Raw genomic sequence first — 144,179 nt, forward strand, 5'->3', positions numbered from 1 at the left:
TCTCTGCCCCAGGACCATAAATTCTTGATAACTTAAGAGGAGTTAGGAAGTAGGAAGTCTGAACTCCCCCTTATCTTGAGTTTACACATTTACAATTTATAAACTTAGTGTAACCAGCCCTAAGTTATATCAGACCTAATGATCAGGAAGGCGTGGGATTGCAACCAGGGGGATTGAGGAAGAACAATTCAATGAACTGAGGCAGAACAATTCAGGGAAATTGAGGCAGAACAGTTCAGGGAAACTGAGGTAGGACAATAAGGAAAACTGAGATAGGACAATAAATGGGAACTGTGGGACAACCCCAATCTTTTGGGGTTTCCTTTTGAACCTCAACAATTTGAACCCACATCCTTTGACTTCAAATGCTGCTGAGTACCATGCTACCTCTAATTAGTCAGAAAAGATAACTGGGGGCCAGGTAATGATGAAGAAATGCCCTGGAATGGTAAAGGAATGTCTGGAATCACAGGTAGAAATATGTGCCCTAATTATGGGAGAAGAATAAGTTCTATAGAGATCCCACCCACAAATCCCTGGACAGTTATCACTGAAAAAAAGGCTATTAGGTTATCCGGGGAAAGTCCAAATGGCAATTAAATCCCCTGAATGGTCCCTTTCCATTTTCTGTTTGATTCAATTAGAGGGCCTCTCATTTAGCTTGGGGGAGAACTGGCTGGAGATGTGCATGTCTCCGTAGTGCCAAAGGATATTAGGCAATAAGAAATATTCTTCTACCCACTTTGTTTTCATTCCCATTGCTGCTGACTAGAATGCTAATGAGCAGATGAGAAAAATGATTCAGTGCCTTTGAAGCACAGACATGTCATCTGGACTGAGATGTCAGATCCCTAAGTGCTGCCTGAAAGTGAAAGCTTTAATTGTGAAAAATTTATAAGGCCCAAAGTGCTCACTGCCTCATCAATCTGTGAGCTCCAGGTGAAGAGGCACCGGATTTATTTATGGTCATTTACATTCTCCCCAGCAAGCCCAGCTGCTACCCTCCTCCAAAGGCCAGTGCTGGGTTGGAGGTAGAGATCTCCAGTTAGATACTCTTAGAAGTGAGCAGAGAATAATTAAGGTGGGGACATCAGGGCTTTTCCCCTGGAGATCAAAAAGTTAAAGTCTACTAGATTTATAAGGTACTAACAATAACTTTCAGCAGCTTAGAAATAATAGAATTTAACACTTAATTAGCAAAATAGGCTAGAGATAAGACTAAATGGGTGTTATCATTGCTATAAGGAACTCTTAGATGATGAAACCTTCTCTAACAAAGGAGATAGGTACCATCTCTGAAATTTGTTATCTTAGATTGTTGCTGGGGGTTCTAAGGGGAAATTTGACTTATCTAGGATAACATAATCTTGATAGAAGCAGGACTTGAATCTAGGTCTTACTGACCCCCATCTGCTATTTTATGTGCCCTGTCTCTAGCAAGAATAAATAAAATAAGAAGCTACCAAATAATGCAATGGGTTTATTTCTTCCCTGCTCCTTGAATCCCTCCTTGAACCAATTTCATCTCAGTCTCCCCAGAAATGCCTTGTATTGGTTTCTCAGGGTCTCTTCTTTACTAGTTAGTGCTTTATCATTGGGATAGCTGGGTAACTCAGTGGATAAAACGCTGGGCCTAGAGTCAGGAAATCTCATATTCTTTAGTTCAAATCCTGCCTTAGACACTGTGTAAACCTGAGCAAGTCACTTAACCCTGTTCATTTCTGTTTCTTCCTCTATAAAAATAAACTAGAGAAGGAAATTGAAACCATTCCAGTATCTCTGCCAAGAAAAATCCCAAATGGGATCACAAGGAGTGGATTTAACTGAACAATAATAAATCTATAATTCCTCTCAACTGAGGGCAGGTTTCATTCTGCTTGTCCTGGACATTTTGTGGTATTTGCCCTAGTTGCAAAAATTCCTAGTGATTGCTCTACTTAAAGGTGTGCTTCTGTCAGAGGGGGCAGCTCCTGAAACTACATGTGCCATTGATTCTTTCTACTTCCTATACAACATCGGTCATTTGGCTATCTCCAGAAAGTCTGCCTCTAGTGATAGGGAATTAGTCTACTCAATTGCAGAACTCCTGATCTTGAGACTGAGCTATACTGACTGGGGAATGAGTGCAAACACAATCACCCTATTATATGTAGCGAGCTTCAAACTATTTCTTCTGTCTACCTACCTTAACTATTTGCTTTTATCCTTGATACCACATATACGCCTTCCACCACTTTTTACCATTTGCTCTGGGTAGAACAATCAAATAAATTATATTATTGGTTTGGGGATGGACAAGTCAGTTGACTGCCCTGTGGATTAATTTACCATACTTGTAACCCTGCAAATACAAATTCCCTTCACTGTCCATCATTCTTCTATATGTATTATCTCCTCCTATAAGACTATAAGGTCCTTGATGTCAAAGATTATTTCAGTTTTGTATTTGTATTCTTAGGGTTAGCACAGTATCTGATGTATACTAAGTACTTAAGTGTTTTTTCACTCATTCCTATGAAATATTTATTTGTTTATTCACTTTAAAATCAGAATATGTTTTATGATTCTACTAAGTTGAGCCTCTTCTCTGAGTCATCACACCCTTGACATTAAAGTATTTTTCTTTAGGACTTAAATAATTTTGGTTATTAAGACTGATACTTAAGAGTTAAGATGTATTTATTGATTATCTTTGGAAGGGGATGAGCTATAAAAAAAGTATATAAGACAGTGCAATGTATTTGGAAAGAACATTCAAATTAATATGGAATTAACTTATTCCCAATAAGGGAAGTGAATAGAGGTCTAAGCTTAGAATCAAGAAGATCTGACTTCAAATCCTGACTCTTACATATACTAGCCCTGGGAAAGTCAATGAAACACATGCTCTAGGCAATTCTCAAAGACTATAAATTATATACAAGATATTAACATACATCAATGGAAGGTGTGAGACCAGGGGGGATGAAATGTCAGGTCTAAAGCAAAATAAACAATCAATGAAAATATTACTTATTCATGTTGGCCTAAAAAGATTTGAAATGGATACTCCAGAAACAGTCATTATTCTTTATTTTATCCATTTGCATCAAATAATTGTTTTCTTTTGATAGAGAATCTCAGTACAGGTTTCAGTTTTCTACTGAAACTATAGGTTTCAGTTTTACTAAGAGATTAAAAGATCCTCTGAAGTGATTGGCCAAACCTCTTCTAGTATAGTGAACTATGAATTTCAGAAAGATAGATCTGGTTCTCTTAGCTTAATTGCATATGGGAAATAAAGTGGGAGTGGGAGTGGGCAACAGGGAAAATGGAAATGACAATTTTTTTTAAGGGAAAATTTATATAATATGGGAGATTTATGCTGAAATAATGAAGCTCATCTACTTTGGCATTATTTTGTATTCTTCCAACTGTATTTTCCTTATTCTCTATACTATGAAAGCTCCATGAGAATAGGGATGATATCACATCCAAGCATTATCTGCTCAAGTCTTCAGACCAGTGATCTGTACTTAGGCACTTAATAAATGTTTATCAAATTCAATTGAATATCAGATTGGGCAAAAGCATGGGAACAAGAAAGCTCCAACTTTGTCTGGCTTGAGTATAGGAAACATAAACATTTTTATGATTCTCAAGGCTTTTGAGGCATTTAGGATTGTTTAGGCCTTAAAAAAAAATAATGCTTTGAAAATGTTTTCAGAGCCATAAATTAACTAGGAAATGGTTCAGATTTATTAATTCCACAACTGCTTCATGAGTATGCCTGGAGGCCTGGAACTAGATTCATGATATAAATCACAAATAGTAATAAAATGCAAACTCTTTGTGGGTTGTTGCCTTTGGGGACATCTGTCTCTCTGTCAGGGATACCTAAACCATGAAGGCCCTCTTGTCTGGATCAATGATGTCATTCTAATGGATCAGCCAAGCAGTTTCCCTTAGGACCAGCCCCCTGCAGGAATAATATAAACAATATATTGGCCTTAGCCACCTCTGGTCACTCAAAGAATTTAACAATTTCTTTTTTTCACTCTTGGGAGGTAATCTAGCACTTTCTGTACTTCCCTTTCTTGAGTATCAGGAGTCTAATAGCTCCCCCTTTTCTCCCTCCCCTCCCTCTACTTATCCCCCCCTCCCTACTCACAGAGTTTTTCCAAGACAAGAGAAATATTAGAACTGTTCTAATTGATTTCAATTGATGGATAAATGAAATAATAAAAAAAAAATTCTGCCCTCAGCAGCATCCTTCATTTAGCTTCTTATGCTATGAGAGACACTGATAAGCATGGTGGAGGGGAGGGAGAACTCACTATAAGTTTTTTGAGACATCAAGACTGAATATATGCAAGGCCTAGGGGAATGGAAAGAAAATAAAGCAGTCAAAAGACAAGAGGCAGCAGTGGAATCCCAGCTCAGTCACTAACTGGCAGCATGACTATAGACATTCTACTTCTTTCTGGGACTTAGTTACAAAATGAAACAGTAGGATTAGATCACAGTATCTTTCTTTCTTTTTTTTTTTTTCTTTTTTTTCCTGAGGCTGAGGTTAAGTGACTTGCCCAGGGTCACACAGCTAGGAAGTGTTAAGTGTCTGAGATCAATTTTGAACTCGGGTCCTCCTGAATTCAAGGCTAGTGCTCTATCCACTGCACCACCTAGCTGCTCCCAGATCACAGTATCTTTCACAGAATCTTTTTTTTGAATCTTTTATTATACCACAACCATTTTCAGATAAACCCCTCTCATAATAAATGTGTCTTTGTCACAAAGAATAGTTGACCTTTGAAACTACCTAGTCTGATACAGATATAACTATATGTATGGGAATTGTTGTTAACGTTGTTTAGTCGGTTTTCAGTCATATCTGACTCTGACTCCTTTTTGGGGTTTTCTTGGTAAGGATATTGGAGTATTCTGCCATTTCAGCTCATTTTACAGATGAGAAAACTGAGGCAATCAGGATTAAATGACTTGCCCAGAATCACACAGCTAGCATCTGAGGCAAGATTTAAACTCCCAAAGATAAGTCTTACTGACTTTAGGCCTAAGTTCACTTCAGACTTCAGTTCATCCAGCTGAGCCACCTATTTGCTGTATACATGTAATTTATATGTATATATAGAATTATAGATATGCATATATATTTCTTTATAAATCTATATATGCATATTTCTACATACTCACACGCGCGCACACACACACACACATATATATACACATACATACCTGTGTATTAGGTATACATGTATCTATATGTACATCATATGTGTATATATAGCTATATAACAGACATGTATGAATGCACATAGCTATATCTATATATATCACACTTAGCTCTTCACCTTTCTACCAAGAACAATGTGTTGCGTTTTCTGTCTCTCAGACCAAAGTTAGTCTTTGCAATTGATCTGAATTCAATTACAGAGCATGAATTTAGAGCTGAAAGTAGTCTGACATCCTCTCTTTACAGATGAAGATATCAAGCAGGCAAAGATGGGACAAAATTATCCCTGTGTGTAGGTGACATGATGTATAATTAGAAAACCTCAGAGAATCAGAAGGAAATTAGTTTAGATGAGTAGCTTCAATAAAGTATACAATAAATCCTTAAGAATCACCACCACTCTAGAAACTGGAAACTGAGTGGATGTCCATCAATTGGAGAATGGCTGAATAATGAATGTTATAGAATATTATTGTTCTATAAGAAATGACCAGCAAGAGGATTTCAGAGAGGCCTGGAGAGACTTACATGAACTGATGCTGAGTGAAATGAACAGAACCAGGAGAGCATTATACACAGCAACAAGACTATATGGTGATCAACTCTGACAGACATGGCTCTCTTCAACAATGAAATGATTCAAACCAATTCCAATTGTTCAGTGATGAAGAAAGCATCTACACCCAGAGATAGGACCATGGGAACTGAGGTGGAACACAACATAGCATTTTCATGCTTTCTGTTGATGTTTGCTTGCATTTTATTTTCCTTCTCAGTTTTTTTTTTTCCTTTCTAGATCCCATTTTTCTTGTACAGCAAGATAACTATATGGATATGTATACATATATTGGATTTAACATATATTTTAACATGTATTAGACGACTTGCCATCTAGGGGAAGAGTTGGGGGAAGGAGAGAAAAATTTGGAACAGAAAGATTTGCAAGTGTCAGTGTTGAAAAATTAGCCATGTATATGTTTTGTAAATAAAAAGCTTTAATAGAAAAAAAATCACCACCACTTATGAAGAATTAAGATAATAGATAAGTAAATAAACTAAGATACATTCCATTCAGAATAATTACAAAATGCAACAACTACAAAACACTTTTTGCACAAATAAAAGAAAATACAACCAAATCAAATTAATTGCTCATGAGTGGATATGCTAATATAAATTAAATGACTACTTCCCAAATTAATTCACATATGTGGTGCTATATCAATCAAATATCATAGGGGGTACTTTATGGAACTAGATAAAACCATAAAAAAATCAGTCAACAAGCATTTACAAAGTATTAATTATGTGCCAAGTATTGTGCTAAGCACTGAGCTATAAAAAAAGTTTTTAAAAAGACACTTTTGTTTTTACATAGCTTCAATCTGATGGGTGAGACAACATGCAAACAACTAAGTATACAGATTGGAGAGAAGGATAAAGGAATGGCATTAACCTTAAAGAAAGGCTTATTACAGAGGGTGGGATTTTATCTGCAACCTGAAAGAAACTAGAGAAGCCAGACATTAGAGATGAAGAAGAACACTGAAAACAAAGGCAAAAGATGATAGTGTCTTGGAAGGAGGTCAGTTTCACTGGGTCATAGGAATAGAAGTGTGAAAGAAAGTAAGATACAAGAAGACTGGAAAGGTAGAAAGGGGCCAGGTTAGAAGGGGTTTTAGAAGCCAAACAGAGTTTTGTTTTTGATCCAAGAATTCATAGGGAACTACTGGAATATATCAAATGGGGGAAGGGTGGACAAAATGGCTCAGTTAGACTTCTTTTGGAAGATTAATTTAACAGCTGACTGAAGGACAGCCTAGAAAGGGAAGAAACATGATATAGGAAGGTCAACCGGAAAACTATTATAATAGTCCAGCATGAGAAGGAGAAGGTTCTGCTCTAGGCAACAACAATTCATTAAGAACTTACAATGTGCCAGGCCCCGTGCTAAGTGTTGGGGTTACAAATATATGTAAAAAGGAAAGTAGTTTCTGCCCTTAAGGAACTTATATTCAAATGTAGGAAGAAGACCATACATAGAAAGGAGCTGACAGGACAGGGGAGGAGGGATACATAATACAGGAACATGATGGCAAAGCCTGAGGTGCCAGAAGCCACAGCCAAGAAGAGAATGAAACATGGGCATATTGGAGTTTTCCCTAATGGAGAACTTGGAAGGAATTTACCAATAGAAGAAGAGGTTCCCATGGAAGAGAGATATTCCAAGGTGACACAGTTCTAAGTCTAGAAGGAAGTTTTAGGGTGAGAAGTACAAGGGTAGTAGTAATGTCACAGGAGAGAAGCAGACAGATACAAGAGATTTTAGGAAAGGTGAATCAGGACTTGGCAGCTGATTGAATATAAAGGTGAGAGAAAGTGAAATCATGGGCCTAGGTGACTGGGAGGATGGTAGTGCCTATTCTAGAAGGAAGTTAGGAACAGGGGGGAGTTTAGGGGAAAGACAACAAACTTTCTTTAGACTTGTGTTTAAGATATCGACAGGATATTCAGTTCACTATGTCTAATAATTAATTGGAGATATGAGCCTGGAGTGCAGTAGGGAGGTTAAGGCTGGCTGGATTAAGTACATCCAAGAATTACTTGCATGGGAATCCATGGGAATAGATGAGATCATCAAGAGAAACAGTCTGAAGGAGAAGGCAGCCCAGGATAGAGCCTTGAGGCATATTCTGAATTGAGGGGGATAACTTGGGTAGAAGAAGTACATGAGAAAAAATGGGGGAAGTACAAATGAAGTAAAATTACCAGACCTTAAAAAAAAAAAAATCCCCTCATCCAAATACTATGGTATCAGCTGAAAACAAGCAAAAGAACAAAAGAAATGGTTGCTTAAGCTAGTTTGTAGAAAAAGTAATTTGTGAACTTAGAGTCCTTTGACTTTGAAGGCAACATCATGCTGTTTAAGGCAGTGGAGTGTCATGGGAAGAATGCCAGAACTGGATTCACATTTTGGCTCTGCTGTTTACTGCTTGAATGTTCCATGTAATCTCTACTGGGCTAAATTTCTGTAATTTGAAACTGGGTACATTGCTTCAAACAACTTTTTTAGTTTTAATAATCACTAAATTCTAGAATTTTAGAAAAAAAAATTATCAGAGGTTAGCTATGTTCCTCTCAGACATACCCAAGGGTTTTAAGCTATGAAAATATCTGCCCAACGCCACCTCACCAAGCCCTTATAAATCTGTCATTTCACAGAGTAATCTGAATTCCTCTCAAATTGAGCAATCTCTAATCTAGAGTCACCAACCAGTTCTGGTCAGCAGAGGTCCCCACAGGAGCAGATATTAGCAGCCAGGTCGGTTTCTTCATGGTTGCTAAGCAGCTGGAGTTTCTGATGACCCTTCCAGGTTCCCACCTCTTGGACCGGGCAAAAACTGGGTTGAGGTAGAAAAAATAGTATAAGTCCACAGGATCCCAATTGCCTCATGCTACATAAGATATTATGGGGATGTTATTAGCAGGAATGTAAGATTTCATGAACCCGGCTAAGAATCATAAACCCCATCCTAGCAAGTGTCCAAAACAGATCCCTTTAAAGGCAGCTAGGCGACTCAGCGAATAGGAATATTCTTGGCTAGAGACTGCCCTGCTAGATGGAAGTCAGCTTGCTCTATGTGTGATGATATTTATAAGGGAATTGAGGAAGTGAGGCAAATCCTATTGTGTTCCAGACCACAATGCTATGTACAAGAGAGACATAGCTAACTCCAGAAAACTTCTAAAATATCTCTCTTTTTTCCTTCCTTACTCTCTCTCTCTCTCTCCCTCTCTCTCTTCCTCTCCCTTTCCTTCTTTTCTTCTCTTCCTTCCCTTCCTCTCTCTCTCTTTCTGTCTCTCTCTGTCTCTCTGTCTCTTTCTCCCCCTCTGTCCCTTCCGTTCCTCCCTTTCTCTCCCCTCTCCCTCCCTCCCTTCCTTCCTCCCCCCTTTCTCCCCACAGTACAATAACAGACCTGGAATTAGGGAAACAGGAGTTCAAATCCAGACTCAGATACTAATACCTGTGTGACTCTCTTTACCCCAGTTTCCTCACCTGTAAAACTGGAGGAGGAAATGCAAACCAACTTCATTATCTTTACCAAGAGAATCCCAATGAGATCACAAAGGGTCAGACATGACTGAAGAACAACATCTATCTAACAGTAAAATGAGAATAAGAAAATATTAACACCTATCTCCCATGAAGATGAAATGAAATAAGTATAAAGTGCTTTGCAATCTTAGAGCTTTGTATGAATGCTAGCTATTACTATTATTATTACTGTTATAGATGAGTTGAACATAAATATTCCTCAGACTTGCCAAGTTCAGTTTCATGCTTAAGAATTTGTAATCAAGAGCACACATGCTGTTAGGTGGGATCAGTACATGGCTGTTCAGGGAAATCTGCCTTCTTCTGGGGCCACTTTTCTCTTGCCAGTCAGTAGTTTTATTTCCATTTTAATTTTCAGAGAGTCGGCCTCCCAGGAACAGCCTCTCGCTTGGAATCTGCGACTCTGTTGTGTGTTTATGCACTAAGCTTGCATGTAATTGACAAATTTAAATTCTGGTCATATTTCATTTATTACACCAACTCGGGGAAAAATCCTGGGCGAAAACCTAATTACAGCGAAAGTGCCATGAGGTAATTGCTGTGAAGGAACTCCTCCAGCAGCCAGGCTGCATATTTCATCCACCCATAAGATGATTATGCTGACAAGGTTTTGAAAAATAATAAAATCTGTTTAATAAAAAAGAAACAAAATACCAGCATTTTCACACACAAAGTATTAAAACATCCTTCATTTTGGACAGATTCTAAGTCATTTGATTTTTATTCAAATAATGATCCATGGCCAAGATAGTTATTTTATTGAGAACCAAAATATCGTTATCCTTCATACAGATGGCACTCTGAAGGTCTCTGCTCCTATTTAGACTAGCAATGTATCTGCTTCTCATCAGTCCACTACATCTTTAGTCTGTATTCCACAGCAAAAAGACAAAACAAAACAAAACACAAACAACAACAACAAAAAAGATTCAACTTGAAAAGTGGTATTGAAAATGAGGAGAGAGATGTTTTCTTGATTGGCTAAAGCTTTTATCCATTTTCCAGGCATAGAAAACAAGGATTTAAATGACATGCCTTTATAATTTCTAGGATAAGAATTTCTTTTAAAATATACCTCAGCAACTATAATAAATCCCATATATTCATGCATGAATTCATCTATCCATCATCCACTTATTCACTAGATAAATAATTATCATGTGAGCACTGTGTGCAGAATAAGGTCAAAGCTGTGGGTGATAACAAAGTTGAAAAACTGGACTTGGGTATTATGGATCCTACAGTATAGCTCTTTTGTGTTGCTCTACATTTTTAGAGGCTTTTATTTTTGTCTTACATCATCTCAACCCAAGTTAGCCATTGTAGAAGATTTTCCTTCTCTGAGTCTCAGAAATTAGCTTTATATATGGACACAAATTTGATTATGAAAAAATGGATTTGGAGGTTGAAAGTTTGAGTTCTAGTCCTGGCCCTATTTACTAATCAGTTTTGTAGCCTGTAGTGATTCCTTTATTCTCTTGGCACAGTATACTATTATGTAAAACAAGAGGTCTGAAATAGGTGATCTTTGTGATTCTGGCCTGCTCTCTGAAAAACTGATTCTATGAAACACAGGTAAACTATAGTCATAATTTTAAAACCTGCAATTAACAGACAAATATACATACGTATATATGTATATATCTTTCTCTCTCTCTCCATATACATGGAGGGGAGAAAGGAAAGAAAGGGGGGTAAGAGGGAGAGAGAAGATAGAAAGAGAGAGAAAAGGAAACATAGAGACAGAGAGAGATACAGAAAGAGAAACAAAAAGAAAGACACATGTGTATGTATGGGGACAGTTAGGTGGTACAGTAGATAGAGTACCAGTCTGGAGTAAGGAAGATTAATCTTTATGAGTTCAAAAGCAGCCTCAGACATTTTGATCCTGGACAGATCACTTAATCCAGTTTATCTCAGTTTTTTGTCTGTAAAATGAGGCTGGAGAAGGAAATGGAAAACCATTTGAGTATGTTTGCTAAAGAAATCTCGAATGGGAGTCACCAAGAGATGGACATGACTGAAAAACAACTGAGAAGTAGCAACAAAAATGTACATGTATATATTTGTGTAGACAAAAAACAAACCAAGAGAAATAAATATAAAATATATATATATATGTGTGTGTGTGTGTGTGTGTGTGTTTATATATATATATTATATGTATTGATTTAGATAGATAGATACACACCTACATATGCAGCAAAAAACAGAAGCCAGCAAAAACATTTAAATATGAAAAATTGACACATATCTTGATTTTCATTTGAACACGTGGGTATCAGATTGGAACAGTCTAAATATAGGGAAAACACATGATTGTCAGTGTGCCAGGGAAAGGATTCCAAATCAAATCACTTTCCCATCTAATCAGGTGAAATTTTTTTGTTAATTAATTGAGCATGTAGCTCTCTAAAGTAGGAGTTCTTTATACAAGATCTATGAACTCTATTTTTTGATAATTTTATTAAAATTATAATTGCTATATTGTGTAATTATATGCTTTTATGTAATTAAAAGTATTAGTCTAAGAAGGGGTCCATAGACTTTGTTACAGGGATCCCTAACACAGAAAGGAGTAAGAAGCCCTGATCTAAACAATAGCTACTCTTAGCTCTGGCTTTAGGATTCCAAATAATTTTCAGTTCAGCTGTCGATGAAAAGCTTGTAGATTCTAGAAAAGTCAGGATTAACAACTACTTAGATAAGAGATGTTTAGAATTTAAAAAGGAAGAGTTAGTATTCCTTAATGAACAGGAGTCAACTATATTCAAATAACAGTAAAAATCAAGAAGCCTATGAAATAGAATTAGTAGACTAAAAGATACATTATAATAGCACCAAGGTCTATTCATGCTCTCTAAATTAACATTTCTTTGAGAAAATTAGCTATGCTTTCCAAAATGAGTTGTTTTTGTTTCATTTAATAAATTGCCAGTGTGGGAGGAGTGTAATATCAACTTCAAATTCAGTCTTTTAATAGCAAGGGAAAATATATTGTGATTTTAAAGGGCAAATGATAGAATAAGAAGCATATTTTATTTTGAGACAGAGAGAAATTCTGATTGGTGAGCTGATGGTTATAAAAACAGCATTATGAGATATAAATCTTCTTGAGGAAGGAAGATATTTTCCAAAGAGAAAATCACTGGGAGTGATCAGGAAACAAAGGTTACAATGACTGTCAGAAAACATTAACCAGCTCCAATTGCTGAATCTCTATCAGCCCTAGATGCAACTTCACTTACTTTTTTTAATTACAGGAAGGAGGGAGGGAAAAGAAAGACACCACTGTTTTGTCTAAGGACATTGGATTACTTATAACTGATTGTTTTAATTTGAACATCTAGATTTAGAAGTTCGTTGTATGGAACTGTCCAGGTACTGAATGTGAATGCATCCTGTGCTGCTCTATTTTGGATGAGATGGGTTTGTTAGCATTGTTTCCAAACTACAGAAAATATTTCGCAATGTATCTGCTGGGGATGGGGGTGAGGAGAAGGGATAGAACAATGGTTTTTCTGCCTAGGGGCCATAAAACTTCAGCTAAAAATGATCAGTATAATCTTTCACCAGTCATCTCTTTTACAATGTCAAGAAATATTTTTCCTGAAACAGTCAACTGTTTTGACATAGTATTAATAACTCAAAGAAGAAAATCAAGTAAGGATTACAATTTAATTGTAAGAGGAGTTTTTCTTCTATCTGTGGCTGGAATGATTTTCGATGATTATGCTGGCATCTTTATTTATCTGATAAGAATGAAGACATTAACCAGAAACATGGATCTCCATTCTTCTAACAGCAGATCTATGGCATGTGAAGTCACACAGGTAATGAAAAAAACATGTTTATGTTGTTATGTCCCACATTGTTAAATATGTTAAAAAGTCTTGCAATTGTTCACTTCTTTGCAGGAGATTTTCAAAAGGGGAGTTTATGTTCAGTCAGGAAACAAGTCTGTCTCTGAGGCTTCCAAAAGTCTGCACTTTTAATTGGTAATGAGTAGACAGATGATGTAAATGAGAGCTCTGAGATTTAGTGAGAGAAAAAAGAAGCATTTACTCCAATTTGTTTTCCTGGAAATGAATGTTTCATGTCAAGAATGTGTAATAAAAACAACAAAGGCACTACCATTCTGTGCCATAAATGGTTTAATTACCTTGTTGCTTCACAACAGATTTGCCCTTTATGAGAGAGTTTACCGGCTTTTTAATCCCTCTTATTTGATTAACATTAGGATCAATGCTTACAACCTGTGTGGATGTCAATAGCACATTATATTTGCAAACATAAAGGAAGATGGTTTTTAGAACTTCATATATTAAAGATACATCTTAAGGACATCAGATTATCTTTTTACACTCCTTTCTTAAGAAAAACATTGTTTATAGGATTTCAAGCAGATGGGACATTAGAGACCATCTAATATAATCCCTTTATTCTGTACAAGCAGAAAGTGAGGATCTGGAAAGTTAATGGTATATTGGAGGGATCATTGAACTTACAGAGTTGGGGAAAACCTTACCCAAGGTCTATGAACTCTTTAATTATAAAAGAAATTATAAAAAAGCAATGATATTAAAATACTTATCAAAATATATGTATTTTAAAGAAAGACAGTTGTTTGAACTAAATCTGACATACTAACTGTAATTCTGGGCAAGTCTCTTAATTATCTGAGCCTGTTTTTTCCATCTATAAAGTAGAAATAATTTATCTACTTTCCAGGGTTGTTGTAAGTGCTGTGGAAATGTAACTAAAAATAATATTAGCAGATGAGGGATTTGAATCTTGCTTTTTCAATGCCAGCTATTCACATGTATTTAGCAAAAAGAGAAAGATTCTGTCTAATAAGAGCTAAACTTATATAATTCTTTAAGACAGCCGTCCTCAAACTTTTAACTAGGGGGCCAGTTCCCTGTCCCTCAGACTGTGGGAGGGCCGGACTAGAGTAAAAAGAGAAGCTCACACTCTGTCTCCGCCCCTCGGCCCATTTGCCATAACCTGGCTGGCCGCACAAACGTCCTCAGTGGGCGGAAGTTTGAGAGCCCCTGCTTTAAGGTTTGCAAACTATTATATATGTTGCTAGTACACTCACATACCTATGTATAAAATCTGGCTTAAAATGCATGCAAAATTTTGATAATAAATGTAAGATAGAAAAGACATAATGCATGTTTATATAATGATCATGACTCTATCTGCTTCTACCAAAAATCACCTGACTAAACTCAAACAAATATCATGGGAGAAGAGACTATATCTCCATCATCTTTTATCCTCCAAAGCTCCTACTATACACAAGCACATAGTAGGTACTCAATAAATATCTATTGAGTGATTAACGGCCATTGGGTATTTGGAAAGTTGATCAACAAAGTATAAAATCCTTAAGACCTCATTCAGCGAAGTTGTAGTCAGAAGTTTGGGGGTGAATCTTAGTTATTACTTACTCCCGTCAGGGGTCTGGAGAAAATGCCTTACCCACTCTTGGTCTCATCTGTAAAATTAGAGATTAAACTAAGTGGCAGCTACATTTTCTATTAGTTCTAAATACTGTGATTCCTTCCTAGCATGAAGGACAGTGGAAAGAAAGAACGCTGGTCCGGGGTATCAGAAGCCGCTAGTTCTATTGACCCCACTGGTTTACTTCAAGTGATTTCAGAGCCACCAGAATGGCACAAAGAGAGCATCGCAGTGGGAGCAACGAAGAAGAGAAACAAGATTTAAGTGAATCTTTTTCAGCTATGAAGTTCTCACATTCTGTAATCATACAATATCAAAGTATCCAGAAACCATTATTTTTCAAAAAAAGAAAAAAATCGAGACTCAAACGACCTAAAATGATGTATTTATCAATTGCTCCGTCTTCTGGACCCATTACTGCATTCTTGTCCCAGCTCTGAAGGAAGCAGGAAATTTAGCTCTCGCTCTCACACTAAAAGTCACCTGGAAAAAAATTGATGTGGGCCGGACTACAAGTCCCAGAATGCATCGGGGGAGAGAGTGACCAATCAGAAACCCGAAAGCCGCCCTAGATCCCGGCATGCTCTGGGGAAGCCTGTTCAGAATTTTCCTCTGCGTGGGGCGGGCTTCTAGTGGTTGCTGTCCTTATTCCCTGAGGGGCGGAGGGGCGGGGTCTGGTGAGTCGTGCGTGGGAGGAAGCACAGTGGAGTTCAGATATGTGGAGGCACGAAGAAAGCAAGATCCCCAGGGGTCATCCTTTAAGGATAGTAGTTGCTACATGCACGGGCCTGGGAGAAGTCGCGCTCTCTTCCTTCTGGCCCGCCTCCTTTCTCGCCCTTGTTGGCGGAAGTGGGGGTGAGGGGCGTGGCGAAGTCCTTCCCCGGCCCGCCCACCGGCCTCGGTGTGCCCCATAGAAAACCTTTTAACTTTTGTGAGGAAGGTGGAGGCAGTCCGTTATACCCATTTTGTAAGATAGCGTCGAGGCCTAATTGTTATTAAACGCCTGAGCTGGTACTTAAATGGCCGTCCGTCCTGTTCCTGTTTTTTTTTTTGGTTGGTGTTTTGTCTGTTTTCTCCGATCCTGACCTAGCTTGGGGATAAACAATTCAGTTACTTTTACTTACTGCCTTAACTTCCCGGGGTCCCGGGAAAGAATGTTTCTGAGTAAGCACTTGAGTTCAGGAGTGACAGCCAGCCTGGAAAGTCTGTTGTTGTCCACGGAGATTCCCAACTCGAACGATTAATTAGGGCGAGCTAATAAAAACCTTCTAGTCCGGAACTATCTCGAAATAAATATAGGATTTTTTTTTTTTTTTTAAAAGGTGCAGAGCACAGATTCTGGGAAGGAGGGAATGAATTGTCCAGAATAAAAAATAGGATTATCGGTCACTTTGGATCCTGACTGAATTCTAATTTAATATGCTTTCCGACTTTATATTTTATATCCTTCCATAGATTTCAGCACACCTCGAATGTGCAACCTTCATTGCTTTCTGCGGTACCAACCTCAGAGAGCTGAGAAAGCACTTCTTCAATTGCAGGTGCTGTATAAATGTGATCTGTTATTGTTGCTCAGACGCTGCTGACTATGGAGATACAGATAGAGAGACTGTTCTTTTGTGGTCTCGCCCAGTCTCAAAGCGTGAGGCCCCTGGGAGCTTACATTTTGATCTCACCATCCTCTTCTGTTCATCACTTCCTCAAGCCCTTTGAATAAGGAGAAATCAGAAGCAGGAGAGGAATAAACCTATAATGGACTCCAAAAGAAGTTTCCCCTTCTAGCCCATTAGCTTCCCTCAGGGCCCTTTTCTTATGTGTTCTTTAAATTAGATGGATAGTAGCCAAAAAATTTAGTAGATTTGAGTAATATTCTAAGGGGTTCACAAGCTAGCCCGGGGGGCCTTCTGGGGCCCCGCAGGGTTATGGCAAATGGGCTGAGGGGCGGAGACTCCGGCCCTCCCACAGTCTGAGGGACTGAACTGGCCCCCTATTTAAAGTTTGAGGACCAAGTGTCCCTGATTAACTGTAATGTTGAGTAAGACTTTTTTTTTTTTTTTTTTCCTGAGACTGGGGTTAAGTGACTTGTTCAGGGTCACACAGCTAGGAAGTGTTAAGTATATGAGAACAGATTTGAACTCGGGTCCTCCTGACTTCTGGGCTGGTGCTCTATCCACCGCGCCACCTAGCAGCCCTTGAGTAAGACATTTAACTGTTCTTTGCCTCAGCCTCTTCATCTAAAATAAAGGCAATTCTAAAACAACAATTTTTACAATGCTTCTCTCAGAGCAAATTTATGAATAAATAGTGCAAATAATATTTGCATTTATTCCTGTTTTAAAGATAATCAAAAAGATGATGAAAGTATATGTTAGGTTGAATTCAGACTCAGGTCATCTTAAAATCTATAACTCTTCCTACTATCTCATCTTGTCTCAAAGATAGAAGAGTTAGGAGTTAAATACTCTCTAAACACCCCTTCTAGGGCTTTCATCTTATGAGTATCTAAATCATCTTCTGATCTAACATTCAAATGGAAGTCCTCTGGCAGCATTTAAGGATTCATGAGTGTGAATACTTTAAACAAAAATTAAGGCTGTAAGAAAAACCCAACAACTCATTTCTTTTACAAGTATTTTTTGATTTGAAAAAATGTGTATTTTAAATAATGGTTTATAGACCTTCAGGCTCAATACATTTGACCCAGGCAGAAGATAAAAATATCAATTTTTGAACTAAAGTTTAGTTTGTTTTCACCATTATAAATAGTGGTCTGGGGCAATGAGTTTTGCTCCTATTAGAATATGTTCTCCTGAAGGGAAGATACAACCATATCCTGCACTTTTAAAAATTTATTCCACATAGCTAGGGATAGTGTTTGTGTATAGAGGCATTTTTTGAATGGATGTCAAATTAACTGTATTTGACATAAATGAAATTTTTATCTTGCTGCATTTTTCTTGTAGTTGGAACATTTATAATTTATAACACCAAAATGGAAAATCCTTAAATTAACCATATAATTGAGCTATTACATGAAAAACTTTTTTCATACTACTCAGAATACTTGTGCCATTCAACAGTAATAGGTGATAGTTTATATTAACATTGGATGATTATATTGTATCTAAAATCTATTATTTAAAAATTTTATGTCATTGTTTCTATTGTAATGGCCCCATCTTGTGGCGATAGTTTGATTTAGAAAGGACTTCAGTTTTTATTAAAAGTATCACCATTCTCTCAGGTACCCCTGTTAGGAAACTAGCTATGTTTAACTCTTTTCCTCATTCCCATTGTCTAATTGGTTGTTCAATCTTGTCAGTTCTACCTCCACAATATTTTGTACCTATTCTCCCCTCATACTGCTTGCTATCATCCTAGCTGAAACCACTATTTCCTTTTTGCCTACTACTATCTGAACTGATCTTCTAATTGGACTCTGCCTTACTTAGTCTCTCTACTATCCAGTCTATTTTTCACATAAGCTAACCAAAATTTATATATATATATATATATATATACATATATATATATATATATATATATATATATATATATACATATATATATATATATATATATATATATATATATATATATACATATATATATATATATATATATATATATATATCAAAACATTTCAGTGTCCTGAGCTTGGCATTTTAAAGCTATTTTCAATCTGATTACCACATAGTTTCCTGACCTTATTCACAGGCTATTTGCTGTTCTTTGATTTCATCTTGCCCTCTTCCATGCCTGTAATATTCTCAGGGATGTGCTGAAATCTCCTCGAATGTGAGAAAGATATTAAATTTTCTTTGTGTGCATTTGTATTTCAGAAATCAACAGTTACTATAAAGTGGCTTGATTTATTATTTTGTTGATTTCTAGATTGTGTTAAAAATGCAGATTTGTCTTAAAAGTGTATGCATATTTTCCCCTCCAGACACTCTGGTCATTAAGCATTTACTAGTACACTCTGAATATACTCCTTCAGCATCTCTGACAGTTGAAATATAACATTTCTTTTATGGCTCAACTCAGAAATTACTCTTCTAGTAACCCTCCCATATCCTTTCAGTTGAAAGTGATTTTTTTTTCTTTCTCAAATTTTCTTTTACACATTGCCAGAATTTTTCATTTTCCCTTAGTATTTCTATCTTGTGGTGTATTTTTTTGTGCATTTCTCTTACTGGTTGATTGTAAGCTCTTAGAAGCCAAGGAATCATAACTTTTTTTCATCTTGGAAACATTCCTTAATATATTGCACACAGTAAATGCTTAATAAATATTTGTTGAATTGAATAACCTGTTTGAAAGTATTTTCATTTGGAAAAGTAATATACAAGATGATACAAGGATATTACTTCAGTTCCCTCCCTTAGATTTCAAAGAAAAGAACTAAAAAGATACAGTTCTAGGTTTAAAACTTAAATATTATTGAAATTTTTTTTAGCATTTTCATTTTTGAATATATCACTTTTTCATTCCCTAGTTTTAGAGATATCTTATACAGTATTAAATTTCATTTTTATTATTCTTTCCATTTATATTGCTGTTATATATTTTTATGTTTATTCCCCTTTGAATCAGTTCATAAATCTTCCCAATTTTGCTTGATTCTTCATCTTTATCATTTCTTATAATGTAATATTCTATTATGTACATATAAACACTAATGCACACATACAGAGACATACAGATGTATATTCTGAAATTCCTTTGCCAATTCCTCAATTAATGGGCATTTGTTTTAAAATTACATAGTTTTAAAATACTAGAAATGAACATTTTTGAGAGTAATTTGCAATATTTCTATTTTGTCAATTTTTATTTTTGTTTTTCAGTCAAATGTTTCAGAATAATATTGCTGACCAGCAGTTCGACCTGAAAGTTCTAATTAAAAATATTGAAAAAATATTTTTGGATCTGAAGAAGATGAATGGTAAGTATGAAATTCCTAGAAATCAAATTGGTTACTTATTATTGTTATAAAAGAAGAGAGTAATTAGTGTGTGTCTCTATTCTGCTTAACTTATTCCCCTTTTCTACAATTGACTATTGAATTTCTTCTGTGACTAAAACAGTGCCACAATGAAATTGTACCAAATTAATCATCTAATTGTTGCATTTTGTAGATAAGAGAAAACTAAAATACTATCTGCTATTTGACTGGGAGTCAGGAGGTTTAGATAACAATAATGGATCTACTGCCAAGTTTGTGACCATGGTTAAGTCACTTATCTATTTTGAATTTTAACTTCTTCATATGAAGAGACCAAATACTAAGATCCTTTTCATTTCTAATATTGCATTACTCTCTTTTATTAGTTATGTGCTTTTCAGCTGACCTAATAGAGCTATTTATGTAAAATTTTAGATAAGTTTTTACACTCACCAAGTTAGATAACCAAAAAATACTTGCAATAAAGTACTTTTTTTGATAATTCTTCTCATCATTACCTCACCCTATTTTTTCTAAATTCATATTCATATTAACCTGCTCTCCTTAATACAATTTCCCAACCAAAGGCTAAAATAGGAGAGGGTGGACATAGAGCCAGCCAGAACATCTGGAAGAAAGACAACACAATGACATCTGGTATCTAGTAGAAGCAGGACTTAACTTTGCTACAATAGTCCTATTCTGACATTTAAGGGAGAAGACATTGAAGTTCCTGAAGGCAGGAAGTAGCCAATAAATCCAGGAGTTCATGTAGGAGGGGAGAATATATATATATATATATATGTTTTTTTTTGTTGTTGTTTTGTTTTTTTTTTTGCTGAGGCAATTGGGGTTAAGTGACTTGCCCAGGGTCACACTGCTAGAAAGTATTAAGTATCTGAGGTCAGATTTGAACTCAGGTTTTCCTGACTTCAGGGCTGGTGTTTATCCACTGCATCAACTACCTGCCCCTTGGACACTATATTTTTAAAAATCATAAAAGAAAACTACTCAAAACTTTCAGAACTAGATGGCAAAATAAAATAGAAGAAATTCACAGGTCACCTCCAGACAGAAATCTGAAGTTAAATATGCCCAGAAATGTCATAGCCAAAATTCAGAGCTTCCTGATCAAAGAAAAATTACTTCAAGTAACCAGAACAAGAGGGATACCAGAGTACTATCGTTAGGATCACACAAGATCATACAACCATTATATTCTGCTCTCCCTCTTTCTTCTTATTTTTTATCACTTTATTTTTCCCCAGTTACATGTAAAAACAATTTTAAACATTCATTTTTAAAACTTTGAGCTCAGATTCTCTCCCTTTCCACCCTTCTTTTTTAGAAATCAAGCATTTTGATATGGGTTATACATTTATAGTCATTCAAAACATTTTCAAAGTAGTCATGTTGTGAAAGAAAACAGACCAACAGAAAAAGAAAGAATTTTTTTTTTAAATTATACTTTAAACTGTATTTGGATACCATCAATTCTTTCTCTGAGGTTGGATAGCATTTTTCATCATAAGTCTTTCATAGCTGATCATCTTACAGTACTACTGTTACTTTGTAAACAGCAGCAGCTCATGAAACTCAGGTTTTTCTGAGAGCATTCTGTTCATTATTTCTTATAGCACAATAATGTTCCTTCATAATCACATTCCACAATTTGTTCAGTCATTCCCCAATTTATAGGCATCTCCTCAATTTCCAATTTTTTGCTATAAACATTTTTGTGTTATAGGTATTTTTTTCTTTTTTGCTTTTATTTCTTTTGGGATACAGACCTAGAACTGGTATTGCTAGGTCAAAGAGTATGTATGTTTTTATAGCCCTTTGGGCTAGTTCCAAATTGCTCTACAGAATGGTTGAATCAGTTTACAGCTCTACCAACAATGCATTAACCTATCATTTTCCCCACATCTCCTCCAACATTATTCCTTTTCTATTCTATTAGCCAATCTAATGGGTATAAGGTAATACTTCAGAATTGTTTTAATTTGCATTTCTCCAATAAGTAGTGTTAGAGCATTTTAAAAAATATGGCTATAAATAGCTTTGATTACTTCGTCTGAAAATTGTTCATATCTTCTGATCATTTATCAATTGGAGAATGGCTTTTATTTTTATAACTTTAACTCAGTTTTCTAGATGTTTGAGAAATAAAGCCTTTATCAGAAAATTTTATTTCACTTTTTTTTCCCACAATTACTGTTGTTAACTATATTTCCTCCCTGTTTGTTCTATTCTCTTTTTTTGCCCTGTCTTTCCTCAAGTATTTTGTTTCTGACTATCACCTCCCTCAATCTGCCCTTCATTCCATCACTCCCCTGCTTTTTATTATCTGTCTCCCCTCCTGATTTTCCTGTAGGGAAATTCTATATCCAATTGTATGTACTTTTTTTAATGCCATGGAACTGTGAGGAGAGTTTGTCCTCAGCCAAATTCTGATGAAAGGAAAGTTTACTTACTCCTTTACCCCTCCTCCCTTCTCCACTGTAAACATTTTTTCTTGCCTCTTTTATGTGAGATAATTTATTCCATTCTATCTATCCATTTTCCTTTCCCTTCTCCTTTCTTTCCCCCCCTCTCCCCCAGGCTGGGGTTAAGTGACTTGCCCACAGTCACACAGCTAGGAAGTGTTATGTATCTGACTGAGACCAGATTTGAACTCAGGTCCTCCTGAATTCAGGGCTGGTGCTCTATCCACTGTGCCACCTAGCTGCCCCCTCCCTTCTCCTTTCTTTCATTCTTTAATTTTGTTTTTTAGATTTCTTTCCTTCACATTCAACTCATACTTCTGCCCTCTGTTTATATATAGTCCTTCTAATTGCCTTAATAATAAGAAAGTTCTTATGATTTAACAAGTATTATTTTCTCATGTAGGAACATCAACAGTTAAACTTTTGTAAGAATCTTATATCTTCCCTTTTCTGTTTACCTTTTTATGCTTCTATTGAATATTGTCTTTGAAAGTCAGATTTTCTATTCAGCTCTGGTCTTTTTATCAGTTATGCTTAAAAGTCCCTTGATAATTTCTTGAAAGATGATTTCTAAGTTGTTTTTTTGATCACAGTTTTTAAGTAGTCAAAAAAAAATTGCACCTTATATCTATTTTCAGTCATTTTTCCAATGAGATATTTTACATTGTCTTCTATTTCTTCATTCTTTTGGTTTTGTTTTGTTTCTTGATTTCTCAAAAAGTCATTAACTTCCATTTGCTCAATTCTAATTATTAAAGAGTTATTTTCTTCAATGAGCATTTATACCTCCTTTTATATTTGGCCAATTTCCTTTTCCAGAAAGTTTTAAAGCATAATTTCAAAACACAAGATTAAATACCCTGAATACAGAACCTCCCCTCCCCTCCCTCCATGCTGGCCTTTTCTCCCATTGTTTGGGGGAGTTCAAGCTTACGTTCTAATCATAAAAATCTAACCCAGAAACAAAAGAATATATGTCAATAACAATAAACTCTTAATTTAAGTTTCCCTAGAGAACTGATATACAAGCAGATATAATTTAAGGCTATCAATACCTTTTAAAAATTATTTAAATGCTAATTAAGAGGTGGGAGAAAATAGAAGGGGACAATACCTGCAACTTTTTAGCTATAGCTCTGTTTATTATTATAAAATCTCAAGTCACAATTAAAGTATAGTTTAAGGGTTATTCACATGAGAGTGTCTTCACTCCATTAATTCCACAGTCCTGTTTTCTTCAGTATGTGTATGTATGGCCTTTACCAAGCTGTTGAATATTTTTTATTATTTTCTTGCATCACTTTCATTTCTCTTCCCATTTTTTCTCTATTTCTCTTACTTGATTTTCAAAATCCCTTTTGAGCTCTTCTATGGCCTAAGGAACAAAACATATTTTCCTGGGAGGCTTAGATTTGGAGGTTTGACTTTATCTTCTTTTGAGTTTGTAATCTTCCTTGTCAGCATAGTAACTTTCTATAGTCAGAATTTTTTTTCTGTTGTTTGCTCATTTTTCCAGTGTTTCTTAACTTTTAACTCTGTGGAAAGTAGAGTTTTGAATTGAATGGAGAGCACATTGTCCCAAGCTACAGAGAGTTTGTACAGCTATTTTTAGAGATACTTCTAGGGACCTAGAAGTTTTCAGCTCTTCCAAGGTAATATGATCTAAAGAGAGGTATGAGTAATGAAGTCTAGATAAGGGATACCTAAATAAAATTAGGATTAATTGAGGTCTAGTGGCAGGTTTGGGTACAGGGAGTCAAATGGAGCTCTCCTGCAACTCCTTTGGATTCGGTGCAATGATACAGAGTTAAATAAGTTCTAATGGCAGCACAAGGCCCGAAAACCTAGATTGATAAAATTAAAAAAAAGGTTTATTGTAGGGTTTGGAAGTATGGTAAAAGTCTGGTTAGTAAAAGGTATTAGAGGAAGGAATATACCAAAAGTGGCGGACAGAGAGTCTGTGATGCAAAGCATGGTGCTTGCATGTTTCGACCCTCTGCCAAGAGATGATTCCAGCTTGGCTATTTATTTGCTTGAAGGGGCCTATGGGTAGAGTCTCAGGTTGATTCTTCGAGGGCCAGAACCCACCAGGTGGGGGTTGGGAAACCTGAGCAGATCATTAGAATGGGGGCTGGGTATAGCCCAAGTTAGCTCAGATACAGATCTCTCCCCTTGGAATACAAAAGGGTGGTTTTGACCAGATCTTGTAAATCAAAGGTCAGTCCCAAAGGGGGTTGGAGATCAGAAAGGAATCTTAAAGGAGCCACTGCCCGCATCATGAGGAGGCTACACCTATATAGTCCCAGCCCTAGCAAATTAGTAGCAGGCCTTGGGAGCCATTAAATTAGAAGCAGAAGTAGTAGCAGTTGCTTCCAGAGTTCTCAGCTTCCAGGTGTTAAGAGGGTTGAACAGCTGGTCAGAAGGAGATTACAAGGGTCTCTTTGCTAGCACTGAGGCGGAACTCTGTTGCTTTGCCCATTCTTGATTGGGGTCACAGTTCTGGATAGCAGTTCTGGGGTGAGGAGGAAGACTAGCATACTACAGCTTATGTACACAGTAGAGCAGGGACAAATCTTTCTTACAGTTCTAGGACATAAAAAAGTTCTTGTGGTCACTCAGACCAGAGAACATGTCAGAAGAGTAGTAAACATCTCTCCTTAGATCCTACTACCTTGGACGAGTTGAAAACTTAAAGGTGTTTCACTCTCACTCTGGTGAAATGGACTTCTCCTGCCTACATTCTAAATTTTCTTGGTCTGGAAAATTATTTCACTCTATCTTTTTGTGGGTTTTGCTACTCTAGAACTCAGTGTTATTTAAAGGTGAGAGAGCTCAGCTAAGTGCCTGCCTTCACTCCACCATCTTGGCTTTGCCTCTGCAGCCATTGCTTTTATTTATTCATTTATTCATTCATCCACTCATTTATTTATTTATTTACCAAATCAAATAATTAATTCATTTATTTATTTATTCATTCATTAATTTATCTATCTGTTTGTTTATTCATTCATTCATTCATTTATTTATTCATCCGTTCATTCATCTATATTTATTTATTTATTTTTTTGCTGAGATAAATTGAGATTAAGTGACTTGCCCAGGGTCACAGCTAGGAAATGTTAAATGTCTGAGATCAGATTTGAACATAAGTGCTCCTGACTTCAGGGCTGTTGCTCTACCTGACCCAAGTCATTACTTTTAAGGAAAGAAAAACTTGGAATCTAATATACCAAAAAGTCAAAGAAAAAGATGTATGCTTAAGAATAACACATCCTGCAAAATTCAGTATAATCATATGATTTTTAATAGAGGAATTTCAGGCATACTTATTTAAAAAAAAAAAACAGAGCTAGGTAAAATCTTTGAAACAAACATTTCAAGCAAGAAAAACCTAGAAAAGTTATTTCATAATTATGGTATGCCAAAAAGGATATACAAACAGGGAGAAGAGGGTAAAGGGAACAGCCTTTATCCTAAGTCGATTGAGGATAAAGGAAAAGGATATAGAAGAAAATATTTATAGCAATCTTTTCTTAAACATAGAAGTGGAAATAAAATAGATGTCTAACAACTGGACAATGGCTGAGTGAACTATAGTATATATAATGGAATTTCATTTTGCTTTAAGAAATTGTGAATATGATGGAATCAGAAAAACATTGAGTCATTTTAATTGATTCAGAGCTAAATAAGTAAGAGATCAACAAAGAATAAATTTCACAATGATAACAGCAACAATAAGAAGAAATAAAACTTTGAAAAGCTTTTGGATTTGATCAGAATGAAATTTGCTTCCTCAAACTAGCCCAAGTTTTAAGATTACTTTTACTGCACTATAGTATAGATATTTGTTATAATGGAAAGTTTCTATATGAGTTGATTGAGTAGCAGTAATGGGTTAGTGGGTAGGTGATAGATATGCAAACCAAACTTATTTTAGTGCAAAGAAGGAAAAAATGCAAAAGGGGGACACAAATAGTACTTAAGTGATTTGTTAAATTTAGAATATATACATATGTGACTAGGTGTGGATATGTATAGGTCTATATATACATATAAAATATATGTATGTTCATGTGTATTATATATAGAACAAACTACCTAACATGTTTACTTTTTTTGACAAGTTTTTTCCCCTTATATCAAAATGTTTGTATTTGATCATTGCTTAAAGTAAGTTATTAAAGAATTTAAAAATTTATGCTTAAAATGTATGTAAATTAAAATGTATGCGATATTGTTGATGACTTTAGCAATCTTTTTTTTTTTTTTTTCTATACAGAGCTCACCAAATTACTTCTGTGTGATCTTATTTTGAATTTTAGTCATCCTATGGAGACAGAAGATTTAGTAAAAGTAGAAGAAAACATTATTTCCAAAGAGTTTAAAATATCAGATCATTTAGTTCCTTCTTTGAATGATGATATCTAACATATTGAAAGGCAAAAATTTTCCGCTTGTTTACAAATTGTTAAATTATATACATAAATCTAATAATTGAGGATTAAAAGTTTTATTAAATGTTTACTTATTTGGAAAATAATTTTTTTTATTGCTTGGTAGTGCTTTCCTTTTCAACTTTTGTTAAAATTATGAGTAATTTCAAGTATATATCCTTTTAAATAATAACTAGGTAAATGAATGTCATGAAATTGTCCATGGGACAAAAAAAAACTTTAACTTTTTATCCTAGGGGTAGCTTTAATCTAGCCTGAAGTAGAAAGCATTATTAATGATGAATTTATTACATTTACTATTTTCCACATATGGCAGTGAGGTAGAAACTTTTTGTTACATTTGTTCCCAAATTTACCTTGCCAACATTGTCCCATTCAGTTAATTCAGTCCATGCTGTATTGGAGGTTAGAAAATATTGGTTCCAAAACTGTTTCTGCCATGTACCATTTCTGTGGCATTTGCCAAGTCATCTCACCTCTCTGGGCTTCACTTTTCTCATGTGTAAAATAAGAGAACTGGTTAGGTGATCTCCAGTGTTCTTTCCAGCTGTATACTTATAAACCTCTTTTGGTATCATCATAGATGTTAGTAATTGAGTAAAACAAAAGGACTTATAAATAACATCAGCTCACATTTAAGCTCTCATACAGCCAGAAGTTCACTGACCCTGAACAGCTGTTGAAAGTTCCGTAGCCTCTCTACACAATAAAAGCCCTCTGAAAGTCTCTTGTGTTGATCCACATTTTGAGAAACGGTATGAGTTTTCTTAAACCACACCATCTTTTCTGTGATGAGCTCAATATTATTGTATATCCATTACTGTACATGCATATTATTTAGAAAAAAATGTTAAAGAATTGCTTTGGTCCTTAGGAAACTGAGATATTTTTGCCAAAAAGCGAAAGAAAAATTGCCCATTGAAAAATATTTTTTAGAATCTTTTAAATCAGAAAAAAACCTTGGTAACTATGTTGTCCATCATCTTCATTTTACAGTAAAGAAACAAGATTCTTTCCAAGAGTCATTATGGTATTCACAGATTCACTCATACAATCAGCTGTTATTATGCTGTTATTGTATACAAGACACTGTGCTGTATACTGGGGATTTTGTTGTTGTTGTTGAGTTATTTTTAGTCATATCCAGTTCTTCATGATCCCATGTGGAGTTTTCTTGGCAAAGATATTGGAATGATTTCCTTGCTGTTTCCTTCTCCAGCTCATTTTTCAAATGATGAGACTGAAGAAAACAGGTTAAGTGACTTGCTCAGTGTCACAGTAGATAGTAAGTGTCTAGAACAAAACTTAAATTCTTGAAAGTTAGTCTCCCTGATTCCATGCTCAGTGCTTTAACCATTGTACCACCTAGCTGCCCCCACATTTGGGAAACTAAGACAAAAAAAAATTGATTGTATCTGTTCTTTATTTGATTTGAAAAAACAATTCATGTAGTATTGAAATAAATTATTTTTTTTTAAATGTTTGATAGAATTCACTTATAAATCTGGCAGATGCTAACTTATTTTCTTTTTCCTTTTTTCTTTGGAAGTTCATTTATGACTCGTTTAATTTCTTTCTTATAAAATAAGATTACTTATGTATCCTATGTCCTGTTTTGTTATTCTGAGCGATTTGTATTTTTATAAATATTTATTTCGTTTAGATTGTCAATTTTCTTGTCAAATGGTTAGGCAATTACTTTTATTTTTTCTTCATTGGTTAAGAATTTACCTTTTTCATTTTCATTTTTTTTATTTTATTAAAGCTTTTTATTTTCAAAACATATGCATGGATAATTTTTCAACATTGATCCTTATGTTCCAAAATTTCCCCTTTTCCTCCCCACCCCCTCTCTTAGAGGGCAAATTATTCAATATATGTTATCTATGTTAAAACATATGTAAATCCAATATCTGTAAACATAGTTGTACAATTATCTTGATGCACAAGAAAGATCAGATCAAAAAGGAAAGAAAATGAATAAGAAAACAAAATGCAAATGAATGACAACAAAAAGAGTGAGAATGTTTTCTCACAATCCTCTCTCTTCATCACAAGATCATTGAAAATAGCCTCAACCAAATGGAAAGAATTACGTTCATGAGAATTGATCATCGTATAATATTGTTGTTGCCATGCACAATGATCTCTTGATTCTGCTTATTTCATTTAGCATCCAGTTCATATAAGTCTCTCTAGGCCTCTCTAAAATCATCCTGCTGATCATTTCTTATAAAACACTAATATTCCATAACATTCATGTATCATAACTTATTCAGCCATTATCCAACTGATGGGCACCCACTCAGTTTCCAGTTTCTTGCCACTACAAAAAGGGCTGCCACAAACATTTTTGCACATATGGGTTCCTTTCCTTCCTTTAAGATCTCTTTGGGATATAAGTCCAGTAGAAACACTGTTGGATCAAAGGCTATGCACAGTTTGATCTTTTTTGAGCAGTTCCAAATTGTTTTCCATAATGGTTGGATCCATTCACAGTTCCATCAATAATGTATTGGTGCCCCAGTTTTCCCATATTCCCTCCAACATTTGTCATTATCTTTTCCCTACCATTTTAGCCAATCTGAGAAGTATGTAGAGGTATCTCAAAGTTGTCTTAATTTTCATTTTTCTGATCAATAGTGATTTAGAACACCTTTTCATATGACTCAAAATGGTTTTAATTTCTTCATCTGAAAATTGTTCATATCCTTTGACCATTTATCAATTGGAAAGTGGCTTGAATTCTTATAAATTTGAGTCAATTCCCTACATATTTTTAGAAATGAGGCCTTTATCAGAACCATTAAAAGTAAAAATGTTTTCACAATTTTTGGCTTCCCTTCTAATATTATCTGCATCAGTTTTGTTTGTACAAAAACTTTTTAACTTAATATAATCAAAATTATCTAGTTAGTGTTCAGTTATGAGTTCCAGTTCTTCTGTGATCACAACTTCCTTCTTTCTCCACTTATCTGAAAGGTAAACTATCCTATGTTCTTCTAATTTGCTTATAATTTCACTCTTTATGTCTAAATCATGAACCTATTTCGACCATATCTTAAAATATGGTGTAATATGTGGGTCAATGCCTAGTATCTGCCATACTAGTTTCCAATTTTTCTAGCAGTTTTTGTCAAATAGTTATCTCAAAAGCTGAGGTCTTTGGGTTTGTCAAACACTAGATTGCTATAGTTATTGACTATTTTATCCTGTGAACCTAATCCATTCCACTGATCAATTACTCTATTTCTTAGCCAGTACCATATAATACAGTTCTTATATCTGGCACAGCTAGGCCACCCTCATTGAATTTTTTTTTAAAATTAATTCCTTTGAAATTCTTGATCTTTTGTTCTTCCAGATGAACTTTGCTATTATTTTTTCTAGATCTATAAAATAAGTTCTTGGGAATTTGATTGGTATGGCACTAAATAAGTAGATTAATTTTAGTATTGACATTTTTATATTCACTCAGCCTACCTGTGAGCATTTGATATTTTCCCAACTTATTAGATCTGACTTTATTTGTGTGGAAAGCATTTTATAGTTCTGTTCAAGAATAGAAAGTTCCTGACTTTCCCTTGGCAGATAGATTCCTAAATCTTTTATACTATTGACAGTTATTTTGACTGGAATTTCTCTTTGTATCGCTTGCTGCTAGACTTCATTGATAATATATAAAAATGCTGATGATTTATGCAGATTTATTTTGTATACTGCAACTTTGCTAAAGTTGTGAATTGTTTTTAGTAAGTTTTTTAGTTGATTCTCTAGGGTTCTCTAAGAATATCATTATATCATTCGCAAAGAGAGATAATTTGGTTTCCTGATCCCTACTTTTAATTCCTTTAATCTCTTTTTCTTCTCTTACAGCCAATGCTAACATTTCTAATACAATATTGAATAGTAATGGTGATAGTGGGCAACCTTGTTTACTTTTCACTTTTATACTGGTAATTTTATCCTCTTCTTTCTTATTCAAATTAGCTAATGGCCTACTTTATAATTTTTTTAAAAACAAGACTCAATTTCTACTTTTATCAATTTATTTCTTAAACTTTTAATTTTATTCATCTCTGCTTTGATTTGTGGCATTTCTATTTTGGTTGGGCTTTTTTGCTATTTTGTTGGTGTTTTAGGTTTTTTAGTTGCTTCTCTAGTTTATTGATTTATTCATTCTCTCTTTTATTGATTAAAAAGTTTAGAGATATAAAATTTTCCTTAATTATTTCTTACATTGGTTTCTCACAAATTTTGGTATTTTATCTTATTGTTGTCATTGTTTTTCATTCATTTATTATTTGTTTCTGCAGTTTGTTCTTTGATCCAACCCTTCTTCAAGATTGTTATTAAGTTTCCAACTAATTTTTAATCTTTGCTCCGTGGCCTTTTATTGAATGTACTTTTTATTGTATTATAGTTAATAAAAGATACATTTAATATTTCTGCTTTGAGGTTTTATGATGAAATTCATGGTTAATTTTTTCCAAAATTTTTATTATGGCTTTTTATTTACAAAACATATGCATGGGTAATTTTTCAACATTGACCCTTGTAAAACCTATTATTCCAAATTTTCCCCTCCTTCTCCCCCCACTCCCTCCTCTAGATGCAAGTAGTCTAATACATGTTCAATATGTTAAAATATATGTTAATTTCAATATATGTATACATATTGATAGTTATCTTGCTGCACAAGAAAAATCAGATCTAGCAAGAAAGAAAAAAAACTTGCGATGAAAAACAAAAATGCAAAAAAAAAACAATAGAAAGATTGAAAATTCCATGTTGTGGTTCACACTCATTTCCCATAGTCTTGTCCCTGAGTATAGATGACTGTCTTCATTACTGAACAATTGGAACTGGTTTGAATTATCTCATTTTGAATCAGAATTGATCATTGTATAATCTTATTGTTGCCATGTGTAATGATCTCCTTGTTCTGCTCATTTCATTTAGCATCAATTCATGTAAGTCTCTTCAGGCCACTCTGAAATCATCCTGTTGGTCATTTCTTACAGAATAATAATATTCTATAACATTCTATAACATAAATTTGCACTTTAAATTTATCATTTTGTGAACTCTGTGGAGGATGGATTAGAGAAGTAAAGAGGTTGAGGTTGGTAACCAATCATGCTATTGTAATTATCTAGCAAGAGGTAATGAATACTTGAAGTAGGGCAGTGGCTACATAAAGAAGAGAAAGTGACAGAAATAATGTCTTAATGTAAACTTTGTAAGACTTTAGAATTGATTATATATGAATGAGAGGAAGAAATTAAAAATGACTTAATTTTCAAAACCAGGTTCCTAGAAGCATGTGCTTCCCTCAAATGAAATATGAACGTTAGAAAGAAAGGAGGATTTGGGAGTGGGAAAGACAATAAAGAATTTTATTTTGGATATGTTGAGTTTGATATATAGTCAATCTTCAACTTTGTTCCTAGAAAATGGTGCAAAAGTTAAAAAAAAAAAAAAAAGAATGTTGACATATTGAGCCTATGGAAAATAGGAAGTTAGGTTTGTGAAACCACCAAAAACTGTGATCTTTTCCTATACATTTCTGTATATAATTCTTTTTTTTTTTTTTTTTTTTTTTTTTTTTTACAATTCTGTATAACAAAACATTAATTGTGGTAATATGTACTTTTCCTAACATGGTAATCAGAAAATAGCTAATGTGATGCAGGGGAGAAGAGTGTCAATGCTGTACTAGACAGGGAGGAGCAGAGGTTATTTCTTTCTCCTTTGGGATTGAAAAGTTCCCCATGAAAAGCACATGCCTCTAATAAATCCTTGGCCTAGTTAGAGTTGGGAATTCTTGCAAGGAGTGACTCAGTCTGTTTGTCGCTGTGCTGCTTCACTTCTCCAGGTCTACTGGCCAGAACACTTGGGAACCTAGTAGGACAGGCAATGGGGGAGGTGAGATGAATGTTGGGAAGTTTGCAAGAGGGGGGGTGGTGACTGCCATATCATTTACCCACAAACTTAACTGCTTTTCCATTTTTTTTCAGCTCCTTTATCTTAAGTACTTTAGGACTTTCTGGAACAGATTGATAGGCACTTTTATAAATATTTTCCTCTTTTTTGCAGACATAAACCCATGCACATCTCCTTTTTTTTTTTTTTTTTTTTTTTTTTTTTTTGCTACTGTGAGTGGCTAATAAGCAAGGTTACCAGCAAGACAAGTGAAAATGAACTTACTATTATAATCATGTGAATTCTTGAAATAGCAAAAGTTAAACACCTAAATATTGAGGATTATCTGAGGTTGACCATGACATCTAGCAACTACTAGTATGAGAGTAGAGGTCAGGAGAGAAAAAGATATTTAGAGCTGGTAATCATTTGCATAGATAGAGGTCATAGTTGAACCTATAGGACAAAACATTGGGATATAATAGAATGATCATAATTGAAATTTTACCATTTTGGGATTCAAGGACCTTCCAGAGTTTTGCTCTATGATGATTCTGGAAAACTTCAAAAACACAAAGTTACCTCTATTCCATGATAAGGAAATAGACTAGTACTTTATTTGCTGAAAGTACAATTTATCTTCAACTTAGTGAATAGATTTTTGTGGCTATGTACTGAAGATTGGTTGTAACAATAATTGTACTTTGGGACTATCTTTTAATAAATACCCTTCCACACACTTTAATGACTTTTTTTTTAGTACAACACTTTAATAGATCTGTGGATTCGTGGAAATAATCCATCTATATCTACTCATCTTATTTGAATTCTGTCTGTGTGTCATGAAACCTCTGTGAGAGATCCAGATCTGCCAAAGGGTTGTTAATCTTTGTTATATCCTGGATCTGTCTGGCAATCTGGCCAAGTCTAGACTCCTCAGACTAATGTTTTTAAATGTATAAAAATGAAATACATATGATTACCAAGAAAATAGATATTGAAATATACATCAAAATATATAAATATGTTACTTTTTAAGTTCACAGACCCCAGATTAAGAACTACTGCCTTGATATTTTTTTGTGTGTTTTTGTGAATATCAGTAGGACAGGTAGACAATCTTTTACTCTTGATATGACTCACCTACCACTTGCTTTTTTTACTTATATGTCTATTTATATGTCTGATGATATCTTTTATATTACTAATCCCATATATTCTTTCATATCATCATGTAGTCTAATAATACTTATTATGTACCTAATTTTGGTACTTTGATGACCTGCAATTTTAATTTTTTGAAAACTTTGTTATTCTCTGGTTTTTAGCCATAAACCATCACTGGAAGAATATTGATGTAAAAGAAATTTTAAAAAGAGATGCTGTTTTGTTTTAGGGGGAAAATTTGACATTATTAAAAGCACTGTAAAACTTTCCAAATGCAATCTAGTCCAATATCCTCTTCCTTTTGCAATTTTGGTCCCAGTTTATTGTATATCTTTAAAGTCTAAGACATATATATGTATGCATATATGTATACATATATATAGACACACAAATATACACACATATATGTGAATGCACTGATGGAACAGTATATATAGTAGTCTTCAGTACCTTAGTATAAATAGAATAATCTTAAGATGGATATGTAATTTAGAAGGATCTATGATATGGCAAGATTTGATAAAACTAACATAGGTAATCTTACTATCTCTAGATAATCCACCTTGAAGCTTTGCTCTACTCCAGACATTGGTTAGCATGTTTGTAAGTTTTTGTGCCTTGTTTGATTTGAAAAATTATCACCAAATAAAATTTCTCTTTTCTTCAAGTTATATTGCATGCTTTTAATATTTTCATGGGAGAAACCTTGTTGGAAAAAAAGCCTTTAAGATTTTGATTTTCTTTACCAAACCAAATTAATTTTTTATTAGTTTAAAAAAGAGTGGAATTTTGGATTCATTGTACTTTTCAGTTAATTGTGTGTTAGTAAAGGAGTGGTATGCTTAAGAATATTGTTTGTGAAAATCTGCATTTTTTTCCCACATCTTCATTGAAAATCCCTTTTTGTTTATATGTATTTATATGTATGTGTGTATATGTTATATATACATATAAATGCATATACAGATATGAGTATATATGTGTATCTCTGTGTGTGTATGTGTGTTTCTTTAAAAGAATTTTTAGTAATGAGAGAGTAAGTCATTTTTGGTTTAGCATCGTGATAATAAAGCTGATCTAGGACAGAGCGCTTAACCTCTTAAGAGTTCCAGGCACCTCCAAAACTATAACTTACAGAGCAGTTGTCCTTCAATATTGGTAGAGGGAATTTGTACATAATGAATTCTGTCAGTAAAAATACAAGTCTGGGAAAAAGATAATAGTGTTACTAATGTGAGCTGGGGATATCCTCTTCTCTCCCTCTCCAATATAGGCTAGTTCCTTTCCTAAAGGCAAAAGAAGTTCTCCCAAGATTTAATTGGCCTAAGGAGCTGAGTCTCAAGTCATCTGGCTGTAGATGTAGCTTCCTCTAGACCTCAGATCAGACATAAAAAGATTGCAATACTACCTGAGTCACATACATCTTGCCAAGCTTACTTCTATTTCCATTGAAGGGAAAGAACCAGATCTATCTGAGGGAGTGCTATAGCCTTTATGGTTATCCTTGTGCTATGGCTTTCATTTCCTTTCATTAATTGTTGACTGACCTACAAGTGTCTCATTTTCTTTAAGCCAAAACCATCAGAGGACTAATCTGAGTTAGGCTCAGCCTATAATTTAGACCTTAAGTGTTGAAAAACTCTTGTTTGATGAGACCAGACATCACAATGGAAAGGAATCCCTGATTTCCCATGAAAATTGGTAAAAAATTGGCAAAAAAGAATGACTTACACCTTAGAATTTTGTTCACCCATTTTTAATTAGATAAGCAAAATATGGTCAATAATTTTAGAATTTTTTCATTGGGCTTTTAATCTTGAAATTTTCCTTAAAATCAAGAAAATAGGATTATGAATTAACTGATAAATGTTATACATACAAATTAAAAGAACAAATTCAGTCCAAACACAAGGTGGGGTGAAGATACTTTTTTATGTTTTAACAACAACAAATCATCTAGGTTTTAAAACTTTTGAAATTACAAAATTTAAATATTAATGACTGCACAAGTTTTATTTATAACAGAAGTCAATTTGTGACATATAAACTTCTGAGCTCTCATAGGAATTAAGTGTTCTTTGCTAGTCATATGTAAAACACACATTAAGGAGGTGCTCAAAAATACTTTTATATATATATAATCTGTATAAATTGAATTATTAGAGTTCACTTGAAGTGTGAACATTATCAGTTGTGCAGTTTTACAAACATTGAAGAATAATAAATAATTAGAGATTCCATCCTTAAAAAAGCATATTTGAATGAAAAGTATTTAAATGAAATAAAACAAAGTTTTTCTACTTAGTTTGAGGTCTCTGTTAATAGTCTTATTGGTGGTAGATCATCTTCTGGTGCTGACAGATGAGGGAAGAGACTCGATAGTTTCCTAAGGATATCCTGCAGCATATATTAACATGCACTGGTTTCTGGAATCTCGGTTTTTTCCATCAATAAGCAGAAGCGGCATTTTCCTGAAGTAGTCAATAATGTCTGGAACTGATAAAAAATCCTGAGGGTTTAAAACAAGGGAAACATATTCAGGATTGAAATTAATAGCATGAATTGAGGTAAAATAACTAGTTAGGGCTTAGTAAGTATCAGTAATATGGAACTTATCACATTTGCAAAATTTTGTTTGTTAAACTCTTAGCAGAGCATCTTGAATAAATATTATTTTCCCATCAATTTCCAACAACAAATTACTCATGATATACAAAAAAGAAATTATTTTCTAACACTGCCTAAATTGTTAGTTTTCTTAAATCTTGTGCCATTGTTCCTTGTAATAAAGCTATTTATTATTTTCCCCTCAATAATAGTATTGTTTTGTGTAATAGCAAATTGACTGGCTATTGGGAAACCAGGTTTCTGAGCTTTTTGACTATTACCTGGACATATACCCTTAAACAAATTATTTAGCTTCTGTCTTAGTTTTCTAACCTTAGACTAAGGATAGTAACAGCTGTCTTGTTACCTCTCTGAATACAAAATTAGGTGAGATTATATATGCCAAAGAGCTTTCAAACATATAATACTTCATAAATATTTTAAGGTTACTATTACTATAATTAGTTTAATTTATAGTGCTAAGAATAATCTTTTTTTTTTTTTTTAAATTTCTCTCATATAGGACTGGACCTATCTTAAATAGCTTCAATAACTTGTATTTATATACTACTTTGTTTTTAAAAAGCATTTTCACAATCTATTTTCACAATGTATTCTTTCATTTAATCAATCCAACAATGCCATGTTAAAGACATAAAAGTCTTATTGTTTCCATTTTCCACCTAACAAAATTGAGGTGTAGAAGCTTGATTGACCAATCTCACAGGGCTATCAAAAAGATATAGAAGGACTTGTCTCTTTGCTTTCTGATTTATGTCTCTTTATTTCCATTATGCATCATTTTGAAAAAAAAATTTTTTGATTTATATACAAACTCAAGGCCTCAGATCTTTGACTTTTTTTTTTTTTTTTTTTGCTGAGGCAATTGGAGTTAAGTGACTTCCCCAGGGCTAGGATATATAAAGTGTCTGAAGCCACATTTGAACTCAGGTCCTCCTGACTTAAGGGCTGGTACTCTATTCACTTGCCACTACCTGCTACATTGACCAATTTGTAGGGCAAATTAATCATATTATAGGCATCCTATTTTACATTTCAAAAATATTCAGTGTTTTCAACTTTTGGAATAAATTGTCATATCTGGGGCAAGGATGGAAAGAACTGTTAGTTATGTACTTTAAATGCAGGATAAGTCCAATACCTACAAATCTGTCCTTCATTTTTTCTCTAAATTGCTGTGGACCCAGATAGTTCTAGCTTAACTCAATCAACTGGCTCAGATGAGAGTTAGGAAGATCCAAGTTCAAATCCTGCCTCAGACTTGTACTTCATCTATTACACTGAATAAATCATCCAGCTTCAGTGTTCTCATGAGTGAAATAAGAAGGTTTATATCTGTGACTTCTAACATTCCTTCTAGCTCCAATTAGATGGTCCTCTGATAAGTCACAAGCCAGGAGCCAGGATACTTTGCCCAGTGTGAAGAATAGAGAAAACCAGTTTAACAATCTTAAGATAGGCAAACCTCAAAGTGTTGGAAAAATAAACATTTTCCTAACTACCTAATCAGCAATTCTGTCATGATATTCATATGCCCTTTTAATTCTTCCACTAAAGTCTTTTAATTTGGCTTTGTTTTTTTGTTTGTTTGTTTGTTTTTGTTTTTTAGGAATGTCTAAAATTCTAGAAATTTGCAGTAGTATAACTACTGATTATACAGATTGGTTTAAAAAAAAAAAACAACAAAGAATATTTGCATTTAGTAACCCAATGCTTGGCATATAGTAAGCACTTAATAAATTCTCTATTTAATATTTACCTCACAGAATGAATTTCACAGAATGTATTAAATATTTTGTATTTCATGATTCAATATCTATTTAATTTTTCCAGAAAATTAGTCTGAAAAGAAGTCTCAAAAGTTATTTTTTTCAAATGTTCATTACCTCTTTCCCTGGACGGCCAGTTCCCAATAAGTAAACTTGACTTTCTTCATTGTACCTAATTTGAATGTTATACACTTTATTTTTGTACAACACCATGAGTACATATGGGTTAGTAATTGTTTTCTTAGAGCTGTCTCTCACCAGGAAAGTGCCATCCTAAAAGGAAATATCAAAAGAAAATTTTATTATGATGTAAAGAATAGGTGTCAGAAAGAATCTGGCTTTTTTTTATTAGGAAGATTCAAGAACCTTTTCCTTCTTTCATCAATCTCTTAAGAAAGCTTACTACCTAATAGTTAATCAATTAAAAAATGACACTGCATATTCATCAGTGTCAAGATTTTGACTAAATTCAGGGATACATTCAGCAATTTTTTCAATTATTCCATAAGTGAAATGAGAGTGATTTTTTTTTTTTTTTTTTTTTTGTGAAAAGCAATCTGTAGTAAATGCCATACTTGAGAAAGGAATTGATAGACGTTGCATTAGTCTATTAGTCTTCATTTGAATGATCCCAGTTAATAATAAATATAATCAATCAGGTCATTAAATGAAAAAAAACTAGTCAAGCTAGTACTTTTGACAGAATTGACTTGGGATTATCAGGTAAACACAGGTTAGAATTATATTTAATTTTCTATTTGTATATGCTTTTTCCAATAGTATCATTGCTAAAGGTATGTTTATCCTCCCTCTCCCAACCCCATCTCCAATAAATGTTAGCATCATACCTTGTTTATTTTCCTAAGAGCAGCTTCTGCTTCTGTTCGTGTAACGTAGGAAACATACCATTCATTATTCAATGAGTTCTGAAGATTTTAAAAGAAAAATTTGCAGCTGAATAAACTGTGCTAATTATGTTAATATAAACAGAGTGAAAAATTATGTGTTTTTTAAATGGAACTTGGTTTCACATAGCTTTACATATATATGTGAATCATCAAAAACAATTCCCTATAAATTGAAAAGTTTTGTTTACAGGAATTATTTGTTTTTAGAAACACAGGGTGAAACACTATCCTTGGGACTGAAAGAATACTAAGATACATACATACGTATGTATATCATAGCCAAGGAAATTTTATTCTTTTAGCAAAATTTAGTTTAAAAAAAATAATGACACTAAGTTTATCAGAAGATCAAGAATTTGAATAAGTTCAACAAAATGCATTTTATCTGTACTAACTTTCACCATGGCTATCATGACAAACATAGATATGAACAAGGCATTCATATTATAAAGAACTTATTTTTTTATTGTTGTTGAGTCATGTTCAGTCATGTTCAACTCTTGTGATCCCTTTTGGGGTTTTCTTTGAAAAGATGAGGGAACTGACAAATAGAATTAAGTAACTTGCTCAGGACCACACAGCTAATGAGTGTCTAAAGTCATAGTTGAACTCAGATCATCCTTGACTCCAGGTCCAGTGCTCTATCCACTACACAGAATAGCTGCCCAATATAGAACTTAGAGGATCTTATTATAAGCAAATATACAGCAAAGAAGAGGATCTTATTATAGACAAATATACAATTATATATATATATATCTATATAAACATATATAGATATATATATATATATATATATACACACAAATATGCTGCAAAAGAAGATGATGAAACTAGTGTAAAGAATTAAGAATAATAGGGGCAGCTAATTGGTATAGTGGATAGAGTACCAGCCCTGAAGTCAGGAGGATCTGAGTTCAAATGTGACCTTAGACCCTTAATGCTTCCTGGCTGTGTGACCCTGGGTGAGTCGATTAACCCCAATTGTCTCAGGAAAAAAAAAAAAAAAAAAAAAAAAGGATTCTATCTAATACCATAAATCTGAAAATGTATAAAAATTCAGAATTGTTTTTCTTTGGGAGCCTGTGTCCCCAAAATTTGGATGAAACTCAAAAGAGTTGATAGAGAAAAAATTTATTTTTCTCCTTCTGTATCTGGCGTCCCTTATTTATTTTCATTTTGTTCTTAAAATTCACCCAGAAAGTAATTTCAAGACTATAGAACAGTGGTATCACATTCATATACAAACTTTTTGAAGGACTACTAAATTGCATATTATTAGGATCCTTGTGGATGCACATGAAATTAGAAGGCTATATATCAATATTATCTATAGTTTATTGTATTTTTATTCATATTGCTAATTATCACCCATTTTACTCTGGTTCTGAGGACACTTGAAAGTATTACAATGGGGGTTTGACACATCTGTTGTAGAAAAATGAAATGCATTCAAACTGAAATGTATTCAAAAATAGTAAAGTAGTTTATGGTGAATCACTTTCTACTAAGAATGACTTGAGGATCATTATACCTACCTCATCGTCCCCAAGAAATGGTGATTGTTGCCTGTTTGGAATTGGCAAGGGTCTACTCTCAGCTGGACTTCTAGATGGTGGTCTATTGATAGCACCTTTAAAATTATAGATTAAAACTTATCAAGATAGTCCTCTTACTGTAACATTTTTAATACTTCCGTTAAATCATATTTTTTTCTCAAATACCATTTTTATTATTTTGATCACTGTCAGGAGTCAGTGATAAAAATGTTTTCTACAATTTAGAAAGCATATTATCTGCTCAGATGACACAGTACAATTCCGTTTACCACAGAATAAATAAAATGTAATATACAATGATCTTCTAGGTATGTATTAAACCTACTAATAATATAAGCAATTTATTACTTGACCACATGCAAATGAAAATTACACTGAATTACTGAAGGGAACCAATATGTGGTATAGTATGTTATAGATTTTTAAATGTTTCTGTAACAGTATATAGTAATAATGCCTATTAAGTTATTTTTCATCATTTTATCTAAATGAAAACAACATAGAATTAACTTTGACAGTATATTACAAAGTCATTTGTTTTTATTCTGTACAGCAAGGCTGCCATCTCCTTCAAGATAGAACACTGCATCTGGAGTCAGGAAGACCTGGATTCAAATTCTGCCTCACTTAATTATCTTTGTGACCTTAGACAATTCACTAAATTTCTGAATAACACTAGCACATATCTTTCAGGCTTGTTGGGGGGATAAGATGAGATAATGTTTGTAAAGCACTGTACAAAATTCGAAGTGATATATAAATGCTATTCATCATCAACATTGTCATTGTTCTTATTACCATCATTATAGAATGAATCTATAATGATTCGAAACTTTTGACAACAGAACCAAAATAATAGCATTTGTCCTCTTTTACAAGGTTGTTGTGCAAATCAAATGAGATACTGGGTGTTTCAAAAATCTTAATACTATTTTAAACCTCAATAGCTTAAAATGGCACTGACTTTTATTTTAAAAGGAATTTAGGAAATCCTTTATAAATTGCAAAGTGTTATAAAAGCATAATTTTTTTTTTTAAACTTTCCTGGATGTTAATTTTTAAAAATTCTGATCCTAACAAACATCAAGTAAAGTGAGCTGTTTCATATACACAGTATAACAGGAAACAATTGTACATGAAAGAGCATATATAGATATATATATAGCATCTTTCAGCAAATCATGAGTCTATTATTTCAGTTCATTTTTCTCTTTTAAGAATATAATAAATTTAACATGTTACTTTCAAAGTTGTCCTGCTTATCAGTGACTTCTACTGTCCTTCCTTCTGTCCTGTTCTTTCCTGTGATTTCAAAAACTCTTTTCTTTCCTCCTTTCCTTTGCTTCCTCATTGTTATTCTCCTCTTCCTCCTCCTTCTGCTTTTTCTCCTCCTTGTTTTTCCCCTACTTCTTCTGCTTCTCCTTCTTCTCCTTTCTTTCCCTATTAATTTTTTCCTTATCCAGTATATCAGGTCATGCTTTCTCATCCATATTCTCAGTACTTAACACTATGCTTTGCAGATATTAGGTGCTTGATCAATGCTGTTTTATTCATTTATGAAGCAGGAGGAAATTTAGAACCAGTGTCTAAGCACAGAGAGAGATATTTGTGAGAATTGCCTATATGGAATGTGAGAGATCAATTCAATAGTGATATTAGTTTCTTCTTAATATAGATATAATGGGAGAGGATAATGATATGGATTACCTGAATGTGGCAAAGAGATTTCAGAGAAACTTCATTTTGTTCAGAGACACATTCATCTAAATCCTATCCATCATTAAAAAGGCTTAAGTATTATATTCACACAATTTTACAATTGTACAGAGCTTTAGAGATCATATATTCTATTTTACTCTCTCATTTTACAGTAGCCAAAGCTGAAGCACAGAGACATTAAGTTTCTTGCCCAGAATCACTCAGATAGTGGAACCCAGATCTTCTCATATTAACCCTAGATTTCTCCAACTGCTGTAATACAGCTAGTACCATAGTGATGCAATTTAAATACATTCAGAAAATACTGAATGAAAGTAAGGTCTGATGCTATATCTTGTTTTTATGGAATGCAATATTGTCTCATATTGTTTCCTGGTTATTTCAAATAGATAACTATTTACTCTCAACTAAACCATAATAATTCAATTTATAAAGATATGTATTTAAATATATATACAACTTATAAAATGTAATTATAACAAAAATAACTCATATTTACAGAGTATTTTCTTCATTATCTTCTGACATAATGTATATATTATTCTCATTTTGGAGATGGCAAAATAGGTTCAGGTTAAATGACTTGCCCAAAGTCATACAACTAGTAACTGTGAGAGCCCAAATAAGAAACCAGCTCTCCTGAATGCTGTTGAGTTCAGTGCTCTTTCCGCAACAGCATTCTGACTTTCAAATAATTGGGCACATAACTGTGAGATAGATTAGATTACTATATAACAGGTGCAAATAGAAGTTCTATTATTTGTCTAGAAATGTGCTAGATCTTGAGAGGCTATAAGTGAAAAAGAAACATTTGCTCCCCCAACAAAAGTGAATTAAGTTTTTACTCTTTCCCATTCCAACCCACCCACCAACCTGTGATTTCATCAGTACAGACAGTTCTTGGTTTTGAAATTTCTTTCAGAATGAAGGTCAATGATTCCTCAAATTTTTAGTTTCAGATCTGTCTTAGGCACTAAAAATCTAGTGATTTGCCTAGTATCTTACCACCAATTTATTATATCAGAGCCAGGAGCTCACTCCAGGTCATCCTGCTTCTAAGGCCCATCCTTTATCCATTATACTATATTGGCTTAGCTATAGATTATTACATATCTCATGCCAAATTATTTATTCCATGTATATTATAGATATATATCACTATATGTGCTATTACACTACTTTATGTTCTCTTACATCATAACACTTTTTAAAAATTTTGGGCAGGAGTAGTCACATCTTTTTTAAAGACTATAACAAAATGCCTATTGGTCAGACATTTGGAGCTAAAAATTAATCAAACCTAAATGAGTTCATAGATATCTAAATCCCCTACCTGGTTTTAATATAATGTCACCACAGCCTGCCAGGGAGACTTTTGTTTAAATTATTTTAAAAAGAATTGGTCTTCCTTCTCAAGTTTGCAAAATTATACTATAGTTAAAAGTCTACTCTAAGCCCAGAAGTATGCTAGGTGTGGTAGCAATTATAAAGGAAGTCTAAACCACATACATACATACCTTTTGAAAAGTATGGTGGCAGTGATGTACTTGTTGGAAAAGTACTGTGGAGATAGAATTAGAGATAAATAAAACAATGATGGGATTTTCAGGGTGGAGGAAGAGAAATACAATGAAAATTCTTCTTACATCTGCTTATTCCCAAATTCCAGGAAAGATAGTAGAGAAGGGATTACTTGAAATGCTTATTCCAAGGTAGTCCATTCCAGAGTCTTATAAAGACTACAATAAAAGCCTGACAAACTAATTACTGGATGTAATCAGTTGACTGCTGCTAGCATTCTGTGATTTTTTTTTTTTTTTGCCTCTGACTCCTTTTTTTTCCTTATTATTTTAGTAACTAGAAAAGTACTATTGCTATTCTGACCCTTGATCTGTTTTAACCATGATAAATTGGGCAGCAACTATTCCTGTTACATCTAGGATATTTATTGATTATCTCCTTTTTAAAATATAAGAGATCTCTTACCTCCTAGGACTCTCTGGTGCTCTCTCTCTGTCTCTGTCTCTGTCTCTCTCTGTCTCTCTGTCTCTCTGTCTCTCTCTCTCTCTCTCTGTCTCTCTCTCTCTCTGTCTCTCTCTGTCTCTCTGTCTCTCTGTCTCTCTGTCTCTCTCTCTCTCTGTCTCTCTGTCTCTGTCTCTCTCTCTCTCTCTCTCTCTCTCTCTCTCTCTCTCTCTCTCTCTCTCTCTCTCTCTGTGTGTGTGTGAGTGTGTGTGCATGAAGTTTTCAAATGATGCTAAATTGTTCACCTCTTTTTTTCCCCCTCCAAATTTCTTCCTTTCTTTTCCAAGTGTTGATTCTATTGTTAGGACAATGACAAAAGCCATATGCATTGCCAACTTGGGAAGCAGCAACAAAGAATAACACCAAGATTGGCTTGCATTTTGGTCAAGAGATGGCTTCACTGATCCCAAATATGACCTGCTTTCCCCCATTAGTCCATCTGATCCAATCTCTTGGCATGGGAAATTGTGCCCTACCATGGATTGGTATGGCAACAGACATCATATTAGCTCAAAACCAACAAATAGACAATGATAGAGACGAACCTTGCTGTGATTTGTCCAGGCATACTGTTAGATCCTGTTTGGGGAAGTTTGAATGGTGGCTTAATAGATCTTGAAGGGAAAGTATTAGAAGAGAAAGAGGGGATAGCTGGATGGGGGAGTGGCCTCTGTGGTACTGTGGTGAAGAGAAAAGAACAATAGAACCATGAATAAATGTATTTACTCATTAAAACTTCTATTTAAAGGGCTATAACTTAAATCAGATTGATATAGAGAGTGATGATAATGAGAAACATTGCTTCTAATTAGATGGTAGTTTTGAAGATACAGCCCATCCTCCAAAAGACATTCTCCTTGGAATGCCTATATGACATAACTATAAAGGTAAAAATTTACATGAAGTTAATTTTAAGTTCTTTTGGTATGTTTTATATCATATGATATGTTTCTCCTTTGACTCTCTTATTGTTATTGTTATTGCTCTTCAGTCATTTTGATCTTTTATGAGTCTTTGTAACTTCATTTGGGGTTTTCTTGGCAAGAAATATTGGAATGTTTTGCCATTTCCTCCTACAGCTCATTTTACAAATGAGGAAACTGAGGCTAACAGGTTTAAATGACTTGTCCAGGGTCACATGGCTAGTAAATATCTGAGGCCAGATTTAAACTCAGGTTTTACTGGCTCCAGGACTGGTGCTCTATCTACTGTACCATCTAGCTGCCCTTTTGACTCATTATGTTGGTAAAAAATAACCATCTCTTTTTAGAAATAATTGAGTTTTCAAAAAATTTTCAAACTTCTTCACTGATTCTGTCTTGATTCTTTCCACGTATGTTAAATAGGATAAATGTAGACATTTGGGATTGTTTTGTTTTTAGCCACTTAACAGCATATTTGTTTTAAAATTGCATTGCAAAATTCAGAAATTGGGCAACATTAAGCATAAACTCAACAATTTTTCTTGGTAACCTAATAAAGAGAGAGATGGTGTGATATAATAAATAGTGAGTAAATCATTCAGGCTTGGGTTCACATATACTAGCTATGTAACCATGGATAAACCACTTAATTTCTGCATTCTAGATATCTCTCTGTGACCTCTAGGAACTTTTCTGATGAAGTCTGCATTGGTGTAGAGAATTTCCATACATACTGATGAAATTATAGTCTACCTCTTTACCTAAAAAAATAGCAATGAAAAAATTATTTTGTCTGGCTTCATTATATATTCATACATCTATTTAACATAATATGGCTATCATCAGACCTCTCCTTTGCCTATATAAGATATGTTCATTTAAAGGACCATTTGGAAGGGAATAATTTAAGTAGGGTTTTCTTTACATACCATCATCTTCTTCCTGGAGTGGGCAAGAAAAAGAATAATGTTATTCTATCAGTAGCATAAAGTTCAAAGTTCAAGGTATTGCTATCTTTATAATATACTATGAGGATCAATCAGAATTTTTTTTAAACCAGTATCACATTAAATGTATTACTAAAAAGAGTACGATTTTTTATTTTTAAAGCTTTAGAATATGAGATCAGTTTCTTTATCTTTGTAGTACTCATTCTTTTTTTTTCTCTGGGCTCCACTCCTGACTCTCTATACTTCTTTCTTTAATAATGGCTGACAATCGCACCATATCTATAGTAATTACTATATGTGTAAGGTATTATGCTCAATACTTTACAAATATTATCTTATTTGATCCTCACAATAGCCCTGGGAGGTAGGTGCTAGAATGATCTTCATTTTACAGTTGAGACAACTGAGGAAAACAGATTAAGTGACTTGCCTAGGATCCTACTAAGTGAATATTTAAGGCTGGATTTAAATCCAAGTTCTTCCTGATTCCAGACCTTATGTTCTATCTACTGTGCCACCTAGATGCCTATTACTATCAATTATTATGATAGCAATGATCATTAATAATAATTATTCTTTTTATGTAGAAAGAAATCTTTTAATAAATATTTAATATTGTTATTATTAGATAGAAAGCCGGGCCTGAAGTCAGGAAGAATCTGAGTTTAAAACCAACCTCAATTACTACATCTCAGTTACTACCTATGTGACTCTGGACAAGTCACTTAAATTCCTTAAATTTGCCTCAGTTACCTCAATGATAATATGGAGACCATTACAGCTCCCAGGGTTATTGTGAGGATCAAATAAAATATTGGAAAGTACAGTGCCTGACTTAGTAAATGATTGTTTCTGTCCTTCCTTGCTATATTTTTAATTGGGTAAAGAGAAAAATTTAACCTGAGAACAAGTAGAGTCCAGAAAATAGACAGTAACAGGATCAAAGTAGTTTTTGTTTACCGTAGCCACACTTCATGACAAATAGCACTGGATGGTTCTTTTTAATATTATATTGATTTTTAAAAGCAATACTTTATCTATTGTGAATCATGTTGTTTTCTTGTTTCATGTAAATAAGGACTAATTTGAACCAGCCAAAAAATCATTTTTATGTAGTCCTGTAGTATACTGAGCATTTAAGAAAAGAACTATCCCAAACATTATCAGTGAGCCCACCATGAGAAGCATGAAGGAAATAAGCATTTATTAAGCACCTACCTACTGTGCACTGGGGCACTTAGATAGTATAATGGATAGACTGCAGGATCTAGAGTCAGGAAGATTTATCTTCTTAGGTTCAAATGTAACCTCAGATCTTTAGTAACTGTATCGCCCTAGGACAGGCTATTTAACTTTTTGTCTCAATTCCTCATCTCAAAAATGTATCTTTGCCAAGAAAACCCCAAAAGGGATCACAAAAAAATTTATACAACTGAAAAAAGACTCAACAGCTACTATGTGCTGTGATAAATGCTTTACAAATATTATCTTGTTTGATCCTCAAAAAAACCTTGGGAGGTAAGTGCTATTATAATCCCCATTTTATTATTTAGAAAGGTTAGGAAGGTTAAGTTAAAGCAGAGTCACATGGCTAGTAAGAATCAGACTAGATTTGAACGAGGGTTTACTGACTTAGATCCTGCTTAGACTCAGGTACAATTAGCTACACCTAGATCAAGTGTAGTACTCAGGAAGTGGCATTTGAACAAGTGTAGATTAATAGCGTCCACTTTGCACATGATAGGGCAGCCTAAAATATAATCTTTCTTTAATCATACTACTACTTCATTTAAGAATACATTCTGACTTCATATTTTTCTACCATATCATTTACATTTTTTTGCCTTGATTTACATTCAGCATCTATTCTTATCTTGTAAAGATCTATTAGGTTTTATCTCCTATAACCACTACTCCTACCCCCATCCCACTTAGCTTGCTGAAATTGTTTTAAATGTTCTCCAAATGTTTCTCTCTCTCTTTTTTTTTTTATCATGTTTGTCCTTTCAGCCTATTTTTAACTCCTCAGTTTATCTAAATCCTTAAATCCTTCAAGACTACTGCCAAAGCCATAACTTGGTTGGGAAGAATGGCACTTTGTTTCAAAGTACCAACATTTAGCATATCCGAAGACATACTTTTATCCCCTCAACCTTTGAGTCTTTAGCCACAAAGAAGGTATCCCAGGCAATGCTTTCATTCTCCCGGCAACTATACTTCTCCCTTTCTTCCCATCCACCTCAGATTCAAAAGTTTCTAATTACAGCTCTGCCCATAACCGTGTAAGGTTTATATGATCTCTAAGGTCCTTTTCTAACTTTAACATACCATGACTCTAATTCAATAGCAGCTAAAGTTAAGTTTTGCTGATTAAACAGCTTTATTATTTTATTTATTTTTTTTTTAGCATTATTCCTGTTGGTATCTGAAGACTACTGGTCAAGTACATATTGATCTGTAGTTCCCAAAATACATATATCACAACTCAAAACTTAAATTAAATCTGGTGTATGTCAGTCTTTTCTCGTCTGCTACTTGACTGTTTTGTAGTTGTTAAAACTACAGTTTTGTATTCTTTTCTGTGATCCCAATTGGGGTTTTCTTGGCAGAGATACTGGAGGAATTTGCCATTTCTTCCTCTGGCTAAATTTACAGATGAGGAACTGAAGCAATCAGATTAAATAACTTGTCCAAGGTCACACAACTAGTAAATATCTGAGGTCACATTTAAACTCAGGAAATTGAGTCTTATTTCAGGCTTACCATTCTATCCTCTGTGCTGTCACCTAGCTACTTACCCTTTCTCATTACTCAGAAAAAAGCATACCCTTGAGACATAAGAGGATCAAATAAAACTTGATTGATTGATTAATTTAATTATCAATTCTCTGGGTGACCTGGGTAAAACCTGAATATTTGGTATTTTGGGGGTCAGGATGGTATAACAAAGACCTTAAAATTTGGGCATGTGGCCTAGAATCATGGTGATTCTTCCAACCTGCCTGTAAGAAATTGCTCTTATGTTGTCTAATACGTATTTATTGCCACCACTCCAACCACGAGTAATTTGTGGTAGATTTTAATGTGTATCATATTTGACAACAAGACATTTTGTACTTACATCACCTCTTCTGTCTGCTTCCCATCCATGTCTGAAAATGAATTAGGGAACAATAAAAAGAATTAGTTTCTTTCCCCTGTGGAAATAGTTGGAATTTAAATGATCAAATTTCCACTTTTGCATATTTAAGTTTAAACCACCAAGAATCTAGCACATTTAAATTAGTTAAAATGTGAAACAAAACCACTGGGAGAGTATGTAGGGAGCTTGTATATAAAGAGATTTGCAGCAATTAATTTCTGTGTCAACATTATGGGTAATAAGAAAATCTTTAGAACTTCCAATGGAAATAATAGTCAAAAAGCTGTTTATTCAGCAAATCATAATTTTAATTGTTCTTGAAATAGGATCATGTCATGTTGGAGCTAAAAAGGAACTTTAGGGATCATCTAAACTCAACCCCCTTATTTTACAAAGAATAAAATTGTGATAAAGAGACTTCAAATGAGCTGTCCATTATACTTAGTATTAGAGCAGGAGCTGGAACCCAGGTGATCTGACTTCAGGGTTAGGATATTCAAGTTATAAAAAAAGATGCAGCAAAACAACTGGAAAGTTTTAAAAATAAATACCCTGCTTTCCTTTTTGACAACATTGTTAAGTCCCAGACCATGTTCCCTTACATTGTGAAGAAAAAAAATTAGGAAAATGCTGCTGCACAGAGGATTTTCCACACTAATTTAGCTTGGTTTTCTCAGCAGATTTTAAACCAGCTGCCTAAAAGTCATGGCCAACATCTTTATTTGGTGGATATTGCTGCCTTGAGATAGTAAAAACAGTTTTGGACTAAGATTTAAAAAACATCATGGGCCTCAGTTCTGCCAAAATATTCTTCACATGTATATAAAATTTTATACAAAGTTACCTTGTTCAAATTACTTAACCCCACTTTAATATCTTCATTTTTTAAAATGAGGGGATTTTATGAACTAGTCATTGAGTATCCTTCCATCTCTGTGATCCTAAGGTTTGCACTCTCCTTTACCATTCCTACCCTTGAAAAATGTACCAGAAATTGTCTTCCAATAGATGAGACACAACCACAATATATTTTAAAATATTACAAATTGGACAATGTAGAAAACTCCTATAGAGAACAGGAGGAGGAAATGTACCCAAGTTATTCCTACCACAGTTAGAAGAGAAAATAGTGGTAATATCCACAATGAACTGTGGATATGATGCTTTGCTAGAAATATTCTGAGAAAAATGTCACTATTGGTAATGATATCTGCAAAAAACACAATAATTCTTATTATATTAACTATTTCCCTACAAAGGTAAGATTAACTTATAAGTCTAGTCTTTACAAAGACTATTTAGCTATCAGGCATTTCTTTTCACCTTTCTAAAGTCTTATTTTCTTTTCATGTAGGCTAAGTTACTTTACATCTGAGTTTTAGAATTTCAGTCTTCAAATGGCTTCCATTATTTTTCTTTTCATGTTACTGGTTGTATGATAGATATGTCTTTAAAAATTGCCTTCAGTTATTTGACTCTCATGTACTATTTGAGAGGTAAACTTACTTTGGTAGAGTTGGCTTTACATTTCTCTCAGGTCTTTCTCCAGGTGGCAAAGGAGGTTTTTGTATCTTATGTAAGCGATCCCCAACAGGCCTGTAGTATTTAGTGACCAAATGTATAAAGAAAGTCAAGTTAAAGAAAGTCAAATGGAAGAAAATGAACAAATAACATTCTGTAAGATAAAGTTCTACAAAATGTTCCATTTTAATTTCCCAAGTATTCCCTTCTCCTTACCTCAATGCAGGAGGTAAAGGCTATAAAATACAATGAAAGATATATAAGAATCTTTGGTATGTTCCATTGGATGAATATGCATTATGCTGTTTTAAAGTAAGGCATGTCTTACCTTGTCAGGAAAAACTGGTTTTTTGCCTGCAAATTACAAATGCACATTATTTTTAATGGATTGAATTTAATTTATAATTCTCCAACTCTGAGACCTAGAAACAGTCTGATGTGTAGTCAAGCATTTTCAGTTATGAAGGTTTCAAGTATGGAAGCAGTTTTCTTCAAATTAAGACTATCAGAACAAGTAAGCAAGGTCCTTCATGACTACCTCATCCAACTTCTTCAATGTATAGAAGAAGAAACTGGAGTTTACAGAGAGAAGAACTGATTTGCTCAAGGAAACATATAGTTTTATATGATTGCATAGAAAGTTGAAGTTCCTATAGTACCTAACCATTCATAAATAGAACAAACTTTTCTTCCTTCTCCTTCCTTCCTTCCTTCCTTCCTTCCTTCCTTCCTTCCTTCCTTCCTTCCTTCCTTCCTTCCTTCCTTCCTTCCTTCCTTCCTTCCTTCCTCCTCTCCATCTCTCTCTCTCTCTCTCTCTCTCTCTTTCTCTCTCTCTCTCTCTCCTCTCATCTCCTCTTTTCTCTCTCTGTCTCTCTCCATCTCTCTGTCTCTGTCTCTCTCTGTCTCTCTGTCTCTGTCTCTCTCTCTCTTTCTCTCTCTCGCATTAAAATAAATGACCTTTAAGGGCCTTCTCAGCTCCATATCTGGGACTAGCCTTTTTTTTGTGTGTCTGTGTGTGTGTCCATGTCTTCAACAGATCCATTACATCTGCAGTTATGAACACTCAGCTCAGTAAAAATGCTTTATCAGCAGTATCTTCAATATTCACAGGGTCAGAAGGATATTTTCACATTAAAAATAGAATTCCAAACTTTTCTAGTTCCTCCCTTAAAACAGGGAATAAAAAAGGTTTTCTTGTTGGAAATGAGAGCAAGAGAATTTAACTTAATGTGCTCAAAATGTAAAAGTAGAAATTAAATAATTTTTATCAGTCCCATCTTTCTCCCTCTCCATCCTAAACAAAAACCCTAGCAATTTTAATCTTTAAAATGTAAAAATTACTATTCTTCCTTTTTTCTTCTTGACCTCTTTCTTTCTTTGGCTCCTCATATCCCACTAAAGAAATCAGATTCAGAAAATTCATTTGATCTTTTCTTCTCAAAATTCTAGCAAAGAGGGAGGTTTAATTTATATAGACAACACTGTTGATTTTTCTCAATGAATAGAACAATCTTAGAATATCAAAGCTGGAAGGACTATTAGAGATAATCTAGGGTCAATTTTTTAACCTTTTGTAATCTCAAAAGGAAAGTGAGGCCTAGATTGTGTGATGTAGTAGCTGTAGGCCCATGCCCATATAAATCATAAATAACCAAGTGAAGATTCAGGCTTAGGTCCTCTGATTCTTGATCTAATGCTCTTTTACACTGCATCATGAGACAAGAGCAGCTTTTTCACTGAATCAACCAATAGGATTTTTAATATGACTTTTTTCTTCTTAGTTTCCTTGAGCAGACCTTATTTTTGAATCCCTTGCATATATCAAATTTGTTTTCTTTTGGAACAGGAAATTATTTCTCTATTACCTGTAGGTTCTTTAGATTAATGTGAAATTATAAGAATGATGGTTGGGACTAGCATATGAAAAACCATTCATTGAAATTTCTTTGGCATTTTGTCATTTTGTTTGAAGCCTTCAGCAGCCTTTTTCTGGTGTAATAGAGTCCCAAGGTTTCAGAGCCCTGCAAATGGGCCTTTCAGACCTCAAAGTGTTAAGACATATGCCTAGTTTCATTTTCACCACTTGATTTGTCTTATTGTTCTGTGATTCTTTTTTCTTTTCATAAAATCTGTTTTTTAAATTAATTGGGTCTTACTGAGAACACAATAGCAAGAAGTAAACTACAACAACAACAACAAAAAATCCCACATTCCTATACCCTGGTGTTTAAATAAGTTCACAGGTCACACAGCTAGGAAGTATTCAGTATTTGAGATCAGATTTAAACTCCCTGACTTCAGGGCTGGTGCTGTATCCACTGCGGCACCTAGCTGCCCCTGTTTAAATAAGTTTAAATAAAAAATTGGCTGATTTGCCCACATTTTTTGGACAGCATCTAATTTTCTAAGATGTTACATTTTGAAGATGATGTTTGCATTCAGAACAATACTTTAGGAAAATTATCACTAGAGGTAGAAAAGGAAACAGAGACAGGATGGGAGGCTGGGGGTGGGGGAGGGGAAGTAATAGTTCAGGCAAGAAATAATGAAAAACCAGACTAGAGGAAGGGTACATGAATAGTTAAGAAGAGAAGATAGTCTCAAAACATATTGTGGATATAGAATGGACAATATTTTGCAAATGGTTAGCTGTAAGGATAAGGCAATTAGGTTGACCCTGGGCAAATTATTTAATTCAGTTTGTCTTGGTTTTCTTCATCTGTAAAAATGAACTGGAGAAGGAAATGACAAAGTACTTCAAGATCTTTTCCAAAAAACTCCAAATGAGGTCTTAAAAAAAGTCAAAATTAAAATGACTCAAAAATAATAACAAAAAACTTGGATGATTGAAAGAATGATGGTACCATAAGCAGGAAGAAAAAAAAAAAATTAGGTAGCGAGAAAGGTCTTGGGACTTATTAAGGTGAAGAATTCAATTTTGGACAAATTGAGTTTGAAGGGCCAGTGAGCCATCTAGCAATGGATTACTGCATCTAAAAGTGTATTAGTCATAGGGAGGAGAGAATAATAACTATTCTTTGCAAGCATATTAAGATCAAGGGGGGATTTTTCTCCCATCAGGGGACATGTAAACATTTTTGAAAGTTTTGAAAAAAGAACAAACATAGGGGAATACCGAAGAGGCAAGAGAAGCAATGACAGATGAAGCAATGTTAGAAGAGATAAATGGGAAAACCAAGCGCACAGATGGAAGAGTTAGCTTTAGCCCTGCAGAAATCCTCTTACTTCGGGACTGTAGAAAATGAGAAGGGTAATGAAACCTAAATTTAGAGGAGTGGAGAAGGCTTAGTAAGATTTTGTCAAACAGTAAGTAGGCAAGGCAATCTGAAACCATAGAAGTGGAAGTGCAAGTAGAGTTGGGGGCTTGAGAAAAGAGGTGACAGTTGATCCATCTCTGCCAGGGACAAGGATGGGATCATTCCATGATACACCTGAGAGGGACTTTAACTTCCTTTCGTTAAAGATTTTTTCAGTCCAATATTTCCAATTGCCTGCCATATAGCTCTACCTTCATGGGCTTCAGGTTCCTCAAATTCAATATGCCTAAAAACAAATGCATTACCTCAAAACCTTCTCCATCATATTCAGATATCTGTTTCTGTAGATGATGTCACCTTTTCCCCCAATAACTTAAGATCCAATAAGTTGACACCTCTTGTTGATTTTACTTCTGCCTCTCATGTCCAACTACAATCATCATTGTTTATTTGAATCTGGATGGGAAGAATCTTATCAACTGGCAAAATAAAGAGAGGCTCCCTGTAAGAAACAGCACATGAGCTGAGTTTTGAAGGGACACAGAGCTTTGATGAGGGAAAACTGTAGAGGTAATTCATTTTAGACATGGGATACAAGGTTATGCAAAGTCAAGAAGAAGGGAAATGAAGTGTTCTGAGTAACAGTAAGTGGGTTTGATGGATTGTGATATAGAGTAAGTGAAGGAGAATAATGTTGTGTGTCTGAAAAGGCAGATTGTGCCAATTTATGAAGGACTTTAGAAGTCAAACAGAAGTTTGCATTTTATTCTATGAGCAAGAGGGAGTCACTAGAGCTTCTTAACTAGGGAATGATTTAGTCAAAGCAGTGATTTAAGAACATCAATTTGACAAGCTGAATGATGGATGGGTAGATCAGAGAGCAGAATAGAAAGTCCTTAGGTCAGGAAGATGAATTAGGTTATTGTAAAGGTCCAAGTAAGAGGCAATGATGATCTGATCTAGGGTGATGGTCATATTACTGAAGAGCAGAGAACAGATTTCAAGTATATTACTGTAAGGGGTGGATAACTAGTATAGTGGATAGAATTCTGGGCCCAGAGACAGGAAAACTCATATTCCCAATTTCAAATCTGACCTCAGATACTTACTAGCTTTGTGACCCTTTACAAGTTATTTAACCCCGTTTGTCTCAGTTTTCTTATCTGTAAACTGAGCTGGAGAAGGAAATGACAAGCCAGTTCAGTATTGTTGCCAAGAAAACCCTAAATATAGTTACAAAAAATCAATAATACTGAAAATGACTGAACAATAAAATATTACTGTAACAGTTAAATAGTTGTTGTTTTTCTTTAATTTTTATTTATTCCCTCTCCAATCCAAATATTACAGAATTTAAAAAATAATCTTCCTATTGAACAGCTCTGATCATGTCATGGCTTTGTTTAGAAGCTTTGAATTGCTCTCCATCACTTAATACATAAAGCATAAACTAGTCCTGACCCTTCTGACCCCAGCATTCAAGATTTTCCACAAATGTATCTTTTCCACATGGTTTTTTACTACTCCCAGGTAAATTCTCCATATTAAAATCAGATAGAATTGCTCTGTAACCCCATTGTTACCCTCCTCTTTTCTGAATAAAAACTTTATACTTTTATTCACATGGCTAAAAATAGATATCCCTTTCCACTTCTGTCAAAGTCCTTTCCCTTCTTCAAGATTCCATTGAGATTTTCCCTCCAGTGTCTTGATTCACTTATTCTCCAGGTAAAAGTCATATGAACCTGCCCAGATTACTCATAGCACTATGACTAGACCATCCCATACATGTATCCTCCCTCTTCATAGGATAATAGATATTTGAGTTACCTCCAACAAATCTTTGTATTCTCTAGCACATAAAAAGAGCTAGCACTTATACAAGACTTTAAGATTTGTAAATATGGGGTGTTAAGATTTACTACTTTAGAACTCTATGAAGACTTTTGTAATAACATAAATAATTATCATCATTTTAATAGCTAACATTTATTAAGCCCTATTAGTGCCAGAGACTGTGCTAAGTACTTTACAATTATTCATCTCATTTGATCCTCAAAAGAACCCCTAACATATAGGTATTATTATTGTCCCCACTTAACACATGAAGAAACTGAGGCTGAGAGAGATTTAGTGATCTGCCCAGGATCACACAGCTAGTAACAATTTGAGGCAAGATTCAAATCTGGGTCTTCCTGAGTCAAAGGTCAATATTTTATCCACTGTATCACCTGGCTTCCTATAAGCACTTAATAACTGTTTGTTAAATAAAATGGAATCTAATCCAATTAAGTTTTACAGCTAAAGAAACTGAGTCCTTGAAAGATAAGTGACAGATAGTCTCTCAGTGGCATATAGAACAAAGAAGCCCAGGTTTTCTGACTTCCTGTTCAAGTCCGTTTCTACCCTTGAAAGTCATTTTTTTGGCAACATATATCACTGTTTAGAAATGTAGAGCAGACCAGTATCTATGATATGTAATGTAAACTACTCACCTATTCCCAGAGAATCTCTTTCAAATTGAGGTAATGTACGATCCAATGGTGGCTTTTTACTTCTGTCTATGGATGGTGCAGGGACTGAAAGAAAATCACAGTTATATAAATTTGAAGATCCAATCATTGAAAGAAGAGAATAATGGTCTGTAGAGAGATAGAGATTTGTACTTACGGTTGGGTGTCCGGTTGTTTCTGCCTCTAATAGAGTCTTCGGGATTGCCCTGTAGAAGATGAGGAGGCTGTTCAGAAGAGGTGCCCTCATTGTAAGGGAACATTTTAGGGGTGAGGAAAAGGGATTGGGGTTCACACTTATGTTTAGGTTATGCCTAAGCAAAACTGTTGACACTGGGCTTGTCTTTAGCTTTCCTAACATTTCCTTTCCTAACAATCTAAAGTCTATTGTATCCCCCAGTAAGAATTTCAGTAAGAATGACCTAGAGTCATAAGATAGTTTTCAATAAAGGCACTAAAAGTTAACCACTCCGTTTTCCTTTTTACAGAAGAGAAAAATGAGTCAGAAAGAGAAAGTACTTTCCATTCCCCAAATGCATATATACATTTTAAGCCTTATCTAGTTGAAGAGTGAAAGATTTTTATCTCCAGTAAAAAGGAATTTCAGGCAAGTGCCAGTAAGGGAGGGAGCTGTTTGAAGGATGTAGGGACTTTCCCAGTGTTCTTGAAAGCAAGTCTTATAGGCAGGTCCATATAGCTTTACTATGTTAAGCCAGTCCTGTTTATATTTTTTAAAAATAAATTTTCTTACTTTTTTTCAATATTGGGAAAATATTATCTCATTAAGAATGAAGCCAGTTAAGATAAGTAAAGATGAAGTCAGCTAAAAGCAGAAGAAACGTACCGTGTTGTTTCGGCCACCAATGGCTGGTAAAGGTCTCTGAGGGGGAACTGGAGGTTGTTGAGGGGTTTTTCCAATTGGGGGCCTGTCTGACAACAACAATGACAAAAACATCTTAGAGGAAACACAATGAAGGAAAAAAAGCAGAAGATAACAATAAGTTCTTAAAACAAAATAGAGTTACTCTGAAAGCCCAGTTGGGCTCCTTGTCTTCAATATGCAACTTCTGTACTTACATATGAACATTTGGAAGAGACTTTAGGGGCCTTAGGCCTTTGGAAGTCTAGCAAACAGTGGGAAGTAGACCTTATGAGCTTATTGTTGTAGTGAGTTCCTGGTAAGTTTTTCTACTGATGCAGGCTGACAACTTTGCTATCTGTAGTCAGAGAATTGTGTAGGGGCACTGAGAGACTAAGAAATTAGCCTAGGGTTGCAAACCAGAATATGTAAGAGGCAGGGTTGGAATTCAATCTTCCTCGCTTCAGGACCACTATACCTTATGTCCACTATACTATACTGACTCTTACAAAGCTGTGGAGCCATGAAATAATGGAAAGAGAAAGAGCTAGAAAAGGAAAGAAAAATGAAAGACTTGTATGAGCAAAGTGGATTAATGGCAAAGCTGCCAGATTTACTTTTTTTTGGAGGGGATAGGGTTAATGATCCAGTTATAGGGAACTCTTGGTGTGGAAACTTTCTCCTCCATTGCAGACTGGCAATTAATATGCTATTTATCATTTTAGAGAGTTGCCTGAAGTACTGAAAAAATAAGTAACCTTCCCCCCAACATAACTAGTGTGTCTTAGAAATGAAATCAAGTCTTTGATTAACGATCCACAACGTAAACAACTTTGTCATGGTATCTCTTCTAAAATAACTAAGAAGCTTAATTGAAACATTTTTATTCTACCTGCCAGAGTTGAGTAAAAGTAATCTAGGCCCTTTACCTATGTACATGGAACCAGTAGGAAGCTTGGCAGGAAGAATTGTATTCTGTATGGTATCTTCATCATTAGAAGGAGGGGGCTCATATTCATCATCATCTTCTGGGTCAGGTTCCATCTCCTCACTGGGGGACTCATAATCTCCATCCGGATCTTCATTTGGGCTTTCATAATCATCTTCCTGCAAACATATTATAATGATGGTAATGAATATTTTACATTTGTGTATTAAGAACCAACCTATGTGCCTACTATATTATTATTATGAAATCTTTATGAAAGAAATCTATGCATAATAACATGGGCTTCAATGATAGAAGCATTAAAAAGGACTAGATAGTTTTTCAAAGACAATCTTGGATAGCTGACCACATTTTCATCCTCTAATAAATGACCAAGTGATAGAGAGAATACAATACTTGGTGAGTAATAAAAAAAAAAAATCTAACAAATTCAATTTTAAGAAGTTTTTTACATGGGGCTGAAATACACTTCAGTGCATTTCCCAACAATAATTCCTAGTATATGCCTTCTGGAATCAAGTGGAATAAGTATTACTCTCATTTGCACATGATAATCCTTAAAAGGCTTGAAGACAGTTATTATATTCCCTATAACTCATTTTCTCTTTAATCAACAAGCATGTATTAAGTGCCTAGTATGGTTTGGGGATTAATCTATTCCTGGGAATTAGACAAAAAAATGCCAATCTTTGTTTTGAAAGAGTTTATATTTACTTCCCCTTCATTTCTCAATCTAACTTCTGATTTTACTTCAATAAAACTGCTCTCTCCTGGGTAACCATTAACTAGTAGCTTTTTGACTCATTCCACAACCTTCTTGACCATATATAGTGTTCATTATTCTCCCTTCTCTTGAAGTCCAGGACCTTGTTCTCTCTTGGCTTTTCTCCAGTTTCTCAGGGTCTTTAGATATTTTGATTCATTATCATTTATTGGCAATGGAATAAAAAAGGATGTCCCCCATTGTCTCTCTCTCTTTCTCTCTCACATAGTAGAAGTCATCTGGACTTTCATCTGGATTATTGCAATAATCTCTTAATTAGTCTTCCTGTTTCAAACATCTGCCTTCTTAAATCAATCCTTCAAAAAGCTGTGAAATTATTCCTGAAACACATGCTTGAAAAGCCTCCCCTCCTCCCCTACAAGTGTTTAATTCTTCAAGGATTTCTAACAATGTGGACTACTCTCCTTACCAACACAGACTGCAACCCTTCTGTATCTTAATAGATGGTCTTTGATCTTTGATATTTTATGTGAATGGAATTCTATCACCTTGTGGCCAGACTGGTTATGAATCTCTCTGACTTAGCTAGTCTGATCATCAAACAGCAGACAGTAGGCCATCATTTGGCTGCTACTTGAATTTTCAAGCTTAGTGCATCTGACAGATCATTTTGCTTGCTGGAATTGACTAGAGAATCCAAGGTTACCTGTATGCCAAGATAAGACATCAGAAGATAAACTGGAGTTTTTGTCTAACTCACATGCTTACAGTTTGAAGACTGCAATTACAGATAAAGAAATGCATATCTGAACGATAGGGGAAAGACCCACAGATAAGGAAACTGAGGTTCAGAAGCATGAAATCACTTTCCTAAGATGTATCAGAGCACCCTAATTGGACTTCTGATTTCCAGTCCAATACTCTTTCCGCTACAACCTATTACTCCAAGAAAGTGAAGTATTTTGTTTTTATTGTGCTCATGTCTGTTAGACTATAGGCCTCTTATACTGATACCTAGGGATGTATCTTTACAGAAAGAACTAATAAAGTCATACTTCCTAAAGCAATACAAGCAGTAGTTATTAATCCAGTTAAAAAAAAAAAACACATACATCTTAGCCATTCTATCTGTGTGCCTTTCATTTAGCCACAAAACATCTCCATTAAATGAAAATAACAGTGTTTGTCCAATGATTTGAAATGATTGTTGTGTATTATGTCAAAGGAGATAATGTATGCAAGTGGGAGTTGAACAGTAATAAATCCATATAAATGTAAGTTATCATAAGTAGAAAAGATATTACTTCTACCTACTTGAACACCACATCCTTAGTCAAAGAGCTCAAAGTCAAGAAAATTTTATTTTATTTAAATAGAGAAATAATTCTAAGTGGCTACCAGTGGACAGAAGACATCATTGGTTATCTATTCCAATTGCAATTAACAAAAAATCTTCTTAGAGTAACTGGGAATACTAATTCTTTAATGAGAAAGTCCTGTTGTGATACCTGGCTTTTAATTAATGTCAAAAGTCAATTCATTTAAGTCATAAATTAAAGAAGTAGTAGTAGTAGTAGTAGTAGTAGTAGTAGTAGTAGTAGTAATGATAGTGATAGTAGTACTACTACTAGTAGTTTTTGTAGTAGTAAAAATAGGAGTAATGATGATGATGATGTGATGATCTTTTTAACTCAGTTCCACCTTTGTTATTAATGTACTGCAATTGGATAAAATATATGAAAATAAATGTATTAACAGTGAGAACAGTAGAATATTTAATATTCACTTAGAAAACTATTTTCTATTTAAAAAGTCAAAAATAATAAAAAGACTAATTTATATAAAATATAGCACTTTTTAGGTAAATAAGCCAGTTATGGTTCTTCTTAGGTTTAAATCCATTATCATTTAAATAAATGGACTTAAGTATGACTTCCAAATAAAAGAAAGTAGTAAACTAAAGCATAATATTAATCATTTGATGTGCATGAATGACATTAAGCTTTATGGTTCCACTGGAAAACACATTAAATCTTAATATCTTTAGGAGCTATAAACAAAAGTAAGAAATTACAGAAGGCCTGTGCATAGTTATATTCTGTTTTGATTATTTAAGAAGAAATTAAAATAAGAAGGACAGGTAACTATATTGTCAAAGAAAAGAAGAGGAAGGGGAGAGAAAGAATAATTTAGGAAAGATGCATAAAAAGAAAATCATGCAATCATGGAGGAAATGGAGTAGATCTAGATAAAGAAAACCTAAAGAAATCACTCACACTCACAGATATACATGCAAACATTTTGCCACAAAAAATGCATTTAGAAAAATAAATAAGAAGAGATAGGACAAGGGATAGGGAGAAAGGACAGGACAATATATGTAAGTGAGTAATCATAAGAAAAAATCTTTAATTCTAGAAATAGAAATTTGAATAATTAAGGGGGATTATTTAAAGAAAATGAAGAAAGAACAAAAACCTGGGAACAGGGACAGGACAAAAGAAAGAGAAAAGCCGTAACAAGGGTAAATAAGCTATTTTGTTTGTTGATCATCAAGTATTAAATAAACTCCTTTTCTTTTACCATCTTCTTTTAGTAAAGAGGAGATTCAGAACAAAGATAAGACAGAAGAAAGAAAAAAAAACATATTCAAGAGTTAATAATAGTGAATGAGACAATCAACCAACTCAATCACAAAACAGAAGAGGATGGCAACAGGAACAAAATCGATCAATAATATCTTGTTTATAAGATGAACTTTTGAAACAAATATTCACACAAAGTTGAAATAAGGAGCTTGAGAAAAAGTTATTATGCTTCAGCTGAACTTAAAAAAAAACAAACCCATAACAATATTAGTCATTATGATGTTAGATAAAACTACTATAAAAATAGACATGATTAAAAAAGAGACATAATCAGGGAAATTGTTTTTATTTAGTTATAGCCAACTTTTCATGACTCTGTGGTCCATATTGTTTGGGATGGACTTTGGAAAAGATACTAAAGTGGTTTCCCATTTCCTTCTCCAGTGGATTAAGGAAAAAAAAAAAAAAGACAGCCAGAGTCACATAGCTAGTAAGTATTTGAGACCAAATTTTCATATTTTCCTGACTCTAGGCCTAGCTGAGCTAGTTAGCTGCCTTCAGCTGGGGAATTATATTATGCTTACTGCCACCATAGATAATCAATATGAATCTTTATATGCAGTCCCTAATAACATGTAATCTAAAAAAAAAAAAAAAAAAAAAAAAAAAAAAGGAAAAGCTAGTAAGATTGTAGGGAGACAAAGAGATCTTAAAGAAGGGAAAGGGACCTGTATGTGCAAGAATGTTTATGATAGCCCTTTTTGTAGTGGCCAGAAACTGGGAAATTGAAGGGCTGCCCATCAATTGGAGAATGGCTAATTAAATTGTGGCATATGAATGTTATGGAATATTATTGCTCTGTAAGAGATGACCAGCAGGATGATTTCAGAAAGGCCTGGAGAGACTTACATGAACTGATGCTGAGTGAAATGAGTAGGACCAGGAGATTATTATATACTTCAACAACAATGCTATATGATGATCTATTGTGATGGACATGGCCCTCTTCAACAATGAGATGAACCAAATCAGTTCCAATAGAGCAGTAATGAATAGAACCAGCTACACCCAACAAAAGAACTCTGGGAAATGAGTGTGAACCACTACATAGAATTCCCAATCCCTCTATTTTTGTTCACCTGCATTTTTTATTTCCTTCACAGGTTAATTGTACACTATTTCAAAATCCGATTCTTTTTGTACAGCAAAATAACTGTATGGACATGTACACATATATTATATTTAACATATACTTCAACATATTTAACATGTATTGATCTATCTGCCATCTGGGGGAGGAGGGAAAAAATTGGAACAAAAGGTTTTGCAATTGTTAATGCTGAAAAATTACCCATGTATATATCTTGTAAATAAAAAGCTATTAACAAAAGATTGGAAGGAGAAATTGAATACTAAAATTATAATACTAAAAAATCCTAATGTTACTCTTTCAGATCCAGACAAATCTGATCAAAAGATACATAAGAAAGAAGTTATGGACCCAAATAGAAAATTTAGAAAAATTAGAGATGATAGATTTCTATATGATTAACAAATAAGAATAAAAAATTTCACATTTCTTAACTGCATGTGATACATTTACAAAAACTGATCGTGTATTGAAATAGAAACCTTTGCAAAAGTCAGATTACTAAATCACATTCAATGGTGATGATACAATATGAATTATATTCAATAAAATGTCTATAAAAAAGAATTGAAGACTAATGTCATTTCAAAGAACTGGTGAATAAAAGAACAAAGTATAGAGACAAGGAAAATTTTATCGAAGAAAATTACAACAATGAGACAAGAAGACAACATAATGAACTGTATTTAATATAGCTAAAGAAGTTATTAGTAAAAAGTATACATCCCTAAATATTTTAATTCAATTTAAAAAGAAAATCAATCAAAAAACTGGCCATGTAACTAAAAGAAATTGAGCAACAAATCAAAAATCCTCAACTAAACAGCAAATTAAAAATCTTAAGAATTAAAAAAAAAGATTAATGAAATTCAGGACAATTGCATTTACAAAAGTAGGAATTATATTTTAGTATTAATAAAATAAATACCCAACCTTATTTTTAAAGAGATAGGAAAACCAAATTATTCATATCAAAAATACAAAAAACTTAATTCACAACAGTTAAAGAGGAAAGAAAGCAAATTGTCAGCAGTGATTTTACTCAGTTACATACTAACAAAATTGAGAACTTGGAGGAAATGGGTAAATCCTTATAAAAGTACAAAACATCGAGATTAACTAAAGAAAAAAGAATCTCTTTAAATTACCCAATTAATTTTTAATCATAGCTTTTTATTTTCAAAATATATGCAAAGATAGTTTTCAACATTCATCCTTGCAAAATCTTGTGTTCCAAATTTTTTTCTCCCTTCTTTCCTTCTATCTCCTCCTCTAGATAGCAACTAATCCAATATATGTTAAACATATGCAATTCTTCTATATATATTTCCACATTTATTGGGCTGTTCAAGAAAATCAGGTCAACGAAAGTAAGCAAACAACAAAAAGGTGAAAATACTATGTTGTGATCTGTATTCAGTCCCCATAGGTCTCTTTATGGATGCAGGTGACTCTCTTCATTATAAGACCATTGGAACTGGCCTGAATCACTTCATTTTTTAATCATAGCTTTTTATTTTCAAAATATATGCAAAGATAGTTTTCAAAATTCATCTGGAAGAACAAAAGGTCAAGAATTTCAAGGGAATTAACGAAAAAAAAAGCAAATGAAATGGCCTCGCTATACCAGATCTAAAACTAAATTACAAAGTAGCAGTCATCATTTAATACTGGCTAAAAAATTGAGCAAATGATCAGTGGAATAGGTTAGGTTCACAGAACAAAAGAGTCAATGACTATAGTAATCTAGTATTTGACAAATTCCAAAACCCCAAATTTGGGGATAAAAACTCACTATTTGACAAAAACTGGCAAAATTGGAAACTATTTTTCCAATAATTTGACAGAAACTAGGCCTTGACCCACACGTGGTAAGTGTTATACCCATACCAAGATAAAGTTGAAATGGGTTCATGATTTAGACATAAATATTGTAAGCAAATTAGAAGTACTAAAGATAGTATACCTCTCAGATCTTTAGAAAATGAAGGAATTTATGGGTAAAGAAGAACTATAATACACCACAGAATGCAAAATGAATAATTTTGATTATTTTAAGTTAAAAAGTTTTTGTATAAAAAACCAATGCAGATAAGACTAGAAGGGAAGCAGGGGAAATAAAATGAAAATGAAAGCTTTAATTACAAAAAAAGTTTTTTTGCTAAATGCCTCATATTCAATATATATAAAGAATGCATACAAATTTATAAAACTACTCCATTTCTAAAAATGGCCAAAACATATAGAATAGACAAGCATTTTATATAGCTTTTTTATTTTTAAAATATATGCAAAGACAATTTTCAACATTCATCCTTGCAAAACTTTGTGTTCCAATTTTTTTCTCCCTCCCTTTCCCCAAACCCCTTGCTGAGACAGCAAGTGATTCATTATATATTAAACATGAAAATTTTCTACATATTTCCACAATTATGCTGCACAAGAAAAATCAGTTCCAAAAGGAAAAAATATGAGAAAGAAAACAAAAAACAAGCAAACAACAATAGAAAAGATGAAAATACTATGTCCTGATCCACATTTAGTCCCCATGGGTCTCTTATTGGTTGCAGATGGCTTTCTCCATCACAATTGTATTGGAATTGGCCTGAATCATTTCAGTGTTGAAAAGAGCCACTAAATAAGCTATTTTTAAAGGAAGAAATATAAACTATCAATAATCCTATTGGAAAATATTCTAAATAACTAATAAGCAGAGAAATATACATTAAAGCAATAGAGTTTTTCTCCTCAGACTGGCAAATATTACAAAAATGGAAAATAATAAATGTTGTGGTGCTGTGGAAAAATAAGCACACTGTTGTATTATTGATGGAATTGTGAAATTGATGTAGTTGCTCTTGAAAGCAATGTGGAAATATGCCGCAAAGATTATTAAACTGTGTTCTATACCTTTTAATTCAACTATAACATTACAAGGCAATACACCCACCAAAAAAATTTAAAGAAAGAGGAAAAGAATAGTTTAAAAATTCATTATAGAAAAATAACTGAAAGATTTTATAATTCAGGTCAATAAAAGAGCAAAACATGAATACAAAGAATTGAAGTGGAAAGTTCTCATTGATCTGGCAAAAAAGTGATGAATTGATAAAACAAAACAAATAACAAATAAACAAACGAAAACACTGGGCTACACAAATTTCAGATTGGCCAATGAGAATTTTTTTCTTGTAAGACTATACTTGCTTATATTGAAATTTTTGTTTTTATTTTTGCTTTTTTCTTTGATTTTATTTGGTTCACTAAAGCAGATGGTGGCAAGGATAGATTATAAATGCATTAAAATGTTTTTTAATTATTTAATTAGCTAATGATTTTTTAAAAAAGAAAACATCAAATTGTTCTTTCATCTCATAAAATCTATAACATTAGAGATATCAAAATGGCTTTTGGGCTTGACAAGTATAAAGTTCCTCATTCAAAACCAATACATAATAATTGTTTGTTGATTAAGACTGAAAGCATCAAGTTGAAATCTGAAAGTCATATTGAACTAACAAATGAATACAATACCTACAGAAACTTTGGTCTTATCAAGTTAATATATATATATATATATATATATATATATATATATATATATATATATATATATCAAAAGAAGGCAATAACATTTTCCTGCAGACTAAAATCACAATTGAAATAAAATAATACATTTAAAACAATACCTACACAAAACCAGAATTAATGCATGATTCCAAAATTTTAAAATGCATCAAAACAGATTTGGAAAGTAATTGAACAAAAATTCATTTAAAAAACTGGGTCAATCAAATTAAATGAAAGATAGATACTTCCTCACCAAGAAAAAGAAAGGAAATTGAGAGACATTCTTAAAGCACTTGATAAATAGGCAAAACAAACAAACAAAAAAAGCCTTATAGGAACATAATAATATATGCTTTGAAATAAACATATATTAACAGTGTACAATAACAAAGGCTGATAACAAACATACACCATTGGATTTATCTTATATAAGTGTAAATAATTTATCTCCAGATAGAGCCTTTGGAATGACTAAAATCCAAGAATGGAATCAAAATACCCTTCAAGGTCAATATCCATATAAATAGAACCAAAAACCACATCAAGAAATAATGAATTATTAGGTCATACATATTTGCTTGTCCAATGAAGGAGTTTGTGATAGGTGTTCAGAATTAGATTACAGCCATTAGAAATTGTAGAAGCTTTCTCCTAAAGGATACTTGATAATGATCAGTGTGGGTTAGGCAACAAAGTATTTCCCAATTTTGCTGAAGAATTTATTTACTAAAAGAGAAACTGATTAAAAGGTCTCTTTGTTTCACAGAAGCAGAGAGATCTCTGTTTGAACCCAGGAATCAGAATCCCCTTATTTACTTTTATATGTGTTTTATATACCCAAGTGTTTAAATATTTTTATTTAATTGCTTTTCAGTCATGTCTGATTCTTTTTTATTCTATTTGAGATTTTCTTGGCAAAGATACTGGACTGGTTTACTATTTCTCTCTCCAGCTCATTTTACGGATAACAAAACTGAGGCAAACAAAGATAAAGTCACTCTGTCAGAATTATACAGCTAATACATCTCTGAAACCAGGTTTGAACTCAGGAAGATGAGTTTTCCTGACTCCAGGAACAGTACTCTATGCAATGGGCTATTTAGCTGTCTTTCTTAAACACAGGGTTTACAGATTTTATATAGGACTCAGATGTTAAATTGACTCCTAAAGAACTCAACTTTATATCAAAAGTACCATTCTGACCTGAGTAGAGGCTTCTTACCCAGGAGTGTGCTGGAGGCAGCTGGAGTTAGCCTCTAAGAATCAATTTAAAAATTCAAAGTGAGTTTTTTATATCTCAGAAATGGGCAAATGCTACAAATCAGGATTTGTTTTATTATTTTGGTGATTTTTCTAGATTTAGGATATTGATGGAAAAATATTTATGATAAAGATTAAATTTAAAAGTATGGTAAACACATAATTTTTTTCTTAATCAGAGTTGATTGTTAAAAATTTACTAGAACACCACTGCTTCTACGTGTGTGTGTGCACAAATAATCGATGATGTTGGGAGCACCTCATTTAGCAGACTTGTTCCACAATAATGTTAATGAGACCACTCTGTGCTGTAGAAGAAATAAGGTTCCCCTAATTTACTTTTTCTATTGCTTTAATAAAATATGTATTGCTACATTGTGACTTGTTGCTATTGTGTTCCCATGATCCCCAGTTTAGACATCTCAAGGATTTACCAAGGAAATTGTAGAAACTATGCACCATATCATTGCAGGTTTTATACAGTTAGCACTTACATACATTTAGCAAGACATGACTTATCTTTGAGTTAGACCACTACCAAATTAGCCAGATATCACAATGATCTATTAAAATTTAAGAACATTTTAATAATTGTTCTCATATTTAATGTTCATATTCTCCAAGCAACATGGAACAAAATTTTTTCAAAATATAAAGACCTAGAAGAGGAGATCAAAGTCATATGCAAAAAGAATTAAGTGCACGTTATCTTTTTTTTTTTTGTCCTGTCTACTAAAGACTCAATACCTAGGAGGTTTTCAGTGAATGTACATTTTGTACACATATACACACACACCCAGACCCATACCCAAACCCAACCATAAATACACATTAATATAGAGAACTAATTATATCAATGAAATCACAAGTATAGTAAAAAAAAAAAAAAAGAAAGACAGAAAGAAAGAAAGGACTTCTGGTACATAGTTTATAGGGTCATTATGATGAGAAAAGAGGATTTTGTTTATCTTTCCTTCCTTCCTCATTCTCATTTTTCCTATGCATCTAATCAGTTGCCAAATCTTATCATTTCTATCTTTATAACATCTCTTCATATATATCCTATCCTCTTCATTCACACAGTCATCATCCTATTTCAGGTTTTAATCACATCTTATCTGATTACAATGGCCTCCTATTTGTATTTTGTCACAAATCTCACTTCACTTGAGTACATCTTTCACAAGACTTACAAAGTGATTTTCCTAAAATCTAAGTCTAACCTCGTCAGCCCCTCAATAAATTCTAAAGGCTGCCTATTACCAATTATAAACTATGCTCATCTAACATATAAAACTCTTGATTATTTGTCCTGTTCCCATGTCTAGTCTTCTTACAAGTCTGTAAGAAGTGTGGAGATTGCTCCAGTCCACACTCATTACATTTTACATATGACACTCCATCTCCCATCTCTAATCTTTTGTATTGTCTGTCCCATTTTAGGAATGTTCTCCTTCTTCAACTTTATTTCTTGGCTTGCCTCAAGATTCAATTTAAGCAGTATCCCTTATAGGAGTTCTTTCCCATACTTTTCAGCTGCCTTCCCCATCCAAGAAAATCTTGTTTTTGATTTGTACATATCTTATATAGATCTAAATATGTACATGGTCCCACATTAGAATGTAAGCTCCTTGAACTGATCAATACAAAAAACATTTTTTTTTTTTAAATTAAGGTTGCTTTATGTGTCAGCTACAGACATTTTTAAAAAAATTATAATTTTTTCTGGGCAGCTGTGTAGCAGAGTAGATAGGGTTTCAGACCAGGAGTCAGACTCATTTTGTCCCAGTTCTCATCTGGCTTTGAATCCTTACTAGTTGTGTGACCCTGAACAAGTTATTTAAACCTGTTTGTCTTAGTTTCTTTATCAGTAAAATAGGGTGGAGAAGGAAATGTCAAACTACTTCAGTATCTCTGCCAAGAAAACCCAGAGTCAGAAAGAGTCAGACATGACTAAACAACATTTTCTTTTTTTATGTTCATGTTGGCAATTGGGAAGTAGTGCTGAAACATGGTTTTTATTTGAGTTAGTGTTCTTGCCACTTTTTGGAGTTCTTCCTCTCCCAACAAGAAAGCATCTTACTTGAATAATTTCTACAGAGTAAAGATGATAATTGATATAAAGCAAGCAAAAAAAGCAACATTCCAAGTGCTTATTTTACGGAAGGTACTGGACATGGAATACTCACAAAGGATGACCAACCACCATCATCTTCTTGGCAATCTGGAGAAACAATGAATATAAATCATTGGCATCAATGAAAGGAAAGTCATGATTCCAATCCTATCCTCACCCCATTCCCATCTCTTTCAATTTTGTCCCTTTCTTCCTAATCACACTTGGAAATTATTCATAGGTATCTCTAGGTTATTTCATTGTGTTATTCAGGACATATCCTTGCTTCAAGACAATATAAGAGGAACTGAAATTTATTAAAGAGAAGAAATTTCTGGAAATTTGGAATTCCTAAGGCTTTGGGGATAGAAGGGTGATAAGGACCTTTGTGGTTTTGTGGAAAGAATGAATACTAGATTTGGAACCAAAGGATCAAAGCTATGAATCCTAATTCTGGAACCTTATATTAGGACCTTGGGCAAATCAGCTGAGTTTCAGTTTTCTTTATTATCAAATGAGAGGGTTGGACTAGATGACTGTTGAGATCCTTTCTAATGCAGTTCTAAGAATTAGGAGGAAATTAAAATAGATATCCCATTGATTATCTCTAATTTATCATCATTGAGTCTTATGGGTAATATAGTTCTTTGCATGTTTTTTCTCTACCATTATGCTGTGAGTTTCTTGAGAGGAAGGACTCTATTTTATAATTCTTTGAATCCTCAGAGCTTATCACTAACTAGCATATAGGAGATATTTCACAAATACTTGATGACTGATTGACTAGATATAATTATTTTGGGGATTGTTTTCAAAAAAATAAAAGTCACTTTTTTAAGGTTTGGAATATAAAATACATTGTATGTAACTTGATTTCCTCATAAAACTATAATTTTTAGTATATGTAAAATGTGAAGAAACTGAAGAAAAATTTGGGAAATTGCTTTCTCCCTATTTATCTACTATTTGAGAAAAAAATGGAAATCTCTGAAACTAATATTTTTCTCAAAATATTTTCTTTGTACTATGCTTAAAAGGCTTGGTTCTAACATTACCACTACTAAGCATGTATTCCAAAAGAGATTTTTTTTAAAAAAAGGAAAAGTACCTATATGTACAAAATTTTTTATAGTAGTTCTTTTCTCAAGGCAAAGATTTGGAAATAGGGGGAATAACCATCAATTGGGGAATGGCTGAATAAATTGTTATATGTGTGATTCAGATATAATACTATTGTTCTGTAAGATATGATGAGCAGGATGCTCTCAGAAAAACCTGAAAAATTCTCCATAAGCTTATGCAAGATGACATGTACTGTGTTACCAAGTAATGGCAGTATTGTGGATTGATTACCTGTGATTAAATTCACTATTCTCAGTAATACAATGATCCAAGACTACTCTGTAAGACTTAGGAAAACTGTTATCCATGCCCAGAGAAAAAATTGATTATGTCTGAATACAGGTTGAAGCATACTTTTTAAAATTTTATTTTCTTTTTTTTAAAATTTTTAATAGTTTTTATTTACCAGATATATGCAGGGGTAATTTTACAACATTGACAATTATCAAACCTTTTGTTCTAATTTTTCCCCTCACCTCCTTCCTCCCCCCACCCCCCACCTGGCAGATAGCAGGTTGACCAATATATGTTAAATATGTCAAAGTATAAATTAAATACAATATATGTATACATGTCCAAACAGTAGTTTTGCTGTACAAAAAGAATTGGACTTTGAAATAATGTACAATTAGTCTGTGAAGGAAATCAAAAATGCAGGCAGACAAAAATAGAGGGATTGGGAATTCTATGTAGTGGTTCATAGTCATCTCCCAGGGTTCTTTCAATGGGTGTAGCTAGTTCAGTTTAAAATTTTATTTTATTAAGAGATTTTTTTTTGGGGGGGAAAGGTGGAGAACTTTTTTCATAACGTGATTTTTGTGGAAATGTTTTGCATAACTGCACATGTGCCTTCTCCATGGGGGAAAAGAGAGAGAGGAAGTGAGAAAATCTGGAACTTGAAGTTTTAAAAATAAATTTTAAAAACAAATGTAAAAACAAATGCAAAATATTTTCCTGTGCCTTCAGATCCTTAGTACTGTAATATTTAAAAAGTCTGGGATACAGAGTTTCTGTATAATTGATTATTTTATTAATAATGGTAGCATTTTATTAATAAAAGAGTGAGTGATATTCTCAAATGCCAAAGACCAGTCATAGCATTGGGTTCACATTTATATCCCTTTGGAAGGTAGCAATCACATCTAATTGGTTAACAATTAATTAGAAAATGATGACTATAATGAAAAGTAGGTTCATTTTAGGGAACTATTCACTAGAGGCAAAAGAGAAGGCCAGAAGTATATTGGAGACTAGTGAAATCTAGAAGTGTCTAGGTCAAGGACTGATTGTCAAACACAAGTAGCTATTGCTAAAGATGAGGGAGGAAGTAGAAAACAGGCTGTTAGAAAGAATTTATATTAGGAAATTTCACTTAGAGATAGTAGGATGATTTTGTTTTACTCCAAATAAGGAAACAGTACACAGAAATTTACCCAAGGTCACACAGCTATGTTTGTAAAGTAGCAAGTAAAATCTAGAATTCCTAACTTGTCAATCAATGTTCTTTCCTTTAAATTCAAAAGGTAGCAGGGAATATTTGAGTCCTGAAACTAGATGGAACAAAGGCCTAATTTAACATTTTTCAGGAGTACTTCAAAACTTTTCTTCCTGAAATTCTGGATACTGTTTCTTAAGATTTTTGTTTCTTCATCATCATCATCATTTTAGAGCTAAAAGGAACCTCATCAATTTTAGGATGTGGAAATTAAATCCCAGAAAATTAAGTAATTTTCCTGATTCCCTTAGTAAACAGGGTGAGTGGTATCCCAACCTGACACAAACCACTCCTGATTTCTAGGGAGTAAGGGAAGGCCACTTGGAAGGTAAATTAAAATTTCACTCTGACTCCTCATAACTCATGCCATGTCCAAGATAAATTCAGGTTAATCATCTGAGAATATGGAATAATAAAAAGGTGACACTGGATTATAGCTTATCAGTTACTAAGTATTTTACTGCTTTGTCTCTTGTGGGGAAGTATAACTTCAGAAAAGAAAACATGGGAGCAGGGCTCTAAAAGAGTGAGAGGCTTAATCTTGGATGACAAGCTTACTTTTTCCACCAAACTCTGCCCAAATTCTTACTTAGGAAAGCAATTAGGGTTACTAAGGCTATTTAAGTGGTACCCATATAAACAACTTGAAACCATAATAATTCAAATATTAATTGCCACTTAAATCAAATCATTACCCAAATCATAAACTATTACCTTCAGGAAATATTTGTGGATGGTTCCTGAAAAGACAAGTGACATGGACATTAACATTCCTATATTTACGAAAAGAAAAATCAATTTCTTGAATCCAAGTAAGCAGAAATTAAGAGTCTCCTGAAAGCTTTGGATATATGTTATGACCAACACTTTCAAAAGTGCCAGTCTGGTGGTAAAGTAAGTCACAGATTGAGGCAATCATAGAAACCCCATAAATAATAAGGCAAAAAATTAAAATTATTTGGATCTCTAAATTGTTAAACTGAAAACAATATTACTAAAAATATTTTACATAATATAGGTACCCCAAAGGAAGGATTAGTGAGAAAAAGATATATAAACCAAAATACTAATAATAAACATTAGTGCAAAAATATTTTAAAAGTGGTAAAAAAAGATTATAGAAGCCTATCAAAAATATTATTAATAAGTTACAGTTAGATGAGGAATGCAAGCAAAAATGTTATTTTCTCAACATAGAGGGTCTATGGGTCTATCTAAAGCCAAGAGTTAGTATTTATTACAGAGAAATACAAGAAATTTTCCTGTAAAGGTAAAGCATATAGAAAAAACATCAATTAACTAATTATTATTTGATACACTATCAAAATATTACTAATAGGAATAATTGAAAAATCAAAAGAATAATCATTGACAAAGAGCAGCTTATATTTGCATTAGAAAATCCAGGAAAATCAATTATAGCAACAACTACAAAACAAATTAATGAATATCTTATAGTAGTAGTATATTAACTAAATCCTCGAAAATATCCATATTTTTACACTCTCCCTTATTAACAAACTTGAGTAGTAGGTAGGAAAATAAATATTATTTAAAATAACAAAATGATAGAATTTGTGGTAATTAGCTCACCAAGACATATATAAAATATACAAATCAAACTCTATGATTTTTTAAAAAATTAAAATCCAAGAAATTGGAGAGATATTCAATATTGTTGGTCAGATAATCTTATAGTAGAGATGGTATTATTGTCCAAATTAATATACAGATTTAATACTATATTAATACAATGCTAATGACATACTTTTTAAAAAATTAAAATAATTATAGGAAGCATAGGGAAAAAAAAAACATGTTTAAGAAAATAATGGGAGCAAGTAATGGTAGAACAGAAGACATTTCTGCCTCTCACATTATTTTATAAAGCAGTAATTGTCCAAACAATCAAATAGTAGATAAAAAAATAAGAATATATTGGCTAGATTAGCCATGGAAGATTAAGCTACAAATACTCATAACAGCTTAGAATTCAATAAGATAAGAACCCAAATTCCTGGGGAATGAAATTATTTAAGAAAAATTAAATAGGGAATTTGATTAAAATTGTATTTTGATCAGCATCTTATATAATACTGCACAATAAATTCCAAATGAATATACTGTTTAAAGATTTTTAAAATCAGATCATAGAGTTACAGGATAGCATGTAATAACTTTCATAATTGCAAATAGAGTTATATTTTTAACTATGATATTTTGTAGTAAAGGATAAAATGCAAAAGATGATTTCAATTATAGGAAAAGAAAAAAATGTAGAAGTAAAATCAGTACAGCTAGGATAAGAAAAAAATAAATGTTTTGGTGGGGGAAGAATGTTTGCATTAAACCTCTCTAACACAATTCTGATATCTCAAATCACTAGGGAATTGATATGGTTCTATAAGATTAAGAGTCCTTCCTCACTAGCTAAGTAGTCAAGGATAAGGATGTTAACAGGAAATTTTTGAAACAAAAAATAAAATCTATCATCTTAGTTTCATAAGTCAGCTAACAAAACAGAGAACAGAAATCATCATCAATAAAACAAGAGTTTCATTGTTGTTCATTAGTCAGCTGAAAGCTCAACCCCCCCCCCGAAACTATTATCATTATATCATCAATCAACTTAAAAATGTATTCAAAATGTGAATAATGAGAAAAATGCAAATTAAAAATTCTAGGTATCACTTCATAGATATTAAGCTGTCAAAGATAGTAAAATAAAGATATTTTCAATACTGGTAAGGCTGTTAAAATAGAAATAATAATTAACTATCGGTAATGCTGGGGATTAGTCTATTATTAAAAGAATTTAGAGATGTATAATAAAGCTTATGAAATTGTTCATAGCCTGTGACTCATTGATTCTACTACTGAATTTCAATCTGAACAAGTTTATTGACAAGAAAATATAAGTCTCTGTTATATTCAACAATTAGGAAGTGACTGAATAAACTGTGACATATAGATTAATAAAATTTTTTATTCTACAATAAAACTAAATCAAAGGAATCACAGAAAGACATAGGAAGTTATATAGAATGGGAAGAGTAAGCTCAAGAGATTAACTTAAAGAGTAACCACAATCATATAAGTGAAGACATTAGGCAACAACCAAACACAATTGAAATAACAATGGACAATATTATTACTTTGTTGAATCCTAGTCCTTTTTTTCCTTTTACAATTGGTGAGTTACAAAACTATAGAGTTGTATGGGGAGTAGCTAGGTGATGCAGGATAGAGTGCCAGGCTTAGAGTTAAGGAAGACTCAACTTTCTGAGGTCCCTCAGACAATTAGCACTATTTGCCTTAGTTTCCTTATCTATAAAATGACCTGGAGAAGGAAATGATAAGCCAAACTAGTATTTTTACCAGAAAAATCCCCAAGGAGTTGGACAGGACTGAAACAACTGCACAACACAAGAACATGGCTATATGTACAATTGATTACTGTTGCTGTTTTATGTTGTTTTGCTTATCTGTTTTGGAGGATGCTTATCATTCACATGTGTATGTTTGTGTCCATTTACTTCATTAGTTATCAACTTAAGAAATAAAAAAAATTATTGTTCTACAACTCACTTTCTTGAAAATATACTTTTTCTTTCTTCATTCTTGTTGATTTCTTGACTTAACTTGCTTAAAATTCTGTGGAAAAAAATAGATAAACACATCAAGAATACAAATCTAAGGTTCATAAGACATCCCATTAGTCAGTCTCTGTTCAAGATAGTCTATACAGTACAAAGCAAATGTTGTCAAGTAGATTGAGTTCAGACATTATCTGACATTAAAAACACTCATAACTTAATCCTATTTCATATGTCCAGATATAGAGAATAAGAGCACTAAAAGAGACATGAGGGGTCATTGGATCTAGTTCACTTATTCTGTAAAAACTAAGATTCAAGAAAATAAAATTATTTTCTCCAGAATATGTGACACAGTAACAGGAAAGCCAAAATAGAATTCCCAGTCATATGACTGCTAGGTGAGTGCTTTCTCTATCTCATAAGCTTCCTGTTCTCTACCAGGAACACTCTATTCTTATCAAGCTTATTTCTTACTTTTCCTCCCAAAATGCCTTATTAATTCCTACTATAATGGGAATCTTGTGCCTCTAATGGCATCTTCCCATCTGGAGATGCATGGGAGCCAAATTTCTATTTCTTGGAGAATCATAATGTTGTGCCTTTGAGCCTTTATAGACATTTTATAATTGGTTCTGGACAGCTACCAGCATGGTAAAAAAGTGGCTTTCTTTGGCTGCAGAAGCATCCAAAAATGACTATCAGCTTCAACCACTTCCTCTTTACCTAGGTGCTCTTAATGACTACTTAACTTTACCACCATGAATGGTGAAGGGTGAGGAAAGTAAAACCTGGTGAAGGGAGTAGAGCCTTTGATCATGTAAGTTTCAAAGGTCCAGAGGGCACCTCATCATCTTGTTTTCCAGAGTTTGAGTTAACATCAAGCAAAGCATTATTGGTCCTAGGTGTTAAGGGGATAGAATGGAATTCTTCAGTATCTTGGCATTCCAGAGTCCAGATTTGCAGGCAATGAGGATCAAGAAGTAACCTTTAGGACTCCATCTCAGACTCAGATGGGACAAGAATTTATTCAGCATCAAAATGCTGATCGCTCAGCATCAAAGCCACTTTTGTTATGAATTAGTTAGGACCTATGGTATTCAGGAACTGAACTATATGGAGCCTACTCTTTCCAGATACCAAGGTACTACAGAAGAGAGTAGCTATTGAGGATACTATTTGCATTTTTTATTTTTTGCTATATTTTTTTTCCGTAAATGTTCCTTTGCAAAACCTAATTGATTTTAAGTGGTTAAATGAAAATGAGGATGTTAGTCATTAGCCCCTAACATTGGGAGAACATTGCTAACTGGGACTCTACTTTCATTTTTTTTGTTTATTTTTCTGTTTACTTTTTCTTTCACATGTCTTTTCACCTTTTGGTCTGATTTTTTCTCTTTTTTTGCACAACATGACAAATATAGAAATATGTGCCTTTTTATTCAAAGAAATCTAGTAAAGCAAAAGAAAAAAAAATTGAGCTCCAATTTTCCCCTCTCTCCCTTCCATGCTACCTCCTCAAGGCAGCAAGCAATCTGTTATACATTATACATGTAGAATAGTATTAAACATATTTCCACATTAGTCATGTTGTGAAAGAAGACTCAGGACAAAAGGGAAACATCACGAGAAAGAAACAAAAAACAACAAAAAAGTGAAAAGAATATATTTCAATTTGCATTCAGATTCTATAGTCCTTTTTCTAGATATAGTCACAATTTTTTGGAATATTTCATTGCTGAAAAGAGCTAAGTCTGTCATAGTTGATCATTGAGCAATGTTACTGTTATTATGTACAGTGCTGTCCTGATTCTACTCATTTCATTTTGCATATATCCAGGTAAGTCTTTTTAAGGTTTTTCTGAAATAAGGCTGCTAATAATTTTTTATAGCACAATAGTATTCCAATTATTCACATACCATGGTTTAATCATTCCTCAATTAATTGATATCCCTTCAATTTCCAATTATTTGCCACCACAAAAAGAGCTGCTATAAATATTTTTGTACATGTGGATCCTTCTCTTTTTTATGATCTATTTGGAATAAAAAACAAGTACTATGCATATCAAAAATATGTACAATTTTATACCTATTCAGCAAAATTCCAAATTGCTCTTCAGAATAGTTGAATCAGTTCACAATTCCATCAATAAGGAATTGCTGTTTCAATTTTCCAACATCTCCAAATCTCCAATATTTATCATTTTCCTTTCCTGTCATATTAGCTAATCTGATAAGTGCGAGATGTGGTATGTCAGGTTTGTTTTAATTTACATTTCTCTATTTAATAGTAATTTAGAACATTTTTCATATGACAATTTCTTTATTATTTTAATCTCTTCATCTGAAAAATTGTCTATTCATATCCTTTGACCATTTGTAAATTGGACAATATTTTCTATTCTTATAAATTTAAGTTATTTTCCTATATCTTCTATATATATTTTAGAAACGAGGTCTTTACCATAACATTGGCTTAAAATTGTTTCCCAGATTTCTGCTTTCCTTCTGATCTTGGTTGCATTGGTTTTGTCTGTTTGAACCCTTTTTAATTTAATGTAATTAAAATTATTTATTTTGCATTTCATTATAATCTCTATCTCTCATTTGGTCTTCCTTTCTCCATGGATCTGACAAATTCTTCCTTGCTCTTTAATTTGCTTATAATATTACTCTTTATGTATAAATCTTGTACCCATTTTGTCCTTCTCTTGGTATAGGGTGAGAGATGTTGATCTATGCCTAGTTTCTACCTTATTATTTTCCAATTTTCCTAGAAGTTTTTGTAATAGTGAGTTCTTATCGTAGAAATAGGCATCATTGTTTCACCCATGATCTAACTGGAAATGCTTCTCGCTTGCATATAATGGCATATAATGCTTGCTGATGATTTTACTTAGATATTTTTCTCATTTTAAGAAAAACTCCATTTATTCCTATGCCCTCTAGTGTTTTTAAAAAGAATGGATGCTATATTTTGGTCAAATGCTCAATTATGCTGATAGTTTTTCTGCCTGTAATTTATTTCTTTATTTGAAGAGTGAGTTTGGCTCCTCACTTTATTTTACCTCCAGTCCTGCAGACCTGCTGGTGGGGAAGAACTCTCCCTGAATTCTCAAGAAATGCAGGCTAAAAAATTCTCCCATATAGGGCAGCTCCTACATTTAAACAGCTTATATTCTAATAAAGAAAGACAGTGTTTAAAAAGCAGTTAGGTGTGTGTGTGTGTGTGTGTGTGTGTGTGTTGAATAGAGGGGATGCTTATGCATGTATCATCATGATTCCGATTGAGCTGCAAAAAAGTGCAATAATCTGAGGAAGTTAAGATAAAATCTCATTGTCAGATCCCTGAGTCCCAGGAACATTATCCAAGTTCTTCTACTAGAGCTCTCTTTATGCCAAAAGCAAAATAGTTAATACATTCTTGTTTTGCCTTAATGACAATGTAATACTTCAAAAAAAAAAAAAAAAAGTCATAACGAGAACTGCTATTCTGACCTATTTCTGATCAACAAGAGGGAACTAGTCAATAATATTTTTAAAATGATAGGAAAAATGGTTTGGAAGAGGATTCTATCTTAATTATTTCTATTGTAATTAATAATGCAAAAGGGAAGGTAATGTCAAGGATTCCTTTTGTTTGGGGAGAGAAGATTTCACGGAGAAAGGCTAAGTAAGGCTTTAGGCGCTTAATCTAAAATTCCATAGACAACATGGATACAAGAAGCATTAGAGAAACACTCAAAAACTGAATTTGGAAAATTCTTTTAAAAAATCTCAATAAAGAATAAAATAGGTTGTTATTGAAAGGGACCAAAGTGGATGTAACAGGAGCTCATTCTCATATTTTGAGTTTTAAGGGTGCACATAGAAAGGATGCAAACAAGGATAGATAATAGAGGATGGATACAAAAACTTTTTGTTCCTATAAGAAGAGTGTCAGGAATACTAATTCCCATAGTATGCTGCAACTGGAAGTGTTAGGAACAAAAACCATTTTGTTTTGCTTTTTCAGTTAGATTGTAGAAAAGAAGAGGATAAAAAGAGGAATATATCTCCAAGAAGATAAGACCATGATAATGGATAGCAGAAAGAAGGCAGAAATAATTTTTATTTTCTATGCTAAATTAACTCCTGGAATTTTCAATGAGTCTTGGACTAGAAAGAATAGAAGAAAATGATAGAACAAAAATTATTACTAGACAACTGAGAAGATAGAATAAAAACATTTAGCAATAAATGAATTAAATTTTAAGGTACTTAGCAAACTGCAGATTTGATTATGAAATTGCTATCAGTAATCTTTGAAAGAAATGAGAGAGGAGACACTGGGAAATTGGAGAAAAGCAAATGTCTTAGTTTTCAACAAAGGGAGCAGAACAATTTTCCAATAGTAGGCCAGTGAACTTGACCTTGAATTCCTGGTAAAATTCTAAAATGTATTACTAAATAATTGATGAACTCTTAGTAATGAAAGCAATAATCATTCAGGACCAGAATGTTTTCACTAAGAACAGACCATGACAGACTAATTTTTTTTTCATGATGTTACTAGACTGGTAAAATATTTCTGTCTAGTTTCAATATTCTTAATATGTGCTGGGACACTTCAGTAAGGCATTTCACAAATTCTCTGAAGCTATCCTTGTTAACAAGATAGAGATGCATGGGCTAGATAATAATAGAGTTAGATATATTTGCAACTATTTAAGAGACTGGAAGCTCAAAGTAATCCTTAATGTTTCAGTCAACTTAGAGGAAGATATCTGGTAATTTGATGCCTGCATCTTGGCTGTTTAATGTTTTAATTAATGGCAGGTGAATTTATAGATGCCATTTTAATCAAATTTATAGTTTATATAAAGTTAAGACAGTTAACATACTGTGAACCATAGAACAGGATCCAAAAAAGATATCAAGAATAAAAAAATGGTGTGAACTTTATAATGGAAATACATGTAAAGTTTTAGTTAAATTAAAAAAAAACTTCATAAATACAATATGGGAGTAGCTAGGTGTCACAGTAACTAGCACACTGACCTCAGAGTTTGGAGGATGTGAGTTCAAATCCAGGCTCAGACACTTGACACTTACTATGTGATCCTAGGTAAATAATTTAGCCCTGATTGACTCATCAAAAATATGATAAAGTTAAAATTACAGGATAAGTTGGTATTAATTTTCAGATGAAGAAATTGAAACTATTTCTAGTCATGTGAAAAGGTGCTCTAAATCACTATTGATCAGAGAAATGCAAATTAAGACAACTCTGAGATACAACTACATACCTCTTAGATTGGCTAAGATGCTAGGAAAAGATAATGTTGGAGGGGATGTGGGAAAACTGGGACACTGATACATTGTTGGTGGAGTTGTGAACGGATCCAACCATTCTGGAGAACAATTTGGAACTATGGTCAAAAAGTCATCAAACTGTGCATCCCCTTTGACCCAACAGTGTTTCTACTGGGCTAATATCACAAAGAAATCTTAAAAGAGAGAAAGGGACCCACATGTGAAAAATTTTTGTGGCAGCCCTTTTTGTAGTGGCCAGAAACTGAAAACTGAGTGGATGCTCATCACTTAGAGAATGGCTGAATAAATTATGATATATGAATGTTATGGAATATTATTGTTCTGTAAGAAAGGACCAGCAGGATGATTTAAGAGAGGCTTGGAGAGACTTACATCAACTGATGCTGAGTGAAATGAGCAGAACCAGAACATCATTGTACACAGCAACAACAAGACTATACAATGATCAATTCTGATGGATGTGGCTCTCTTCAACAATGAAATGATTTAAACCAGTTCCAATTGTTCATTGATAAAGAGAGCCATCTACAACCAGAGAGAAGACCATGGGAAGTAAGTGTGGATCACAAAGCATTTTCATGCTTTCTGGTAATGTTTGCTTGCTTTTTGTTTTCCTTCTCAGGTTTTTTTTTTTCTCTAGATCCGATTTTTCTTGTGCAGCAAGATAACTGTATAAACATGTATACATGTATTGAATTTAACATATATTTTAACATATTTAATATGTATTGGACTACCTAACAACTAGGGGATGAGGTTGGGGGAAGGAGAGGAAAATTTGGAACACAAGATTTTGCAAGGGTCAGTGTTGAAAAATTACCTATACATATGTTTTGTAAATAAAAAGCTTTAAGAAATAAAAAAAAAAAAAAAAAAAGATAAGGTAGTATTCCCAATAGCAATTTGTCTGAAAAGAAGATCTGTGGATTTTAGCAGACTGTAAGCTTAACATGAGTCAGCAAACAATAGGCTGAATAGTCAAAAAAAAAAAAAAAAGAGGAAACTGTGGTTTTAGGCTATGTACAATATCCAACAATATTAATACAGAACCTTTAGTGATAAGACTATGCATAACCTAAGGCATTCAATTCTGAGGGCCCCATTTTAAGAAGTACATTGGCAGTCTGCAGAGCTTATAGAAGAGGGCAGGCCAGAAAAGATCCTGTGGAAGGGGAAAATTGGGGGAATGGGTGACTGGGGAAAGAGAAAGTTTGATAGCTACTTGTCTTTAAGTATTTTAATGGCTGTATATATAAAAGAAATTGTTAACCTCCTACTTGCCTCCAGAGGGCAAAGATAGGAGAAATGAGTCAGGATTGCCATGAAGCATATTTCACTTCCATTAAAGTAAAAATTCCTAAAAATAAGATTGTTCCCATGAAATACCCTCTGTTGATAGACAGTGGGTTCCCCATTCACTGAAATTCTTCATCAGGAGGTTGGATGACTACTTATCAAGAATTGTCTATTCCTGTTTAAGCAGAGGTTGGACTAAATGATCCTTTCTTTTCTAGGTCCCTTACAATTAGGAATCATTATTATAACAATTCATTCACAGAGTAACCTGTTAGATGGTGTAAGAATGTTCATTTTTTTGTTTATTGATTTATTCATTCATTCCTTGATTTATTTACCTATTTATTTCATTTTGCATGTTAGGAAATTGAAGATCAGGGAGGTGACTAGCCCAGAGTCACAAAATTAATAAGTGCGGATACTGAGTTAACCTAGGTCTCTCACTTCAAACTCAATGCTTTATTTATTATACCTCCTTACCTCTCTAGAGAACTCTGGATTCCTACTGGGTCTACAGTCCAGAGGGGAATCCCTAACATAATCCTTTCATAGAGAGAGGAGAGGATGTAGTAGTAGAGCTAGAATTCCTGGCAGCCTCTAACATGTAAGCCAACCGCAGAGTTTATCTTCAGCTAGCTAACTTGTATCTGTGATTGGTATAGTCAGAATTTTCAGGTACCTGCTCATTATCAATTGGTGTATTTATAAAGTGCTCCAGTCTTTCTTTGGCTATCACAGCATAAAAGCTTCACAAAACCACAATTCTTTCTCCTTTCTAATGCAATTTACATACAGCTAACTTTTCATGCACTCTAAGATCTAAGTAGTTAGGCAGCTAAGGTGGTATAGTGGATAGAGCCCTGGGCTTTGGAATCAAGAAGACTCATCTTCATAAGTTCAAAACTAGCCTCAAACTCTAGTTGGATGATACTAGGTAAGTCACTTAGCCCTTGTTAGCCTCAGTTCCTTATTTGTAAAATGAGCTGGAGAAGAAAATGGCAACTCACTCCAGTATCTTTATCTTTGTTAAACAACAGCAACCAAAAAAATGGGGTCATGAAGAGTCAGACATGACTAAACAAAAATGACAAAGTTTAACCTGACAGATCTTTTTTATAATGATTTATTTATGTTTAAGTTTAAACATAAAGAAATTTTTCATATACAAAACATGCCCCCCCCCCCAGGACTCCAAAGGAAACTTTAAATTTTTGTATCATTTGCTTTAAATATATAATTATACTTTCATTTTAAAGCCATTCTGCTTGTCTTATTACTAGCTGAATAGTTGAACTTTCCTTATGTAAATTTAAAATATTAAAATAATTTTTAAAACATCATCATCATCATCGTTATAATATATTTTAAATTAACTCTAACTTCCATTAACTTACCTTTCTTCTTCCCAATTAAAAACACAAAGGGGCAGGGGGTGGAGTTTAACACAATCAAAATTAATCCACACAGTGGCCATATTTAAAAATGTATGTTCCCTTTTCCTCTTCTTGCTGTTTCTCAAGCATTAGCAATCTTTCCTATCTCTGGATCATGTACTAGCTATCCATCATTCTCTCCTCATGCCCACCTCTTAGAATCCTTTTTGTTGTTGTTATTGGGGTAGCCTATTTTTAAAATTTTGTTTAGTTCAAATAAAAATATTAAGAAATAAATATTTCTCTAGTCTAAAGTTTATATCAGACCTCTCTTCTTTCAGTTAGGCCTCATTAATCTCCTCTCTTAAAGAAAATAGATTAAAGATGGTAAAAAAACTTAGAATAAGAAATACCTCTTTTGTTGTTAAGATCATCAACTTCCCAAATCCTTGAAGGAATAATATTGTGTTCATAATTGTTTGACAACTGACTTCCCAGTAAGGAAAGGAAAAAAGTAACATTATTTAATTTAATTTAATCTAATCTGTATTTTTTACCATTTTCTCCATCATTTTTTTAGACTAAACAATCTTGTTTCAACCAGACCCTTTATATCTAGACAATTAACAAAACAATAAATCCAGCCCTGATTTGTAGTTTGTTGATTTCTAAAAAAAAATTAATAATCAACTCTGTAAAGAGTCCACTCCAACTCAACCTTTGAAGAGCCACCGAAATGTTCAGCTGACTTTATTCTGAAGGAATTGTGGTATTAGGCAGAGATCAAAGATTCCTTTGATCTTTCTAGATTTCTTCCTACAGCTCCTGAGGGGAATGGTCAAAGAGGGTTTGGGGAGAGTTTAAGAGATTATTTTTGTATTAGATGGAGGGTTTTTTTTTTTATCATATTGTGACATTTTCTTTGTTTGAGATTTCCATAAGTATTACTTTAAATTTATGTTATAATGATGTATAATTTCATGAGGAGATTCTGACAATTTGGACATTTTTTTCTAAGAAGAACAATGTTTGGGTTTAGAATAATGTTGAATTAATAAAAATTATTTCTGGCTGCCTTGTGTATGACAGTATTAATGTTTTTCTTTAATAACTTTAAAGCTCATTTAGGCATAGAATAGTTTTTGATCTCCCTCAGGACTAGTAACTTCTTCCTCTACAAAATTAACTTTATATATTCTAATATATAATAAATATATTGTTTATGTATGCTCATATATCTATATGTTATCTCCCTTGATGGGCCAGCTAAGTGGTGAAGTAGATAGAGCTCTGGGCCTGGAGTCAGGAAGAAGTGAGTTCAAATGCATACTAATTATGTGACGCTGGCTGATTCACTTAACCCTTTTTACTTCAGTTTCCTGGTCTATAAAATGATCTGGAAAAAGAAATGGCAAATTACTCCAATATCTTTGCCAGGAAAACACCTAATGGGATCACAAAGAGTTAGACATGACTGCAAAGCAACTAAATTTTAAAAAATGTACTTTGTTGGAATGTAAACCCTTGGAGGGCAGGTAAAATCATTTATTAAGTACTTACAAAATGCTATATAATGCCCTGAGTTGAAAATGTCCTTGTCTTCATGGAGTTTACATTCAAATGGCAGAACTATTTCATTTTTCTTTCTTTCTTTCTTTCTTTCTTTCTTTCTTTCTTTCTTTCTTTCTTTCTTTCTTTCTTTCTTTCTTTCTTTCTTTCTTTCTTTTTTCTTTCTTTCTTTTGGATTCCCCCAAACCTAGCACATTATATGGTGGTGTTGTTTAATAATGTCTAGCTCTAATATGGTCCATGGGTTTTTCTTGGCAAAGATAGTAAGTAGTATTCTATTTCCTTCTTCAATAGATTAAGGCAAACACATTAAGTGACTTCCTCAGGGTCACACAGTTAGTAAATACTTGAGACTTGATTTAAACTCAGGTCTTCCTGAGTTCAGCCTAGAGCTCTAGTCACTGAGTCACATAGCTGCCTCCACCACAATGTGTATAAGTGGTTAATAATGCTTGAAAAATGATTCTGATATCCCTTGAATATATGGGTTACTTAAAGCTCTATGAGGATGATACACTGTTAAATACAAATGTGGAGGACTGCTTGCTATTGTCAGAACTACTCAAAAAAACAAACAAACCAAAAAAATGGTGACTAGATCATCACTGAAGGCCAGTCTTCCCATTGTTTCAGCCTCAAAGAAACAAGAAGAGGGACAAGTAAGCTCTTTGTCATTTTGTAAGGGCTTATGGACTTTCTCACCATATTCTCCAGGTTCTTCTATATTCATTTTGACAAATTCTCACATAACCTTACCACAGGACTTTACAACCATCAAATATTTTCTCCATTCCACTTAGTCTTACATCCAACATGGTTATCAGCTTGGACTTTCTAATTTAACTCCAACAGATGAAAATGCTTTTTCTTGGCAAAATTTCATGTTCTTACATTAAAAATTTAGTTTTACATCCATGTGTACATATTTAGTATATATGTGTACATATTTGTATATGTAAATGCATATATTCATATATATGCACGTCTATTTATATATCTATATGGTGCATGTATATGTGTATGTGTCACATCATGAAGCTGCCAGGGCTCATGTATTGAAGGAAGGAAGTACCAAACCACACAGCTTCACCAGTGTTGCAACCAGGGGCTGACAACAAAATTAGAATTAGGCCAGACAATTGCATTTGCACAAAGCCATGCCTGCCTAAAGTCTCCATCCATTCAAGAACACCGAAGGCATTTGGGAAAATGCTTGCCAAGCTGAGATATGGTCAGGAGATTTTTCCTTCCAGTCCTTTCTGAGGCTGGCTAGATAAATCTTTTCCCTGAGAACCAGCAACAGCCTGTCTGCTGTCCTCTTCCCTTGCCTTCAAGGGCAGTAAACAGCTGGAGGTGACTCATTTTCCATCCTCCCACACATACTTGAGACCCCAGAGGTGGAGATAGAGGAGAGGAGACAGATGAGTGACTGCAAGGCAAAAGCTCCCTTTCTCCTGAGTAAAAAAGATGGAGTGAGTAGGTTTCTTTATTCATCTAAATTAGCTAAGAAGGAGGATGAGAAAACAATTCAGAACAAGGTCTATCTAGAGCTCTCTTAATTTCCAGGAAGACCAAGTAGGTCACTTGAATAAAAAGATTAAATGATTCTCATCCTAATCCCAGGTTGTTTTTTGTTTTTGTTGTTGTTGTTGTTTGTTTGTTTGTTTTGTTTTTTTGCTAACACAAGGAATCTTGAACAAATCAGTGGATTTCTTTTGTATTGTTTCCTCATCTTTAAAATGGAGATTGGGGGGGGGGGGGGGGCGGGGCTGGCGGCAGCTAGGTGGCGCAGTGGATAGAGAACCAGCCTTGAATTCAGGAGGACTCGAGTTCAAATCTCAAACACTTAACACTTCCTAGCTGTGTGACCCAGGCAAGTCACTTAACCCCAGCCTCAGGGGAAAAAAAATAAAATAAAATGGAGATCACATTCTGGATCATCCTGCTCTTCAGTAAGTTAGCTGTGTGACCTTGGGCAAGTCACTTAACCCTCTGAGCTTCACTCTCCCTATCTGTAAAATGGGAGCAATATCAAGCCCTTAAATCCTGCCTCACAGGATTGTTGTGATCAATTAGATATAATGTCTGTAAAACATTTGAGTTTCCTTGGGAAACAGCTCAATATAAATACAAAATAATCTTTTAAAGTTGGTTTATTTGTATGGAGTTCACAAAACTTACCCTTGTAGGCTATCATTAAGGTTCAAGTAACATAATATGCATGAAACTACTTTTTAAAAAAGTAATGTAGATGCCAAAAGATATTATAGTCATTGAAATGCATGTCTTCCCCCAAACAGTAATCAGTATCCCTTTTATTAGGTTTCTGTGTAGGAGTGAAGAAAAAGATATTGGTGAGATTTTTTTCTCCTTATGTTTTCTTGGAAAACAATTTGATTTTTCCTATATAAGAAAAGGAATTGTGTTCCTCAGGATGGTTTTAATAATTATTATTGTATGACTCAAATTTACTTAACACTTAAAGGTTTGTAAGTGTTTGACATATTACTTCATTTGATCTTCACAACATCCTGTGAAGTAGGTGTTGTTATTTCCATTTTACAGATCAGGAAACTGAGGGTGAGAAAGCTTAGACGACTTCCTCAATCAGACAGCTAATAAATGTCTGAGGGAGGGAAAGTCCAGCATTATCCACTGAGCTACCTTCATTCATCTATAAATGAGCACAAATGACAATTTTTCTGTGTGCCTTATGTCTTTGTGAATAGAGTACACTATCACAAAGGTCTGATATCCTCATTTAGCCTTAGATTTCTCATTTGTAAAATGGCCATAATGATAATAATAACTATGGAACTTAATTCATAGGATAGTTGTGAGGTTCATATGATAATCTAATGGAAAGAGCAGGCCTGGGACCTATGAGGTTCTGGTGGATAGAGGACTAGGTTGGAAGTCAGGAAATCTCAACTTCCTGAGTTCAAATTCAATCTTAGACACTTACTAGTTATATGATCCTGTACAAGCTACTTAATCCAGTTCATCTAAGTTGCCTTATCTGTTAAAATGAACTGGAGAAGAAAATGACAAACCACTCCAATATCTTTGCCAAAAAAACTCAAATGGAGTCATGAAGAAGTCAAACATTAAATATCTGAACAATAACAATAAACATATAGAGAAAATTTAGCTCAGGTCTTGCCTTGTGCTAAGAGCTATGGAAGATACAAATCAATAGTAGTATAAAACATTTTTAACCTGGCCTGGAAAACAAGGCAGGGCACCAGATCAAGCTTTGTAGATATATGCTACTAGCTTCCTAGGAGAGGTAGAACTTGAGAAGGTCTTAAAGGAGGGTAGAATAGAGAAAAACATTTCTAAATTCTGAGACTGTCACAAGACAAAATGATGCAGAATATAAGTGAGGGTGAGAGAAGTGGAAGGACCTGACGGCTCTCCTGGACAAGAGACTTAGGGGACTGTCTTAGGTACAGGCCTAGACTAGGAATAGTTTTTCTGATATTTGTGCTTTGAAATTGAATTATTATAGCCTGAAGAATAAATAGTAAAGCAGAGTACTGCAGAGGAACATGTTTGGACTTGTATAAGCATGAGGACCTACAGAGGCAACTGTGCCATACAGGGGTTGTGTAAATACTTTCACTATTTTAAAATCAAATCTAAAGTAGGGCATGGACTAAGTCAGCTCACACTGACTGGTTGTTGTCAGCTGTTTATTAAATGACCAGCATTCATCTGGAAAATACAAAGGGTGCTTTCAGAATAGCTGAGCTAATTTCCTCATCTGCATGGAGGAGCAATCAAAGATGGGAATTTTTCTAAATGAGCCATGAAAAAGGGATGAGAGAGTTGGAGGAGCAGTGAGCTGAATGGATTAGAGTGAGCAAGTCAAGAAAGAAAACATAAAAACAAAGGATTTAGAGCCAGAGGACCTAGGCTAAGATGTTGATTCTGCTCTGTACTGTTTGTATGGCCTGGCAAGTTATTTCATGGGTAGGGAGGCCCTGCTGAGAGGAAATGTCTCTAAGAATAATGATAACTGATATTTACAACTTTAAGATTTGCAAAGTTTTTGCCATTATTCTCAGCAATATAATGATCACAAATACTCTGAAGGAGTTATGATGAAAAATCTTATCCATACTTGGAGAAAGAACTGATCGTATCTGAGCAGGGAAACCCTCAGAAACCAAAGTGCCAAGACAAGAACCCAGAAGATTGTCACATGTACAATTTGGTGATTCCAGCTCTGTATCTAATCTCTAATCCCTCCCAAGAGACTAAGAAAGGTGAAGGGTAGATTATGTTTCTCTGGATAGTTATGTTTGGTTTTGCTATACATTAGAACAAATATTTCTTTTTGAAAGCTAATTTGACTGTTAAATGGAACTGGATGTTTTTAGTATTGTTCAGTAGTTTTTCAATCCTGTCCAATTTGTGACTCATTTGGTGTTTTCTTGACAAAAATGCTAATGAGTTTCTTTCTCCAGTTCATTTTATATACGTGGAAACTGAGGAAAACAGAATTAAGGGATTTGTCCAGAGTGTCTGAAGCCAGATTTGAATTTGGGAAGATGACTCTAGGTTCAGAGCACTTTCTGCTGCTCCACCCAGCTGGGTGCTTGAACCTAAAATGAAGGAACAAAATTGTTGAGAGTTGGAGCCAATGACAGAGAAATAGCCATTCCTGATTCCCTTTAAGGGTTCTGGAAGGTGAGGAGTGAAAAGTACCATCCCTGACCTTCAGATAGAAAAGGCCAGTAAAGTTTCTATTATAATGGGATCATAAATCAAGATGAGGAATGGATATTAGAGAGCATCTAGTCCAAGTCTTTTAATTGTACATAATACGGAAACTGAGGTCCAGGCAAGTAAAGTGACTTGCCTCAATTCACAAGGATCATAATGATCAAAGGCAGAATTTGAATTCAAGCCTTCTGATTCCAGGGCCAATAGTGTACAACATTGCCAGGTATATCATCATAATTCTATCCCTCATACTGTACCAAGAAACAATCATACTAGATAGTGCCCTGGTACAATGAAAGATATAAAAGAACTATAAAGTTCTGAAATTGCCCTCATAGAACTTCAAATCCGTACATACATTAAGATACACTCAGAAAACTCAGTCACCTTTGATTACTTTAACATATTTATCCAAACGAGTGTCAAGCCCTGTAATTTCTTTCTCAGCACCACCCTAATATTTGTTCCCTCCTCTGAATTTCTTCAGGATGAAATTTTTCATTTCAGACCTCATCTCACCATATCAGGATTATTCAAATGTGCATATGTTTCTCTCCCTTTGAATTAACCCTGCTTTGGTCATACTAAATCAAGAAGTCCTCACAGGGCTATCAAGCCATTTTTTGGCTCAAAAACTTGCTATAATTCATCATCATTTACTGAATGCATAGAAATTCCTGACTCTAGAATTCAAAGTCTTCATCAATCTGAAATCCTCCAAGTTTTTTTCTGGTTCTAAATCTATGTTTTAGGGTGTTGCTGTTGTTGTTGTTGTTGTTGTTGTTGTTGTTGTTGTTTTAGATCTAAATCCAACCTGCTCACTTTTATCTCATACTTTTATGCTCATCCTTTTATGCATTCTATCTTCTGGTCAAACTCTTGTTTGAAGAACTCTTGTTTCTCTGTCCTCATCCCCCTCCTCCCTTCTCCCAAATCTTGGCTTTTTCACTGATTATTCTCCCTGATGAAAGATTCTTGATCTCTTTTCAACTCCATATCTTGGCTTTTCTGGTTTCCTTCTAATTAATTTATTTCCTCCATTGTTAATTTGGGCAATCTATATTTTTGTAAGTATTCTTCCATTTCACTTAGTTTATCTTACTTATTGGCATACAGTTGGGCAAAATAGCTCCTAATTATAGCTCTAATTTCCTATTCATTGGTGGAAAGTTCACCCTTTCATTTTTTGATACTTACAGTTTGATTTTCTTCCTCCTTTTTTCTAATCAAATTAGCTAAAGGTCTATCTATTTTTTTATAAAACCAACTTTTAGTTTTGTTTATTAGTTAAATAGTTTCCTTACTTTCAATTTTACTTATTTCCCCTTTTATTTTCAGAAATTTAAATTTGGTATTTAATTGGGGGTTCTGGTTTCCTTCAAGTTATAACTTAAAATATCTTGTTCTACAGGAAGCCTTTCCAGATTCCCGTTCATTCTAGTGCCTTCCCTGTTGCTTTTCTCCAATTTTTCCTTTTTACAATTTATTAGCACATAATAATTTACATATTGTTACCTATCAGACTCGGAGATCTCTGAAGGCAGGAATTATCTTTTGTCTTTGTTTTGATCTCTAGTGAATTGCCAGGCACACAGCAAGTCCTTAATAAATATGTGTTGACAAATTGCCTAATTTTGTTCAAACCAATCTCCATTCCTGGAGAGATTTTCCCTATCCTGATTCCTGAAAAACCTTTCAGGTGCTACTCCACATTCAAATAAGAGCCATCTCTAGCTCCTCAAATTCTTTATAATACTTTGCCTGTACTTTTACTTCATATGTTTAAATCAACTTGATCAACCAATCTAATTTTATTTTATTAATATTATTTCTAGTTTGTTTTAATTTTTAAAATTTATAAGAATTTATTTTCTCATCCATCCCAAGTATTTTTCCCCAAAAAGAAAAGAAAAAACCCTATTATAATAAACAAATAAAACAAATTCCCCCATTGACTATCTCCATAAATATATGTCTTTTTCTACATCTTATATCCACCACTTTTCTGTCAGGAGGTCAACCCTTTCATTTCAGAGATGAGAAATCTGAAGCCCAGAGCGGTTAAATGATTTGCCCACAGTCACATAGTGATTGACATAGCTTATTACCTTTGTGACTCTGGGCAAGTCACTTAAGCCTGTTTGTCTCAGTTTCCTCACCACTAAAAGATCTGGAGAAGGAAATGACAAACTGCTCCTTTCTTTGCCAGGAAAGTTCCAAATAGGGTCATGAAGAGTTGAACATGCCTGAAAAATGGCTAAACAACAAGCTAAAAAAATCCTTTCATCAATGTACAGAACAAGAAATCTCCTTCCATCACTTTATAGACTCTGCTCCCTAATCTTATCACCTGTAGTTTTAAGAAAGGACTTGAGTAGTCATCTAATGCACCATTCTCCCCATTTGACATTAGAAAATGGAGACCTAGAGAGATTAAATGAGCTGCCAATCATAGCATGAAATGATACATGACCCACTTCTTCTAGAAAGAAAGAAGAAAAGCAAGAGTTTTGAGACTGAAGGATGGCCACAATATTCCATACTGCAATCCAGACCCTAGCTGCCTTCCAACAACATATGCTGCATTCTCCTTTATGAATTATAAGCTATCATTTCTTACTGAGGGAACAGCTCTATTTCCTTCCTTTTAAAGCACTTTGTGGTCTGTGCTTTTCTTAGCATCTCTTTCTATCTCTAACCATCTTGCTCTAGCCATCTCCTTTCTCATCTCTCCTCCCCACTCAACTGGTGATATATGTTCCAGGACCCTCTGAGGCGGAAGTGATTTCAGAGATCATTGAATCAGGCCCCCTCATTTCACAGGCAAGGATGCAGACTTCTTTTTCATTAAAAGAAGAACACAAAACATTGCACATTTTAAAATCAGCTGTCTGGCCTAGAGATCCAAATCCTTCCATCCTTCTTCCTTGTTATGTAGAAGACAAAGTAAGGTTAAAAACCAAGGGATGTGAGACACTGACCAAGCTCTTGAGAAGTCAGCTGGGAGGACCAACCCTGCTCAGCAGAGTCCTTCGATGGACTTTTTTCCTTTGTTTTCTTTTGTTAGGGCTGTATCTGTGGGACACTCAGGACTCATTTACATGTGATTTAAGGGGTATAGGATGAGCCTTTCCCACTACCTCCAGACCTAACTCCTCCTCTAATCAGTCTGAAATCACAGAATTAGAAATTCATTCCTTTTGACCAACTCAAGAGGATATGGATTCAAATCTACTCCTGTGCTCTTAGGCAGATTTTTTGACCTAAAACAGTTGGGGAAGGAACAGATGGGAAAGAGTCCACAGAAGAGGAGATTATAAAAGAAGCAGGAAGAAAAAAAAAAAGATAATTATCACTCTCTACACAACTTGGGGTACAGCTAGAAGAACTGTGGATGGCCATAGGGAGCCTTTCAGGGCCCACCTCTTCAGGCTCATGACACTTCTGTAACAGTGAGCCAACATGAGTTTGAGAGGGGGGAGAGAAGGGAGAATGTCTCTCGTGACATCCCTTTTCCACTCTTGGTAGGCTTCTTTCTCCACACTGAGGGGTACAGGCCTTGAAGTCTCCTTCAGGGCTGAAGCTTTGAGTGTGGTGTGACTCATATTACCTTCTTTTTCATCTTTTAAAAATAAATGTAGAAGTGTTCTCTTCCGGCTTCAGCTTGATTCTCTTTCAGCTTAACTGGGGAACAATGTTTCTATCTCCCTCATCACAGATATACTCATAGAGTATCTGGGAGAGGAGATAGGGTACTTAGTAACAAGGAGTCTTAGAAGGGCCCTCAGATTCTTAGAATATGATGGACAAGTAACAGTTGTCACCAGTCATTTTACTGTTTTGGTTGTCAGCTTCATAATATATGTCCTAAAATATGGTACCCAAAATGGAATATGGTATTCTAGTTATGGCTTAATCAAGTTCTAGAATTCCCCTCAATCTCTTCTTCCTCACCTATTCATAGAGCTATAGACCCTATGCTAGAGATGTACTTGAAATGAGGATTTCATATACAAGAGGCATAGATACTATACTAAAAATATGGGTCCCAATGTTGGAAATGCTGTAGATCCCATACTAGAGATATGAATTTAATGCTGCCTAATAGATCGTAAGCTCCTTGAGGTCAAGGATAGTTCCGTACCTAGCTCAGTGACTGACACATAGTAGGTAGATAATATTTGTTAAATGAATGAATATGTGAATCAATGGATTTCTCTCATCCCTTTTAGGTACTGACATGATTCCACTGGCATGACTAAAATGGTAAATAAGAATTTGGGAATTGGATTCTTGGTAACTTTTTTTTTTTTTTTAGCTTGGACCTCATATCCTTGTTTTTCTTTCCTTTCCTTTCTTCCTAACCCTATCTCTGGAGACATGAAAGTAATAATAGCTGTCCTCTGAGGACTCAACTTGCCAATTTGAGCAGAAATTGGGGAATATGTTTCCTCCTCCCCTTCCTTCTCCTCCCCTTCCTCCTTTTCTTTCTCTTTCTCCTCCTCCTTCTTGTTCTTGTTCTTATTATTGTTTAATTCTTGTTGCTCTTCATATTTGTGTTCTTCTAAGATGGGGTAATTTACTTTTTGTTCTGTGCAGTTTTAATTTTTGATTTCTTAAAATACAGCTCTGGGAAAAAAACATGCCTTAAAAGTACATTATGTTTTAAATGGAACTACTTGACTATTATTTTAAACCCATATCACTCTGGCTTTCATTGAATACACAATGATAGCTCTAATTTAAACATCTTTGTCTCATTGCTTAGGTTTTGATGGCTTAGAATGAGCATAAATAATAATTATTTTCTGTTCTGGCCAGAAATTCTGAGGTTTTCTTCTCTCAAACTGATATCTTTTTGATGATAAATTGGGCCATTTTTTGTCTCAGTTCATACCTAGCCCTTAGTCACTGAATGAATGTTACTTCAGACAAACTAAGACCTGAGAAAGACCTTAATTTAGAAAGACTAAGATCACCCACTGGGCTATCATGTCCTCTTCCTTCCTTTCTTTTTTGTTGCCACTGGACTTCAATGACTCTGGAGGAGTGAGGTGATGACTTTGTGCAGTTCTGAGTCACTTCAGTCCAATTCACAAGCAAATGAAGACATCAAGCCATGATGCCATCAGTCTTCTTCAAGACGATGAACAATACATTTCCAACTTATTACTTCCCTTCACTCTCCAGTTTCCTGGCACTCACCATCTTCTTGGGCAAACTAGGTGGCTCAATGGATTGAATTCCTAGTCTGGCATCAGAAAGATCTTCCTGAGTTCAAATCCTACTTTAGATACTTAAGAGTTGTGTGACCTTGAGCAAGTCACATAACCCCTTTTACCCCAGTTTCCTCCTCTGTAAAATAAGCTGGAGAAGGAAATGGCAAACTATTCCAGAATCTTTGCTAAGAAAAATCCAAAAAGGGTTGACATGACTGAAAATGACTAAACAACAACAAAATCTTCTTTGCTGCTATCCACAACATATCACCAAGCATTGCCCTGTAACCTGCATATTAAGGAATCCTTAGCTTTGCCATATCACCTAGAACTAAAATGTTAGGATTATAAGATCCTTCTATTTGCCCTGTAGGTGAATCTCTCTATATATGTTGTCACCTCCAATTAGAACATGAATTTGTTAATATTGAGATTGTCTTTGCTTTTCCATTTGTTTCCCCAATATTTAGTTTAGTGCTTTATACATAGTAAGAGCCTAAGAAATGTGTTTTCATTCTTTCATGCATTATGTAGTCCTGGCAAAACTGGTCTTATTGTTTCTCCTGGTGCTATATCTTTGCATCTGATCCGATCCTTTTCATCTCTGCCTTTTAGAATTAGACTCAACTCAAGTGCCAGCTTTGGCATGAAACCTTGCTTGAACCCCAGGGTCAATAGTGTCTTTCCCTTCAAAATTACCTTGAATTTATTGTGAGAGTTAAATATACACCTGTATATGCCTATGTTGCTTTCCCCAGGCTTCTTGTGGACAGGGAATCTCTCACTTTTTTTTTTTTTTTTTGTATTCCCAGTCCCTTGTTCAGTTCCCAACTCAATAAGAATGAATATAATAAATGTTTATTGATTGATTCCTAACTTACTTATTGTTTACTAAAGCTTTGGTGTTGTCATTTTTCAGTCATGCTTGACTTTCTATGATGCATTTGGGGGTTTTCTGGCAAAGACACTGGAGTGGTTTTACATTTCCTTCTCCAGCTCATTATAAAATGGCACAATTATAAAATAATAAAGCTGAGGCAAATAGGGTTAAGTAAATTGCTCAGAGTCACAGAGCTGGCAAGCATCTGAGGTCAGATTTGAACTCAGTAATATGTCTTCCTGACTCTAAGCCCAGCACTCTAGTCACTGTGTCACCTTCCTCCAACCAAAACTGAGGGTTATTGATAATAAAGCTAGAAAATCTGAAGAAAATGAAAGGTTCTAAATTCTAGCCTTCACTCTGATGCTTCTACATATGTTCCTGAAAATATTTTTAAAATTTCATTATTTCTCCTTATAGAAAATGGATTTATCTTTTCTGCTCAGGGTAATGTTTGATAAGACTCTTAACACTGTTCCTAAAATTCTTTTATGATGACACAGTGCAAGTATTATTAAGTTTGTCCTTCATCATGTATTTCACTTCTCTTGCATCTCTCTCTCTCTCTTAATAAATATTGTCACATGGAATATTATTGTGGTATAAGAAATTATGACCAGGATGCTTTCAGAAAAATCTGGAAGGACTTCCTTAAGCTGATGCAAAATGAAATGTACTGTATACAAAGTAACAGCAATATTGAAAGATGATCATCTGTGAATCATCTCTGAAAGACTTATGAAAATACTGTACATATCTAGAAAAGAACTGATGGTGTCTAAATGCAGACTTTTTTTTACTTTATTTTTCTTGAAAGTTTTTTTTTTTTTTTTTTTGGTCTGTGTTTTTTCTCCCACAACATGACTATTATGGGAATGTTTTGCATGACTACACATGTATAACCTACATTGTTTTGCTTACATTCTCAGTGGGGGGGTATGGAGAGAAGGGAAGGGAAAGAATCTGGAACTCAAAATTTTAGAAATTAATGTTAAGTTTTTTACATGTAACTGGGGAAAAACAATGCTAAATAATTTATTTAAAAATAAAGTAAATAGATGAATGAACAAACAAATAAATAAGCAAATACATTTTGTCATAAAAACCTCATAGTTATGGACTGAAATCCACAGGTTTTGTTTTTGTTTCATCTTGGATTTGACTTTACATTTTAGGACTTTTCTTCCCTCCTGAACAGAACTCCTCTCTCAATGCTGGCTGACTTGTTCATTCTCCTTCACATCCATACCAGGATTATTTGAATCATATCACATCCATATCAGGATTCTAATATGTACTTGCTTATCCTCAGAAAAAAGATTAATCTATGGCTTATTAAATTTTTTCTACTTATATCCTCTTTTCACACACACACCCCAAATTCATACAGTCCCGGGTTTGTTGGTATATAAAACAGATATACAAATCAAACATTTACTCAATGATTTGGTTGTATGGTACAATTTTAAGAGGTTTTTAAATCTATCTCAATTTACTCAAGAAAAACAAGCATACATATCTTAAATCTCCTGTCTCTTAGATCACTGTCATTCAATATGAACTATAAAAGGGAATAAAAGAACAGGATTCCATTTTAAGTTCACCCGTATGGATAATAGCCAAACTGTTAATATGTTTCAAGTAAACCTTTGTCCAAACCTTTCTTTGAACTCCTATTTTAATAAGCAACACAGTAAAAAGAATGATGGGTTTGGTCTAAAATTAAAATGTTTGCTATAATATTTGAGTAAGTCATTTAACTTTAGTTTCCTAAACTGTAAAATGAATGGGTGGTATTAGATGATTTCTTAAGTTGATTCCAATTCCTAAATTATCCTTGGTTAATCAACACAATGTCTCATTTTCAGTTACTGACTCTATTCCTATACATTCTGTTTTCTCTCCAATTCTAAAAGAATGACTCAGGGAACTAGGTATCATCCCCTCAGGCTACCTTATCCCTAAAACAAACTGAGCTTTAATAGACCATAAATCCAACCTTCAAAAACCAAAGGGGCTGATAAGAAAATGTTCTATCTTTCAATAAGTTGATTACATGTGGTCATAGAAATTTGGACACCAACCATTTCTTCCATTCCAATACTCTAGTTATTCCCTCACTTTAGAAACAATATATAAGCATTATAGTTGTTAATGGTTTAAAATAGCTTTCTTCCATTTTATTCCAAACTGGATCACTTAGATAAAAAGCTATTTCATAAGAGATGAGAATACTTACGGTACCCGGAGCTTGGGAAATTTCTGAATATCATTTTCAGACAGGTTCTGAAAAAAATAATACATATAGCATATTATTGTTTCATAACAGAGAAATTCTGGGAATTTACCTTTTCACCAGAACTGGCAGAAAGGTTGCAGTGGAATCACTCCTGAGAAGGAATTAGAATCTGTCTGTCATTGCTTCTCCTTCTTTCTCATCAAGGAAAATTCCAATATCAAATTTATTTGAGTATTTTTCAAGTTTAAATAGTATTTCCTTTGTAGCTGTTTTTGGAAGAAACTCAGGATTCTTTATCAGTCATATAATTTCTCATCTGTCAGACCAATGGCAGCAAAGCTAAATCTTTGAAGACTAGGTAAAAGCACTGAAGAAGACACAGGATCATAGAGTGAGTAGAAATGATCTCAGAGGCATCTAGTCCAACCTTCTCTTTTGTTAATGAGAAAACAGAGGCCCAAAGAAGGCAAAGAAGGTGACACATACACAAAGTGGCACAATGGGGCTTTTATCCAGTTCTTCTGACTCCAAATCCTGTCTTCTTTTTCCTGTCCCTGCCATCATTGCTTAGTTCAATTCTTTTTATAGAGAATAAACAGAAGAACACTTAAGTAGTAACAATTAGTTCTTAATAATATTCAAAGTACCTTATATATGGTTTCTCATATGATCCTCACAACACATTTATTAGTAGCTACTGTAGCTATGGTTATACCCATTTTACAGATGTGGCTACTAAGTCTCTGAAAATTTAAGTGACAGATAAACATGAAAGAGAAATCATAAAGAATTTATTTTCCTATACGAGAGGATTATACATATAACTCTAATATCAGTTATCATTAATAGGGTAGTTAGAAGAAATCCAAGAAGAGGACATAGAGGAGGGCATGAGTATGAGTCTATTATGTTGGGATTATCCTTGCCCCAAAAAGAGAAGGGATAAGAAGAAAGGATGCATAGGTGGGGGGATAGCATGGAAGAGAGAGGTAGAATATCAAACATTTTCTCACATTAAACAAGTTTGCAAGGAAGATATTTTGTAGAGTAGGGGGAAGGGAGAATGGGCAATGCTTGAAGGTCTTTCTCATTGGAATTGGATCAAAGAGGGAAGAATGCACACACACACACACACACACACACACACACACACACACACACAAACACTCAGGTACAGAAATTGATCTTACATTAGGGAAATAGGAAGGTAAGGGAAATGATATTGGGAAAGGGGCAATATGTGATAAAAAAAAGGGTAAATTAAATGAGGCAATGTTTGAAATGAAAACAAACTTTTGAAGAGGATTGTTATAAAATTAGAGAAAGATAAAGCAAAGAAAATAGTATAGAGGAAAATGCACAGTTAGGAATCATACCTATAAATTGAGTGGGAAGAGCTCACCCACAAAACAGCAGCAGATAATAGAATGGATTTAGAAATCAGAATCCAACAGTATATTGTACTCAAGAGACACACTTCAGATAGAAATATACACATAGAGTTAATATAAAAGGCTAGAGCAGAATGTATTATACTTCAACTGAAGTAAAAAAGGCAGGGATAGCAATCATGATCTCAGACAAAATAAAAGCAAAAATAGATGTAATTAAAAGAGATAATCAGGGGACCACATTTTTTTTCAAAGCTACTACAGACAAGGAAATAATATCAATAAATTTTAAAGCATTTCTTTAATAAAGCTTTCATCTTTCAAATTATATGTATGTAATATATAAATACACATATATGTATATAAATGTACATAAATATATGTGCAACTATATATAGAGATCAAATTTATAAAAATAAGAGCCACTTCTTAATTGATAAATGGTCAAAGGATACAATTTTCAGAAGAAGAAATCAAAGCTATCTGTAGTTATATGAAAAAATATTCTAAATTGCTATTGATTAAAAAAATGCAAATTAAAACAACTCTGGTACCACCTCACACCTATCAGAAATAACATGCTAGAAGGGATGAGGAAAAATTTACACATTATTAGACTGTTAATGTTATGAAGTGTTCCAACTATTCTGGAGAACAATTTGAAACTATGCCCACTGGGTTATAAAACATCACATATTCTTTGACCCTGTAATACCACTATAAGGTCTATACCTCAAAGAAATCAGAGAAAAAGGAAAAAGACATATATGTACAAAAATATTTATAGCAGCTCTTTTTGTGGTGGCAAATCCCAGCCAACAGGAACTGGCATACCAGTATATGGTATGAGATATAAGTGCCTGCTATTATTGTTATTATTATTTACAAAGTAACTTTCTTTTTTAATGACTATAATGATTGTATTTTTAATGATTATTAATTGCAAAAGATTTGGGTAATCTGATCAAGACAATAATCCAAGACCTATGATGAAAAAATGCTCTCTATCTCCAAAGAAATGCATATAGAATACATACAGAAGCATACTTTTCTCACTTTATTTATTTGCTCTGAAGGGAGTGGTATTTGAGGGAATGTTCATCAGTTGAGGCAAAGCTGAACAATGTATGGCTATGGAATATTACTGTGTTATAAGAAATAATGAGATGGTGGTTAAAAAAAAAAAACAACCATGGCAAGATGTATGAACTGTATAATTGACATCATTTTGCTTGCCTTCTCAGCAAATGGAGGAAGTATAGAAGGAAGAGAGAGAATTTGGAACTAATTTCAAAATAAAAGAATGTTAAAAATAACAAATCATTTTGTGGGAGGGGGAGAAAAAAGACATGACAAGCTGGATTGTTGCAGAAGTGGTTTCAGAAAAACCTTGGAAAACATATGAATTGATGCAAAATGAAGTGAGCAGAACCAAAAGAACATTGTATGCAGTGATAGCAATATTGTAACAATTATTAATTGTAAAAGATTTGGATAATTTGATCAAGACAATGATTCAAGTCACATCCAAAAGATCTATGGTAAAAAAAAAAATGTTCTCCTCCTCCAGAGAGTATACTGATGAATTCTGAAAGAGATTAAAGCATGTGTGCTTATATTTGGAGAAATTGAAGATATAATTTTAATGGCTAGAATCTAGCTGCTATATCCTTATTTACCAACATTGTTTAGTGAATAGAAAAATGCCATCACCTCAGATGATTGGTTACCTATTTATAGATATCTTTTTCTTTTTCTTTTTTTTTAAGAAGGGGTAGACTAGCTATCTATTAGAGAACTCTCATCATGATGTTGGAAGAAGGACAAGAGGTCAGTCTTCTTCAAACAGTCTTAGACAAAATTGTATGGAGAAATACAAAGATTTTTCCAAGGATTGGTAAAAGTCTTATTTTTGAATGTTGCCTAGCCAGTAACTCTTCATCAGTTAATAGCAAGATGCCCCCACAGAACACATGCATAAACCTAAGTTTGGAGTATATTCCACAACAAAAACATTTTGCCCCATTAGCCCTTTCTCTCATTCCCTTTTCCAACTTCCCCTGCTCCTTTATTTCATGGCCAATCAGAAAAAATTTCAAAGGAGGCCAGATCCAGAAGGAGATCGAGTAATAGTTTGTAGGAAAAGAGAACAAAAATGGTAGCCCTGATATTATCAGAGAAGCAGAGGAAACCATGTTTTCATAGGCAAGTCTGAAGTAAAGCTGAGGCCCAGAGAGGGGCTTGTGAAGGCCTGAAATTATCTAATCTCAGAATCACAGATTTAAAGATCACCCTGCATTTCAAAGAGGAGGGAATTAAGACTTAGAAGGAATAAATATCCAGGAGGGTTTACACAGATAGTGGTTAAGATTAGTGTAGGTCAAGTTTCCAGACTCTAGTTATCTCTTTCCATAAATCTGTGCAACATCAGCATAAACCACATAATTCATTTGAGAGGCTAAAGATTGGGAGATGGTGAATGAGGCTCAGAATGGGGGATGTCTGAAAGTTTTTCATAATGGGGAAAAGTTCGGGGATTTTAGCTGATGACGCACTTAGTATGAATCAGTCATGATAGAGCTGCTAAAGCAACCAACACAGACTAAGTTTGCATTGATCGAAAAGTACTGTGTCTTAACCATAGGAAGCTACATCTCACTCAAACTTTGGTAACAGCATCCAGGAGGACTGGGTTCAATCCTGGTGTTACATTTAAGAAATATGGTAAAAGATGGTCAAGATGATAAAGTTATATTATAGGGAAGGGTTAAGTTTTAGTTTAGTGGGGGGAAAACAAGAAGAAAGAATAAAGGAGAGATATGATAGCTATTTCTGTTGTAGAGCTATCATATGGCTAAAAGAAGCCAATTCATCCTTAGTTGTGCAACTATCAAGGGGAAATCAAGAGCTTGGAAAGAGGGTTTAGTGCAATCACAGTGATAATTGGTTATTACCATGATTTTAATAGTAATTCCTACAAACTTATGGGGAGTGTATCATTCTAACTTTACCATTTCCTGAAAGCATTGGTCCTTGCAAAAAATGAAAACTATTGCAGAAGGGGAATCTGAAGCTTTTGATAAAAATAGGATATATCAGTTCCCTTTGCCCAGAGTGGAGAGAGAATGTCCACATATGATTAATACTATCCATAAGTTTATGCCTTGGCTTCAAATAAAAGTCTGCCAGCCTCTGAATTTAAATTTATCATACCAGAATATTCAATGACACCTGCAAGTGATTCATTGTAGATTAAAGCATGTAGCTCTCTTTGTTTGAACTAATACAAAATCTCATATGCTCGTAACATCCATAGACCATCTAGAACTAGTCAGTGGACCAAATGGTATTCAGTTAGGTGTAAATGCCACTTTGCTTGTCCTGGATATGGCAGTGAAGTGAAGAATGAATTTTCATTGTATTTTAATATGTATTGGTCCCTTCCTCCTTTGTTTTTCACTTATTTTTATATATTTATATATGTACTTATTATCTCCCTTAATAGAATAAAAGTTCCTTGAGGGCAAAGAATATTACATTTTTGTCTTTGTGTACAGTTCACACAGTTATTGGCAGAAAATAGGTACATAATGAAGCAATCCTTTTTGAATGAATAAATGTTTCACTAGTGACTTGAATGTCTTTGTTCATAATAATCTTATTGTGGATTACAGTTTAGTGTGAGAGTATCTACAACACTATTCTTTCAATTTCTAGAGCCTGTCTAGTTGAGCTATTATCAATTAGTTTTACCTTAATGTCAATAAAAATTTAGAAAGTAGAATTTTATAATGGAAAATAATGGGAGACAGACAGACAGACCCATTAACATGGACAGAGATAGAGACAAAGATAGAGAGAGAGAGACAGAGAGAGAGAGAGAGAGAGAGAGAGAGAGAGAGAGAGAGAGAGAGAGAGAGAGAGAGAGAGATAAAAGGATAGAGACAAAGAGAAAGAGAGAGTCAGAAACAGACAGAGACAGAGAGAACACACTGGGTATTGAGCCAGTGATGCTGAAAATTGAAGTAGAAATAAAATGAGAGCACTGAAATAAAATTTTCCTACTTCTCCATTTTGCCTCAGACTGGTCCAGCATCACTATAGTGCAAAACCAGTGGGGTGGGGCAGTAGGGAAAGGAGCATTCAAATATTCTAATTCCAAAAAGAAATTCGACCACTTAAATGGCCACACTTACCAGAAATCTTGTACCACTTATGTGGTGCTTTTTCACTACCTTCTCACAATCTTTGTAGTTAAGCTGCCATCAGAAAGGGGAAAAAAACAAAACAAAACAAACAAAAAAAAAAACATTGTTATCAGAAGGCAAGAGACGTCTTTTGCTCTTTTTCCTTCACTTGAGATTGCCCTAGGAACCTAACAATGAAGGAAGCAACCACAGGACCAGCCCTTACTCTCTTCCCCAAATATTAGGGACTTGATTCAACCCAGATTACTGTCTTTCACTAGCTTTCAAATTGCTGTAATGAATAGTTTTCCATTGCAGAGAGTTGGAGGGTTAGCCCATGAAAGAAAGGATTTGTGAATAAACTTAATACTGGACTTTCTAGCTGAGTTTTCATGTCCCCAAAGTCTTTGCGAATTATTTCTCTTATAAACCCATGCCTTTCAGCTCTGCATTCTGGGGAAAGTCAAACTGAATTCTTCTAACATCATCATTATCATCATCAAAGGGTCTTAGCATAGTGCTAGTTTAGTCACTGAATTCTAGAGATATAAATTAAGAGCACTTCCAACTGGAATCCAGAAAACAAAATTCTCTTCCATTGAGTTCCATTCAAGAAAACAAATGCATAAAAGTAATTTTTATAATTTGAACTAATCCTTCCTCCCATTTTATTCATTGGGAAATTAAGTCCCAAAAAATGAAAATTGTCCAAATGTCATAGCAAGATCAGGTAGAATTGAAAGTCACATCTCCTATTTCTTATCTAGTGCTTCTGGCCCACTTTAGCCTTAGAGGTCATTTTGCTTTCACTTTCTCCACTGAAAGTCAACCAAAAATTATAGAGCTCATGCCCCATAGGCTTTTTGGGATAGAATAAATAAGGAAGAGGGTTATCAAGAAATATAAAACATAGTCCCAACTTTCAAGTTTACTATTCAGTTGGTGAAGCAAGACTGAGTCAACAAAACAACTGAATAGAAGCATGAAAGCTCTTCCATTCTCCTGGCCCTCCTATTTAGAGAATTAAGGGAGATGAACAACAATAGCTAATGTTTATAGAGAGCTTTGATATTTGCAAAATCCTCTACATATATTATTTCATTTTTATGATTAACAAATTTCTCTTTTGAAGGGGAGATCTTTAAAAATATTCTTACTGATTGCTTCATTAAGAAATATTGCTTCCTCTCTTCTTTCTTCATCTCCCTTCCAGATTTTACCATTTCATGTTAATAACTCCACTGAATTCAAGATCACAGAGAATGGTTTGAAAATTTCATTGTTACTTGACTGATCTTTAGACATGAAAAAGTTGTCATAATTTGGAAGATTAGAGTCATCAGTAGATATCGATACTACCTTTCCTAATCCCTAGAGTTAGATTTCCCTTACTCAAGATATGCACTTTTTCATGTTTAGCTGGCCCCATCAATCTTTTAATATCCTCAGGGAAAACTAAGATTCCAGATTTCTTACTATAAATCTGGATTAGGAAACCTAGATCCCAGAATATATTTTGCTACTAATTAACTTTGTGGTTTTAGAGAAATCATCTGCTCTCCTTTTTGTGTTTCAGGGTCTTCATCTGTCAAATGAGGATATTGAACAGGATTATCTCTTTAGCTGTGACATATTAGGATTCCATTTTGTCCTTGTCACAATTTGTAAAGTCTTTAATTAAGAATAGAATTAAAGTACTTCCAAAAGTATTCCCTTTCATTGACATTTGTATGATGTCAAATAAAACAAAAGATAAGAAAAATGACTGGCCAGGGATTTCTCAGAAATCATATCCAGTCCAAGTTCAAACTCCAAGGAAAGAGGGATCTGTGAATTGGTGATTGATCATTTCAAAAGCCCAATCAAAGTCATCTGAGGAACCCTTCATTTCTTTCTCTAGGAAAGAAAAACAAAACAAAACACTCACCTTCTTGAAGTATTCTGCCAGTTCATCAGGACCCCAGCCTTGGACCTCTGACCGGTAAGGTACATTACTCAGAGCCATTTCTGTCTAACTCTTTGGAGGATCCTCACACTCATGCCATGAGTGGGATGCCCCGATAGATACAGTTGGTAGTGAAAGTCAGCAATCCCTAGTTTCTAGCCAGTACACAGATCACCTTCATAAGACAAGAAAACTTGGCATCTGCATTACAAGGCAGTTGTAGCCCAAACTCCAACGGCTTCCTCTCCGAACAAATATGGTCTCTTCTCAGAAAACCAGTTAGCTCGTTTCCTTTACCACTTCCTTTGCTGGGTTCTAAATAAGTAAACAAGGAAGTACAGCTTGGGGGTGGGGTGGGGAGAAGGGATATTGAAATTTGGAAAACATATTCATCTTCTGGCCTGGTAATTTCCCAAGGAACTAGAAAGTCCCAACTATAGTTCTTGTTTCCCCAGCCTGGATGGGAGGGACAACTAAAGGACTTAAATCTCTAAATGTATTTCTAAATGCCAAATTGATTGAGTCTTTTTCAGATAAAACTAAGGCATTTGTATGTTTGCATGAACAGAAGGCAGTAAGTCAATAATCATCTATTGAAAGTTCACTCTACCAGGCAATGTGTAAAGTTCTGAGAATAAAAAGAAAGTCAAAAAACATATACAGACTTATTAATACATGCTTATGAACATTTACATTCATGTGACCTTATTAGGCAATTACTTAATAATAATCTGTTCTGATAATTTGTCTAAAATAGTGATAGATTCAATAAATCTGTAGAGAAATTTGTTTTGTTTTAAACAATTTCTGTTTCTCCTTAAAGATTTATCAAAGGAACACGTCACCCACAATAACTTTTGATTCCTTTGGTTCCTGAGAATTGATAATCAATCAATCAATAAACAATTATTCATTTCTTACTATGTGCCAGGCACTGCACTAAGAGCTTATAAGAGATATCTTTTCAAGGAAATTTTGGGAAGATTGTAGAATAAGGCAAGAAACTATGTGAGTCTCCCAAATTCCCCCACAAATAACCTAAAACAATGCCTCAAAATAAAATTTAGAGCAGCAGAAATAATTAAAAGGAAAAGCAGTCATTCAGCTTAAGACAACTTAGAAAGACTTTAGAAAAAAAATCTGACTAACATGGTGGTCCAGGCTGATTGAAGTACAGATACCCAGAGGATAGATACTGCTCGGCAATAAATAGCAAACCCTGGAAACAATGATGCTCACGACAGCCTTAGATTCAGGAGTTTTAACCCCACAAAGAGGATTGAACAGATGATCAGAAAGGTTTACAAAAACCTTTTTCTAGCTCTGGTCCCTGCATGCTGATGATGCAGTTCCAGGCCATGACTGTTGGCACTCACTGATGTATGTGGTCACTTGAAGAAGAGAACTGATTTCAGTTCCAGGGTAGGGAAGTGAACTAAGACTTATAGCTGCCTGAAGGGCTAATGGGCCTTGAAGGTGTAACCAGGGCAGGAGTGACAACATCTGACCTTGTATTATGTAGAACATTAGAAGAATTAAGAGGTCAAAGGCCCCCAGATAAAGCTCAGAAAACAATAGCAAAAAATATGTGAAGACTAAAACACACACACCAGGAACAGAGGCTGGCTCAAGCATATGATGGAGAAAAAGATAAAACTAGAAATTATAACTTTGATTATAAATGGGATGAATTCATCCATAAAATGGAAATGAACAGTGGAATGGATCAAAAACCTGAACTCAACAATGTGTTGTTTATAGGAAACACATTTAAAAATGAAAGATACACATTGAATGAAAATAAAGTACTGGAGTAGAATTTTTTTTAATGCTTCACCTAATGCAAAAGAGATCAGGGGTAACAAACAAATATAGGTTGTTAAAAAAAAAAAAAAAACACAGAGAAAGAATCATTCCATAGATTGTTTCTAAGGTGAGAGAAAAGATTGGGGCTCAAATTTAGAAAAAGACAAAACAATTTCCTATAAAGCATCAAATAAAAGTATAAAATGGTTACAAGCCCCAAAAGTAGCCTTTGAAGAGCTTAGAAGGAAACTTTAAAAATTAAATAAGAGAAGTTGAGGGAAAATGTGGAAAAAATAAGAGTAATAAAAGAAAATCAAGAAAATTGTGAAAAGAAAGTAAGCCAAATGAAAAAAAAAAAGATATCCTTAAAACTTAGAATTTGGCAAAAGATAGTTAATATCTTCATAAACTATTAAGAAATGATGAAATAAAGTGAAAAAATGAAAAAAGGAGAGGAATGTAACATATCTCATTAAAAAAAAAGTGACCTGGAAAACAAATAAAGGAGAGATTTTAGACTCTCTTAGACTATTTTAGACTATCTAAAAGCTACAGTTTTTAAACAGTCTAGACTGTACACTTCAAGAAATTATTAGAGAAAATTGTCCTGAAGTTCTAGAATTAAAAGATAAAATAGAAATTGGAAAAATCCATCAGTCACTATCTAAAAATAGTCGGAAAGTGAAAATTCACAGGAACATTATAGACAAGTTTCAAAGTTCCCAGGTCAAGAAGAAAATATTAAAAGCAACTAAGAACAAACAATTTAAATATTATGGATCTGTAGTCAGGATAACACAAGATATAGTGAATTTTACATTTAAAAACTGAAAAGTATGGAATATAATGTTCTGAAGAACAAAGGAGTAAGTTTGCAACCGAGAAAAACCTACTCAATAAAATTGATTGTAGACCTGTAAGGGAAAAATAGATATTTAATGGACAAAAGTACCTTTCCATATTCTTAAGAAAAAAACAAGAACTGAACAGATATTTTGATTACAAGAATTAGGAAACACACATAAAAGTAAACATGAAAGACTATGAGATATAATAAGGTAAACTGTTTACTTCTAAGATGGGAAAATGATAGATTGAGTACTTAGGGTTCAGCTATTATTATTATTATGGTATGATTTTAATAAATAAAATTGGCTAAGGAGAGGTAAAATGGATCAAATTATCTCATACAAAAGAAATGCGAATGGAATATCTATTGCAATGGAGAGGAGAGTAGTGTGGAGGGCATGTAAAATGGGAATCTTATTTTTATTATAACTGAATTATAAAGAAGCTATAATGTACATTTAATAGGATATCAAAGTTTTCTTTTCATACTTTACAGATAAATAGGAGGCAAAGTGATAGCTTTGGAAGGGAATCTTAGAAGGATATATGTATTAAGAAATATGAAGAAAAGGAGATAGGATAAGAGACAAACTTTTAGAAGGGTATATGCATTAGTCCAAAAGTAATTTAGCTTTCTCAGCAACAATAAGGTAAAGAGAGAGAGAAAGAAAAAGATAGTGAGGAAAAAATATGATGGAGAAAAATATAAAACTAGAAATTATAACTTTGATTATGAATGGGGTGAATTCATCCATAAAATGGAAATGAAAAGTGGAATGGATCAAAAACTCGAATTCTGTAATGTGTGGTTTACAGGAAACACATTTAAAAATGAAAGACACGCAAAAAAAGTTTAAAAAAATGAAAGATACACATTGAATGAAAATAAAGTACTGGAGTAGAATTTTTTAATGCTTCAGCTAATGCAAAAAAAAAAAGCAGGGGTAATAAATATAATCTCAGTCAGACAAAGTTAAAGCTAATATAAAATTAAGTAAAAGAGACAACTGTGGAAACTACATCATATAAAAAAGTACTATAAATAATGAAGTAATAAAAATATAAAACACATATGTACCAAATTCTATAGCATTCACATTTTTAAAGGAAAAGTTAAATCAAAAGTTGTAAATAAATAGAAAACTATAAGTGAGTGATTTCAATCTTGTCAGCTCAGGACTAGATAAAGCTAACTAAAAAATAAATCAGGAAGAAGTCAAGGAGATAAAAAGTATAGCTATAATAGGTATCTAAAGATAATTGCATGGAAATAATACATGTTAACTTTATAAAAGTTAACCAGATATTATGGCATAAAAACTTTATAGTTAAGTGCAGAAAAGTAGAAATATTAAATATATAATTCTCAGATCATAATGCAATAAAATTGTTTTTAATGAAATACCATAGAAACCTAGATTAAAAATTAATTGAAACTAAATAAACTAATATGGATTAATGAACAAATAATAGAAACAACAAATCATTTTATTACAGAGAATAATAATGAAACAATATTTAAAAGCTTATGGTATGCTTAAAAATAGTAATCAGAGGAAAATTTATATCAATAAAAGAGAAAGTAGATCCAAAAATTGGATTACAATTAAAAAAACCTTTTAAAATAACAAATTTTTAAAAGCCCAATTAAAAGTGCTAAAATTAAAAGTGGATTTAATAAAATTGAATTTAAAAATTAAAGTAATAAAGCTAGGATTTGGATTTAAATGGATAAACCTTTGGTTAATGTGATTTTTGAAAAGAGAAGAAAGAAAAATCATTAGTATTAAAAATTAAAAGGGTGAATACATCATTAATGAAGATGAAATTAAAGCAATTAGTAAAAGTTATTTTGACCAATTATATGTCCATAAATTTAACAATTTAAGTGACATGAAAGGATATTTTAAAAAAATATAAACGTATCATGTTAACAGAAGAGGAAATATAATAACTAAATAAACCTATTTTAGGAAAAGAAATTGAACAAGTCATAAATGAAACTCCTAAGAAAAAATATCGGGACCAGATGGATTTAAAAGTAAATTCTACAAATACTTAAAGATCAGTTAATTCCAATGTTATATAAATTATTTGGAATGATAGGCAAATAAGAAGGTCTACCAAATTACTTTTATGAAACATATATGGTACTGGTATCTAAAATAAGAAAGACAAAGCAGAAAAAAAGAAAATTATAGATCAATTTCACTTATCTATATGGATGTAGATATACAAAATAAAGCACTAGCTAGGAGATTAAAGCAATATATCCCAAGGATTATCTATTATGACTAAGTGGATTTTATATAAGGACACAGTACTAGTTCAATATAAGGAAAATCATTAACAAAATCAATTATATCAATAAAAATAATGAAACCCATATGATTATGTCAACAGATACAGAAAAACCTTTTGACAAAATACAACTCATTCCTATTAAAAACACTTGAAAACATAAGTATATGGATCTTTCCTTAAAATGATAAGAAGCATCTATCTAAACCTCTCAGCAGTCATTATCTATAATAGGTATAAGCTCCCAATAATATCAGGAATGAATCAAGGATGCCTTTTATCACCAATATTGTTCAATATTGTACTAGAAATGCTAGCAATATAATAGAAGAAAAAAAGAAGAAATAAGGATGGGCAATGAGGTAATAAAACCATCTCTTTTTGAAGATGAGGTTCAACTAAAAAATATTGAAGCAATTAATAATTTTAACAAAATAGTAGTATATAAAACAAACCCAAATAAATCATCAGCATTCTACATATATTACAAGCAAAATCATGCAAAGAGATAATAAGAGATAATTTATTTTAAATAAATTTAGATAACATAAAATACCTTGGAATACGCCAAGAGAAAACTAGAATTATGAACATGGACATGATTAATTTTTTAAAATTTATATAAATAAAGTCAGGCAAATAATTGGTGAGATATTAATTGTTCATGGATAAGTTGGTCCAATTTAATAAAGATGACAATTCTGCCTAAATTGTTTTATTAATTCAGTGTCACTATAATTTGATCACAAAAATTATTTTGTAGAGCTAGAAAAATAAAAAAATTCATTTGGAAGAACAAATGGTCAATATATGAAAGAATTATTGGGGGAAAAAGTAAAGGAAGGAGGTCTAGCAGTGTCAGATCTTATACTGTATAAATCAATAATTATCAAGACTATCTGATATTGGCTAAGAAATTGTGGATTAGTAAAACAGTAAAACATACAAAACACAGCAGTAAATGGTTATAGTAACCTTTGATAAATGTAAAGATTTAAACTTTTGGTATAAGAATTGGCTTTGATTAAAAAAAAAAATTGGGGGGGGCCTGGAAAGCATTCTGGCAAAAATTAGTATAGACCAGTATAGCCACTCTATGGTGAAATTGAGGAGATGCCCAATTGGTGAATGGCAAAACAAGTTATGATATATGATTGTGATGGAATACTACTGTTATAAGAAATGATGGGCAAGTTGATATTAGGGAAAAAATGGAATGGTTTTCATGAAATAATGAAGAGTGAAATGAGTAAAACTCAAAAGAGAATACTGTACACAGTAACAGCAATATTGTTTGAAGAATATCGGTGACTGACAAGTTATTCTGAGTCTTATTCATGAACAATCAGTTTTGGAAGGAAAGAAATCACAATTATATAATAGTCACTTGAAAAAATGCTGTAAGTCATTATTGATTAGAGTAATGCATATTAAAACAATTTTGAGATACCTTCATACATCTGTCATATTAACTGAAATGATAGAGGGGAAAATGACAAATGTTGAAGGGCATATGGAAAAACTGGAACACTAATACACAGTTGAAGGAAATATGAAAGACTCAATCATTTCAGAGAGCAATATGGAATCATTACCGAAGAGTTGTAAAACTGTGAATGACTAGCAATACCACTATTAGGTCTGTTTTTCAAGATGATCAGGGAAAAGAGATAAAAATCTTTATTTTGAAATATTTCTAGTCATTTTATTTATGATGGTAAAGAACTGGAAATGGAGAAGATGTTCATCAACTATGGAGTGTCTGAGTACGTTGTGGTATATAACCATGATAGAATATTACTGTGCTGTAAAGAAGTGATGATTTTAAGAAAACTTAGAATAACTTGCATGAAATCATGAAGAATGAAATGAGCAGAATCCAGAATGTTGTATACAGTAGCAACAACATTATTTGAAGAATAAATGACTAAACTATTCTAGGTTATATGAATATTCAAATCAACTTCAAAGGACCTATGAAGGAAGAGTACCTACTTCTATAGGGAGAATTGATACATAGAACTATATATAGTATAGTTTCAATTGTGTGTGTGTGTGTGTGTGTGTGTGTGTGTGTGTGGGTGGGTGGGTGTGGGTGTGGGTGTGGGTATCTGCAGAACATCTGTGTCTAATGTTGGCCCCCTTCCCTAGAATGTATTCCTTCTTTCCTTGAAAGAATTTCTAGTTTCCTGAATGAAATTCCTGAAGGAATCTTGAAAAATCAATTCAAGCACCATCTTCTGCAAGAAGTATAGTTTCTTGGTTTTGCTTTATCATATCTTGATTTCTTATAAAGTCATTAGCTTCTCTTTACTCAATTCTATTTTTTATATAATTTTTATTGACAGAACATATGCCTGGGTAATTTTTTACAACATTATCCCTTGCACTCACTTCTGTTCCAACTTTTCCTTTCCCTCCCTCTACCCCCTCCCTTAGATGGCAGGCAGTCTTATGCATGTTAAATATGTTATAATATATCCTAGATACAATATATGTGTGCAGAACTGTACAGTTCTCTTGTTGCATAAGAAGAATTGGATTCAGAAAATAAAAATAACTTGGGAAGAAAAACAAAAATGCAAGTAGTCCATATTCATTTCCCAGTGTTCCTTCACTGGGTGTAGCTGATTCTGTCAATCATTGATCAATTGGAACTGAATTAGATCTTCTCTTTGTGGAAGATATCCACTTCCATCAGAATACATCCTCATACAGTATTGTTCCTGAAGTGTATAATGATCTCGTGGTTCTACTAATTTCACTCATCATCAGTTCATATAAGTCTCTTCAAGCCGCTCTATATTCATCCTGCTGGTCATTTCTTACAGAACAATAGTATTCCATAACATTCATTACATAATTTACCCAACCATTCTCCAATGGATGGGCATCCCTTCATTTTCCAGTTTCTAGCCACTACAAAAAGGGCTGCCACAAACATTTTGGCACATACAGGTCCCTTTCCCTTCTTTAGTATCTCTTTGGGATATAAGCCCAGTAGTAGTATGACTGGGTCAAAGGGTATGCACATTTTGATAACTTTTTGGACATAATTTCATATTGCTCTCCAGAATAGTTGGGTTCATTCACAACTCTACCAACAATGCATCAGTGTCCCAGTTTTCCCGCATCCCCTTCAACATTCATCATTATTTTTTCCTGTCATCTTAGCCAATCTGACAGGTGTGTAGTGGGATCTCAGGCTCATCTTAATTTGCATTTCTCTGATCAACAGTGATTTGGAAGACTCTTTCATATGAGTAGAAATAGGTCTATTCTTATCCTTTGACCATTTATCAATTGGAGAATGGCTTGATTTCTTATAAATTAGAATAAATTCTCTATATATTTTGGAAATGTGACCTTTATCAGAACCTCTAAGTGTAAAAAATGTTTTCCCAGTTTGTTGCTTCCCTTCTAATCTTGTTTGCATTAGTTTTATTTGTACAAAGGCTTTTAAATTTGATATAATCAAAATTTTCTATTTTGTGATCAATAATGATCTCTAATTCTTCTTTGGTCACAAATTCCTTCCTCCTCCACAAGTCTGAGAGGTAAACTATTCTATGTTCCTCTAATTTATTTATAATCTCATTCTTTATGCTTAAATCATGCACCCATTTTGATCTTATCTTGGTGTACAGTGTTAAGTGTGGGTCCATGCCTAATTTCTGCCATATTAATTTCCATTTTTTCCAGCAGTTTTTGTCAAATAATGAATTCTTATCCCAAAAGTTGTGATCTTTGGGTTTGTCAAACACTAGATTGCTATAGTTATTGACTATTTTGTCCTGTGAACCTAACCTATTCCACTGATCAACTAATCTATTTCTTAGCCAATACCAAATGGTTTTGGTGACTGCTGCTTCACAATGTGGTTTTAGATCAGGTACAGCTAGGCTACCTTCATTTGATTTTTTTCATTAATTCCCTTGAAATTCTTGACCTTTTGTTCTTCCATATGAATTTTGTTGTTATTTTTTTCTGGGTCATTAAAATAGTTTCTTGGGAATCTGATTGGTATAGCACTAAATAAATAGAGTAGTTTAGGGAATATTGTCATCTTTATTATATTCGCTTGGCCTATCCAAGAGCACTTAATATTTTTCCAATTATTTAAGTCTGACTTTTTTTTGTGTGGAAAGTGTTTTGTAATTTTGGTCATATAATTCCTGACTTTCCTTTGGTAGATAGATTCCAAAATATTTTATGCTATCGACAATTATTTTGAATGGAATTTCTCTTTTTCTCTCTTGCTGTTGGGTTTTATTGGTGATGTATAAAAATGCTGAGCATGTATATGGATTTATTTTGTATCCTGCAACTTTGCTAAAGTTGTGAATTATTTCTAATTCCTTTTTAGTAGAATCTCTGAGGTTCTCTAAGTATACCATCATATCATCTGCAAAGAGTGACAATTTGGTTTCCACATTATCTACTCTAATTCCTTTCATCTCTTTCTCAACTCTTATTGCTGAGGCTAGCATTTCTAATACAATATTGTATAATAATGGTGATAGTGGGCAACCTTGTTTCACTCCTGATCTTACTGGGAATGGTTCCAATTTATCCCCATTACATCTAATGCTTACTGATGGTTTTAAATATGTGCTCCTGACTATTTTAAGGAAAAGTCCATTTATTCCTATACTCTCAAGTGTTTTTATTAGAAATGGATGTTGGACTTTATCAAATGCTTTTTCTGCATCTATTGAGATGATCATATGGTTTTTGTTAATTTGGTTATTGAGATAGTCAATTTTGCTCATAGTTTTCCTAATATTGAACCAGCTCTGCATTCCTGGTATAAATCCTATGTGGTCATAGTGTATTATCCTGGGAATGATTTTCTGTAATCATTTTGCTAATATTTGATTTAAGATTTTAGCATCAATATTCATTAGGGACATTGGTCTATAATTTTCTTTCTCTGTTTTCAACTTACTTGATTTAGATATCAGTACCATGTCTATGTCATAAAAGGAATTTGGTAGGACTCCTTCAATACCTATTTTTTCAAATAATTTATATAGTATTGGAATTAATTGTTCTTTAAATGTTTGGTAGAATTCACATGTAAATCCATTTGGTCCTGGGGATTTTTTCTTAGGGAGATGATTAAGAGCTTGTTCTATTTCTTTTTCTAAGATGGGACTGTTTAACCAATTTACTTCTTCCTCTGTTAATCTGGGGAAGCTATATTTTTGAAGGTATTCTTCCATTTCACTTAAGTTATCGAATTTATTGGCATTAAGTTGAGCAAAGTCAATTCTATTTTTTAAGAAATTATTTTCCTCAATGAACATTTGTACCTCCTTTCCCAATTGACTAATTTTGATTTTTAAGGCATTCTTCTCCTCATTAGCTTTTTATATTTCCTTTTGCATTTCACTCAATTCTGTATTTAATTTTTCCTCTTTCTTACTTGATTTTCAAAGTCCCTTTTGAGCTCTTCCATGGCCTGAGACCAATTTTTATTTTTCTTGGAGAGTTTGGATGTAGGAGCTTTGACTTTGTTATCATCTTCTGAGTATGTTTTGTTCTTCCTTGTCACAGTAATAACTTTCAAAGTTCTGAGACTTTTTGTTATCTGCTCATTTTCCTAGCTTATTATTCTGCTATTCACTCTTAATGAAAGTAAGGCTCTGTTTCTAGGGTGAAAGATGCACTGTCTCAAGCTTCAGGGGCTTTTTTGCAGCTGTTTTCTTTTCTGCCCTGGAGTTGTTAGGAGTGTCCCAGCCAGTGGGGCTGTAAGATCTAATGTGCTGGCTAATGTGATAGGGTTGCACTGGGACTACATGCCAGACTCCCATCTCATATCCACAGACCTCTCCACTGACCTTCTGAGGACTCCCTGGTATCCCCAGGACTGAAAGGTTCAGAAGCCTCCAGCACAACTGCTGATTTTGAGCTTCTTTTTCACTGATACTGGGGTTGGCTGGGGCTGAGCCTGGGGCCATGATCAGGACAGCCTGCACTGAGATTAATTATAGGCCTCCCACTCTAGTTCCATAGACCTTTTTTGGTGACCTTCCAGGTTCTCTTTGGTGTTTCTGGGCTGAGAAGCCCTGGAAGCCACCAGAACTGCTTCTGATTCAGAGATGGGCCAGGCGGGGGCTGGGGCTGGGTCCAGAACTGTTTTGGCCAGGACTATGCTGGACTATCGCACTGTTGTCACAGACCTTTTCTGCTGTGCTTCTAAATGTCTTTGGCTGGAAAATGTTCTACTCTGTCTTTTTGGGTGTTTGTATGCTCCAAAAATTTTTTAGACCATTACTTAGAAGAAGTTGAAGCAATTTGGGAGAGAGCTTGGACAAGTTCCTGCCTTTATTCCACCTCATGGCTCTATCAGGAAATTTAATTTCTATAGCTATATCTCCCCTTTCCAAATTACCTTATAATTATTGGGTATATATTTTAAATATATACATATATGTACAGATTGTTTCCCTCAACAGATTATGAGGTCACTGAGATCAGGGAGTATTTCTCTTTCATATTTCTATTCTCAGCATGTATTATAGTGTCTGATATATAGTAGGCACCTAATAAATTTTTGTTGATGTTAATTGATTGATAAAGGATATATAGTTAAACCTTATATATCACAGGGGTAAGGAATGTGGAATTCCCATGTTCTGGAAAATCTATATAAATATTTTTGGCCTTCCAAATTAGAGAAGACATCTGAATTATAGTATCAAAAGATAAAGTATGTTGATATTATATAATACTATACATCTACTTGAGCATTTTTGAATTTCTAAGCTTTTGTGTCATCTACTGGCCTTCATAAAACTTCCCCAAAATTCCCATGCTGACCTACAATATATCAAAACCATAGTGGGAAAAATCATGATTTGGAAGCTATAGCAGATACCCAAAAGATATACAGTGATTAAGATTTAATTAGTTTAAATGTGCCCCATCTTCAATGGTACACTTGTGGTATTTTTCAGCAAGTCTGCTACTCCTGGTGGTTATGATGTAAATCATAACTTTTGAAAAATTATTGTGTGAATGATGTTTACCACATTTAGAAGTGAAACTTAGCCTTGGCTTCCATGTCTAGTAGAATGCACGAGGATTACATTTTAACAGATTTAAATGTATGTAAAAAACAGCATTTAATGGAACTACCTGACAGTAATCACCCAGTAAATATGATCATTTTAGATATCTCATTGAGTTCATTTAGGAGGCAGTGTAAAGCAAAGGAATTAGATAAGAATTAAGAGTTGAATACCCTGCATCTGCTACTAAGAAGTTATGGGGCCTAAGGATAGTCCCTTAATTTTGGGGACTCTGGTCCTTCATCTGTGAAATGGGGTAATAAAGTCTAGTTATTATCCTGCTGGATATGCAGATTAAATGATTAAATAGATCATTCAATCAACATTCATTAAGAACTTGTTCAATCATTCAGTCATGTCCAGTTTTTCATGATTCTGCTATCCATGGGATATTCTTGGCAAAGATACTGGAGTGATTTACTTCTTCAGTGGATTTTCCCAGGGTCACACAGCTAATGGCTGTCTTAGGTCACATTTGAACTCAGATCTTTTTGACTCCAGGTCTAACACTCTGTCCATAGAACTACCTGTCTACTAGTATGTGCTTACTGAATCCTAAAGGTCATTATTGTTTTCTTCCTTATATGTACATATATGTATGTATATACATATGCATGTGTATTTGTTTTATACATATATGTACTTATACATCAGATAGATATATCTATATATACTACACACATATATGTACAATGAACATGTGGCTATATTATGTATGTTTGAATATAATGTATTATAATATGTAATATAACATAACATAATATATCTAATATAATATAACAAATACATCTTATAAGATGTATACAGAATAGATACAAGATGACCATAAAGGGTATGGCTCTGGAACTAAAGCTTCCTTCTGGGGAAGGAATCAGAAAATTCTCTTGTAGACTGTCTTTTTGGCTGAAAGAGGAAGGAAACCAGGGATTCTAAGAATTGGGATTGAGACGAAAGACTACTTCAGGCATGAGAGGCAACCATAAAAAAAATAAATAAATAAAAATTAAAAAGGCTCAGAGATACAGTATCAGACGCGAGGAACAATATAGAGAGTGACAAAATGGGGTGTCAGAGTGTGAAGTGAGTGATATGAAAGACTGGCAAGATAAGAAAGGACTAGGTTGTAAAGAGCATTAAATGTTAAAGATGATATGTATATTAGATTATAGAGGTAATAGGAAGCCAGTGCAATTTATTGAACCAGAGGAAGGGACTTAAGGGAGTGACATTCCCACCATTTCCTGTATCATTTCCCTTCCTTCTTTAACACGTTTGGTACATAGCTCACAACTTTTCTTTTCTCCCCAATTCTTATTCCCATACTAGAACACTTCAGCATGCATACTGACTCTCCCTCAAACACCCTACCATTCAGTTTCTCAATATACTCACTTTGATGATCTATTCCTCTTCTCTTCTTAGACCACACACAAAGATATTGATGTCCTTGATCTTGCCATCACCCTAAAATGTACTCAAAATTTCTGAAATCATCTTATCTGACCATAATTTATTGATTTCTCATCTCTCCCTCTCTTTTCTTTTACAAAGCCCTACTCTTTATTCATATGGTGAGCACCAAACTCTTGACCCCTCAACTCTCTCCCAAGTCAACTACTTTGTATTAGCCACTCTCTTCTCTTTCTCTCATCTTGATCCTTTGGTGGACCTCTTAAAATTTATGCTTCTTCTCTTGAGTTCCTGGCTCCCTTTTCCTATCAGTGTGTTATGCCCAGCCTCAGCTTTGGATGCTTCTCATTTTCTGTTGTTTTCACTTCTACCCATATGCTGCTGATCTATTGTAGTAGAAAAAAATCATTAACTTATTCTGAGTAGGTCTATCACAAATTTATGTTTCACATCAACTGAGTCCTAACTGCTGTTAGGTAATCCTTCTATACCACCTTTATGAATTTATTATCTCACTTTCCACAGGACTCTTAAATACATTTTCATCCCATCTCAAAACTTTCATTGGTTATCTCTGTCCCTTTAACTCATTTGAGAACCTTGCTTCATGTTTTATAGAAAAAGAATGAAGTCATTCATCACAAGCTCCCTCTTCCTCTTCTCATATTGCTCACATGCTTTCTGCTACTATTTCCTTCACCCCTGGCTCACATAATGAGATGGCCTTACTCCTCACTTAAGATAATCTCTTCTTCAGCTCAAGCAATCCCACTTCATCATATCTCTTATACTGGATTGCTCCTTCTGATATTCTTACTCTATCAACTATTTTTTAATTTTACTCTAATAACCCATCCTGAATTCCCATGCTCAATTCTCCCCTTTTCTCAAAAAAAGTCTTCACAGTTTTCTCCCCTTTAACTCTTCTAACCTTTATGCCCAAATTCCTTGAAAAATCTATCTACAATGAATGCCTCCTATGTCTCTTCTCTCACTCTTTTCTTAGCTTCTTATAATTCTTTCTATTAAAACTATTTTCTGCAAAGTTACTAATGATCCCTTAATTGTCAAAACTAATAGCCTTTACTCAATAGTCATTCTTTTCAACTTCTCTGCAGCTACTGACACTATTCAATACTTTCTTCTTGTTGATACCTTCTTTTCTAGATTTTTGGAATATCACTGTCTTCTGATTCTCTTCCTATCTATCACATTGACTTCATCACTTCTTTTGGTGGATTCTCATCTAGAGCATAGACACCTTCTATCCTGGGTCTTCTCTTCTCTCTCTAACTACTTTACTTCTGATCTCCTTTCTCCTGACTCAGCCTCTCTGCTGACTCCCAATCTCATATCTCCAGTTACCTTCTAGACATCCCAAAGTAAGATATCCAGTAGAAGTTTCAAACTCAACATATCCAAGACTTTCCTCCTAAACCTTTCCCCCATTTAAACTTCCCTAATACTGAAAAGGGTCACATTCTGCTCAGTCCCTCAGATTTCCAATCTTGGACTCATCCTTGCTTCTTCACTATCTCTCATCTCCCTCCCCTATTCCATATCCAATCTGTTGCCATGGCCTGTAAATTTCACCTTTGCACATCTTTCAGATATGCCTCCTTTTCTCTTCTGACATTCATCACTCTACTATAGACCGTCATGACATCATATGTGGGCTATTGCAATAATCTGATGGCGTATCTGCTACCTCAAGCCTCTCCCCCACTCTAATTCATCCTTCAATCACCCATTAAAGTGATTTTTCTAAATAAAATACAAGTGCAACCATGTTACTCTCTTCAATAAACTCCAGTGGCTTTCTTTCTTATTATATCTTAAATCTCTGACACATGCTCTTTGATCCAATGACATTGGCTCCCTTTTTTTCCCTCAAATTAGACACTGTATTTCCTATTTCTAATCATTTTTTTCTAGCTTTCTCCTGATCCTAAAATGCTCTCCTTCCTTCTCTGTGACTGACTTCCCTGAATTCCTTCAAGTGCCTGGTAAAACTCTTCTTCTACAGAAAGGTTTTCCCAACTCCTCTGAATTCTATTGCCTTCCTTCTGTTAATTACTTCCTGTTTAGGATTATTATTATTTTTTTTAATCTGGTTTCAAACACTTCACAATTCTTTTGAGAACTGTTTATTCATATGCTTTGACCATTTATCTCTTGGGGAATGGCTATCTGATAGTTTGTTTTTTTGTTTTTTTGTTTTTTTTTTAATGGCTAGTTGGTATAAATAACTGAACTATTCTCTCTTCTATTCCATTCTTGGGAAGATAGCCTTGACAATGATAATGCTTTATTATCACGTGAGTGTATGTAAAAATTAACTGCAGAAGAGTTCTCATAAAACCCATTATCCATCCCTTCCAGCTTCATATCATCCATACATTTGATAAGCATGTCGTCTATATCTCCCACCAAGTTATTGTAGTTATTGAACAGAATAGGGGCAAATTCAGAGTTCTGTTTTTGTCTAGTAGGAATCTTCCTGTTGGCTCAGTTCTAAGGCCATCTGAGGCTGTTCCTAATCTTCTCAGATGTTACTGTCCTCTTACCCCATTATTTTGAGCTTGTTTTGTAAATATTTTCTTTGTATTTATATACAAATGTAGTAACATAAAATATAGAGGGATTATCTTTTGCCTCTTTTTGTATTCCTAGAGTTTGGCGTAGTGTGGACACACAAAAGACACTTTATACTTTATTAACTGAAAGACTTATTGACATGGTCAGATTTGTGTCTTAGAGAAATCATTAATTTAGAAGATAAATTGGAATAAAAAGAGAATTGAGGCAGTGAGACCAATTAAGTAACCATTACTCTTTGACTCACTCTTAATCAGTTTCACATCCATTTTATAGTCTTAAACATGATACTTTTGCTTTTTAGGTATTGATTTTTTTCTTTGTGAAATAACGTCAGTTATATAATTTGAGTTATTTCAAAATTTGTAAATTTGAAATAAATATATAATTTGATCTTATTGTGGATTATAGAAAAAGACAGGAAGTGATGAGGGACTGAATCAGAGTCAAAATTGTGTGACAAAACAAAGGAATATGTACAAGAGAAGTTGTGGACATAGAAACTATAAGATTTGGCAACTTATTTTATCTGTGATGTAAGTGAAAGTGAATAGTCATGTATGACACTGAGATTGTGAAACTGGGTGAGTAGAAGGATGGCAAAATCCTTTTTCAGTAATAGAGAAGTTTGGAAGACAGTAGGTGTTGGGGGAAGGATGAGATTTGAAATGGTCATGTTGAGTTTGAGATGCTTATGAGATATCCAGTTCAATTCATAACAATTGAGTAGAATAAGAAACTGTAGAATAGAATGGGAAGTTAGGCCTTTTGAGGGAACACCCAACATGAATCCTGCTGCATCCTAGCGTGAGAACAAGATTTGGGATGAAGAGGGAAACTTTGAGCCAGATGCAGAAATCATTACAAAAGGAATAAGAATGACCTGAAATTCAGTTAATAATAGAAAAGAAGAATAAATAGAAGAAGAAGAAGAACAAGAACAAGAAGAAGAACAAGAAGAAGAAGAAGAAGGAAGAAGAAGAAGGAAAAAAGAGAAGAAGAAGAAAGAAGAAAAGAAGAAGAAGAAGAAGAAGAAGAAGAAGAAGAAGAAGAAGAAGAAGAAGAAGAAGAAGAAGAAGAAGAAGAAGAAGAAGAAAGAAGAGAGACACGGAGTGATAGGCAGATAATCGGACAGAGAGAGATACAAATAGAAAGACATACAGAGACAGAGAGACACAGAGAGACAGAAACAGAGACACGGAGACACACAGAACTGTTGTTCAGCCATTCATTATTTCCAACTCTTTATGATGCCATATTGGATTTTCTTAGTAAAGATATTGGGATGGTTTGCCATTTTCTTCTCCAGTGGATTAAGACAAACAGAAGTTAAGTCACTTGCCCAAAGTCACATAGCTAATGTGTGACTGAGGCTAGATTTGAATTCAGGTGTTCCTGTTTCCAGGTCCTGAACTATATTCACTGAGTCACCTTATTCACCACACACACACACACACACACACACACACACACACACACACACACACACACACACACATTTCAGGGGAAATTTGCTTGCATAAAATCTTTTCTCCAAACTTTTTTAGCAAGATAGCTAATTGGTGCTGGTACTCACATATACACCTGTTAGACAATTGTCTTCAACCTGAAATTAGACATTCACAAGAAACACATAAACTAGCATTGTGTAAGGCAAAAAAAGGAGCAATAATTTCCATTTGCTCATAGTTCTAGATTCATTCACTCACTGCATTTATTTTTTTCTTTAACAATCTAAGTGAGGTGACTCAACAAGTGAATAGTGGGTGGCAGGAAATACTTTTTTTGGACTTCCTTACAGAAGCCTTATCTGGGGTATTATAAACTGAGTTGGCCCTCCTTATAACTCTACCATCCAAGGACACTCCTAGATGACCACTGAAAGATAGAGGGCACTGATACTAGAGTGTCTAATTTAGAACTGAGCAACACAATAATGTATGTATATTGAGAAAGGATCTTTCTCTTATTGACAAATGCTGGAAAATAAATAAATCAATAAACATATATTAAGCACTTACTAGGGGCCAGGCACTGTGCTAAACACTAGGGTTACAAAAAGATATAAAAGCTAATCCCTGACAATTCCTTTAAGGAAGTAAAAGACAGATGTATAATAGATGCAACAGATGGACTTGTTCCTATAAACTTCATCTTGCTTTATGAGTAGACAGCTAGCTTTGTGGTATAATTTTTGGGGCAAGAGAAAAAACTATACCTACCACTTTCTAATTAGTATTTATTTTATTTTATTTCAGTAAACAAGGATTTTTTTTCTCTTCCTCACACCTTCCCCCATGCCCTCTAAACTAGGGTGAGAAAGACAAAGAAAACCTTTGTAACATAAATGTATATGATCATTGATTAATTAATCAATACTTATTAAGCATTTGCTATGTGCCAGGCACTGTGCTGAGCTCTGGGGATACAAAAAGAAGCAAAAGACAGTCCCTTCCTCTTCAAGTAACTCATATTTAATAAAGGAGACAATTAGCAAGCAAATATGAACAAATAAGACATATATTAGAGAAGGGGGAAGTAATTAGCAGGAAGAAGGCACTGAAATTGAAAGGGTTTGGGAAAGGTGTCATGAATGGACTTTTAGATGGACCTTGAAGGAAGCCAGAGGAGTCTGGATGTGGAGATGTGGATAAGGGAGAATCACAGGTATAGGAAACAGAAAGACCTAAAGCTGAGAGACAGTGTTTTGTTTGAGGAAAAGCCAAAAGGCATTGGATCAAAGTATATATATATCAGCTAAAAGTTGTAAGAAGAAAAAAAAAGGGTTGGAGAAGGCTAGATTATGAAAGTTTTCACATACCAAGTGAGGAGTTTGCATTTGATCCTGAAATCAATAGGGATCAATTGAGGAAAGGAGAGATATGATTGCACTCATGTTTTATTTAGGAAAGTGACTTTGCTAAGTGAATGGAGGATAGACTGGAATGGGGAGAAACTTGAGGCAATAGACCCACTATCCAGGATATCAAAAGAGTCCAGGCAAGAGATGATGGGGCCATGTAGAAGAGCCGCATCAGTGTCAGAGAGAAGGGGGCGTGTTTGAGACATGGCAAAGGTGAAAGTGACAGTTCTTGGATATGTGGGGGAAGAGATAGTGAGGAGTCAAGACTGATGCCCAGGTTGTGAGTCTGAGGGGACTGAGAGGATGGTATTGCTCTCTTCAGTAATAGTGGAGCTGAAAGAGGAGGAGTATTTAAGGGGAAATATGAATTCACTTTTGTCTGTGTTGAGCATAAGATATTTACTAGATATCTTTGATAGGTCTCAAAGGCAGCTAGAGATGTGAGATAAGAAGTTAGCAGAAAGGCTTAGATAGGAGGCAAAGATGAAGGAATCATTATCATACAGATGGTAATTAAACCCATGGGAGCTAATGAGATCAGGAAATGAAGTAGTAGAGAAGAGAACCCAGGATAGAACCCTGTGGTGGGGATAGATTTAGAGAGCACGATCCAGATGTGAACCCATCAAAGAAAACTGAGAAGGATTGGCCTGATTGGTAGGGGAAGAACCAGGAGTTATGGCATTCCAAAAATCTAGAAAAAAGAGTCTCAAAAAGGAGGGAGTGATCAATAATATCAATATCTCCAAGTAATCAAGAAATCCATGAGGATTGAGGTTACTGAATTTATCAATTCAGAGATCATTGATAACTTTGGAGAGAGTAGTTTGAATGATAAGAACAGAAGCTAGATTGTAAGGGGTTGAGAAGAGAAGACATAAAGTGAAGTACTCGTACGTAGATGGATTTTTTTTTTTTTTAAGGAATTGACCATAAAAGGTAGAAGAGATGTAGAATGTGAATGTGGTTAATGAGGAAATAAGGTTTTTGGTTTTGTTTTTTGTTTGTTTAAATGATGAGGGAGATATGAGCAAATTTTTAGGCAAATGAACAAATAGACAGGAAGAGATTGAAAATTAGACATGGATTAGGAATTATACAGGATGCAATGTTTTGAAGGAAACAGGAATGAATTGGATTATTTAAGTTGGCAGAAGAGGGTAACCTTTCTTGGGGTTTTTTTGTTGCAAATTAACTTTTATTATTATGAGTCTGTTTTCTTCCTTTTAATTGCCTTCCTTTGTCCATTTTATTGTTTTTCTTAAATTTTTAATATTTTCATTAAAGTTTATTTTCAAAATACATGCATGAATAATTTTTCAACCCTGACTCTTGCAAAACCTTGTATTCCAAATTTACCCTACCTTCACCCTATCTCCTCCCCTAGAAAACAAGTAATCTAATATATGCTAAACATGTGCAATTCTTCTATACATATTTCTATAATTATTATGCTGCACAAAAAAAAAATAAAAAGAAAACGAGAAAGAAAGCAAAATGCAAGCAAACAACAACAAAAAGAGGGGAAATGCTATGTTGTGATCCACTTTCAGTTACCACAGTCCTCTTTCCAGGTGTAGATGCCTTTATGCATCACAAGAACATTGTAACTGGCTTCAATCATCTCATTGTTGAAAATAGCCATGTCCATCAGAATTAATCTTTGTATAATCTGCCATGTACAATGATTTCCTGGTTCTGCTCATTTTACTTAGCATCAGTTCAAGTAAGTCTCTCCAAGTTTCTTTGAAATCGTTCTATTGATCATTTTTTATAGAACAATAATATTTCATGCCATTCATATACTTATACTTATACATATACTTACCCAACCATTCTCCAATTGATGGACATCCACTCAATTTCCATTTTCTTACCACTACAAAAAGGGCTGCCACAAACATTTTTGCACACATAGTCCTTTTCCCCTCCTTTATGATTTCTTTAGTATATAAACTCAGTAGAAACACTGCTGAATCAAATGGTATGTACAGTTTGATAGTCTTTTGTGCGTGCATAATTCTAAATTATTCTTCAGAATGGTTGAATCAATTCACAACTCCAGTTTTCCCACATCCCTTGCAACATTTTTCATTATCTTTTCCTGTCAGCTTAGCCAATTTGAGAGGTGTATAGTGGTACCTCAGAGTTGTCTTAATTTGCATTTCTCTGATCAGTAGTGATTTAGGGCATCTTTTCATGTGACCAAGATGGTTTTAATTTCTTCATCTGAGAATTATCTGTTCATATTCTTTGACCATTTATCAATTGGAGAATCAATTGAAGTTTGAACACTTATAAATTTTAGTCAATTCTCTACATATTTTAGAAATAAAGCCTTTTATCAGAACCCTTGAGTATAATTTTTCCCCCAGTTTATTGCTTCCCTTCTAATCTTGTCTGCATTGGTTTTGTTTGTACAAAAACTTGTAATGTAATATAATCAATATTATTTATTTTATATTCAATAATGTATTCAATTTCTTCTTTGGCCACAAATTCCTTCCTTCTCCACAGATTTGAGAGGTAAACTATCCTTTGTTTCTTCTAATTTGCTTATAATACCACGCTTTATGTATAAATCATGAATTCATTTAGATTTTATCTTGGTATAGAGTGTTAGATGTAGGTCAAAGCCTAGTTTCTCCCTTATTAATTTTTTTTTTTTGTCAAATAGTGAATTCTTATCTCAAAAGCTGGGGTCTTTGGGTTTGTCAAAGACTAGATTGCTATAGTCATTGACAATTTTGTCCTGTGAACTTAACCTACTGCTCTGATCTACTACTCTATTTCTTAGCCAATACTAAATAGTTTTAATGACTACTGCTTTATAATATAGTTTTAGGTCTGATATAGCTAGATCACCTTCATTTTTTTCATTAATTCCCTTGAAATTCTTGACCTTTTGTTGTGCCAGATGAACTTTGTTATTATTTTTTCTAGGTCTATAAAATATTTTCTTGGGAGTTTGATTGGCATGGCACTGAATAAGTAGATTAATTTAGGCAGTATTATCATTTTTATTATATTTTCTCAGCCTATTCATGATCACTTGATATTTTTCTACCTGGTTTTAGTATCAGCACTATATCTGTGGCATAAAAGGAATTTGGTAAGACTCCTTCTTTCCCTATTTTTTCAAATAGTTTGCATGGTACTGTAACTAATCGTTCTTTAATTGTTGGGTAGAATTGACATGTAAATCCATTTGGCCTTGTAGATTTTTTTAGGGAGTTGATTAATAGCTTATACAATTTCTTTTTCTAACATGGGATTATTTAAGTAAACAGAGATACAGATCTCAAGAGTTAAACATATCATCTTCCCATATAGGTATATGAGCTTTTTAACTTTAAAAAGAAAGTTATTTTTTCTTTCCTTTTTGCTTTTTATGCTTCTCTTAAGTTCTGCATTTACAGATCACATTTTCTATTCATCTCTGGTCTTTTCATCAGAAAGAGGTAAACCTTTGTTATGAATAAGTTCCTCATCTTGTGTGACAAGGTTGAGGGAGGATATGGTGGCATAAAACATGGCTGATAAGAGATGAGGAAGAGGGAAGAAGAAACTTAGAGTGTATAACCTTGGTTTATTCCATAAAATAAGAAAAAGTAATTTATTTCCTCTTTGATTAATCTGGGCAATCTATATTTTTATAAAGCATTCCTCCATTTTACTTAGATTATCAAATCTATTGACACAAAGATGGACCAAATAATACCTAATTATTGCTCTAATTTCTTTTTAATTGTGGAAAATTCATCCTTTTCATTTTTGATACTAATGATTTGATTTTCTTCTTTCCTTTTTCTAATCAGATTAACTAGGTTCATCTATTTTGTTGGGTTTTTTCCATAAAACTAGCTCTTACTTTTGTTTATTAATTCAATATTAATTCAATTCTTATTTTTCATTTTATTAATCTCTTTTATTTTGTGAATTTCAAATTTAATTTTTTCTTAATTATTTAATTGGAGGGTTAATTTGTTCTTGTTCTAGTTTTTTTTTTTATTTCAAAGTCCAATTCATTGATCTTTTTTTTCTATATTTTCTTCAAATAAGCATGTAGAGATATAAAATGTCCCCTAATAACTGCTTTGGCTGCATCCCATAAATTCTGGGACATTATTGTCACTCTTGGATAAAATAATTTATAATAAAATAATTTATAATTTTATTATTTAATCAATTGTCTATGATTTGTTGTTTTACCCACTCATTCTTTACAATTAGATTATTTAGTTTCAATTAATTTTTGGTCTGTTTTCCCTTGGCCTTTTATGGCATGTAATTTTTATTGCATCATGCTCTGATGATGCTCCCCAGGATTTTGCTTCTGACTCCCCTCTCCCCTCAAACAGTCCTTCCCTTTTACAGTTCCTCCCCCTTCCTTATACCTATTTCCTTCTACTTATTGTTCACTATTCTATTAGCCTCCTCCTTTCCTTTCCCCTTTCCCCTCCTACTTCTCTATAGGGTGAGACAAGCTTCTTTGTGAAACTAAATAGGTCTGATATTCTCTCTTTGAGCCAAGTCTGATAAGAGTAAGATTCACACAATGCTCATCACCCTATTCTTTACCTCATTTGTAATAGGTCTTTTTTGCCTCTTCATGAGATGTAATTTACTCCATTTTAATTCTATTTTCTTCTTCTAATAGAATTACCTTTCCTTCTCTAGTTTCTTTTTTCTATCATCAATATAAAATCAAATTATACTTGCATCCTCTAAAAATAACCATAACAGAGATACTGATTTCAAGAGTTAAACATATCATCTTTCCATATAGGAATATGAGCTTTTAACTTTTAAAAGAAAGTTGTTTTGTTTTGTTTGTTTGTTTTTTAGTTGAGAAGGTGGGGGAAGATTAAATCATGGGAGTTTTGAAGAGAGATGAAAATTGTAAAAAATTTCCTTAAGCAAGAGAATAGTGAGTTGATAAGGCAGGCTAAAAGAATTGATTAGCAATAATTAGGGCCCATTTGAAGTTATGTAATATAATTTTATGGTGTACTAAGTCAGAATAATTTTGTGATTTTTCTCTACTTTGTTCAGCAACACATCTCTGTAGGAGTGAGGTCAAAGATGATGGAAGTCATCCAAGGCTAAGACATGATAGGGAGTGATTAACAAAATGATAAGGGTGCCAGGAACTCAAGGGAAGAGGAGAGTATAGAGTAGAAATGTTTCACCATGGCATCAAGAAGGGGAAAAGAAGAGAAACTGGCAAGTGAAGGAGACATGGCCTAGAAGAAAATTGAGAAATCTAGAAACTGAACTCACAGTATGGATGAATCTTAGAGTTTGCAAGAAAAGTCAAAGGGAAAATAAAAAATGAGTAAAATTATGGTCAAACAAGGCGATTGTAGAATTCCTGAATATGGGGGTGATACATTTTTGGGTGGTGGCAAGATTAAAAGTATGACTATCCAATTCCAATAGACTTGTAATGTAAGTGCCCATTCAGAAAGAGAACAATGGAGACTAAGTATGGATCAAAGCATAGTATTGACCTTTTTCATTCTTTGTTTGCTTTTTTGTTCTTTTTTGTTCTTTTTGTCCCTTTTGATTTGATTTTTTTGTGCAGCATGATGAACATGGCAATATGTTTAAAGAATTATACATATTTAACTTATATTGGATTGCTTGCTGTCTTGAATTGGGGAAAGGGTGCAAAATTTGGAACACAAGGTTTTGCAAAGGTAAATGTTGAAAACTATCGCATATTTTTGGAAAAATAAAATACTATTTTAAAAAAGTGTGATACCCTTTGGTGTGGCTGAGATAGAGTGAAGGAGTAGATTATAAGGATGTGGTTCCCACAAAACAAGAGAAGGGAATTGTAAGGGCCCTTTAAATGGGCAGGCATAGAGCAACAGGAGACTGGGGCCCGGAAGTACTCTCTGTGGATATAGGACTGACTTGTGGGTGGGATCCTGGCCATATTGAGATAGCTTCTTAATGGGTGACGACTCTCTCGCTGGTTGGCTGTGTGTGTGACCTCACAGGCCCTTTTTTAAGCCCACTCCAGACAGCAGTCACTCTCTTTAACCTGGCACTCTTTAACCTGGCTCCCTAGACTGGGGTAGCCAAGCCAAGCCAAGCTGATGGATAGCAGAGAGGTAAGGAGTTTGATAGTGAACACGTGGGCCTTCAGACCAGATCAGACCTTTGAAGGCCTCAGAGGAGGCAAGCCGGGTAGAGTTGACACTGCAAAGGTCAGTGGTAAAGGTATTCTGTTGGGCGTAAGACAGACTAGTAATTGTAACTGCCAGGAAGGCATGTTACAGTAGATCATAAGAAGCAAGTACATTGAGAAACTGAGTTATCAGAGTGTTGAGGGAAAGTCAATATGCATGCAGAAATCCCTTAATATGAGATCAAGAGTTGTAGGGGAGAGAAAAATGGTGAGCCATCTGTTGAACTCATTGAGTAAGGAAGAGGAGTAAGGAATTATCTGGAAGTCTACTGATAGCTGCTACCAAGATTTTGGTTGTGTGGTTGATATAATCAGGATGAACCTCAAAGGAGAAGAGGTTGCAAAGTGGTGGAGGTAGGGAAAGAATCTGGAAATGACAATGAGGATAAAATTTTACAATTCACTGCCTTGATCAGTGAGCTGAAAGAAATAAGCGAAAGTACAGCCCCTGTGAAGAGGTGACTAGAGGGGTTGATTTATCAAAAAGGAGTCAGGTTTAAGTAATAGCTATAAATGGAAAGAGGAGGAGAGGGAAATATTTAGGATGAAGATTTAGTTGCTTATGGAACAGGCATTCATAGGACATAATGAAAGAACTGGATGAAGTTACTTTAAAACTTTAGATGGGGAAGATGGCAGAGATAACACATGCTTTTTTCTCACCTTCTCTACAATCCTCATACTAATTACAAAATCCAGGTTCTGAATTAGCTCTGCACCACAAATCTTGGGAGTGCAACAAATTATCAGAGAAGATAATTTTGAAGATCACCAGAAAAAGTCTGTTTCAAATGCAAATGGGAGGGAGTCAGCCAGCCCAAGCAACTGAATACAAACAGCAGTGTAGACAGTGCAGAGTCTCGGCACAGTGTAGACTCCATGTGGCAGAGAATCTAGGGGGAGAAATCTACAGGAATCTACAGCAGTATTGGCCACTCTGCCTTGGATACAAGCCAGTAGGTTAGCTGAGAAGTTATAAAATATCCAACACAAACACAAAAAGATCAATAGTAAATCCCAAAATATCAGAATCTCATGGAACCTGGCCACACCCACCCAGCACCTGGAGTGAATCAGCACTGACCCACTGCAGTCCCGCCCACTTGGAAAACCTCCCTCATCCTAAAGGCAGACATTAACTTTTTTTTAAAAATGAGTAAAAAAAAGTAAAGAGGACTCTGATGATAGATAGCTTTCATGGTGAAAGAGAAGAACAGATTTCAAACACTCAGGAGAATAAATGCATATTTCCAGATGAAGCCCCAAAAGGCAATATAACCTGGTCGCCATCATATAAGTCTTTCTAGAAAAAATTAAAAAGGATCTTAAAAGAGAGCTAGAAGAAAAATGGGGAAAGGAAATTAAAAATTAGCAAGAGGGTTTGAAAAAGGCAACACAGAAACTATCTGAAGAAAATTCACTACAAAATAGACTTTAAAGGATAGATTTGATAAAATGGAAAAAGAAAGCAACTCCCAGAAAAACAGAATTTGTGAAATAGAAAAAGAAAATAACTCCTCAAAATTTGTGAAATGGAAAAAGAAAATAATTCCTTAAAAAAACAGAATTTGTGAAATGGAAAAAATTCCAAAGAACAAAATAACTCATTTAAAAATTTAATTGAGCAAATACAAAAAGAAGTTAAAAAAAAAAAGGTAAATGAAGAAAATAATTCACTAAAATTCAGAATTAAACAAATGGAAATGAATGACTCAATGAGACAACAAGAACCAGTTAAGTAAAATTAAAAAAAAAAATTAAAAATAATAGGAAAAAATGTAAAATACCTAATTGGGAAAACAGCTGACTTGGAAAATAGATCTAGAAAAGACAATCTAAGGATTATTGGACTCCCTGAAATACATGATGAAAAAAAGAGGCTAGACACTATCTTTCAGGAAATCATAAAAGAGAACTGTCCAGACATCATAGAATCAGAAGGTAAAATGACCATTGAAAGAATTCACCTAATGTCTCCTGAAAGAGACACAAAAATTAAAATCTCAAGGAATATCATGAATAAATTTGAGAACTACCAGACAAAGGAAAAATATTACAAGCAGCAATAAAGAAACAATTCAAATACTGAAGAGCCACAATAAGGATTACTCAGGACCTAGCAGCTTCCACTTTAAAGGATCAAAGGACCTGGAATCTGATATTCTGAAAGGCAAAGGAACTTGGAATGCAGCCAAGATTAAATTACTCTGCTAACTGAGCATTTTCTTTCAGGGAAGAAGATGGACATTCAATGAAACTGATGAATTCCATTTATTTATTATGAAAATACCAGAGCTAAACAAAAAATTTGACCTCCAAATATCGACCTCAAGAGAAGCATTAAAAGGTAAAAAGAAAGAAAAAAAAACAAACTCTTAAGAACTGTATTTCTGTTATGAAAGTACATGCATGATCTGATTTTACTGTATTAATATAAAATGAATTAGAGATAGAAATGGGATTTTTGTAATAGAAAAAAGAGAAAGTGGAGGTAAAATAAGGGAAATTATATCTCAAGAAGAGGCAACGAAAACATATCATAATTGAGGGAAAGAAGAGAGGGTGATGAATATTGTGTGAATCTTACTTTCATCAGATTTGGCCCAAAGAAAGAATATTAGATATATTTGGTTTCACCAAAAAACATCTCTCATAGAAAAGTGGGAGGGGAAAGGGGAAAAGGGAAATAGTAGGCTAAATAGAAGGGAAAAGAGAAATAGTAGGGGAAAGGCATAAGAAAGGGGGAGAGTCCCTAAAGGGGAAGGACTGCCTGAAGCAAGTAGGGCTCATAAGTAAAATACTAAGGAGGAAGGAAAAGGGAAAAGGAAAGAGAAAAGTATAATTTGGGGTGAATAAGATTGCAGGAAATTCAGAATTATTAGTTTTAATTGTAAATGTGAATGGGGTAAACTCTCCCATAAAACTTAAGCAGATAGCAGATTGGATTAAAAGCCAGAATCCTAAAATATGTTATTTAAGAGTGATACTTACAAAGTAAAGGTAAAAGGCTGAAGCAGAATCTATTATGCTTCAGGTGAAGTTTAAAAAAAAAGCAGAGGTAGCCATCCTGATATCAGATCAAGTAAAAGCAAAAGTTGATCTAATTAAAAGAGATAAGGAAGGAAACTATATCTTGCTAAAGGATGCCATAGATAATGAAACAATATCAATATTAAACATATATGCATCAAATGGTGTGGCATCTAAATTCCTAAAGGAAAAGTTAAGGTAATTGCAAGAAGAAAGAGACAACAAAACTATAATAATGCAACATCTCAACTTTGCTCTCTCAGAACTACATAAATCAAACCACAAAATAAATAAGAAAGAAGTTAAAGAGGTAAATAGAACACTAGAAAAACTAGATATGATAGATCTTTGGAGAAAACTGAATGGAGAAAGAAAGAAGTCCACTTTTTTTTTCAGTAGTTCATGGAACTTATACAAAAATTGACCATATATTAGGACATAAAGACCTCTAAATCAAATGCAGAAAGGCAGAAATAGTAAATGTATTTTTCAGATAATGATGCAATAAAAATTACATTCAATAAAGAGCCAGAGGGAAATAGACCAAAAAGAAATTGAAAACTAAATAATCTCATCTTAAAGAATGAATAGGTGAAACAGCAAATCACAGACATAATCAATAATTTCATCCAAAAGAATGACAATAATGAGAGAACATACCAAAACTTGTGGGATGCAGCCAAAGTGGTAATAACAGGAAATTTTATATCTCTAGATGCTTACTTGCATAAAAGAGAGAAAATTAATAATTTGGGCTTGCAAATAAAAAAAAAAAAAACTAGAAAAAGGACAAATTAAAAACCTCCAATCAAATACCAAACTTGAAATTCTAAAAAATAAAAGGAGAGATCAATAAAATTGAAACTAAAAAACTATTATATTAATAAATAAAATTGAGAGTTGGTTTTATGAAAAACCAACAAAATAGATAAACCTTTAGTTAATTTGATTAGAAAAAGGAAAGAGGAAAATAAAATTGTCTAAAAACCGAAAAGGGAGAACTATCTACAAATGAAGAGGAAACTAGGGCAATTATCAGGAGTTACTTTGCCCAACTTTATACCAAATTTGACAACCTAAGTGAAATGGAGCAATACCTACAAAAAATATAAATTGCCCAGATTAACAGAAGAGGAAAAAATTACTTAAATAGTCCCATATTAGAAAAAAATAGAACAAGCTATTAATCAACTCCCTAAGAAAAAATCCCCAGGACCAAATGGATTTACATGTGAATTCTACCAAACATTTAAAGAACAATTAACTTCAGTGCTATATAAACTATTTGAAAAAAATAGTGATTGAAGGAGTCCTACCAGATTCCTTTTATGACACAGACGTGGTACTAATACCTAAACCAGGAAGTAAGAAAATAGAAGGAAAATTGTAGACCAATCTCCTTAATGAATATTGATACAAAAATTTAAATAAAATATTAGCAAAAAGGTGACATAATTTTCTTCAGAATAACACACCATGACCAAGTAGTATTTAAACCAGAAATGTAGGGCTGGTTCAATATTAGGAAAACTATTAGCATAATTGACTATACCAATAACCAAATTAACCAAAAGCATAAGATTATCTCAATAGATGCAGAAAAACATTTGATAAATCCAACACCCATTCCTATTAAAACATTAGAGAGAATAGGAATAAGATGACTTTTCCTTAAAATAGTAGCATCTATTTAAAAACAACAGCAAGCATCATATGTAATGGGGATAAACTGGAGCCATTCTCAATAAGATCAGGAGTGAAACAAGGTTGTCCACTATCACCATTGCTATTTAATATTGTATTAGAAATGCTACCCTTGGCAATGAGAAGAAAAAGAGATTAAAGGAATTAGAATAGGTAATGAGGAAACCAAAGCATCTCTTTTCAGATATGATAGTATATTTAGAGAACCCCAGAAAATGAACAAAAAAGGTATTAGAAACAATGCACAACTTTAGCAAAGTTGCAGGATACCAAATAAATCCACATAAATCATTAGCATTTTTATATATTACTAACAAAAGCCAACAGCAAGAGATACAAAGAAATTCCATTTAAAATAATTGTTGATAATATAAAATATTTGGGAAATTATCTATCAAGGGAAAGTCAGGAATTATATGAGCAAAACTACAAAATAATTTCTACACAAATAAAGTCAGATCTAAGCAATTGGAAAAAATATCAAATGCTCGTGGATAGGTTGAGCAAATATAATAAAGGTGATAATACTCCCTAAACCAATCTATTTATTTAGTACCATATCAATCAAACTCTCAGTTAACTATTTTATTGAACTAGAAAAAATAACAATAAAATTCATCTGGAAGAACAAAAGGCCAAGAATTTCAAAGGAATTAATGAAGAGAAAAGCAAATGAAGGTGGCCTAGCTGTACCAGATTTAAAACTACATTATACAGCAGTGGTCATCAAAACCATTTGGTACTGACTAAGAAATAGAGAAGTTAAGCAGTGGGAGAAGTTAGGTTTATAGAACAAAATGTGTATCAATGTCTATAACAATCTAGTATTTGAGAAACCTAAAGGCACCAGCTTTTGGGATAAGAATTCACTATTTGACAAAAACTGCTGGAAAAACTGGAAATTAGTATGGCAGAAAGCAGGCATAGACCCATACCTAACACTACATACCAATATAAGGTCAAAATAGATTCATGATCTAGAAATAAACAATGATATTATAAACAAATTAGAACATAGGATAGTTTACCTCTCAGATCTGTGGAGGAGGAAGGAATTTGTGACCAAAGAAGAATTAGAGACCATTATTGCTCATAAAATAGATAATTTATTTTATTATATTATATTAAGTTAAAAAGTTTTTGTACAAACAAAACTAAAGCATTTAAGATCAGAAGGGAAGTTCAAGCCATTTTCCAATTGATAAATGGTCAAAGGATATGAACAGACAATTTTCAGATGAAGACATTGAAACTATTTGTAGGCACTGAAAAGGTGCTCCAAATCACTATTGATCAGAGAAATGCAAACTAAGACAACTCTGAGACACCACTACACACCTGTCAGATTGGCTAGAATGACAGGGAAAGAAAATGACCAATATTGGAGTATATATGGGAAAACTGGGACACTGATACATTGTTGGTGGAACTGTGAATGAATCCAACCATTCTGGAGAGCAGTTTGGAATTATGCCCAAAAAGTTATCAAACTCTGCATACATTTTGATCCAGCAGTAGGCTTATATTTTAAAGAGATATTAAAAGAGGGAAAGGCACACACATGTGCAAAAATGTTTGTGGCAGCCCTTTTTTGTAGTGGCTAGAAATTGTAAACTGAGAGGATGCCCATCAATTGGAGAATGGCTGAATAAATTGTGGTATATGAATGTTATGGAATATTATTGTTCTATAAGATATGACTAGCAGGATGATTTCAGAGTAGTCTGGAGAGATTTACATGAACTGATGCTAAGTGAAATGAGCAGAACCAAGAGATCATTATACACAGCAATAAGACTATATGCTGATCAATTCTGATGGACACGGCTCTCTTCAACATTGAGATGATTCAAACCAATTCCACTTATGCAGTGATGAAGAGCGCCATCTACACCTAGAGAGAGAACCATGGGAGCAGAGTGTGGAACACAACATATTGTTGTTTTTTGTTATTTGCTTAATTTTTTTTTCTTTCCCAGTTTTTTTTCTTCTTTCTTGATCTGATTTTTCTTGTGCAACAAAATAACTGTATACATATGTATACATATATTGGATCTAACATGTATTTCAACATATTTAATATGTATTGGACTACCTGCAAGCTAGGGGAGAGGGGGAGGAAAAGGAGGGGAAAATTTGGAACAAAAGGTTATGCAAGGGTCAGTGTTGAAAAAGTTACCCATTCATATGCTCTGTAAATAAAAAACTTTAATAACAAAAAAAATAAATAAACTGGCAGTTATAAAACAAACAAACAAACAAACTTTGGATAGGACAATTGATGGGAATAGAGTTAAAGAATCAGGAGGTGAGGATGAGGCTTGGATGATGACCTATAGGGCTTCCGAATCATTGCAATGTCAGTGATATGGCCTGGTGTGAAAATATTCATCACTCTGGAGACAGGGCTGGAGGTAAGTGCAGTATGAGATACGAAGTGACTTTTCTTTTTCTATTCCTTCTTAATCCTTCTGTGTCTTCATTGTTTTTGTAGGTTTGCCTGTGTTCTGTTCTGACCCTGGAAATCTCAGTGGCCCATATAGTTCTCAACTATGGCCTGCTCTCACTTCCATTTCCTATCTGATCCTTAACATCTTTGCCATAGATTCCTGCAACTTTGACTTGCTCTACTTCATTACCCTGACATAAAAACTTTGGCTTCTTAATGGCAAAAATGTACAAATTAGAGGTTACTATTTATTTTTACTTTAGCTTAAACCATATAGAACTTTTGTTTCCTATTAAATGTGAACAAATTCTTCATGAGGTAAAACGTTGAGATATTGATACATCACTAAAAATCTATTCAAGTTCTTTCTTGAGAGCATAGGAACAAGATTGGAGCTGCAAGTGTGTGTGTGTGTGTGTGTGTGTCTGTGTGTCTGTGTGTGTCTGTGTGTATCTGTGTATGTCTGTGTATTTAGGGGAGTTTAGAAAGATATTATAAGGGGTGAACAACCATTTTTTGAGTGTCTAGTATGGTTCTAGGAACCTTATAAATATCTCATTTAGTTTTCATAAGAACTGTAAGAAATAGATGCTATTATTATCCCCATTTAGAGACAGAAAGAGCTAGAGAAGATTTTAAGACTACATTTGAACTCATGTTGTCTAACTCTAAGTCCAAGGCTACAACATATCTTTGCCTCCTTCACAACTTTTTTTTTTTTTTTTTCCAGGTCCTCCTGACTTCAGGGCTGGTGCTCTGTCCACAGCACCACCTAGCTGCCTCTCCTTCACAACTTCTAGAATCTTTCCTGGCAGTAAGAATTCAGGTATTTAACAGACATTCCTTTATAGATAAACATTTCATTTCTAAGATTCAAGGCTTTATACTTTATTTCTGAAGAACCCCGGCAGTCAATACTTAGTACAGAACACACTATGCCAGAAGTCTATGAGCATGGCCATAAAGATCAGAATGGTTTATTTCCAAGTTTTTCAAGGCAAATTATTCCTGATTAGATTTTTTAAAATTTTTATGAGTTTTATTGATATTTTTTGTATTTTACAACACCATGGAATTCCTTTCCCTTATTATCCCAAGAGGCATCCGATATAACCAATAATATTATTTTAGAGAGGAAAAAAGTACTGATCAATACATTGAGAAAGTCCAAAAATATGTGTGTTATGTAATCTCTGTAGGCCTCCTATCTCCACAGAGGTATATTCAGGCTATCTTTTCATATTGCCAAATTCAGGTCCTATGTGATCTTTATAAATATATGATATAAAGTGTATTTTCCTTAAAGACAAGGACTATTCTATTTCATTCTTTCCATATAGTAAGTTCTTAATAAATGCTAATTAATTGATTGATTTACACATACATTTTTGCACCAATCTTTAGGTCTGGTCTTGAAAAACAACTTTGAATTCATTTCTTTGGACCAGTAAAATGTAAGCTACTATAGAAGTGGAACTGTTAGGGTTCTGTCTTTGTATCCCTACTATCCAGCATGGTGCCTGCTATCTAGCAGCTAATAAATAAATGCTCATTGAATTGACTTAAATTCATGGCATAGGACAATGCTAGATTTTAGACTGAAGGGAATTGGGCTTGCATTCTGTTTCAAATGCTTGCTAACTTTGTGATGATGAGAAGAACACTTCATAACTCAACTTCCTCTTCTGTTAAACCAAGATAACAGCTGTAGTAACTGCTTCTCAGGATTTTTATGGTAGTTAAATGAGATACTGTATGTAAAGTGTTTTGCAGAAGTTAGAGGCTGTATAAATGTCAGATATCACAACATTGCAATGTTCCCTTCTGAGGTAGAGCACAACTTAGAGGAGAAACCCTTTAGGCTCGAACTCTTTTACAAAACAGAGAACAGCAGGGATTTTGAGTCTCTGAAATGTCTGTCCAATAAATTGGAGTTGAAAGAAACCCAACACATAGTTAAGCACAATGGAAAGAGCCCTGATTTTGGAGGCAGAAAACCTCATTTCCAATAAGTAAATACTTAATTTGTTACTACATGCATGACATTGGTTATGCCACTTCACCTCTTTGGGTCTCAATTTCCTCATCTATGAAATGTAGGGATAGGACTAAGTGACTTCTAATGGCCCTTCCAAATCTAAATCTATGATCCTATGACATTGGGAGAGGATGTTTTTTCCTTATTTATTAGTTAAGAACTAGAGCTGATTAAGGAGATTGGGTTAGGTAAGACAGATGTTGAATGTAATAGATTTGTTTATCCCCAAGGAATGTCCAGTGACTTTCTAACAACCTGCTTTATATTTAGGGAGCAGAGTCTGATCATCCATCTTTTCCAAAAGGCTGCTGCTGCATGGCATCCAATAAATGACTTGAAACAGTGGGTATACTGTTCTCCAAGGGAGGAGTAAGAAAGTTTGCGAATGAGAACTCAAACATAACTGCATTGTTTTATCAGACTATATTGGTGGTCTTGCCAGAGCTCTCTTCCCACGTATACTGAGCTATCCCCTCTTTGAAGATTATAGAAGAACCAACAAATTAGACAAATTGGGAACAAAATAGGTGTTCTACAATAAGTATTGATTGATTCGTCCTCAGAAGCAGTTAAATCTTAAAAATTCTAATGTGCCTACTTTGATGAGTATGAGTCTTGTCAACCTCCTGGTTAGAAAACCATATGAAAAAATGAATAAAGCATGTATTACTGTTTACTATGTACAAAGCACTATGATGAACACTTCATTAACAATAGAAAGGCAAGAAATGCTTATTAATTTATACTGAGGGTAGAAACATAATAAAGATCCCACACACGATCTTCTCTCTTGGTAACCAAAGATAAAACCATGGAGATTATTGAAAGTTTAAATACTTTTGAAAGAGTTGGTATCCTGATAGGTGAAAATCAATTTTCATTATTGAATTTAAGGAGAACTTGGAAATATTAATGATGAAGTGGGCCAAAAATCTTCAGTTCCTCCTGCTGAGAATGTGATTTGCTCAAGAGACTCAGCTTCCGGAATTTCCGGCCAAGATGGCGGCGTGGAGGCAGACAGCTGCTTGAGCTCCTCGGTTTCTCTCAGAACTTACTTCATGACAAGCCTCTGACTTAATGCTTGACCCAGAAAGAAATCCACAAATAACCACCAAGAGAAGACATCCTTGAAAGTCGCCAGAAAAGGTCTGTGTTTGCTCGGGGGAGGGTCAATCAGACTGGGCGCAGACTGAGGGCAGGCAGCCAGAGCAAGACAGGCAGCTCACACAGCTCAGACGGGAGGGGGAGGGGTGTGATTTCGGCCGTTTCTGTGAAAGGGCTTTTGCCCCAGTGTGGATGCTCCGTCTTGGCAGCAAGCCTGGAGCAGTGGAGAGGGTGTAAACACCGGAGGTGAAGATTAAAACCCCAGAAAGCCAGCTCTCTCGGAGCCTGGCCACCCCCAACCCCCACCTGGACTGACTCGGTGCGTTCTCAGAGCCTCAGAGCGCAGACTCAGTACAGTCATTGCTGTTCTGTTAGTGGTTCTCTGCTGCCCTACCCCCAGTCTGTAGAGGAAGCCCATTAATACCATCCAGCCCTATCCCCCCGCAAAACAGACCAATTGTTTCTCTTGTCAGTTTGTTTTCTTTGATTCCTACTCTGACAAAATGAACAAAAAATTCAAAAGGGCTCTAACCATTGACAGCTTCTGTGTGGAGAGGGAGCAAACTTCAAATGCTGAGGAGACTAGGAACAGACTATCCCCAGATGTATCCCCTGGGAGGGATATAAGCTGCTCCTCAATACAAAAGAACCTCATAGAGGAAATCAAAAAGGCTCTCACAAGAGAGCTGGAAGAGAAATGGGAAAAGGAAAGGGAAGCTTGGCAAGAGAGCCTGGAGAAGTCAACCCATGCATTCAAAGACAGAGTGGATAAAGAAATCAAATCATTGAGAAACAAGATTAGTGAGCTGGAAAAGGTAAACAACTCCAAGGAAAACAGGATTAGTGAGCTGGAAAAGGTAAACAACTCCAAGGAAAACAGGATTAATGAGCTGGAAAAAGAAATCAGATCTCTAAAAAATAAAATTGGAAAAAAAAAAAAATTCCATAGAAGAACAAGAGACTCAGCTTCCTCCAGCAATTTGGACAAAGGAATTCATTTTCAGATAGGCCACACAAATTGGACAATAAAGGATTTCAAGGGCATGAGCTAATATTCACACAGATTATAATATATTTACAATTTAATCAGAAATAATCTCTTGTTCTTGAGATAAGATGCTGTCTAAGATTGAGAAGAATGATCCCAAAAGACTAGGCCAATTTCATCATGGACCCTGTCCTTCAGAGACTGACTGACCTACAAAGATTGGTCCCTGGCTAAGGAAATAGAAAGGAAAAAATATGTAACCTTAATTTTAAAATTAGCTATAATAATCATTTCTCTCAGCATAAAAGAGTTTTGTACTTTGTCAGGTATTTGCTGAGCTGGTCATGTAGTTTTGAATGTTTTGGTTTTTAATGATTAATCATGTTGATTGCTTTCTTAATGTTGATAATAAATAAATTCATCCCCGTGTGTGTGTGTGTGTGTGTGTGTGTGTGTGTGTGTGTGTGTGTGTGTGTGTATTGCAGTTACTCTATTATATTCTTGGCTCTCCTTATTTCTTCTGCATCAGTTCATATAGATCTTTCCATATTTTTCTGTATTCATTACATATATCATTTCTTATAGCACAATAATATTTTTTATTTATATGTTTTTAATTAAATTTAGTTTTTAGAAATTTCACTGTTATTGTGCTCCTTTCCAAAAAAGGGTTTTTTCCCCTCTCTCTTCATTATCCATCTTTTTTTTTTCTGTTTACTTTAGACCCTCATTCTCTGATTCATGTTGCCAGATGTTTCAGATGCCAGATGCCCCAAGTTGCATCTAGTGTAAAGGTCCTCATTTCTCTTCACTCATAGAAGCATTTATCGGTGGAACTCTCTCCTATTTCCAAAGTAAGGCCTTCTTACTTACTTTGCATTTTTATTATTCCTCTGCTCCTTTTCACCTACTCCATTGTAGGCTCTCCTATTTCTGAGAACATAAACATCATCTTCCTATTCTCTTACACTGGGCAATTCATAGTTCATCAGCCTGGGCCTCTTACTGGATTGGCTTTTAAATGAAAAGAACAATCTCTGCTGTATGCTCTACTCTTTCCTCAGGCTTGGTGAAGAACTGTGGTTCTTCACATGCACAATGACTTGTCTTAGTGGCTTGTCCCACTCCCCTCTGTTCCTTAGTTCTTTGGTTTTGATTTGACACTGGTACATTTCTTACTCTATTCCTCCCTACTCTCTATTCCCTGTAATACTACTCCCCACTCTCCAAACATCCCCACTGCACCCTCCCCATACATGCACACTTTCCATGTACTTTCCAACAACATCACCATTAACCCGTAGGCAGGATCTTGACAGGTTCTGTCCATAATACCCGTGTGTTTTCATTGTTACATTTATCAAATTTCTGCATTCACAATCCCCTTATGCATTTTAGAAAGAAATCTCTTATTGATTTTTCTGTGTCTGTTGCTGTCTGTATTTATTTACTTCACTG

General features: G+C 33.9%; 2 protein-coding genes across 5 annotated transcripts; one reads left to right on the forward strand and one right to left on the reverse strand.

Moving 5' to 3' along the window:
- The first annotated feature begins 13,492 nt into the window (after positions 1–13,492).
- C2H5orf58 (chromosome 2 C5orf58 homolog) lies at positions 13,493–28,674 on the forward strand. Of its 3 annotated transcripts, XM_074292036.1 has the most exons (4): positions 13,493–15,827; positions 16,272–16,357; positions 19,667–19,764; positions 26,533–28,674. In XM_074292036.1, the coding sequence occupies exons 3-4, from the start codon at positions 19,671–19,673 to the stop codon at positions 26,679–26,681; spliced, it is 243 nt and encodes an 80-aa protein (XP_074148137.1). In that variant the 5' UTR covers positions 13,493–15,827; positions 16,272–16,357; positions 19,667–19,670; the 3' UTR covers positions 26,682–28,674. The 3 variants fall into 3 exon arrangements, with proteins under 3 accessions (XP_074148137.1, XP_074148138.1, XP_074148139.1); XM_074292037.1 differs by lacking the exon at positions 16,272–16,357 and having other exon boundaries at positions 13,493–15,493; XM_074292038.1 differs by lacking the exons at positions 13,493–15,827; positions 16,272–16,357 and adding an exon at positions 16,372–17,012.
- A 7,038-nt stretch (positions 28,675–35,712) lies between these two features.
- Positions 35,713–106,564, reverse strand: LCP2 (lymphocyte cytosolic protein 2). Of its 2 annotated transcripts, none has more exons than XM_074292040.1 (20): positions 106,289–106,564; positions 104,371–104,433; positions 98,784–98,830; positions 76,150–76,215; positions 73,276–73,301; positions 70,018–70,052; positions 58,517–58,694; positions 57,573–57,658; positions 56,889–56,937; positions 56,714–56,797; positions 51,269–51,294; positions 51,157–51,176; positions 50,926–51,015; positions 49,395–49,429; positions 44,950–45,082; positions 43,900–43,943; positions 40,643–40,737; positions 39,045–39,122; positions 38,314–38,469; positions 35,713–36,308 (listed from the first exon to the last, which is right to left on the reverse strand). In XM_074292040.1, exons 1-20 carry the CDS (start codon positions 106,364–106,366, stop codon positions 36,186–36,188), a joined length of 1,512 nt encoding a protein of 503 aa, XP_074148141.1. In that variant the 5' UTR covers positions 106,367–106,564; the 3' UTR covers positions 35,713–36,185. The 2 variants fall into 2 exon arrangements, with proteins under 2 accessions (XP_074148141.1, XP_074148140.1); XM_074292039.1 differs by having other exon boundaries at positions 49,386–49,429.
- Positions 106,565–144,179: the final 37,615 nt, after the last annotated feature.

The sequence above is a fragment of the Sminthopsis crassicaudata genome, chromosome 2 (genome assembly GCF_048593235.1).
Source record: "Sminthopsis crassicaudata isolate SCR6 chromosome 2, ASM4859323v1, whole genome shotgun sequence".
NCBI classification, from domain to species: Eukaryota; Metazoa; Chordata; class Mammalia; order Dasyuromorphia; family Dasyuridae; genus Sminthopsis; species Sminthopsis crassicaudata.

Coding starts and splice junctions, on each gene's coding strand:
- C2H5orf58 (XM_074292036.1), top strand. CDS start 19,671: ATGTTTCAGAATAATATTGCTGACCAGCAGTTCGACCTGAAAGTTCTA. Junction 19,765..26,532: donor GGATCTGAAGAAGATGAATG/GTAAGTATGAAA, acceptor TTTTCTATACAG/AGCTCACCAAATTACTTCTG.
- LCP2 (XM_074292039.1), bottom strand. CDS start 106,366: ATGGCTCTGAGTAATGTACCTTACCGGTCAGAGGTCCAAGGCTGGGGT. Junction 104,434..106,288: donor TGGCAGAATACTTCAAGAAG/GTGAGTGTTTTG, acceptor TTCTGATGGCAG/CTTAACTACAAAGATTGTGA. Junction 36,309..38,313: donor CTGGCCGTCCAGGGAAAGAG/GTAATGAACATT, acceptor TTAAACCCTCAG/GATTTTTTATCAGTTCCAGA.